The sequence below is a fragment of the Vigna unguiculata genome, chromosome 11 (assembly GCF_037176805.1).
Source record: "Vigna unguiculata cultivar grain cowpea cultivar isolate G323 ecotype 2 chromosome 11, ASM3717680v1, whole genome shotgun sequence".
Classification (NCBI taxonomy): Eukaryota; Viridiplantae; Streptophyta; class Magnoliopsida; order Fabales; family Fabaceae; genus Vigna; species Vigna unguiculata.
The window spans coordinates 3,548,745-3,670,640 of NC_140802.1; the positions used below are offsets into that span (position 1 = coordinate 3,548,745).

The window sequence follows — 121,896 nt, forward strand, 5'->3', positions numbered from 1 at the left end:
GACAGAGGGAAAGGAGAGCTCAAGAGTTGCATGACCGGTGTCGCGGTTACCTGTTGTCAAGAAAGCTAGAATCACTTGCACAACAATTAGTGGCAATGGGGTTCTCTTCCGAAAGAGCAACACTGGCCTTGATGTTAAACGATGGAAAATTAGAGCAATCAGTGTCATGGCTTTTTGAAGCAAATGAAGAACAATCACAAACTAAGGATAGTACAAGCCTTGTGAGTGAGGGTAATTTGAAAATTGACATAACTGATGAACTCGCTCAGATATCTGCCTTGGAGGTCAAGTACAATTGTTCAAAGCAAGAGGTTGAAAGAGCAATTGTTGCTTGTGAAGGTGATCTTCAAAAGGCAGAAAATACCTTAAAAACACAGAAGCAGGAACATCATGGGACCCAATCAAAGTCCGAAGATTCTGGTCAGAACAGTAATAGTCCGATTAGATCACAAGGATTGCCGGCAGAGTCGGTTTCCATGCAGCAGAGAGAGAGTGAAAGTGACTTCAACCATTACAACAAGGATAAGGATGGTGGTTCAGACTCTATATTCCCAGATCTTGAATCTGGGAATGTACAGTCTGTGCAACCGAATCATCCGAATTTCACCACGGAGAGACGATGGAGTGGTGTTCCAGGATCAAGCCCTACTTCTGCCATGTTAGCCATGGCACCATCCATGCAGGCAGTGTCTCCATTGATCAAAATGGAGGCTGGCATGCCTATTGGTGTTGCAAACGAAGGAAGAATGATTCAACAAGGACTAGGAAGGGAACCGGTGATGATGCAGCATCCACAATTCACAAATGCCAAACAAAACTCCATGGTTTCTTTAAATTCCTTTCCTTCAGGAGCTGCAGGGTGGTATGTAAATAGTATTCCAGGTGTTGAAAATGTGAGGTCAAATGGGAAGTTACTACAAACTCAGAGTGTAAGAAGTATCAGTCCAAATCATTTGGAGCAATTTTGCCAAGCTCCTTACAAAGAATATTCTCATTTCTTTGGACCAGTAGATTACTCATCTGCTGGGGTGGGTGGTTTCTGCAAGCCAATGGGTGCATCATCAACACCGCCGCCTTCGATTCCTCCTCCTCGGCACCACGGTTCGTGGAGCATGAATGCGCCGCCGTCGCCTGCACTCGCGGTGCCGACATCCCTCGGACTGTTTTCCGGTCATCATAGTGCAGCCAGAACATTCAGCTCCAATCCACACTTGGATTGGAACACTGGGGGGTTGATGCCAGAGTTTGACTACACCAGCATAGATTGGAGTTTGAATGTGACATCTTCTTCAGGTGGAGCTTGTCTAGGGATCTCTTCATTGTTGAGAAACAGTTATGGAAATAGGAGAAGCAGTCCCTGCATGAGTGGATTGCAAAACGTTGGCATGAATAGGGAAACTTCATCATCTGCTGGATTGAGAGAGTGGACCACTCCTTTTGCTGGGAAGGACTTGTTCAGTGTTCCTAGGCAGTTTGTTACCTCTCCTCCTATGTAGTTTCATGTTATGTCTTGGAAAAAAAATGGCTGTGTTAATGGTTTTTTCTGGTTTTCCAGTGAAATGAATTCATCTTCTTTTTTGTGGTCCATGATTTTTTTTTTCTTTCAACGGGTGCATTTGCATAAAAGGCATAATTTATTTTTGACAATGATACTTTAACCCATTTTTTTGACCCACTTTTAACCTCCTATTTCAATCACCATTAGATCTTCACATCACTAAAAAGAATCAAAATAGATGATTTAATGGTAATTAAAATAATGTTTTAAAAGTGAATAAAAAAAGATGGATTAAAATATCATTATCCTTTATTTATTTCTTAATCGATCAACTTTTCTTATAAGGATTTGTCACAAGTTTGATTTGAAACTTGTTAGAAAACAAAACTTCAGTGGGAAACTTGATTCAATAAATTTAACTAGAATGCTTTGATAGAATAAAAGTTCCATGTCATATGGTTAATAGTTATTAATTTTGATAACTGTAAAGTCATATTTAAATAAAAGATTCTTGCTTTTTTCTTGATAACATTGTTTATGTAATGACAATTGATAAATGTGTTTTAGGATCTGAACGTGGTTGGGATGTCAATATGTCAATGATAATATAACACTTTTTTATAATATTTAATAATAATATATCGCTGTTAGTTAGACTCTACAAAAATGAAATGTACATACCTTCTATTAATTTCACTAGTTCAAATGATCATAATAAGATAAAACATTATTCAGGTCTCTAAAAGTTTAAATTACAGTTATATTAGTCTCTCTTGTTAAGAAAATTAAAAATGAGTTTTTTTAGGGACAAAATTAGTTTTTTAAGATCAGGTATTTGTTGTTATTATTACTGAATATATATTACATTATCACTAAAGTGATATTTTTTTTTTATTTTAAGTAAAGCGATTGCCAAATTATACTTGTATGGATTTGTTTTAGTGACTAACAATTTGACAATATATTTTAAGTTTTTGTTTCCTTCCATTTATGAAAAGCGGTGCGCGAAAGAAAAGAAAAAATATAGTTTATATAACCAATTTGTTCTTTTTTTTAATATATAGATTAATTTTAAAGACATTGATTATACTTTATTATTATTATAATAATAAATAATTATAAAATAAAAATAAAATTATTATAATATCTCAGTTTTATTTATTTATTTTTTCAATCTTTTCGTCTCGTTTTAAATAATCACGAATTTATACTTTTTCTTTTCCCTTTTTGTGCTTTTCATCACTCCATCTGAGGCTAAAGGGTGGAATGAAGTTTGATCGAACAACTTTCGATAAATTCTTCCTGAAAGTGTTTTATACGAAATCATTTTCTAAAACTTACAACTTAAAAACATCTTAAATGAAAGTGATTAAAAAAAATGTAATATAAGTTTAATATTTTTAAAGTTTATAAGTTAAAGATAATTATTTACACGAGTAATTTTTTAATTTATGAACAATTCTAAAGCAAATATTATAAACCACTCTAATCGAAGATATATGAATGGATTAACATTTTTTTTCTTCCTAATTTTGTTTTGCATGCACTTTCGTTTGTACGGTCCATCACTCTTTGTACACACTCCCGTGTCTCTGCCTTCTTCCATCGCAACAGAGCCGTTGGAGATTACACCATTTGTTTTTTAAATATATGTATTTAAAATATATTCAACTTTATAAATATTTTTAAATTTTGATTGAGTAAGTAATGTTTCTGATCAGATAAAATCATTTAACTGATAAGTATTTAGGATTTAAATTATCGATGACATTATAATTTATATGGAATAATTCAAGTCAGAATAGAATTATAATTTCTCAATAACCAACTAATATGAGAAAAAAATAACTCATCAGTGATATCATAGTCTAGGGTTCGGAGTGACTCATAACCACAACAAAAAGGGTCACAACTGATCTTCCAAGATAACTGATAACATAACCATAACAAAACATAGTCACTATATGTTGATGGTTCGGATGACTGACAACATAACTTTAACAAAAAAGATCACCGTACACTTGATGAGAAATATACCATATAAAAAAAAGAATTCACTCTTGAGGAAAGATTATTGAAAATAAGTTAAGTGTGAGTCAAAGTCTCAAAGTCGTCCGACATTGGGTACAAAAGTCAAAATTAAATGTTATATAAGATGAAAAATTCATAATCTCCATTGACTTAATGTTTTGAATTAGAAGTGATGTTAAATATTTTATATTAGTAAGACTAATTAATGTTATATGTATAAAATCACGTCTCTCAAAGTATAAACCATCACAATTCGAATAAGTATCCTAAGATCCAATATTTTATTCACCACTCTAATTAAATCAGGAATATAGTTGCAATTATCAATCTTGATTAAGATACACTTTTATCTAGAAATCATGATTCCTAATATATATCCTAAAAATGGTTACATCAGTTTTTTTAAAAACACAAAAAATAGTATGAGTTTTTTTATTAAAATATTTAATTATCTATCATGTTAAATAACTCAATAAAAGTATCATCATAATTTTATTGTTTTGAAACTTTTTCTTAATTCACTAAAACTTAGATTCTTATTTTCTTTCACAGAAACCAATTTGGTAAAAGACCAGAAACTAAAAACTTCACTTGCAGACCTGTGATTTCAGAATGTGAGCCAAGCCGGCCCGAGCTAAAGATCAAGATGAGTCATTTGGGATTGAGGATCGAAATGAATTGGTTGGGACCGAGGGTTCAGACAAGTTGATCAAGACTGAGGGCCAACTCAACTCGACTCTAGGAAATGGCCAAATCACCTCAACCTTCAGCCACACCGACTAGGCTTGACATTCAGCTTGTGCCAACTCGGTTTGACTTTCGACCTGTGCTGACTCGACTTGACCTTCGGCCCATGTCAGCTTAACTCAACCTTCGACCCTAGCTGACTCAACTCGATTTTCAACCCGAGTTGACTTGGTTCGACTCTAAGCATGAGTCAATTTGTCTCAAATCTGAGCATAGGTCGACTCACCTCAACCTTTGATTGTGCTAACTCGCCTCAAACTTTGGTTGTGCTCAACTTGACATTTGTCCTAGGTTATCTTAGCTCGACCTTCAGCATGGGATGACTCATTTTGACTTTCGATCTGGACCGACTCATCTCGATTTCTAGTACAGGCCAGCTTTGCTTGACCTCCGACTCAAGCCGACTTAGCTCCACCCATCAACTAGGACATACTCTTCTCAATCCTCTAATCCGAATTAACTCGCTTTGACTTTCGACCCGTGCTAACTCGATTCAATTTTCAACGTGAGTCAACTTGGATCAACCTTTAACCTAACTCAAAGGTATTACGTTTAAGAATTAATTAAAGTCTTATAATAATATTAAATCCAATTTGGTCATCATCCTAACCTACTTTGAAAAGGAGCTTTAGTAGCCTAGACTTATTGACAACTCATTCAATAAACCAATAAAATAAGAATTTATTTAAAAGTAAATCGGAACTAACCCGTGAAATTGACACCTTTACACAATATAAATATTCCTATGTCAACATGATTTGTTTTTACACGACTAATTACCATATTTAATATTAAACCACTTAAATAAGTGAGATTGCTATAACTCTTGCCTGTTGGTTAAAAGTTATTTTTTAATTATAAACATGTTAACATTGATGTAGTAATTACATTAGACATAAATTTGGTTAAGAGATACATGAGTTTGGTTAAGAAAGACACATAAATATTACTAAACTCGTTAGAAAAACCATGAAGAAAAAATATTTCGAAATATTAAAAGTAGTTTTATTAAAATGTTTATCCACATGTTACTTATCAACATTATAATTGAAAGCCAGAACTTTGAAGATTATATTTAAAAGAATAAAAAAGAAATTCAAAGATTTAATGTCTGCTATAAATTGTAACACTTTTCTGTTATAATTTTAAATTGTGCAAATAATTCTTTTTATTAAAATTATCGTATTCGTTATTGTAAGGTGTAAAACCAAAACTATATTCAGTTTCTGTTCCTTCTGTTATTTCTGTTATAACAGTTACTCTCTTTGTATAAAAACGCCATCTGTTTTTCATTCAATAATAAGTTCTACGTCTTTCAGCCATACACAGTGGTTACTCTCTTTTCTTTCTTTATGTTAAATCCTTGTTACGTTACGTTGCCAGCTCTGAGTTCAATATGGTATCAGAGCATAGGTTCGCCTGTGTAATTGTTCGATAGTATAAAGAGGAGCATCGTAGAGAAGTGGTGCGCGGCCGGGAAATAGCACAATCTTCAAAAGTGAAAGGTGTCAAGAAGTGTGCAAAAGTCTGAGGAGTTTTTCAGAATCAAGATGGTCGGAAGTGGAAGCATCATACAAGGAGGCTTACCAATCTTTGATGGTAAGATGTTTGATGATTGGAAGATAAAGATGAAGGCTGTGTTTCAGTTCCAAGATGTGGCAGAAATAATTGAAACGGGTCTTGGAGAGCTTAGCAGCAAAGCTACATACGAAGACAAGAAGAATTATAGGCTGCATCAGAAGTTGGACGGCAAAGCAAGGTTCTTGTTGTACCAATGTGTAGATTCACAAATCTTTAACAAGATTTCACAAGCTGAGACAGCAAAAGAGGCTTAGGAAATATTGATTAAGACATATGGTGATGATAAGCACAAGACAGTGAAACTGCAAGCGTTAAAAAGGAAGTTTGAATTTCTGATGATGGAAGACAGCGAGACAGTAGCTCAATACTTGAACAAAATTCAAGAACTGGTGAATGCGATGAAATGCTGTGGTGATAAAGTGTCAGAACAACACGTAATACACAAGGTATTAAGGTCACTTCCTCCTAAATTTGATCACTTAGTGATAACTATAGAAGAAACAAAGAATCTTGCGACACTGGAGATAGAGGAACTCCAACACTCTCTGGAAGCACACAAGTTTAGGATGGATGATCGTAAACACTGCCAAGAACAGGCGTTACAGGTCAGAACAACTTACAACACAAAGGCAAAAAGCTTCAAGAAAGAAGGAAAGCACCGCAAGAAGCAAGAAGAGAAATCTGAAGATGAATCCAAGGCTGGAAAAGATCAGAAGAGACAAGGAAAAGATGACAAGGAGTGGAAGAAAAAATTGAAGTGTTATAACTGCCAGAAGCTTGGGCACTTTGCCCGTGAATGTTGGTATGGTGAAGGTGCCAAGAACAGGCCAAAGAACCAAGCTAATTTGGCCCAAGATGCAGCCTCTTCTGATTCTGATGTGGTGTTACTTATGGCCAAAACCAGTAGCGCAGACTCAGAGGAAATAGCTTCCTGGTATTTAGACTCGGGGTGCTCCACTCATATGACAGGTAGACGTAATTGGTTTATCAAACTTGATGATTCTTCGCAGGGGAAGATTAGGTTTGCTGATGATAGCAGCCTAAATTCAGAAGGTATTGGTCGAGTGGTATTACAGGATTCAGAGGGCAGAGAAGTGATGATTGATGGTGTTCTGTATGTACCAGGTTTAAAGACAAACCTCCTCAGTCTTGGACAATTGTTGCAGAAAGGTTTCATGATGGAAATGAAGGAGAACGGTTTAGATGTTTACGATCAATCGAAGAGACTAGTTGTTCATGCAGATCTCTCAGAGAACAGAACCTTTCGTATTGCAATGAATACTCGAAAACACCAATGTCTAGCTACAACAGTGAACAAGGATGAATGGATATGGCACAACAGGTTTGGGCATCTGAATTTCCAACACTTATCAAATCTAAGTGCGAAAGATATGGTCAATGGGCTTCCACCGATCAAGATTCCAGAAAAGGTGTGTAGAGAATGCATACAATGCAAACAGACTAGGCCAAAGTTCAAAGAATATTCGTCCCTACGAAAGCCACTGAGAAACTAGGAGTTGTTTACTCAGATGTTTGTGGTCCTATGCAAGTAGAAACGCCTAGTGGGAACAGGTATATCCTCACGTTCATAGATGATATTACTAGAAAAATGTGGATCTATCTAATCAAAAGGAAGAGTGAAGTGTTGTCAGTGTTTAAAAGATTCAAAAATATGGTGGAACAAAGTGGGAGTAGCATCAAGGTTCTAAGGTCTGATGGTGGAGGGGAATATACAGCAATAGAATTCAGGGAATTCTGTGAGAAAGAAGGGATTTTTCATGAGTTCACTCCTCCATACACTCCTAACATAATGGAACTGTAGAAAGAAGAAACAAGACCTTGCTTAACAAGGTTAGGTGTATGCTGAAAACCAAGAATATGCCAAGGTTCCTGTGGGGAGAAGCAGCAAGTACAACAACATATATGCTGAATCGGTCACCAACAAGAAGACTGAAGTTGATGACACCTGAGGAAGCCTGGACAGGTGTTAAACCTGACATTTCACACCTCAAGATATTCGGGTCTCTCTGCTACAACACGTCCCTGATGCTTGGAGAAGAAAGCTGGATGATAAAAGCACACCCTAAGTGCTGATTGGCTACCATGAGACAGGTGGCTACAAATTATATGACCCCAAATCAAAGCACGTGTCCACTAGCAGAGATGTGTATGTGGATGAGTCATCTAGTTGGGACTGGACAGTGGCAAGCACGAAAGACACCAACGCTCCAAAAATCGTTTTAGAAGAAGAAGAATCTACAGATAAAAACATCACTGATTTGGCCGTGAGGAAATAAGGACGAAGATCACAGCCACCATCATATCTTCGAGACTATGATATCACCCACGATACTGTTGTAACCTCTGACGGGAATTTAGTGCATTCTGCACTAATTGCTGAATCAGAACAAATCACGTTTGAGGAGGCAGCACGGGATGGTCACTGGTGGCGAGCAATGGAGGAGGAGATTGACTCCATTAAAAGAAACAACACCTGGGAGTTGGTAGAGTTGCCTCTGAACAAAAAGCCCATTGCTCTCAAATGGATTTACAAAGTCAAGGTGAATGCTAGTGGTGAAATCGTGAGGCACAAGGCCAGGCTCGTGGCGAAAGGTTTCTTGCAAAAGGCTGGTATAAACTATGGAGAGGTTTATGCACCAGTAGCGAGAATTGAAACGGTCAGATTAGTAGTGACTTTGGCAACAAACGAGAACCGAAGTCTGCACCAACTAGATGTAAAATCTGCGTTCTTGAATGGTCCCTTAGAGGAAGAAGTATATGTGCAGCAGCCCATTGGCTTTGTGCAGGAGACTGATAAGCACAAAGTATACAAGCTCAACCAGTAGTGGCACTCTCATCATGCGAAGCTGAATACATAGCAGCATCTGAAGCTACTTGCCAAGCAATCTGGTTGTGTTCTCTGTTGAAAGAACTGGGAATAAATTAGAGGTGTAAACTGAGGTTATTGGTTGACAATCAATCAGTCATAAACTTGGCAAAGCACCCTATCTCTCACGAAGGAGCAAACACATCGAAACAAAGTTTCATTTTATCAGAGAGCAAGTTTCAAATGAAAAACTGGTAGTGGAACATTGTAAGTCAGAGGTGCAGTTTGCGGACATTCTGACGAAAGTATTGAAGCATGCAAGGTTCAAGTTTCTAAGAGAGAGTATTGGTGTTGTAGATGTATCTAGTTTGGTTTGAGGGGGAATATTGTAAGGTGTAAAACCAAAACTATATTCAGTTTCTGTTCCTTCTGTTATTTCTGTTATAACAGTTACTCTCTCTGTATAAAAACGCTATCTGTTTTTCATTCAATAATAAGTTCTACGTCTTTCAGCCATACACAGTGGTTACTCTCTTTTCTTTCTTTACGTTAAATCCTTGTTATGTTACGTTGCCAGCTCTGAGTTCAATATTCGTAACATTTTTATCCTTTTGACCATTATCATTTACTTTCCTTTAGATTTCTAATATCCAAATTAGAGTGAAGATTCAATTGCTAAAAAGGAATCAAAGCATCACATATACTTCTCTTCATTACATTCACATAACTAATGCAAGGAAAGTATGACTCATGGAAGAAAAATTGAAATAAAGAATATTCAAAAACATTACTTTCCGTACTTGAACACTCATGTGACTTAATGGATTATAAAGTAATTAAAATTGACTTGCATATACATCACATATGTTTGTATATAACTAATTGATTTCAAAATATCAAGTTCTGGAAAAGTAATTATAAAGTCACCTTTTAAACTTAGAATTATCATTGTATAAACATAACACCTATGTGACTTAACTTTTCTGTATTATATTTTTTTAGACTTAAATATATTTTAGTCTCATTTCAAAATTTTAACCCAATTTAGTTTCTTAATTTTAGAAATGCGTGGATTATTTTAACCAAATTTTGTTAAATTGAACAAAGATACTATAAGGAGATCATCTTATGTGAACTCCATTGCACAAGGACTAACTTAAGATCTTTAGGATTAGAAACTTATAGAAACTTGGAAAAAAATTAGTAAAAAAAGGTGGGTTGGAAAGTGGTTGAATATCCAGTTTGGACAGTTGTTTATAAACGTCAATATCTCGATTTGTATAACTCCAATTGAGGTGATTAAAAAATGATGTGAAAGTTCAAGTTCTGAACTTTAATTTAGACTTAAGAATCATTGATTTTGGGTGAGTAGAACAAAAGTTATGACCATGAGATAAATATGAGCAGAATTGAGGTTTTTATGATATTTGGGTGAAGAAAAAAGAAGAAGAGGTGAATATGAAAGGTGTCAGGAAATAATCACTCTTACCAAATGAGGCAACACACAAAGGATGAAAAAGTCCTCTGGTATAGCTCTTCAGAAATATAAATATCAATCTTGATTAATATATTTTTAATCTGGAAATCACGATTATTAATGATAAATCCTTAAAATGAATGCAATTTGATTTGTTATAAATATTTTTTTTTTAAATTACATAATTTTTTAAAAGCAACAAAATAGTGAGGTTTTTATTAAAACATTTAATTATTTTTCAAGTTAAATAATGAAAGTATCATCATAATATTATTGTATTGAAACTTTTTCTTAATTCACAAAAAGTTAGATTCTTATTTTCTTTCACAGAAACAATTTGGTAAGAAAATCAGCAACTAAATACATCATTAATGTTTAAGATATTAACCAAACATATAATTAACATTCCCACCTTTATATTTCTAACATCAAAATTTTTCTTGTAGCAAATGTGATATCATAACACATCAAAATGAAAAACTGTCTACTTTGCCAGAGCCTCTACAAGACATGATGATATACATGGGATTAACAATATATGTACGTACATATATATATATATATATATATATATATATATATATTATAAAACGAGGTGATACTTTTTGTCTTATTCAAACCAGTATAGGGTCAACATGGTGACCAATGATTTCAGAAAGTTGCCAAGTCTTCATCCGCAAATTATTTGGTCTTCCATTTCTTATTGCTTTTGAAAGCATGAAAGGAAAGAGGTTTTCTGAAAGTTTCCATCACCTTGGAAAAATGTTAGAGACAGTTACATCATTAATGGAAAGATTCTTGGAACTTTTTGAAGTAGATGTGTCATCTAAGGTCATTCTTCCTACTGAAAATGCTGGTTGGTTAGGTTTTGGAAGAGACATCATGTCACTTGCTAACATTACAACCACAGTGGACATTGTTGGTCTATCTGCTGCATCTTCTTGAACACATAACAGACCAATGTGCATGCACTTCGCAACTTCACTCTCCACACAACTTTCCTCCAACACTGGATCCATTAGTTCCAAACACTTTCCTTCACACCAAACTTTCCAAGCCTGCAAGTAATTGCAATTTTTTTAAATCACATAAGCTTAGTTAACATTGCTGAAAAATTAATGTCTTGATTTACATGAGATGAAAGAAAATATAGAATAAGATGTGAGGAAAGATTGAGTTTATATTTATTCTAAAAACTCACATATAATGTAAGACTTTGACCACATTCTGACAGATAGAATCCACTGTTCTTTTTCCCACAAATGATTTCTAGAACAAGAACTCCATAGCTGAAAACATCAGATTTCACCGAAAACAATCCTTCCATAGCGTACTCTGGAGCCATGTATCCACTAAAGGAAATCAATAAAATTTTGTTATATTTGATATTGAAGAATATGTTTAAATTTACAGATTTATGTTTGGTATAAGTAGAACTTACTATGTCCCCATTACTCGTCTGGTATTTGCTTGGTTCTGGCCTTTCTCAAATGATCTTGCCAATCCAAAATCTGATATTTTAGGATTCATTTCATCATCTAATAAAACATTGCTAGCTTTGAGATCTCTGTGAATAACTTTGAGTCTAGAATCCTCGTGAAGGTATAAAAGTCCTTTTGCTATTCCGTGTATAATGCTTAATCTTAGTTGCCAATCCAGCTGTCTTTTCTTTCTCTCATCTGAGAATATACACACATTATGAAAAGCTAAAAGATGTGTAAATTTTGTTGAGTATGAACTATAATAATTGGTGCTACCTACTACTTGTGTACAATAAATGTCCTGTATACGTCCTAACAACTTTTAGTCCCACAGATAGCAGCACCATTTGACTTGTTTCCATAGACAACAAGACTAATTATGACTCATTATTGAAGAAACAATTGAAGCAAGGGATGCCACATAAACACTCTTATCCAATGAAGCTACACAAGAAGCAATTTTTTAACAAATATTTGACCAGTTTTAGTCGTTTTCTTTTTACTGTTTGTAGTTATCTGATAAGTTTGAATCAAACGGGATATGGTTTTCTAAACCAAAGATAATAACATACCAAAGAGGTGAAAATCGAGACTTGAATTTGTCATATACTCATATACAAGTATCTTCTCTTTTTCCTCCAAGCAGCATGCCAAAAGTCTTACAAGGTTGCGGTGTTGCAATTTAGCTATAAACGTTACTTCATTCTTGAACTCTTCTGACCCTTGACCAGAAGTTTCTGAGAGTCTTTTCACTGCAATTTGTCTTCCATCTGGTAGAACTCCCTGATAAAAGATCGGATAAAGATAAGGCTAAAGCACAAAGAAAATGTTAGAAGTAAAAATCTATGCCATAAATTCCTAGTCTATGTACCTTGTAAACGGGGCCGAATCCACCTTCCCCCAGCTTAGATGCTTCTGAAAAGTTATCAGTACTTTCTAGAATTGTGATTAATGGGATTGTAGAGATATCTGGATTCAGTGTTTCCTCAGTTTGAACATTGTGATATGATGATAGACGAATGGTCTCAGGAAGACGCCCACCTACGGTGGAGACAAGTTTTTGAGTATGTGAATTAAGATAACTTCAAACAAATTCTACCATGTTTTGTTAGAGGAAATTACCAGTTTTTCTTCCACTCCTAGTTCTTTTTCTGAACCAGAAGCAATAAACACTGAAACATAGCAAAGCTACTGCGCCCAGCACGCTTAAGCCAATGATCAATAGTTTTGCCTTACCACCACCCCTTTCTTTGGCTGTAACAACAATATAAAACAAGCACACTTGTTTTTAAGACAGATTTTCAAGATTTAACCAGACTCATATATATACAAAATTAGTGTAGAAGTGTTAGAGAAGAAAAAAGCTATTGAATTTAGTGTCACCTATTTGAGTATCAGGCACAGGAACAGGAGATGCTGGATTGTGAAAAAGGTAGAAAATGTAGTCATCATACTTTATGAGACAACTTGCAGTGGAAACTTGCCACCCCAACTTATGCTCACAGCATTTGGGAACTTTTGCTAACATGGTCTCCAAACACTCTCTGCACCCTTCACTTGTGAGATCTCTACTGCATTGAACCAAGCCATACCTTTGCTGAGTGGAACTCAAATTGAAGCCATCCATATAGTACAACTGGTTGGTCTCCACAGTGGCTTTTCTGATCAAACTTCTCATAAAAGCCTCACCCTTTTGAATCTCTTCCGAACTCGACACATTTTTTGTTCCAGTATGATTCCATGACGGGTCAACCGTTACATTCCCAAAGAAGTTCTCATTTGAGTACCTTAAGATGCAGAAATCGTACCATGTAATTGCAGATACCCTGTTGGGGCAGCGCTGAAGAACTTCTCTGGAAGCAGTGGACACACAGAACTGACAAAAGTATCCAGAAACATCACCACGGCAATCATAGAGGCCATACACAGCAGCATCTGCACCAGAGGTGTTGTTGCCAAAGCTGTTGTGGTTATAGCCTTTGCTTGTGGCTGCATCTGAGGATAGCCATGAGAGGACACTGTTAAGGTTGTCTTTGTATTCAGTGCTGAGAGGTTTTGGGGTGGTGGAACTGCAGTCATCTCCCACATAGTTGGGTGATTGGGCCTCTGCAAGAAGTGGTTTGAAACCAAGAAAAAACAGAAAAATACAGGAATATATTGATCTCAAAATCAATTGTTTTCCCTCCATGGAAAGTATGTGGATTTGGTTTAGTGAATATATGATAAATGAAAGATACGTGAAATGAAGTATTTGGATTTACGTATCACAGGAAGTGTGAATTTTGAAAGGTATTTGGTCATACAAACACACACACACACATATATATATATATATATATATATATATATATATATATATATATATATATATATATATATATATATATATATATATATATATTAATTGTGCATGACCTAAGCAGAAAATCTTGTGATGATGAACAAAAAAGTTGTGTTTGGATGTTGAATGTTCCGTGATTGTAGGTAAATGAAAGAGAAAATACACTGTTATAGCAGTACTCTCTGCCACACTTCTATCACCAAGCTAAACCGTAAGTTATGATACCTAACAAAAGAAAAGTCAAAATACTTCTTCTATCTCATAATATTAGTATATTTAAGGTTTTTTCCAAATATGTTAATGACAACAATAACTATATTATTTATCAAAATAGTTTCACTCTTCTAAGAACTCTTATTTCAATATGATTTATTTTTATATAGTGAGGAGGAATTACCCTGATTTGATAAAGCACTTGAATAAGTGAGATTGCTATGATTTTTGTCTATTGATTAAAAATTAATTTTCAACTGTAAATATATTAACATTGTTGTAATAATTACTTTAGAGAGACATATAAATCTTACTAAAATCATGAGAAAAAGCATGAAGAAAAATTATATCGAAATATTTAAACTAGTTTTATTAAAATGTTTATCCACATAGTACTTATCAACATTTTAAGCCAGAACTTGAAAATTATATCTATAAAGCAAAGAAGAAATTCAAAGAGGAAAAAAAAAAGAAGAGGAAAAAGGTTAGAGACTTAGAAGAAAAATTGTAAAGCTTTACTGTCTGCTATAATTTTAAATTGGGAAAATAATTTTTCTATTAAAATTATTTATATTCGTAATATTTTCTATCCTTTTGACCATTATTTTTTATTTTCCTTTAGATATTTATAATACCCAAATTAGAGTGAAGATTCAACAGCTAAAAATAGAATCAAAGTATCTCATATTTTGTGATCTCTGTCCCATCAATTTCATAAGACCTCTATTTATATAAAAGAGTTTTCAGGATTATGCATTTAAGAAGGTTGTCAAAATCTATTGCAGAGAAGAGAATAGATGAAAGAGCTTGGGAGGATCTCAAGTATAGATTTCAAAATCATGTTTTGGAAAAGACAATAAGTCACCTTTTAAACTTAGAAACTTGATATTGTTATTTGAGTAAACATTACATGTATAAACATGACATGCTAACTAACTTAACTAAGATTGAATGTCACAATGTATATTGACCTTCGAGAAAAAAAAAACGTAGATATTAATAAACTTTCCTTTATAGCTAAGTTGAATAAAAAATTGAAATTTTCTGAAGGGAAAATGGTAATGAGAAGAAAAAAGAATCCAACATTAGAAGATAAAAAAAGAAGAATATGAGATGGAGATTTTTCAAGAAATAATGACAAGATAAATAATGAAGAAGCAGCAGTTTGAAAAGAATATATTATAAATCAAAATCTCATTTGTAGATGAGAAACTTTGTTAAATATATATGTCAAAATCTTTTAGAACATTCTAGAAACATGCAGCAAATTTTAGAATGATGAATCAGCTTAACTAACAAGTAGTTAAAGATCTAAGATTTCTTTAAGAAGAAGAGTAACAAAAGGTGGAGGAAGAAAAGGGAGAGGAGGAGAAGACACAGAAAATAACAATATTTATCAACGAAAAAGTCTTTATCAATAATTATCGATAGACAAATAATTACTGACGAAATTTTAACTATCACAAATTATTAAATTTTTTTTGATCTATTAGTAAAATTTTAATTCTAATCCATTAATAAATTTTTTTAAACAAACATATTTACTGATGAACCTTTTGATTGTTAGCAAGCTATTGATAATTTTACTCTACCGACAAATTTTATTTTATTTGCAATATGATTATTTATGTTATAAAGTTTATTCAAGTAACAAATTAATAACATATTAATATGAATAAATTTTGAAGTGAAATATTATGTATTATTTTTGAACAGTTAAAATATAAAAGTATAAAGATGACAAGCCACAAAATATTTGGGTTAAAAAATTGTTTCAATTTTGAAAATGTTATGGGACAGCAACATGCTATTTTATCTAATGTAATTGCAGAAGATAATTTTGACATAATAACAAATATTAATTAACCATTTGTTCCATATGGTAGTTTGCTTTGTCCTCAGGTATCTCTTTGTTCTCAGTTGAGCATTTGATTCAAATCATTTTCAAAATGGATATTCCCTGTGAGTACTAAGTCAAATATCAATTAATAGTTTTCTTCATGAAATTCAATAATCCATAATGGTGGGAAGCAACTACAGTACTATGTCATAAATGCTTGTTGTGTGCTCTATTCTCGTCATTTTCTCCAATCCATTTCTTTTATAAATGAACTCCAACTTCACATTTAATACTTTTAATTAAGAAATTTAAGAAAATAATTATCATCATAAACCACTAATCTATATCTAGAATTATTATTTACCATGAACAAAAATAGGATTATTTATCAATCCAAAAAAAGAATTTTTACTGTTTATAATTAATTTCTGATCCAATAGTACTGTTGTTCTAGTTTTTACTTTTTAATTTTAAATTTAAATATTTTTTTGTCCTTCTTTTTATAGTATTTATTGTAAATAATTCTTATTTTTACTAAATATTTAAAATGATTTTTATTTTTGTAATTCATATTTAATTTAATCTTTTCTGTAATGTACGGAACCTATATAAGAAATACTGTTTATGTTATGTTATATTATATTGTATTATGTGTACAATACACGTGGAAAGATAATATTTAAGCCTTAATTTTATTTCTCCTTCTGTACTCGGAATGAATACTCGGAATGAGTAAGATATTTTGCAGAGGCCGAGCGTGGACCATTTCTCTATTGCATTCATTATAACAGGACTGCAACATTTATGTGAGTAGGTATGTTGATAGGTGTGTAGCTAAAACTCTATGGTTCCTATTATCTATAAGATAATAGATACATTTCATATAATAATAATAATAATAATAATAATAATAATAATAATAATAATAATAATAATAATAATAATAATAATAATAATAATAATAATAATAAGGCTTAATTCATCTTTTGGTCCTCTAATTATGATGTCGGATTTATTTTGATCCCTAATTTTGTTGAGGTTCGATTTAGTCCTTCAATTTTTTTAAGGAGGTTCAATTTTGCCCTCGACATTAACAACGTTAAAAAAGTTAACGGCAGACTGTTTTAATGTGATATTGTGGCATCAGTACATTATGTGACAGTGTATTACGTGGATGTGGATTTGAGTTAAAAAAATTACTTTGTATTGAAAGGGGGTTAGGGTTCGAAGAAGGTAATAGGATTAGGGTTGGAAGGAAATAGGATTAGGGTTGCGAAGGAAATAGCGAACACAAGATCAAATCGGGGAAATTGGTGGAGAAGAATAATCAATCAAAGAAAAATGAAAACAAAGAAGAAGGATTCGAAGGTTTGATGTCGTGTGGGCTGTGGCTTGCCGTCGTCGTTGGCAGTTCGAAGGATAGTTTTTGCAGTATTTGCGTTATGAAGCGAATTGGCTGTGTATTTGTTTCGTTTAAACAGTCACCACCGTGAGAGGAAAAGCCACCACCAAGATTGGATGAGCTTGGATTTTGCGATCCCCGCGAATTACACGACCAAGAACAAGAAGATTGCCCCCTCGACATCATTCACAAACAACATCCACCAAATGAAGAAGAACTCCCAAACAAAGAAGATGAATTGTGAAATTAGGGTTCACCAATTCTCCCTCGATATAATTCATTGCCATCTCATCACAGTACATTCATGCTCAGCTGTTAAAAAATATGTCACGTTTCTGTTCAAAAGTGACATAGGTGCACTATTCTGACACACCAAAGATAACGGAAGGAACCAAATTAAACTGTTTTAAAAAACTGGAGGACTAAATTGAACCTCAACAAAATTAGGGAACCCAACATCATAATTAGAGGACCAAAAGATAAATTAAGCCTAATAATAATAATAGTAATAATAATAATAATAATGGATAAATAACTTGTTTATTATATAATAAATGTTTATATGTTTCATTTTTACTACAATAAAAGAAATTTAAATTTTGATATAAGAAAAATATTTTTCTTATGTTTTGAATTTCATTAATAATTAAAATAATTGAACATGTATTTATTTTTGTGATTAAATAACAATTTTAAAAGTATACAATTTCATATATTAATTATGATTATTGAAGTAAAAGATAATCCATTGTTGTTAAGAGAAGTATCATACTTTGTTAGACCTATAAAATCATTCATTTATGTGTTGCATCCTTTACATGTATCTAGTTTTATAAGCTTTAAATTAAATGTGTATAGCCCATCACTTTAAGGATTGGGATACAAAATCAATGCGAACAAATGATGTACACAATACAATATGACATATTTTTTTATTTAACAAAATAATTTTATAAAATTGAATTTCTTGCATCCCAAATTCTCAAATTAGATTTCTTATTATGATACTATTGTGAAGACACAAGTCATTACAAAATTATTTATAGGTGGAAATCGTTCAATCTTAAGTAGCATATATGTAATTGGATTTTGTGATTACATACAAGAGAAATTATTTATATTTAAACCTATTAGACCTAGAGGTTGTTTTGTTGGAGTGTGCTTGATTGTAATGGTTTGATTTAGAAGCAAAAAAAAAAAAAAAACCAATTCAATATTTCAGTTTTCTAAATTCATTGTAAATTAATTTAATTTAAAATAGAAAACATTTACCTAAAATATCAAATATTTTATGTGTAAATTATTATTATTTAGCTAATAGTGGTGTAACGAGAATATTTTAGTTGTTTTTCCTTTAATAAGACGTTTTGTTTAAAGACTTTTAACTTTTTATCTCTTTCACTTTATCACTTCCAATATTTTTAGTTTTAACTTGAATTTCAATGTTTTGAAAAATTATAAAGAAATTGTATAATCATATAAATTATTTATCATAAAATTAAAACATAATTGACATATTGAAAATATTTATTTATTATAAATTTTAATTTATATATAATTTCTACTTTTAAATTATATAATTTTATAATTTTAGTTGTACATGTACTTTCGTCTTCAATTCATTTTAAGTCAATAAGTTGTGTTGACTAATTCAATTTTTAGTTTTTCTTTTTTCTTTTGGGTATTGAATCGGTCTGCGTCCTAGTTGCTTGCTTGGTTGTCTTAACTACGGGGGAAATGTCAAACTTTGTAATTGGTGATGTGAATTATTTTCAAGAAATTTAATAGGCAATTAATATTAAAGCAATATGGCACCATGCAATATAATTGTGTTGTGTATTCATGAGTTTTATTCACTATTTTTCTCAATCCACTTGTTTGTTTTGTTAGTCTTATATTTTGTAATTAAGGATTTTAATTACGAACTTTAAGAAAATAATTGTTATCCTTAACTACTAATTTATTTATAGCTATGTATTTATCATTACAAGAAAAATTCTTTAAGCTATATAGTATAAAAAAAATCTATGACATATCGTTGGTATCTGTTAATATTTATTATCCGTGTGAATAATAGGTAGGAAGTATTTTAATACTCATCTATAAATGAGTCAGATACGGATATCATATTTTTCGTATCCAAGGATATCCGTAAAAAATGAAAATGAAAATTTGTTTTATGTTTTTTCTGTTAAATTTAAATAAAATTATATTTTATTAGATTCAATTCAATTAAAATTAAAATTTAATTTATATTTAATTTTGTATTTTTTTAATTTTATTTTAAAATAGTCGCAGGTATCCATAAGTATCACAAGTTTTAAAATACTTACGGATATTTTTTAAACGGATACCCAACGATTAAACGGGTGGGTAACAAATGAATTTTTTGTTGTTGTGGGTAACACTATCCGTACCCGACCCGACTTGTTGTCATCCATACTCTGAGCTTATATAAACATATAGTAATTAATTTCTAATCTAACTAGTTTTAAACCCGCCACATGGGTTACTATTTTCTTTTTGTATTTTTTTATGTTAGTAAATATATATTATATTAAGAAGAATTTAATGGTCAAGAAAATAAATAATAATTTATTTATAAATTTATAATTAAGTATTGAATAAAATCATCATAAAAAAATTATTTATGCATTTAGAAAGTCAATATGTATGTAAAAAATGTAATGAATAGACTTTATAAAAATATAAATAACAAAGCATGTGAAAAAATATAGGATAGACTCTCTAAAATTACAGAAATGATATATGCATAAATATGTAAAGTAGACTCACTAAAACTATAATTCGATACATGAAGAGACTGGTCTAATGTGTACTGAACTCATCTTATCTTTGCATCAACAAATTTGTCTAATATGTGTTATTAGAGTTGTCTAATCAGTATATGTGCACATTTACCTAATATGTATTGTTAGACTCATCTAATCAATGTATGAACAAACTCATCTAATGTGTATTGCAAGACTTATATAATTAAAGCATGAATATAATTGTTTAATGTGTATGAATAAAATTGTATAATATATATTGATAGACTTATCTAATCAATTTATGAATAAACTTGTCTAAGTAGTGTATTTGTAATTACTATTTTGTTTAATAAAATTTGTAATATTAAAAATAAGGTTTAATTAATTGGATGGTACCCACTTTCGTTCAGATGTGTCAGTTTGGTACCCACTTTTAAAAAAGATGTCAATGGAGTCCCGACTTTTAAAAAAATGACTCAATTAAGTCCCTTTTAGACAAAAATTATTAATGTCGTTAACTTTATTCATGACTTTCATCGTTAAATTTTTATAAATATCAATACTTAATTTTGTAAGTCATTTTAAATATCAATATTGTTAACGACGTTAATATTTTTGTTATTAACTAAAAATAACGATGAATTTTTGTTATTTTTATCTAAGTGTCCGAATTTGATCGCTCATTTTTACGCACATTTCTAAACATATTTATCATTATTAAGGTTTCAATTAAAGTATTAAATATATTTGACAATGTTTAAGAACTAAAATGAAAAGTTATTTAAAAGAAAAAGTATGAAAAAGTATTGTTTATAATATATTAAATATTAAATAATAGAGTTAAAAAAAATTATTCAAAGAAATAAGAGTAAAAGTAAAATATATTTTTCTAAAAAAAATAAATGGATAAAAGAGTAAATATATTATTTTTTCAAATAATATTATTTAAAAAAATAAAAGTTAAAGTTAACTATATTTTTCTAAAAGAAAGGAATGGGTAAAAAGTAAATATATTATTTTATGAAATAATATTATTTTAAATAATAAAGTTAAAAGTAAAATATTAAAAAAAAACATAAAATAAAAAAAAAAATGGATAAAAGTGTAAATTAACTCTTGAGGGATATTGGTCAATGTGTATTCTTAGGCCATGTAATTAGTGAATTGACAAACTTGTGTAATGTGTATTAATAAACTCGTATAATCTATATATGGACATATTTGCCTAATATATATTGCTAGGCTCATTTATTCAATATATAAACAAACTCCTCTAATATGTATTGATAGCCTTGTATAATAAGTGTATGGACAAAGTTCTCTAATGAACATGTGGAGACTCATCTAATTAATATATGAAATGACTCATTTAATATTTTTTGGTATTATTTATCTAATAAGTGTATGAATAAACTCGTTTGTTATATACTGTAAGACTTGTCGTCTAACCAGTGTATGAATATATTCGTCTAATGAGTGTTGTTAGACTCATCTAATTAGTATATTAATAAAATGGTCTTTTGTGTATTTCTAGACTCATTTAATTAATGTATGAACGAATTTGGATTATCTGCTAGGTTTTTCTATGTTGTTTCTCTGTTGTGTATTCAAAATATACTAATGACCATTGATTTTAAAATTTTAAAACATATTGAAAAGGATTTTAAAGTACCAATACAATGTATAATTTTAACTTAATAGAAGACAATACCAAAAAATTCAGTAGAAAATATGAATTCTGTATGAACAGACTCATTTAATTTTTTATTAAACTAAAATATATATTATAAGGACAAACTTATCTAATATAAATCACAAACTTACTACAAGAAAAAACTGAATTATCCACAAATAATTACTCACTCACAAAATTTAGTCAGTAAACTTTTATAACCTACAAAATTACCCACTGATTTTATTAATATTAATGAAAAAATAAAAAAAATATGTAAAGCTGGACACATAATAAACTTATCTACAAGAGAGAGGTCATGGGAAAAGAAAATCCATAAGTAAAATTAATTAATCCATAAATAAAAAAAATTATATTACAAACAAATATGTTAAACCTTTTCTTAAACCTTTTCTCCAAACCATTTCTCTCCCAAAACCTCGACATCTACAACGACTTGGAGACCTCCCATCTCTGCTACCTCGAACTCCGACACCACGACCAGGATGGCGTTGGAATCATAACTGTTCATAACGACATCCTCCAATCCTTCATCGGTGTGGGCCTTGTCTCCAACGTCTTCAACGAGTCCAAGATGGACCAACTCCCCAGCAGCCTCGCAATGGGCCACGTCCACTACTCCTCCGTCAAGTAGTCCATGATAAAAAATGTCCAGGCCTTCGTCGCTGGTTACAAATTTGGCTCTATTGGTGTCGCACATAACGATAACCTCTTCAACTATGACGCTCTTCGGTCAAACCTTGAAGTCAAAATTTGTTACACAGTGTAAATAACTCAAACATTATCATGAAATGTGTTTGAAACGTTAAATAAATTTAACAAAATTTGGTTAAAAGAAGTAAATTTGTTATATATATTTTAATAGCTGAAATTTGTTAAGAGTTATTGCAAATTTTGATGCGCACTCCTTTTCAATTGTTGCCACAATCTCAGTTTGTAAATATTAGAACTTATTTCAACTTCACATAATATTAAGGGATGTTTAGTTAGGACATTAGTTTTACATACATAAAGCATTTGACACCACTTTAACCTAAAACATTAAGGCAATGAGGTCATGGATCTTTACTCTTATTCCCAACAATTTTTCCTCAAGGGTGAGTCCTTTTATTTTTCTTTTTTTTCATATGGTATATTGATCATTGTGTATGGTGACTCTTTCTTTGTTATGGTTATGTTGTCAATCACTTGAACCATCGACTTTGATATCACTAATGAGTTTATTTATTTTTTTCATATGAGGTGGTTGATTATAGAGAGATTGTGATTATATATATATATATACATATATATATATATATATATATATATATATATATATATATATATATATATATATATATATGACATTGGTCTTACACATATAAGTCATTTGACATCATTTTTAACCAAAAACCTTAAGACAATGAGGTCATAGGTCTTTACTCTTATATAGCGTGATGTGAGACTTTGACTCACACTTGGACTATTCCCAACAAATGATCATATAAGTTCGCAATGTTGTCCCTTTCTTGTTCCAGTTTGTTTTTGTTTTTGAATGTTTTGGTATATTCTTTACGTTTTTTAAGAGTCTATATTTTCAGGTTTTAATCTCCTCATTTGATTGTTGATTTATTTTAAGTTTTTGTACAATGATTTTTTATTTATTTAAAGACATTAGTACATACTTTTGATATCTTTATTATGTTGATATTCAAAATAAATTTATTAAAGAATAAAAGAAAAAAAAAAGCAGCAAAGACCAAACCAAATACATGTCCAAAAATACCAAACCAAATACATGTCCAAAAATACAAAGCAAAATTTCCAAAACGCTATACAGTCTTGAGTATAGGAAGTTGAAATTTGTTATAAAAAAAAAAAACACCAAACTAATAAGAAAAGGTGACACATGATACCCTTCAAAGCCTTCTATATTTTCCTATCTTAAAGAAATCAACTTATCTATACAATGATTTCTTCTCAAAAAATATGATAAACTTTAAATTTCATGTTTTTACAAAATTCCAAACACTTTTTCCTTCTCTCACGAATTACAAAAGGAACAACTGAAAGTGAAGAAAAAACTAAACATAACAAAGAAGAATCACATTCAAATCAAAATCTTCTAAAATTAGCATTCCAAGCATATTGAATAACATGCATCACACACATAAATTACACATAGATAAAATTACAAACGCCCAAAATCTAGAAAAAAAAACTATCACTATATTCTCCTCTTCTACCTCTAAAGATGCCAACACAATAAGAAATATTGAGACATACCCTAGCAAATAACTTGAATAGCATAGGAAACTTTGTCAAACGGACTACGAATAATAAAGAATTTCTACACAACAAAATCAACACTTGTATTATGCATAGATTTACTAGATGTGTTACCTGCTAATCTAACGTAATTTTTAATATGTATGTAACACCCCATTTGCGTGTCATATTTTCTATTAGACATGTAGTTGAATGTCTACTGAACTTTATCTAGCAAATCGTCTAATTAGTAATGATGAAGTTGATGGATTATATTTTTTCATATATAGTTATAGTCATGGTTACTGAGAGATTGTGATTCCATATGGTTATATGACATTAGTCTTACACATATAAGACCTCCGAACCGTCGGTGTCAGTTTTGATTTTCATATATGAGTTATAGTCATGGTTATTGAGAGATTGTGGTTCCATATGGTTATATGACATTAGTCTTACACATATAAGACCTTTGACACCACTTTAACCCAAAAACCTTAAGGCAATGTTGTTATGGGCCTTTATTCTTATATAGTGTTTAACTTTGTCTATTCTATCCAATGTGAGACTTTGACTCACACTTGGACTATTTCCAACAGAAGTGTATTTACATACACAAAGATATTTTTATTCCTCTTTAATAACTAGATTTTTACAAAATACATATATACAAATTTTGCTACAACACTAAAACAACATTAGCATTTGTCTATTGCCATACATCTTCAACTACAACATCGTCGGCTCGTTTGCCATACACACGATAGCATAAAGCATACAAACATAACAACCTAGGTAAGCTAATAGAAAAGGAATAACGTATAATGTCAAAATAAGTAGATAATTCTCCAAACCATTCCATTCTTTACCATTAGGGATGACAAAGATATCTGTGTCTGCGGTTAAAATTCGCGACGGATAGTTAATACTCGCGGGTATTTATTATCCGCAGATAACAGATAGCAGGTATTTTAAGATCCATTTATAAATGGGCCGGATGTGGGTATCATACTATCTGTACCCGTGGGTATTCGTTACAAAAAAGAATTAAAATTAAAATTTAATTTATATTTTATTAAGTTAAATTTAATTAAAATTAAAATTAAATTTTATTAGATTAAATTTAATAAAAATTAAAGTTAAAATTTAATTTATATTAACTTCTATTTCTTTTCATAATCTTATTTAAATTTTGTTTAAAAAAATTATAAAATATATATCTTTTTAAATATTCGCATGTATTTTTTAAACGGGTACATGATGAATAAACTGGTAGGTAGTGGATGGATTTTTTTTTTCGAGTTGAGTTGCAGATAGACACTATTTTGCCCGACCCAACCCTCTTATATGATAGGGTAAATTCTTATCTACGATTAGAAGACATGATCTTTATTTCATATATATACTAGTATGATACCTTTGGCTACGCACGAGTCGTTTTTTTTTATAATTTAGATTAAAAAATTAATATTTTTATTGTTATATTTGAATAAATTATTTATTTATATTATTATATTTTATTATTACAATTACATATGATATTTAAATAATAAAATAAAAATTAAATAATTAATTACTATTTTTTTTATAATTAGTTAATTAAGAGTACATGGAAGCTAATGTAATGCTAAAATTTTAAATAGAAGAACATTTAGTTATAGTGAAATTAAAACAATAATAATATTGGAAGGTTTTGACATATGGAATAAGAAATATGGGTTAGGCGGGCCCAAAGACCTTGATAGAGGACTATCCCAAGATTCCATACAAGAAGAACTTGAAGATGAACTTTTGGGTTTTCTTTTAGAAATTAGTTATGTTTTATGTTTTTGGATTTTGAGCTTTCTTTTATAATTAGTTTATGCTTTTATGTTTTGGGCTTGGGCCTTCTTGTAGGGTTTGCAGGTTTGCTTAAACTTATGTGCCTATAAATAAAGGTACTAAAAACTGATGTAGACACTTTGAGTCATATATTGAATTTGATTTTCATTAAAGAGAGGGTTCTCTTTGTTCTTGGCTTAGGCCGACACTTTGAGTCATATATTGAATTTGATTTTCATTAAAGAGAGGGTTCTCTTTGTTCTTGGCTTAGGCCTCTGGTTCTTATCAAAGATTAACATCTTTGTGGCGAATCTTCACTTGACTTATCAATCTGCTAGATTGTGGCGTCCTCCATCTCTGTCTTATTCCGCGTTCTTCTCTGATTTATTCGTGTCGTGCCTCTTGAGGATTCAAATTCAGAAATGATCATACTACTCTTTCCTGGATAGGATCGTATCATCTGGTATCTAGAGCAAGGTTCTGGTTTGAATTTCCTCTTCTATGTTATTTTTCTGTCATATGAAAAAAAAACTACAATTTGTGAATGTCTGCTTGTTTTGTGTTTTGTTTTAAATTTTGTTTGTTTCGTTTGTAAGGAGTAAAACCCTTAAGGTTGTTTCCAATTTGGTTGAATTTTTTTTTATTTGGCCTTTTTTTTCTATTATTTATTTAAATTGTGTATTTCTACATTTGATTCGTTGAAATTATTTATTTTTGTGTTTGGGATGTGCAAATACACTTGCTTTTGATTTACGTGAGTATGAGGTTTTGAAGGATCAATTGTTTAAGTTTTTTTTTTGTTGTTGAACTGCAAAAAAAAAAAAAAAAACAAAAAAAAATATTGTGGATCAAGTCCAAAGGAAACAAATATATATTAAAAAAAAAAGTAGAAAAAGAAGGATCCATAAAAAAGGGCGAGTTCAACACAACTTTTATTGCAATTAATTTGTGATTTATTAATATCTACTTGCAATCAGTCTTTCTCTTAGAGTCTTCGTGTTGTATCATTTAAATCTCTTTGGTAGTCTTATTATTTTCTAACCTTCTAATTTTAATTTTCTTGTTTTGGTCTTTCTCTTAGAGTCTCCGTGTTGTCTCATTTAAATATCTTTGGTAGTCCTATTATTTTCTAATTTTAATTTTCTTATTTTGTGTCTTTAAAATTCCTTGAAGTTTTGTCTAGAGTTTTGAATTTTCTTTGTCCTCTCAAGTCAAGATTTATATCTCGCAACTTTTTTAACATTGTTTGTTCACTCTTTGCTTAAGTTACTAGAGTTCTTTGTCAATCCCTAAAGGGAATTTGAGTGGTAAAAGGCAAGAGAGTACATTCCAGAAAAGCCTATAAGTGTGATACACAAGTGAAAAATTGAGTGAAACACTTAGCAGAGTGGTGAGGTCCAAAAAAAGAAAATATTGTTGCTAACATTTGCTTATAGGGCATGACTTCTTCCCAGAATAGTGAGCCTCTATCACCTAAGACTGCGACACTTATGGTTGCACTTGATAAGCTCACATTACAAATGAATCAAATGCAACAACACAATCAACAACAGTTCGAAAGGCTCCAAAAGTTTAATGAAGATGTAAGCGTGAGATTAGAGGGAGTGGAGAGAAGAAGAAGGAGACATGATGATTCAGACCATTCTTCTCATAATGATGAAGCGACACATGTATTTAGGCCACGACGAGGCCAAAGACGTGAGGCATTTGGGAACCACATGCTTAGGAGGGATAATGATGAGGAGGAGCATGATTTTAGGCCAAGACAAGGCCAAAGACGAGAGGAGTTCAGGAACCACACACCTCGAAGAGATAAGCTGTGGAAGAAGATTATAATTCCTAAATTTAATAGAGCTAATGACCCGGAAGCTTACCTGGCATGAGAAATGAAGCTTGACCAAATCTTCAACTCTTACGATTATGAGGATGATGATAAGGTGCTTATGGCTTTCTTGGAGTTTGAAGGCTATGCTATGAATTGGTGGAATCAAATCACCGTGGACATAGCTAGAAGAAGGCGATTGCCAATTTCTACATGGGAGCAATTAAAGGTAGCTATGAAGGAAAGAATTGTGCCTCCTTATTATAAAAAAGAGATCTTCAACAAATTACAAAGACTTACACAAAGAATAAGAGTGTTGAAGAGTATGTTCAAGAGATAGAGGTCACCTTGATGAAAGCTGAAGTGGAAGAAACATATATGGCTACAATGGCTAGATTCTTGAATGGATTAAATAGGGAGATTCAAGATGTGGTGGAAATGCACCATTATGAGACCTTGGAGGATCTTATTCACCAAGCCACCAGAGTGGAACAACAGCTCAAGAGACGAAGCGCCTATAGGAAGTCATCCACCTCATGGAGAGATACGGAGAAATATAAGAAGGAGGAAGCTACTTCTACCATTCCTAAATCTAAGGAGAAGGAGTCCTCACATGGTAAAGTAACTTCTCAAGCTAGTAATAATAATTCTTCACGTTCTAGTGCAATAAAATGTTTTAAATGTTTGGGTAAAGGACATATCGCAGCTGAATGTCCCAACAGAAGAACTATGATGTTGTTGGCGAATGATGAGTACATTAGTGAGCATTCCACGGGTGAATCATCTGAATCATCTAGTAGTGATGAGGAGGAAAAGGAGTGTGAAGTCCCCCCTGTGGAGGGAGATCTCTTGATGGTTAGGCGGTTGTTGGGTAGTATGAATAAGGAGGAAGATGAGACCCAAAGAAGAAATATTTTCCATTCTAGATGTATGGTTAAAGGAAAGGTGTGTTCACTCATCATTGATGGAGGAAGTTGTACAAATGTAGCTAGTAAACGGCTAGTGGAAAAGCTTGGTTTGGTGACATCTATGCACCCTAGTCCTTATACTTTGCAATGGTTGAGTGAGGATGGAGAATTGGTGGTAGATAAGCAGGTGAACATTGCTTTCTCTATCGGTAAATATGTCGATGAGGTAGTATGTGATGTGGTACCTATGGAGGCGAGTCACTTGTTGTTGGGGAGGCCTTGGCAATATGATAGAAAGGTAACCCATGATGGTCTAACCAATAAGTATTCTTTCCTGTTTAAGGGGCAAAAGGTGTCCCTAACACCTTTATCTCCTAAAGAAGTTTGTGAGGATCAAATTAAGATGAGAGTGAGAAGAGAGCAAGAGATAAAAGAAGGAAGAGAGAAAATTCCAGAAAAAGGCAAGAAAAAGGAAGGTAAAAAAATAAGGAGTGATAAAAGCCTTTTATTGAGAGAAAAAGAAATAAACAGAGTGTTGATTAAGAAACAACCCTTATATTTGCTTATGCCTAACAATATTTGTCTCTCTTCTGTGCAAGCTTATTTGTCTTTAAGTATGAAGCAACTTCTCAAAAAGTATGATGATGTCTTTCCTAAAGACATCCCTCATGGTTTACCTCCTAAAAGGGGTACGAAGTATAATATGGATCTCATTCAGGGTGCATTCCTTCCTAATAGGCTAACCTATAGGAGTAACACAGAAGAAACTAAAGAGATATAGAAGCATGAGGCACAACTTATGGACAAAGGATCGGTTCAGGAAAGTTTGAGTCCTTGTGTTATTCTAGTCATTTCGGTACCTATGAAAGATAGATTGGGGTCGATGTGCAATACCTGCAGGGCCATCAAATATATCATTATATGTTGCGTATTTGACCCGGAAGGACCTTTCAGAATTCGGGTCGAATTCTCTCCAAACAGGGGAGAATGATAAAGAATCTTCAAGTGAGACGAATTTGAGGACAAATTCTCTTTAAGAAGGAGGGTACGATAGAAGTCTATTTCCTAAACTTCAAGTGGTACGAATTTGAGGACAAATTCTCTTCAAGAAGGAGGGAATGATAGATGACTATCCCAAGATTCCATACAAGAAGAACTTGAAGATGAACTTTTGGGTTTTCTTTTAGAAATTAGTTATGTTTTATGTTTTTTGGGTTTTGAACTTTCTTTTATAATTAGTTTATGCTTTTATGTTTTGGGCTTGGGCCTTCTTGTAGGGTTTGCAGGTTTGCTTAAACTTATGTGCCTATAAATAAAGGTACTAAAAACTGATGTAGACACTTTGAGTCATATATTGAATTTGATTTTCATTAAAGAGAGGGTTCTCTTTGTTCTTGGCTTAGGCATCTGGTTCTTATCAAAGATTAACATCTTTGTGGCGAATCTTCACTTGACTTATCAATCTGCTAGATTGTGGCGTCCTCCATCTCTGTCTTATTCCGCGTTCTTCTCTGATTTATTCGTGTCGTGCCTCTTGAGGATTCAAATTCAGAAACGATCATACTCTTTCCTGGATAGGATCGTATCAGACCTGAACAGGCCAAGCGGGCCCGAAGACTCAGATGAGCTGGGTTGGGTCGGTCCAACGTCTCGGACGGGTCGTGCCCGATGACATGTACGAACTTGGTAGGCTCGACGACCCTGATAGACCGAGCGGGTCCAACGACCCGAACAGGCTGAGTCGACCTGACGACCCGGATAAGCTGAGTCGACCCGACGACCCGGACAGGCTGAGTTGATCCGACCACTCGGACAAATTGTGCTAGATGCTCGTAAGGACTGGGCAGGCCCGATGCCAGAATGGGCCAAGCGAGCCCAAAGACCTGGATGGGCTAGGCAGGACTGACCTGACGATTCAGACGGGTCGTGCCCGACGACCTGTACGACAAGTGGGCCTCGCGAGCTCGACGACCCGGACAGGTTAAGTGGTGTTGGCCTTAAAGATACAAATTTTAGAAAATTTAATTTAAATTTCTTTATAAAAAATAGATTTTGAATTTTGAACTTGATCCAAATATTTGAACTGAATTTAAATCTTGATCCAGACATTTGGATCTGAATTTTAAAAACATCCAAACTTGTTTTACTGAAAAAATGAATTTAGGTCGAAAATCTAATCCAATTAAATCCAATCCATGCCCACCCCTAGCAACAACTAAAATCTGTCAAAGTTGTGGGTTGGGTCCGAATCGCAATTGGATATTAATGAGGCCAAGTCTTTACAATACTAATATTTTGTATTCTTTGTTGAGTTGTCTCGTTTGTTGCTTTGGAGGAGATGTCAGTAAACACGTTGTGATGCATGGATTAAATACATATACATGTGCAATGTTAGATTCCATGCCAATATTTTTACTCATAAATTAACGTCAAACAACTTTGCATGCATATATCTTTTGCCTTATTCTCGTCATTTCATGGTTGTGTCAGTTAGCACGTTAATATTGCTAAAAACAAATGATTTTATTCTCGTCATTTCATAACTTGGTCGTCGAATTTGAGTACACACACCGGTGGGCATGGCTGAAAATTGTGTAATATATGTAATATATAGGACCACTGGGTTTTATTTTAGACGTGCTACAACATTTCTACCTCTACAAAATTTTAATCGTATATTTCACCCTACAGTTTTCTAAAATTAAACAACTACTGTTTTTTGGCCTTTTTGAAGTAAAGCCATCTCAAATAAAATAGTCCCTCATTACCTTTAGCCAGTCCTTCATTCACGAAACTAAGCTGCGCACTTCCAATTTTCACGACCCTTTCTTCTCTTTGATTTGGCCACTTCCTTTCCAACCATGCCTGTCCTTGAAACACTTGGTGGTGCTCTTTTCGGTGCTGTTCTTCAGCTGCTGTTTGACAAGCTGGACTCTCATCAAGTTTTGGGCTACTTCTGCCAGAGAGATCTCGATGAAAAGCTGCTGAAGAAGTTGAAGAGGAAGCTGATGGACATCTATGCTGTGATAGATGATGCAGAACAAAAGCAGTTTACTAATTCATTGGTCAAAGAATGGCTTGATGAGGTTAGAGACATCTTGTATGATGCAGAGGATCTGTTGGAGCAAATAGACTATGAGTACTCCAAGACTAAGTTGGAAGCTGAATTCCAGACCCGTTCAAGCAAGGTACACAGTTTTGAATCTAAGATAATAGCACTCCTAGATGATCTAGAATCTCTTTTGAACCAAAGGATTGTTAGAGATTTCAAAATTTATAGTTGCGATAGATCTGGGTTGGGTAGTAAGGTGTCCGAGAAGAAAGTTGAATCAACTTCATTGGTGGTTGAAGAGGTTATTTATGGCAGAGACGAGGACAAAGAAATGATCTTTAATTGGCTTATATCTGACACTAATGACAATAAGCTGTCAATACTTTCTATTGTGGGTATGGGAGGGATAGGTAAGACCACACTTGCTCAACATGTATATGATGATCCAAAAACGAAGGAAGCTAAATTTGATGAAAAAGCTTGGGTTTGCGTTTCCGATGAATTTGATGTTTTGAAAGTATCAAAAGCAATTATTGGAGCTTTCACTGAATCAAAAGATGATAGTGAAGACCTACAAATGGTTCATGGAAAATTGAAAAAAAAATTGTCGGGAAGGAAGTTTCTCCTCGTCCTGGATGATGTGTGGAACGAAGACCGAGACCAATGGAAATCATTGCAAACTCCTCTTAAATATGGGGCTAAGGGAAGTAAAATTCTTGTCACAACACGCAGTAACAAAGTTGCTTCTGCTGTGGGGTCAAACAATACGCACGAACTAAAGCAGTTACGAGAATATCACAGTTGGCAAGTTTTTGCTAAACATGCATTCCAAGATGAAAATTGTGAGTTGAATTATGAGTTGAAGGAGATTGGCATGGAGATAGTTGAAAAGTGCAAAGGATTGCCTCTAGCCCTTGAAACGCTAGGATGTCTTTTACGCACAAAGTCATCTGTTTCGGACTGGGAAGGTGTATTGAGAAGCAACATATGGGACTTGCCTATAGAAAATAGTAAGGTCATGCCCGCTTTGTTGTTGAGCTATTACCATCTTCCTTCTTATCTCAAGAGATGTTTCGCTTATTGTGCCTTATACCCCAAAGACCATCAGTTTGACAAAGAAAACTTAATTTTCTCATGGATGGCTCAAAATTTTCTACATTGCTCTCAACAAAGTAAGTCTCTAGAAGTGGGTGAACAATACTTCAATGATCTATTATCAAGGTCATTCTTTCAACAAGTAATTACCGACAACAAAACATATTTTGTCATGCACGACCTTCTCAATGATTTAGCAAAATATGTTTCCGGTGAAATCTGCTATAGCTTAGATGACAGAGAAAAAAGAATATCAAGGAAAACCCGTCACTTTTTAATGGCATTCAATGATGTTCAATATCGTGAGAGTTTATATGATGCTAAAGGGCTACGGACATTTATATCCATTTCGCAATACTGTATGTTTTCAATACAAGAGTTGATATCCAACTTTAAGTTCTTACGGGTCTTATCTTTGTCTGAATGTTCTGAGGTGCCTGACACTATAGGCGATCTTATATATCTTCGTTCATTAGACCTTTCAGGTTCCCTCATACGGATACTTCCCGACTCAATATCTTCACTCTCTAACTTGCAAGTTTTGAAGTTGAACCGGTGTTGCTTTTTGAGGGAGTTGCCCTCGACTTTATATGAACTTACCAATTTGCGTCACCTTGAACTTATAGGAACTACTTTAAGAAAGGTTCCACCGCTTTTAGGAAATTTGAAGAATCTTCATGTATGGATGTATATGTTTGAGGTTGGCAAAAGTTGTGAGTTCAGTATTCACCAACTACAAGAAGTTGATCTTCATGGAGAGCTGTCAGTTGGAAATCTTGAGAATATGGTGAACTGTTGTGCATTGGTAGCTGATTTGAAGAATAAAACACATCTTGCGGGGCTAAGATTAGAATGGGATTTGAAGCGGAACATTGAAGATTCAACAAAAGAAAGAGAGGTACTTGAGAATCTGCAACCTTCCAGACATTTGAAGAAGTTGTCTATCAATGGGTATGGTGGCACACAATTTCCACGTTGGTTATCTGATAATTCTCTATTGAATATGGTGTCCCTAACCTTGAAGGACTGTAAACATTGCCTATGGTTGCCTTCCCTTGGACTTTTGACATTTCTGAAGCACTTGACTATTGAGGACCTTGATTGGATAGAGAGCATAGGTGTTGATTTTTACGGGAATAGCTCTTGTGCATTTGCATCCTTGGAAAGGTTGAGCTTTACTAATATGAGGGAATGGAAAGAATGGCAATGTACAAGAGGTGCTTTTCCAAATCTTCAACATCTTTCCCTAAATTATTGTCCCAAGCTGAAAGGGCACTTGCCAAAACAACTTTCTAATTTAAAGCACCCTAATTATTGTGGAGTGTGAACAACTTGTGGCTTCCATTCCAAGGGCTGTAGAAATGGAAGGTGTGAAGATGGAGGCATCTTCATTTGATATGATAGGGCCCCTCGTATCTCATACTCCTTTAGAATGCTTGCATATTGATTCTTGTCCGGGGATGAATATTCCCATAAACCATTGCTACCATGTGCTTCTAGAGTTGCGAATCATTTATGGTTGTGACTCTTTGACGATCTTTCCCCTAGATTTGTTCCCAAAACTACGCGAGCTTAAACTATACAATTGCCGTAACCTACGAACGATATTACAGGGGCACCCTCATAATCATTTGAACAGTCTGAGAATTGAAAAATGCTCTCAATTTGAATCGTTTCCCAATGAGGGTTTATTTGCACCACAACTGTTGAGAATTTTTATTGTGGGATTAGAGAAATTGAAATCAATGCCTAAGCGCATGTGCGCCCACCTTCCATCTCTTGATCATATGATCATAGACGATTGTCCAGGAGTGGAGTTGTCTGAGGGATGTTTTCCATCAAATCTAAGGGAATTGCATATCTTGAATTGCCCCAAACTTGTTGTCTCACTGAAAGAAGCTTTGTCAGGCGATCACTCCCTACAAGTCTTGAGGATTTCAAGTGAAGATATTGAGTCTTTTCCAGACGAAGGTTTGCTCCCGCTCTCTCTTACTACAATACAGATTAATGATTGTCCAATGCTTAAGAAACTGGACTATAGAGGTCTGTGTCACCTCTCCTCTCTTCGGGAACTGTTTATTCAGAGTTGTCCTATACTCCAATCCTTGCCCGAGAAGGGTCTGCCCCAATCCATTTCAGATCTCACAATTTTAGACAGCCCGTTTCTCCAACAACTCTACAAGAAACAAGAAGGTGAAGACTGGGAAAAGATTGCGCACATTGAATACATATGGGTTGAAGGAGGAATACTAAAACTGCTGAAGAACTTCTCCACGATTACTTCCGCCCAAATTCACATTCAAATCATGATTGCGAGCGGCTCTTTTGATAGACAACAACATAACGGTAATATCATGTATAAAGTATAGATTGCGAATCCAGTTTTTGTATTGAATCTCATATGTTTTAGGTACAACGTAAAATTACTTTAAATGTGACATATAAATTATAGAGTGTTCAATATAAACAATTTAAACTAGAAATAAATAAAATAACTTAAGCATGAGTCACACAGAACAATTACTTGTAATCACTACAAAAAAATGCATTGTTCATTAACTGTGTATTTCTAGCAGTTATGTTAAACCGCTGAAAAATAAAAAAACTTTCTGCCAGTTATTTCAACCGCAGATTTTATATTATTAGTTGGGTGTGAATTAGGTTATTCGGCTGGCTTTGAGTTTCAGAGTCTTTTTTTTTTTCAAAAACTTTCAAATTGATTTCGAGAGTTTGGAGAATGGTGGGAGTACGCTATCTGGATGCTCACAGTGACTTTCAAATTTGTTTGTGATTTCAGATAGTCAAACAAATTTCAAATTGGATACATACTCCATGCTGCACAATGTGCAATTTTATGGTATGTGTTTTTTTTTCATGTTTCTCTCTTTTGATATTCTTCTTTCTCCCTTTCTTTCTGATGTTTTTTCTCTCTACTTTTTAAATTTTAGGTTTGTTTTCATTTTCTTCATTCTCCCTTCCTTTGAATTTCAGAACAACTTTCGTTTTTAAATTAAACACAATTATCAATATAATTTTGTACCCTCTTTTGATATCCCAACAACTTGATGCAGTGTGGTTTTTCTACTTGGTAAAACAGAGATAGGAGTGTTTTCCAATAATAGTTTGATTTAAGGTATTTAACTTCTTATTGCATTTTAACCTTTTAATAATTTATTGTTTCAGTGTTCTGTCCGCAAAGTTTCCCTTCACACTGGGAGCTTCTTTGAAATTTCCAAGGTCATGGACTTGACCTTAAAGATCTGGGGGCTCTTTCTGGTGCACACACCATTGGATGCTATACCAAAGACTTGGCCTTTGCAGTTTCTTATGGGAGTCATTATCATCATGGATTATGGTTGGTGAGAAAAACTGATAGCAAAAAGAAGAAATTATGGAATCTCTCTGCATATTTTTGTAATGCTTTATTAGTTTTGTTTTAATCCATTAGATTAACCAATTGTTTGAGGATCTGTGTTTTGTTTATTCCAAAGGGTGCTTTAATTGTATTTTCCGAGTGAAGGTTTGCTCCCACTCTCTCTTCGGAATCTAGAGATTTATAATTTATTTTTTCAATGATTTATTTTGAAAGTCATTTGGATTGGATTTTATGGAGAAAGAGTTCTATGCATTATGAACTTGGTATTTCTCATTGCATGGCTCCCTACAAGGCTTGGATTGGATGTTGATGTTTATGTTTATGTCTTTCTTTTAACAGTTAGCAGAGCAATGATACTTTGACAACCCTTCAAATATTTAACACCACTTCAAAACTGTTTATATCGATTTTTTATTCAGCAACTAATTTAATATCTTACTATTAATCACAGTTGTCAGAGGGATGTATATGTAAAATGGTTTCAAAATATTTTTTTCTTTCTTTTAATGTTACATACATCCTTAAATGTTTCATGAATTCCAAAACAATGACAGAAGTTCTATAAGAAACTGTTATAGACGAATTACTGACAACTTTCTGGTTCCATTCTTCACATTTTATCGACATACATAAATCAAAAACCATGGGATTTTGCTATTGAGAAATTAGTTCTTGGTTTGTAGAAAATATACTTTAAAATTACTTAAAATTACTTAAAATTCCTTGAACTTTTGTTTTTGCAGACACATTCAATTCAACCAATCCAATTGATAGGTGGAGATCTGAAGAGAGTAATAAGCAACTTCTAACTAATGTACTTACGAGTTGTTTGTTTACGCAATCTGTATATTGTTCATAAAATAAATTTATGGTTAAAAAGTAGTACAAGACACGTTCATAGATTAAACAGTAGATGACTCAAATAGTGGTTTGGACTTTGGAGATGACTCAATATCCATCTCTTTGTAGATATATATGTCCACATCTGGTGCAATAGTTTGTTACTCAAATATTATTCTCACAAAAAGTTGCATAATGCTGGCACTTGCTACTTACATGGAATGGAGTGATAATAGGTTCAATGGTTAGATGGAAAGGAATACTACTAAAAAAAATCATATTTTCTGTCAATTTTGTTTTGAATTTTTTTTGTAGGAAATATTTATAAATTTTTTGTGAAAAAAAATTGCAAGAAATTGTTATCAATTTTTTTACAAAATATTTTTGTATAAAATATTTTTTGTAACAAACTTTGTAGGAAATACTTGCAAATTTTACAAGTTTGTAGGAAATAATTACCACAAAGGAATTACCTGCCAATTAAGATTCTTAGAAAAAATAACAAAAAAAAGTCTTTTCTTGCAAAATTTTCACCAAATTTGCAAGAAGAATCCCATATAATATGAGAATTTCTAACCGTGAAAGATTGAAAAAGATCGTGTATTGTGTATTTTGACATGAATAAGAACACATGAAATCATTTATGAATCTTATTGGTTGCATTTCAGGAAATATATTAAAACCATTTTAGAAAAAAATTCACAATATTCTCATAATTTAAAATTTAAAATTTTATAAAACATTTTAAATTCTTTTTAAAGATATTACTTTCTAAAAATTGTCATTGGAACACATTACACTTTATGAATAAATTCAATTATATAAAAAATTTAAAATAAAAAATAGTATTAATTTTTTAAATTTCCTTAAACAAATTCCGTCGTTATTCTAGTGTAACTTTTGTTGGCAAAAGCAGAAGACAAGTTAATGTTGAAGCAAGATTTTGATGATGATAAAGAAATTTAAAAGCTATCTGGAAAACAATCTGAATACAAGTATTTTATGTTTAAAGTTATCTTATAAATTGTTTTAAAGTGCTTAAAATAGCTTAGAATCAACATCCAGATCATAATCTTTCTGATTCTCTTATTTTTGTAAAAACCAATGTCATAATCGATTATCACTTAGGATCATCGTTTTCCTAAACTAAGTTCATTTTTCAGAAACCCATTAGAATAATCGATTATCACCCTAGATAATCAATTATGTACTCAAAATTTTATTTTTAGAAAACGTACTGGAATAATCGGTTATCATAAGTGATGTTCGATTATCCCTAGCAGTTTGAACATGACTGTTCAGTTTTTGACCTATTTTTCGAAACCCCTTTTTAAGGAACTATAGTGATGTGTTTGCAAAAAAGTTCATTGAATGTTCTTAAAAGAGCTTTGAAAAGCCTAGTGTGGGTAGAGCGATAACTTTTTCTAAGAGAGTTTTTAGAAGATTGAGTGTTGTTGCTGTTGCTAGGAAAGCTAGGTCGAGTTCTTTGTGTGATTCAGAGAAAGTTACATTCATCTCTTGTGTCTTCAAGAGAGGTGTTTTATTTTTCCTATTCTTTTGTTATCTGATTGTAATATGATATTTTTAGTGATTGAGCTAATTTCTTTGTTTAAAGAGATTAACAACTAGACGTAGGATCTTTTTGATCTAAACCAATATGCATATTTGTGTTAAATCTTCTTCCCTATCTCTTTATTTTATCTACTATTGCATTTAAAGTAATTAAGATTTTAATTAAATGGTAAAATTTTGGAAAAATTTTAAAGTATTAATTTTAATATTAAAAACCATATCACCCCTGTTAGTTTTTGCCTAAATGTTAATCATTGTGCTGCACGATTTCTAAACTTTATCTATAAAAATAAGGAATTTTGATTTATTAATTTTATAAAACTCAACCTTTCTAAATAAATTTGAGCTAGCTCAAGAAATATAGAAGAGGATAGAATCATGACTGATTCAACTCTGTCACCGTCTAAATAAAAGAATAATTAGAAATTAACACAAGGTAATTAAAAAATTAAAAATACGAAGGTAGAGGAAATTGTACGCTGAGAAAAAACAGAAATGTAAAATAGGGATTGAAAAATGGGAAAGTTTTTTTGGTTTGTTTTTTCAGTAATGTTTGAATTTAGTTTTATGAAATAATGTAAATTAGTTAGTTATGAAATGTCTGTAAATATATCTAAAAGTTAAGATATTAGTTCATTAGACATAATACAACAAAGCTCAGATATTTTCGGAACATTATCTAAACTGAACTGTTTATGCACGTGATAGTATTTGTGTGGTCAAGAAGAATCAATTAAAGCCATTGTGAAGAAAATAGATCACACCTAAACTCTGCTTTCACAATCCTTTCTTCTTTATTCATAAAGCAAGCCACATAACGACACTAATTCACTAAAGTTGGTGGAAATTTGTTTAAAGTAAAAGAAAAAAGCAAGTAAAGCAAAGTTTATATGCTCCACATGTTATCAAACCCACGTTGTTCTGTCGGAAATAATCAACAGCTAATACTTCCAATTTTCACTATACTCACTCATTATCTTTTCTCAGTCTTCATTAATGTAACGTAGCTATACTTCAAATTTTTACAATCCTTTCTTCTCCTCAATTTGGCCACTTCCTTTCCAACCATGCCTGTCCTTGAAACACTTGGTGGTGCTCTTTTCGGTGCTGTTCTTCAGGTGCTGTTTGACAAGCTGGATTCTCATCAAGTTCTGCACTACTTTCGTGGGAGAAATCTGGACGAGAAGCTGCTGAAAAAGTTGAAGAGAAAGCTGATGGACATCAATGCTGTGATAGATGATGCAGAACTAAAGCAGTTCGGTAATTCATTGGTCAAAGAATGGCTTGATGAAGTCAGAGACGCCTTGTATGATGCAGAGGATCTGTTGGAGCAAATAGACTATGAGTACTTCAAGACTAAGTTGGAAGCTGAATTTCAAACCAGTTCTAGCAAGGTACACAGTTTTGAATCCAAGATCATAGCACTCCTAGATGATCTAGAATCTCTTTTGAACCAAAGGATTGTTAGAAATTTCAAAATTTATAGTGGCGATAGATCTGGGTCGGGTAATAAGGTGTCCGGGAAAAAAGTTGAATCAACGTCATTGGTGGTTGAAGAGGTTATTTATGGCAGAGACGAGGACAAAGAAATGATCTTTAATTGGCTTATATCTGACACTAAGGATAATAAGCTGTCAATACTCTCTATTGTGGGTATGGGTGGGATGGGTAAGACTAGACTTGCTCAACATGTATACGATGATCCAAAGACGAAGGAAGCTAAATTTGATGAAAAAGCTTGGGTTTGCGTTTCTGATGCATTTGATGCTTTGAGAGTATCCAAAGCAATCGTTGGGGCTTTCACTGAATCAAAAGATGATAGTGAAGACCTAGAAATGGTTCATGGAAAATTGAAAAAAAGGTTGTCGGGAAGGAAGTTTCTTCTGGTTCTGGATGATGTTTGGAACGAAGACCGAAACCAATGGAAAGCATTACAAACTCCTCTTACGTGTGGAGCTAAAGGAAGTAAAATTCTAGTCACGACACGCAGTCACAAAGTTGCTTCTGTCATGCAGTCAACCTACATACACCAACTAAAGCAATTAGATGAAGATCACAGCTGGCAAACTTTTGCTAAACATGCTTTCCAAGATGAAAACTCTAAGTTGAATTCTGAGTTAAAGGAGATTGGCATGAAGATAGTGAAAAAGTGCCAAGGATTTCCTCTGGCCCTTGAAACAATAGGATGTCTTTTACAGTCAAAGTCATCTGTTTCAGAGTGGGAAAGTGTATTGACAAGTGAGATATGGGACTTACCAATAGAAGATAGTAAAATCGTCCCTACTTTGTTGTTGAGCTATTACCATCTTCCTTCTCATCTCAAGAGATGTTTCGCTTATTGTGCATTATTCCCCAAAGACGATAGGTTGGACAAGGAGAGCTTAATTCTCTTATGGATAGTTCAAAATTTTGTACGTTGCTCTCAACAAAGCAAGTCTCCAGAAGAAGTAGGTGAACAATACTTCAATGATCTAGTATCAAGGTCATTCTTTAAACAAATAACTTGGTACAACAAAACATATTTTGTCATGCACGACCTTCTCAATGATTTAGCAAAATATGTTTCAGGTGAAATATGCTGCAGGATAGGTGTTGATGGTGCAAAAAGAGTATCAAGGAAAACCCGTCACTTATCATATATAAGCGGTCCTATTCAATATTATACGAGTTTAGGTGATGCTAAAGGGTTACGAACATTTATAACCTTTCGGAGGCATTGTGAGATGTCAATGGAAGAGTTAATCTCCAACTTTAAGTTCTTACGGGTCTTATCATGGCGTTGGTGTTTTGAGGTGCCTGACACTATAGGTGATCTTATACATCTCCGTTCATTAGACCTTTCAGCCACCTACATCGAGAGACTTCCTGACTCAACATGTTCACTCTATAACTTGCAAGAGTTGAAGCTAAACGATTGTGCCTATTTGAAGGAGCTGCCCGTCACTTTGCATGAGCTAAGCAATTTGCGCCGCCTTGAACTTATGGGAACTACTTTAACAAAGGCTCCTCTGTGTTTAGAAAAGTTGAAGAATCTTCACGTGTGGATGGACAAGTTTGAGGTTGGCAAAAGTAGTGAGTCCAGTATTCAACAAATAGGAGAACTTGATCTTCATGGAGAGCTGTCAATTACAAATCTTGAAAATATCACAAATCCCTATGAGGCTAATTTGAAGAAAACACATATAGAGGGGCTAAGTTTACAATGGAATTTGGAACGGAACAATGACGATTCAATAAAAGAAAGAGAAGTATTTGAGAACCTGCAACCTTCCAGACATTTGAAGCACTTGTCAATCAATGGCTATGGTGGCACACAATTTCCCCATTGGTTATCCCATAATTCTCTATCAAATGTGGTATCCGTGACCTTGAAGAACTGTAAACATTGCCTATGGTTGCCTTCCCTTGGACTTTTGACATTTCTGAAGCACTTGACAATTGATGGCCTTGATTGGATAGGAAGGATAGATGGTGATTTCTATGCAAATAGCTCTTCTGCATTTGCATCCTTGGAAACGTTGAGCTTTACTGATATGAAGGAATGGGAAGAATGGCAGTGCATGACCGGTGCTTTTCCGAGTCTTCAAAGTCTTTCTTTGACAAATTGTCCCAAGCTGAAAGGGCAATTACCAGACAAACTTTGTCATTTAAAGAAACTAACTGTTAACGACTGCGGCCAACTTGAGGCTTCGATTCCCAGGGCCATAGAGATTCAATGTGTGAATATGAAGCCATCTTCATTCGATATGACTGGGCCGCACCACATATCTGATACTCTTGAATACTTGGTTATTTATTCTTGTCCAGGCATGAATATTCCCATTAACCATTGCTATCATTCCCTTGTAGAATTGGATATTGGACATGGTTGTGACTCTCTCACTACCTTTCCTCTAGATTTGTTCCCAAAACTTGGCAAATTTCGTTTACTTGAGTGTCCTAACCTACAGATGATATCACAGGGGCACCCTCACAATCATTTGAAGAGTTTGAGCATTGTACAATGCTCTGAGTTTGAATCATTTCCCAAAGAAGGATTATTTGCACCTCAGCTAAAGACATTTTCTATTGCAGGATTGGAGAAATTGAAGTCAATGCCTAAATGCATGTCTACCCTTCTTCCATCTCTTAATTATCTATACATAGACGATAGTCCAGTGGTGGAGTTGTCCGAGGGATGTTTACCATCAAATCTAAAAGAAATGCGTCTCTTGAATTGCTCCAAACTTGTGGCCTCCCTAAAGGGCGCTTGGGGAACCAACCCTTGCCTAAAAGACTTGCATATTGAGAATTTGGATGTGGAGTTTTTTCCGGGTGAAGGTTTGCTCCCACTTTCTCTTGGTAATCTCGAGATATATGATTGTCCAAATCTTAAGAAACTGGACTACAAGGGTCTCTGTCACCTATCCTCTCTTCAAACATTGCGTCTTTGTAACTCTCCTCTCCTCGAATGCTTGCCAGAGGAGGGTATGCCCGAATCCATTTCACAACTCACAATTATACGTTGTCCGTTGCTCAAACAACGATGCAAGAAAGAAGAAGGTGAAGATTGGGAAAAGATTGCTCACATTAAAAACATACAGGTTGATTACAAAGAAGTAAACATATAAGTGTAACACAAGTATGCTAATGCACCAATTCTCATATGCCTACATTTGTCGTCTGCTTGGTCAGGTTCTCCTCACTTATCTTTGAAGCATTTCAAATACAGTCTTATTTAGTGTTGTTGGAATTGTGAGTCAAAAGTCTCACATCGGATATAATAGACAAAGTTATATAAAAATAAAGATCCATAATACAATGGCCTTAAAGTTTTGGAGTAAAAATGGTGTCAAATGACTTATATGTGTATATATGTGAGACTAATGTCATATTAGAATTATCATAGAGATTTTTAAAATATTTTTAATGCTATTAACTTTTTATTTATAACAAAGAACTCGTGAAATCATGTCGATTGTCCTTTAAGGAAAATATTAAGAGCATTTTAATAAAATTGTTACAATGTTACATATCATTATTTTACTTGAGTTGGAAATATGACAAGGAGATTGAATTTCAAAATGAATATAAAGATGTAAATGTTCAACCCATCATATGATTAGATCTTTTTCTAACATATTTCTCGGGTATAGTGTTCGTATTGGATACGAGAAGTTGTCATTGATAAAAAAAATATTAATGGAAATAAACAAAATCATTACGTAAAATATTTTACAAGTTTGTGCTATTTTGTTTGAGGTTTCCTCTCCATCAAACACTATAACTCAACTGTGTTCATTGACCAAAATATTTTACAGGTATGGGATGTGAAGTAACAAAAAGTTTTGGTGTATCTATTGACAATTAGGGAAAGAGTTCAGGGACGAGAAAAATGAGAAGCGTCAATGTAAGATATGAGTAAAATTGGAACTCAATGTTGGTGATACATGTTAACCATCATGTCACTCCAAGTGATAGAAAAATCAAGATATGCATAAGTGTACACATTGTTAAAACGAAAATTATACTTCAAAAGTTCATCAATATATACATATCCATTTGTATTAGTCATTATTCTCTTCTTTTATATATTTTAGTTATAAAATATTTACTTTTCGGTGTATTATGAATATTATTGTATTTTGTTGAGACAGATACCTATTAAATTTTTTATTCTTTTTTAGTTTCAGTAAATTATTATCTTCTGCCACGCCATTTCTTCATTAGTTGAAAGCCAGAAGCATGAGGTCTCACCTAATCATTTTTATAGGTCATTTATGTCTTTTCATCGTTAAATTTAAATCGGTGAGGACTCAGGAGTCTTCAAGAAATCAATGTGATAAAACAGAGTGGTTTGCTTTGATGTGAAAGAACGGTTAGAAAGCAACATTTGTTGGAATTATTATGAAATTTGAGTGGCACTGTCCCCATTGAATGATGCTACCGTCGAGTAATTGAGTGTGTAAGTATCAGAGTCAAGGGCGTTTAATTAAGGATATAAATCGAGTTTAGTAATAGGTACAAAAAAACTGTTTTTTTTTGTGTGTTTTTTCATTTGTTCATTCTTTGTTTATGAAATAATAGTAGAGTCTTCTTTGTTGTTCTCCGTAACACGATTTTTATTGGTTTATTATTTTTATGATATGCTTAATTGATGAGTTTATATATATATATATATATATATATATATATATATATATATATATATATGGGTTGTTGTTATAGTCACTGAGAGATTGTGGTTCCCTATGTTTATATGACATTAGTCTTAAATGTATAAGATCTTAGATACTACTTTTACACCAAAACCATGAGACAATGTTGTTATGGGTCTTTATTCTTATATAGTATTTAACTTTGTCTATTTTATCCAATGTGGGACTTTTTGACTCACACTTGAACTATTCCCAACAATCTCCCCTTAAGGGTGAGTTCCTTGTTTTTTTTTTCATATGGTATATTTCTCTTCAGGTATATGAGTGACCCCTTTGGTTGTGGTTATGCGATCAGTCCCTTCGGTGACCCCTTTTTTTGTTATGATTATGATTATGCGATTAGTCACTCCGAACCATCGACTCTGATACCACTGGTGGGTTTATATCTCATATTTCTCATCACATATATCTCTCATATATCTCATATTTTTAAAAGCCCTAAAAATCCCAACAACTGGTATCAAGAGCCATTGTTCTTACTATCAATAGAATGGAAGGAAATATGTCACACGTTGCTATTCCACTATTTGATGGTGAAAGCTATGATCTATGGGCAGTAAGGATGCAAACATATCTAGAGGGGCTAGATCTGGGAAGTTGTGGAGGAAGATGATGTTCCCTTGTCTGAAAATCTCACTGTGGCTCAAATGAAAACGCATAAAGAAAAGAAAACGAGAAAGGCAAAGGCAAAATCATGCTTTTTCGGAGGTGTTTCACAAATGATTATGACCAGCATTATGACTCTAAAGTCTCCCAAAGAAATTTGGGAATACTTGAAAGTAGAATATGAAGGGAACGAGAAGATTCGAGGTATGAAAGTTTTGAATTTGATAAGGGAGTTCGAGATGCAAAGAATGAAAGAGTCAGAAACGATTAAAGAATACTCAAACAAATTGTTGGGTATTGCCAACAAGATAAAATCGTTGGGAAAGGAGTTTTCAGATTCCAGACTCGTTGAGAAAATTCTGGTGACGGTGCCAAAAAGATATGAGGCATCTATTGCTTCCTTAGAAAACACAAAAGATTTGTCTACAATTACCTTTACAGAGATGATACATGCCTTGCAAGCATAAGAACAACAAAGATTGATGAGAGAAGATCATGAAGCGATTGAAGATGATTTAAATTACATTTGAAGAGAATGCTCTCATAGTCAAGAAAAATAGAAGGAGCAAATACAACAACAAACAGGTTTTTCCATGTTGTCCCCATTGCAAGAGGAAAGGTCACAAACCCAACTGGTGCTAGTGGAGGCCCGATGTCAAATGTCACAAATGGGGTCAATTGAGACATATGGAAAAGGTATGCAAATCTAAAGATTCTCAAGAAGATGTTCAGATTGTGGAGAATAAATCAGATGAGGATAAATCAGAAGAGGATCTACTTCTTACAACATCATGTGTCACAACCAACGAATCTACAAAAGATTGGATTATAGATAGTGGTTGCACAAACCACATGACTTATGATAGAGAAATTTTCAAGGAGTTGAATAAATCAAATATTTCCAAGGTAAGAATTGGGAATGGATAACAACTTGTTATTAAAGGTACATGAACAATTTCAATTAAAACTCATTCAGGTATCAAATTAATTTTTGATGTCTTATATGTTCCTGAGATTACCCAGAATTTGTTAAGTGTTGCTCAATTGTTAGAGAAAGGTTATAAGGTTTTCTTTGAAAATAAAGTATGTGTGATAAAAAATGCTAACAACATAGAGGTATTCAAAGTCCACATGAAAGACAAAAGATTTGCACTGAATTTTATGAAGGAGGAATTTGCTACAAAGAAAGTGAGTATGAAACAATGATCAAAATCAGAAGATAAATATATCTAGAAGAAAGTAGATGTCCAAGTGAAGAAAGTAGATGGAGGTTCACGTTCTAATATTCATAAAAGGTCCAATGCCAGTGCAATGAAATACACACCGGACAAAGAAAAAGAAGATGTTGCTGATATAAGAAGAAATATGAAGGATGATGCAAAATTGAAGAAAGATGTGATGCCATGAAAGAAAGAAAAAAATAAATATTACAAGCACAAAAAGAGGAGCAAGCATCAAAAATGAAGAATCAAATATGAAGATATAAAATTTAAATAAACAGATATTAAGCAAGGAGGAATGTTGAGAATATTATTTAATATCTTTTTTATTTAAATTAGTTTTTAGAAAATATTTCAGTTTTAGAGATATGTTTTAGTTTTAGAAATTTGTTATTATTTTAAATTAAGAGTGAAATATTCTAAATATTTTATACTTGATATTTGTTATATTTTGCTCTATATACATGGTATATCAATAAAATACAAAAATATGTTCCTTTGTATAACATATCACATATATCTCTCATATATCTCATATCTCTCATATTTTCAAAAGCCCTAAAAATCCCAACATTAATCTTTGTTGAGTTGTCTCGTTTGTTGCTTTGGAAGATATGTCAGTAAACACGTTGGATGCATGGATTAAATACATATACATGTGCAATGTTAGATTCCATGCAATTATTTTTACTCATAAATTAACGTCGAACAACTTTGAATGCATATATCTTTTGCCTTATTCTCGTCATTTCATGGTTGTGTTAGCGCGTTAATATTACTAAAAACAAATGATTTTATTCTCGTCATTTCATAAGTTGGTCGTCGAATTTGAGTACCCACTAGAGATGGCAAATAAACTCGTCTCCGTAGGTATTGTCTGAACCCGTCTCCGTTTTGACGGGGAATCCCCGCATTGACTGGGTATGGGTACGGGTATGGAGAATTCCCGACTTCTTCAATTGGGTATGGGGATGGTTATGGGGATGTACATATCTCCACCATAATACCCGTCTCCGCCATATCTCCGTCATCATTTAAATTATTAAAATATTCACAATTAATTAAGTAACCATATATATATATATATATATATATATATATATTCAATTTTTTATTTATTCTAGTTATTTGGTTTGTCATGAAACTCATTCCCATCTCCAATATATTTTTCATCTCATCATAACATTTATGTAATTATGTTAAAATGATGTATGTCAATTAAAAAAAATTTATGTCTCATATTTGAATATTTCTATTATTTTTTAATATTTTTATTTATTGTATATTTTCCTTTCACATGAGTATGTTTAATACTTTCAATTTAAATGTTTAATAGCATAAACCTTTCATTTACTAGGTAATATGAAAAACAAAATATACTTATTTTTATTAATTGTTGTTTCATTTGAAGAACTCTTTTGCTTCGCTAAAACAATTATTTCTCAACCATTGAGTATATATATGTTGATATTTGAAAAGTGTTCGTAGATGTCTAAGGTATTTTTCATCTTATCATACCTTTAATTATACACTCATTTTTCTTTGTGCGATTTTTTTCAATAGTTTCTCAAATTATTTCTAAGACATACATTTGTTAATTTTTTAATATTTTTATTTGTTGTTTATTTTCATCATGTAGAATACTATTTCAATATTTTATCTAATTATTTTTTGTTTTCTAACTCATTATATCAATCATACTGTAATTTTTCACTATAATTGTATAAATAACTTTTATTTACTACAATATCAAAATTTAACGTAATTGTCATGAATATTTTTTTATCACCATCCAACATATATTGGAGTTCAAAAGATACAATATCCATGTTAATTTTTTTATTATGTTTATTATTTGTTATTTGTGTCATTTTGATTAAATGATGTATTATCATTTTTATTAGTGTATAAAAAAAGAGATTAACTAGAATTTAAAAAATTGAAGTAAACAAACATTTAAAATATATTTTAATTGAATATTTGTTTTCCTTTAAATTTTAAAAAAAATATTTTTAAATGTTATCAACTAGGTTTCATTAATGTTTGCAGTTTGAAAATTTAATAAATGTTTTAGTTGTCATCAAATTTTATTTGGTATTCCAATATAAAATGTAAACATTTCAAAGTATTTGATATTGAAGAAAGAATCATCCTCCTAATATTAAATAGTTGATAATATTATGTTTCCTTTATCGTAATTTTTTATTATTTTATAAAAATTAATTAAAATTTATATTGAAGTAGTAAGGAGATGGGTACGGGTATGGGTACAAGATTATACCCGTTACCCAGTGGGGATGGGAATGAGATAAAACTTTGATACCCGTTGGGTTTGGGTACGGGAATAGGGATGAATTTTTTTTACGGGGATGGGTATGAGATAGTGAAACCCGTCTCCGTCCCGCCCCGCCGCGTTGCCATCCTTAGTACCCACACTCAAGTTGCTTAATATTTTTGATGATTAGGTGGGCATGGCTGAAAATTGTGTAAGATGTAGACTAACAGTGCTAGCCACCCATATTGACTAACTGCCTTAAAGGTAGGGATGGCAACGGGGCGGGGCGGGTACGGGTATCATGATCCCATCCCCATCCCCATAATAAAAATTCATCCCCATCCCCAAACCCAACGGGTATACAACTTTTGACCCATCCCCATCCCCACCGGGTAACGGGTATTTTCTTATACTCATACCCATACCCATTTTTTTATTGTTTCATATATCAATTAAATATTTTTTATAAAAAAAATTTAAAAATCACACCAACGGAATCATGATACTATCAAAATATTCAATATTAAAATAACATACTCTTTTTGATTTTCATGATGTCAAATATTAAGAAAAATATTATAATAGTATAAATCTCAAATTAAAGTATCAAATAACAACTAAATAAAATTCAAATAATTATATAAAAGCTAAAAAATTACACATTACTAAAATTTTATAATAACCAAAATATTTATTAATTTTACAAATGATCAGTGGTTTCATTTGCATTCGATCCACCTACACATAGAAAAAAAATGAAAAATTAGATATGATATAATAATTGAAATTGAAAATTTTAATTACTAGAATATAATGTACCTTCTTCATCAGATTCATTTTCACTCATGAGAACATCTTTTCCTTTTAATTTTTTAACACCTACAAACACCAAATGTAGAATATTAGATGAGAATTCACAAAAAATACTAACAAAAAATATTAATAAATTTGAGTAACTTACCTAGATGGTTTGAGTTCCATATCCAACTTCTTGTACACATCAAAGCCTCTATAGTAATATGATGAAGTCGACTACGGTGAGAAGTTAATATCTGACCACCAGTACTAAAAGCAGATTCAGAAGCTACAGTTGTTATTGGAATAGCTAAAACATCCCTTGCAATTGCTTGAAGGGTTGGAAACTTTAACCCATTTGTTTTCCACCATGATAGGATATCAAATTCTTGTGTAACCGGCAAATTATCTTCTTCCAAGTAATAATCCAACTCTGTTTTCATAACTGTAGTTCTAGATTTTTTCTTTTTTGCCATAAACTCTAAAAATTCATTCGCATCATTATCAACATCCTTTCCCAACTCCAATGATGTAGCTCTATAAGAAGAAGTTTCATTCTTTTTTGATTGATATTCCAAAACCAAATCATAGCACATTTGACGAATCCTACTAAGTTTCAGATCAAAATCATTACCATACAATTTATAAAAATAATATTCTAACATGTCCATCTTGTACCTTGGATCTAAAACTGAAGCAATTGCCAATATATCATGAATAACACTCCAGTAACTTTCAAATTTCTTTAACATTTGTATTGCCATATTTTGAATGGTTATCTCAGGAGATTTAACCCAATCATTTATTGCAATCTTGATCTCACAAATCTTTGGGAAAAAGATGTTGGCAGTTGGGTATTTGGAGCCAGAAATGATTTCTGTGATGTCATTAAATAATTTTAGTCTTCGACAAACATCCTTTGCAAATTCCCACTGCATATCAGTTGGCAAAGAAGTGTATTGAGTTTCACGTTGTTGTGAACACTGTGGTGGACTTGGTACCTGCAAATCTTGATCTCCTGTGCTCATTTTCTCTAGAAACTAACATACGTAACAAAAAAAAATCAAACAAAGTAAAAAGGTTAATTTCTTTTTTAACAAAATATAAAAGGAAAACCAATAATCAAGTTTAAAAATATTTCAAATATTTTTTATACTATTAAAAATTTATATTATACCACTTAAACGAAATAGCACAAATAACAAAATTAAATTAATAATAATTCAAATTTAAACATAGATTCTTCATCTTTTGATCTTGAATTAAATTAAGGATTTATGCAATTGAGCACTTAAAATTGAGAATTAAACATTATCATGAAACAAAAAATAAATAATAAATAAAATTATCATAAAGGAGTAAAGATAATTAAATGTGTGACCCAAATTTGAGAATATCCATTTGAACATAACATAACGGAAAAAAAATGTATAATTAAGATTATGATAAAAGGAAAAGTACCTTGAAGATCTGCTTAAACCTTAAAGAACAAGCCAAACAATGAAAAGAGAGTAAAAAAGTGTATAACCAAAGTAACAAAAAGAAGAGCTACAAAATAAGAGTCAAACATTTTCATGAAAATAAATAAATAAATAAAGATAATCAAATGTGTAACCTAAAAATTATTTCATAGAATGAAATTGAGGAACACCTATTTGAACATAACCATGTACAGAGAGTAAAAATTATGTAATAAGAAGAAGAAAAATTACCTTCAAAATTAAATCTTGAAAAACAAACCAGACAATTGAGAGAGTAAACAAAGTGTATAACAAAAAACAAAGAGAATGAGAAATATGTTATATATATATATATATATATATATATATATATATATATATATATTATATTATATTATATTATATTATATTATATTATATTATATTATATATTACTATGTATATATATATTATATGTGTGGATATCTTATGTTTATATATATATATAATTATTTATATATATTATATTATATTATATATTATATTATTAATACTATGTATATATATTATATGTGTGGATATCTTATGTTTATATATATATATATATATATATATATATATTTTATAGATATATATTTATTTTAAGTATATATTATATTATATTATATAATAATATAAATATAATAATATATATTATATTATTATGTATATATATTTAGATATTTTATGCTTTTATATATATATATATATATATATATATATATATATATATATATATTTCTTTTAAATTTTTATAAATTTGTAATGTTATAAATTTGTTTATAAAAGATCTCACTAGTTAAATGATTAATTTGTTTTATACGTATATATTATATATATTATATTATATTATTATGTATATATATTATATGTATATTATATTATATTATATTATATTATATTATATTATATTATATTTTATGTGTAAATATATTATTTATTTATATATATTTTTTAGATTATTTAATAAATTATAAATAGTTTAGTAATTTAAGCGGGGACGGGTATTTGGGCGGGTATATATATATCCCCATCCCCATCCCCATCCCCAGTTGAAAATTTCGGGTATTACCCATACCCATACCCAGTCAAAGCGGGGATTCCCCGTCAAAACGGGGACGGGTTCGGGTGATACCCACGGGCACGGATTTATTTGCCATCTCTACTTAAAGGTTGCCAGATATTACATTTCATAGTTTTGCAAATATATAATTTCTACCTCGACAAAATTTTAATCGTATATTGCACCCTACAGTTTTCTAAAATTAAACAGCTAATGTTTCTTGGCCCTCAAACACTTTTCGAGGTAAAGCCATCTCAAATAAAATAGTTCCTCATTATCTTTAGCCAGTCCTTCATTCACGTACCTAAGCTGCGCACTTCGAATTTTCACGACCTTTTTTTCTCTTTGATTTGGCCACTTCCTTTCCAACCATGCCTGTCCTTGAAACACTTGGTGGTGCTCTTTTTGGTGCTCTTCTTCAAGTGCTGTTTGACAAGCTAGATTCTCGTCGAATTCTTGACTACTTTCGCCAGAGAGATCTCGATGAAAAGCTGCTGAAGAGGTTGAAGAGGAAGCTGATGGACATCAATGCTGTGATTGATGATGCAGAACAAAAGCAGTTCACTAATTCGTTGGTCAAAGAATGGCTTGATGAAGTTAGAGATGCGTTGTACGATGCAGAGGATCTGTTGGAGCAAATAGATTATGAATTCTCCAAAAGTAAGTTGAAAGTTGACTTCCATACCAATGCCAACAATGTACGTAGTTTTGAATCTAAGATGAAAGAAGTTCTAGATGATCTAGAATCTATTCTGAATCAAAAGATTGTTGAAGATTTCAAAATTTCTAGTACTTTTAGATCTGAATTGGGTAATAAAGTGTCGGAGAAAAAAGTTGAATCAACATCGTTGGTGGCTGAAGATGATGTTATTTATGGTAGAGATGAGGACAAAGAAATGATCATTAGTTGGCTGACATCAGACAGTGACAATCATAACTGCCCGTCAGTACTTTCTATTGTCGGCATGGGTGGGATGGGTAAGACCACACTTGCTCAACATGTATTCAATGACCCAAAGATCAAGGAAGCTCCATTTGATGAAAAGGCTTGGGTTTGTGTTTCTGATGAATTTCATGTTTTCAAGTTAACTAGAGCAATTCTTGAGGCCATCAGTCGCTCAACTGATGATAGCAGAAACCTAGATAGGGTTCAGGGAAGATTGAAAGAAAAGTTGACAGGAAGGAAGTTTCTCCTTATCATGGATGATGTTTGGAACGAAGACCGAGACCAATGGAAATCATTACAAACTCCTCTTAAGTATGGGGCTAAGGGAAGTAAAATTCTTGTCACAACACGCAGTAATAAAGTTGCTTCTACTATGGATTCAAACAATATACACCAAATAAAGCAATTAAAGGAGGATCACAGCTGGCAAGTTTTTGCTAAACATGCAATGCAAAATGATAGCTCTACATTGAATTCCGAGTTGAAGGAGATTGGCGTGAGAATAGTTGAAAAGTGCAAAGGATTTCCTCTAGCCCTCGAAACGGTAGGATCTCTTTTACACTCAAAGTCATCTGTTTCAGATTGGGAATGTGTATTGAGAAGCGAGATATGGGACTTATCGATAGAAGATAGTAAAATTATCCCCGCTTTGTTGTTGAACTATTTCCATCTCCCTTCTCATCTCAAAAGATGTTTCTCTTATTGTGCATTATTCCCCAAAGACTATGGGTTTTGCAAGAAGAGCTTAATTCTCTTATGGATGGCTCAAAATTTTCTACATTGCTCTCAACAATGTAAGTCTCCAGAAGAAGTAGGTGAACAATACTTCAATGATCTGTTATCCAGGTCATTCTTTCAACAAATAACTAGGTACAAAAAGACATGTTTTATCATGCATGACCTTCTCAATGATTTGGCCAAATATGTTTCTGGTGAATTATGCTTCAGGTTGGGAGTTGATAGTGCAGAAAGAGTACCAAAAACAATTCGTCACTTTTCAATTGGGAAGGATCCTGTTGAATATCATGAATGTAGGAGTTTATGTGATGCTAAAAGGCTACGGACATTTATTTCCTTGTCTGGGAACTGTGTTATGCCAATACAAGAGTTGATCTCAAACTTTAAGTTCTTACGAGTCTTATCATTATGTTGGTGTTATAACATAAAAGAGGTGCCTGACACCATAGGAGATCTTATACATCTTCGTTCATTAGACCTTTCACGTACCTGCATAAAGAGACTTCCCGACTCAACCTGTTCTCTCTGTAACTTGCATATGTTGAAACTGAACAAGTGTTTTGATTTGAAGGAGTTGCCCTCGACATTGAACGAGCTCATTGATTTGCGTCGCCTTGAACTTATTGGAACTACTTTAACAAAGGCTCCACTACTTTTAGGAAAAATGAAGAATCTTCGAGTATGGATTTGAGTTCAGTATTCAAGATCTAGGAGATCTCGATCTTCATGGAGAGCTTTGAGTTAAAAATCTTGAAAATATTGTGAATCCCTGCGATGCACTGGTAGCGGATGTGAAGAATAAAACACATCTTTCAACACTACGTTTCGAATGGAATTTGAAGCGGAGCAAAGACGATTCAATAAAAGAAAGAGAAGTGCTTGAGAATCTGCAACATTCCAAACATTTGAAGAACTTGTCAATCAGTGGCTATAGTGGAACGCAATTTCCTCGTTGGTTATCTGATGATTCTCTACCCAATGTGACATCTTTAGACTTGAAAGACTTTAAGTATTCCCTATGGTTGCCTTCACTTGGACTTTCAAGATTTCCGAAGCACTTGACAATCTATGGCCTTGATCAAATAGTGACGATTAATGCTGATTTTTACGAGAATAACTCTTGTGCATTTCCATCCTTGAAAAGTTTGATCTTTAGTGATATGAAGGAATGGGAAGAATGGCAATGCATGAGTGGAGCTTTTCAAAGTCTTGAATGTCTTTGTGTGATGAATTGTCCCAAATTGAAAGGACACTTGCCAGAGCAACTTTCTTATTTAAAAGAATTAATTATTAAGGATTGTGAACAACTTGTGGCTTCAATTCCCAGGGCGGTAGAAATTGGAGGTGTGAAGATGGAGGAGGCATCTTCATTTGATATGATAGGGCCCCTCGTATCTCATACTCCTTTAAAATGCTTGCGTATTGATTCTTGTCCGGGGATGAATATTCCCATAAACCATTGGTATTCTTTGCTTGAAGAATTGGATATTAGTAAAGGTTGTGATTCTCTCACGAGCTTCCCTCTAGACTTGTTCCCTAAACTCTGCAGCCTTGGTTTAGACGAGTGTCATAACCTACATATGATATCGCAGGAGCACCTTCATACTGATTTGGTGAGTCTGAAAATTAACAATTGCTCTGAATTTGAATCATTTCCCAATGATGGATTATTTGCACCTCAGCTAGAGACATTTTATATTGAAGGGTTGGAGAAATTGAAAACAATGCCTAAACGCATGTCTTCCCTCCTTCCATCTCTTGGTGAGCTCACGATATGCAACTGTCCAAGAGTTGATTTGTCTGAGGGATGTTTGCCATCAAATCTGGAAGACATGCATCTCTCCAATTGCTCCAAACTTGTTGTCTCACTAAAAGGGGCTTGGGAAAGTACTTGTTTATGACCCAGGTGGATGTAGATTGTTTCCCAGGTGAAAGTTTTCTCCCATTCTCTCTTAGTGAATTATAGATAAATGATTGTCCAAATCTTAAGAAACTGGACTACAAGGGTCTCTATTACCTCTCTTCTCTCCAAAAATTGAATCTTTTTAAGTGTCCCATACTCCAATGTTTGCCAGAGGAGGGTCTGCCTGAATCCATTTCAGAACTCAAAATTTATGATTGCCCCTTACTCAAACAGCGCTGCAAAAAACAAGGTGAAGACTGGAACAAGATTTCTCGCATTAAAACCATATGGGTTGATTATGAACAAGTAAACAGAAAAGACTAAGCACAAGTTGAAAATTACTAAGGCGCCGGGTGCCAATTCTCCACATTGTCTTTGAAGCATTTCAAATACGATTATGTTTGTATGAATATTTTAGTCTCGAGTTCACCGCTTTCTTCATGCATCAAATTTTCGTCTCTTTAATGTCTTATTACCGATATTTTCTTTTGAAGTTGGAAGACAATGCTTATGTTTAGTAGATTCTTAAAGTCTTACAATGCGCATTGTTGTCATATAATTATTGAAAGAAAAAAAAAATCCAGTTATTGAACAACGCTTTTGTGGAATTAGATTGAAAGAGTTGCAAATAAGGAGTAGTGGTTATTCAAGATTTTAAAATTGGTTTGGACATAGATGATTCAATATCCATGTTTGTCTTCTTTCTTCTCCTGATTTAACTACATGTTATTCTGTGAAGACTGCCTTCTTAGAATTTAATTGTTTTGATTTATATTGCTTGACCTTAATATAGTTAAAACTGATTCTAAACCTTAATTCTTTCTCCTAACTAAAGAGTTTATACATATTGACTTTATATGAAATTCTTAAACTTAAATACATTTTGCTTGTAAAAGTTAATCTAAATTTGATAGTTAAATACACAACCAATAATTTGTTAGTTAATTTAATTTAAATGATGAAATTTGCTAAATGTTAATCTATTTGTTTTATATTTTCCTGGATTTAGTGTAAGCTAGATGTTTTGAAAATTGGTTTCTTCAGATTAAAGGATTCTGAAGACTCGAGCATTAGAACCAGTGTATGCTGGCAAGGATGCTCTGTTTTAGTAAAAGAAATCAAATTTTGGGTTCTATTTACAATCTAAGGAAACCCATCTCATGTCGGGAATAGTTTAAGTATGAGTCAAAAGTCTCACATTAGATAGAATAGACAAAGTTAAACACTATATAAGAATAAAAACTCATAATCACATTGTCTTAAGGTTGTTGGGTTAAAAGTGATGGATATAAATCATGAATCCAAGCTATTATTTGAATGGTGAATCATAATTTTGTATTTGAATGGTGAATAGTGTTCAATGTAAAAAATTTAAACCAGAAATAGGTAAAATAACTTAAGCATGAGTCATACAAAGCAAAACTATTACTTATGACTAAGTTTTCGAAATTTTATTTTAGAAGAAAGAAGAATGGAAACAAAATCATTAAATAGCTAGATATAATACATTGTTTAGTTCGGGTTGTTCAAAACTACTGTTAATTATTTACCTTCCCTAGTTCCGACTGTTATTTTCGTTCCCTGGTTGCTTTTGGTTTTATTACTTCTTTTAATTCTTTTTTTTTCGTTCAGTAAACTATTTGAAAAGCTAGCTTTACATTAGCTTTTTCTTGCCTTTATGCTCCATATTTATTCATGTACAATGAGTGTTTAGTATAAATGACGATTGATGCATGGAATTTTTTTTGTGTTTTTCAACTTACATATAATTGTTATTATTATTAAGTGCTATAATTTTTCTTTTCGAATTTCTGGTTGTGACAATAAGAAAGGAGAAAACAAGAAAGGGGGAATGAATAAAAAGAGGACAGTAAGGGAGAGTGCAGGGTCTGTGAATATATTGTGTTCTATTTTTGTTTATTATCTTCATTTAAGGGAGATTCAGAGAAAATATTATCTTCTGCCACGCCATTTCTTCATTAGTAATGAAAGCCAGAATCATGAGGTCTCACCTAATCATTTTTATAAGTCATTTATGTCTTTTCATCGTTAAATTTAAATCGGTGAGGACTCAGAGTCTTCAAGAAGTCAATGTGATAAAGCAGAGTGGTTTGCTTTGATGTGAAAGAAAGGTTAGAAAGTCAAACTTTGTTGGAATTATTATGAAATTTGAGTGGCACTGTCCCCATTGAATGTTGCTACCGTCTGGTAATTGAGTGTGTAAGTATCAGAGCTTATGTCAAGGGACCTTTAATTAAGGATATAAACAGACTTTAGTAATAGGCACAACACACTTTTTTTGTGTTTTTTCATTTATTCATTCTTTGTTTATGGAATAATAGTAGAGTCTTCTTTGTTGTTCTCCGTAACACGATTTTTATTGGTTTATTATTGTTATAATATGCTTAACCTTTCTAAATAAATTTGGACGACCTAGAAGAATACAGAAGACGATAGAACATGGACTCATTCAACACTGTCACTGTCTAAACAAAAGAAAAATTAGAAATTAGAACACTGTATAAACTGAACTCAATTATGCAAGTAATCTTATTTGTGTGCTCAAAAAGTGTTAACAATAGCTACAGAAGTGAAGCCATTGTGAAGAAAACAGATCTCACCATAAATCGGCTATACTTTCACTCCAATTTTCACAATCTTTCTTTTCTTTGGTTTGGTCACTTCCTTTCCAACCATGCCAGTCCTAGAAACACTTGGTGGTGCTCTTTTTGGTGCTGTACTTCAGCTGCTATTTCACAAGCTGGATTCTCATCAAGTTCTGGACTACTTTCGTGGGAGAAAGCTGAATGAGAAGCTGCTGAAAAATTTGAGGAGGAAGTTGGTGTCCATCAATGCTGTGGTTGATCATGCAGAACAAAAGCAGTTCAGAAATGCATATGTTAAAACGTGGCTTGATGACGTCAGAGACGTGTTGCTTGACACAGAGGATCTGCTTGATGAAATACACTATGAATTCTCGAAAAGTGAGTCAGAACTTGAATACCAGAGCAGTGCTAGCAAGGTACGCAGTTTTGAATGCAAGATGAAAGAAGTCCTTGATGACCTTGAATTTCTTTTAAACCAAAAGGATGATCTAGGTCTGAAAAATGTTTGTGGTGTCGTATCCGAATTGGGTAATAAAGTGTTAGAGGGAAAAAATGAATCCTCATCGTTAGTGGTTGAAGATATTATTTATGGAAGAGATGAGGACAGAGAAATTATCCTTAATTGGCTGACTTCAGACAATGGCAATCGTAACCATTTGTCAATACTTGCTATTGTGGGTATGGGTGGGATGGGTAAGACCACACTTGCCCAACATGTATACAATGACCCAAAGATGAAGGAAGTTGGATTTGATGAAAAAGCTTGGGTTTGTGTTTCTGATGAATTTGATGTTTTGAAAGTATCAAAAGCCATTATTGGGGCTTTCACAAAATCAAAAGATGACAGTGAAGACACAGAAATGGTTCATGGAAAATTGAAAGAAAAATTGACAGGAAGGAAGTTTCTTTTGGTTCTGGATGATGTTTGGAACGAAGACAGAAACCAATGGAAAACATTGCAAACTCCTCTTCGATATGGAGCTAAAGGAAGTAAAATTCTTGTCACAACACGCAGTAACAAAGTGGCTTCTATCATGCAGTCAAGCTCCGTACACCAACTAAAGCAATTACAAAAATATTACAGTTGGCAAGTCTTTGCTAAACATGCATTGCAAGATGATAACTCTAGGTTGAGTTGTGAGTTGGAAGAGATTGGTATGAAGATAGTTGAAAAATGCAAAGGAATGCCTCTAGCCCTTGAAACACTCGGATGTCTTTTACGCACAAAGTCATCCGTTTCAGAGTGGAAAGGTGTATTAACAAGCGAGATATGGGACTTATCCATAGAAGATAGTAAAATCATCCCTGCTTTGTTGTTGAGTTATTACCATCTTCCTTCTCATCTCAAGAGATGTTTCGCTTACTGTGCATTATTTCCCAAAGACCATAAGTTTGACAGGGAGACCTTAATTCAATTATGGATGGCCGAGAGTTTTCTACAATGCTCTCGGCAAAGCAAGTGTGCAGAAGAAGTAGGTGAACAGTACTTCAATGATTTGTTATCAAGGTCATTCTTTCAACAATCAATTAATGACAATGAAACATGTTTTGTCATGCACGACCTTCATAATGATTTGGCAAAATATGTTTGTGGTGAAATCTGCTTCAGGTTGGGAGTTGATAGAGCAGAAAGAGTGCCAAAGACAACCCGTCACTTTTCAACTGTAATCGATCCTGTTCAAGATCGTAAGAGTTTATGTGATGCTAAAGGGCTACGAACTTTTATATCCTTTTCAGCTGATTGTGAGATATCAATACAAGAGTTGGTCTCAAACTTTAAGTTCTTACGGGTCTTGTCTTTACCTTGCTATAAAATAAAAGAGGTGAATGACATTATAGGCAATCTTATACATCTCCGTTCATTAGACCTTTCAAACACAGGCATAAAGAAACTTCCTGACTCAACCTCTGCACTCTGTAACTTGCAAGTATTGAAGCTGAACAATTGTTTCAATTTGCAGGAGTTGCCCTCGAGTTTGCATAAACTCACCAATTTGCGCCGCTTTGAACTTGTGGGAACTACTTTAAGAAAGGCTCCAATTCTTTTAGGACAATTGAAGAATCTTCAAGTCTGGATGGGTAGGTTTGATGTTGGCAAAAACAGTCAATTTGGTATTCAATTAGGAGAACTTGATCTTTATGGACAGTTGTCTATTAGAAATCTTGAAAATATTATGAATCCCTATGATGCATTGGCAGCAGATTTGAAGAATAAAACACATCTTGTGGCGCTATATTTAGAATGGAGTTTGAGGCGGAATAATGAGGATTCAATAAAAGAAAGAGAAGTACTTGAGAATCTGCAACCTTCGAGACATTTGAAGCATTTGTTAATCGATGGCTATGGTGGCACACATCTTCCACGTTGGTTATCTGATAATTCTGTATCAAATGTGGAGTCCTTAACCTTGAATAACTGCAGATACTGTCAACGGTTGCCTTCCCTTGGACTGTTAAAATTTCTCAAGCACTTGACAATCCGTGGCCTTGATTGGTTAGTGAGGATAGATGCTGATTTCTACGGAAATAGTTGTTCTGCATTTGCATCCTTGGAAACGTTGAGCTTTATTGATATGAAGGAATGGGAAGAATGGCAATGCATGACGGGTGCTTTTCTAAGTCTTCAACGTCTTTCTCTCACGAACTGTCCCAAATTGAAAGGGCACTTGCCAGAACAACTTTCTCATTTAAAAATACTAACTATTGATCAATGCGAACAAATTGAGGCTACGATTCTCAAGGGTGTAGAAATTGAAGATGTGAAGATGGAGGCTTCTTCATTTGATATGATAGGGACCCTGGTATTTGATACTCCTCTTGAATCCTTAAGTATTTATTCTTGTCCGGGCATAAACATGCCCTTAAACCATTGGTACTCTTTGCTTGTAGAATTGGATATCAGTGAAAGCTGTGACTCTCTCACGAACTTCCCTCTAGACATTTTTCCAAAACTTTGCGACCTTTGTTTAAACGAGTGTCATAACCTACAGATGATATCGCAGGGGCACCCTCATACTCATCTGAAGAGTCTGACAATTCAAAACTGCTATAAATTTGAATCATTTCCTTGTGAAGGATTATTTGCAACGCAGCTAGAGAGCTTTTGCATTGAAGAATTAGAGAGATTGAAATCAATGCCTAGATTCATGTCTGTGCTGCTTCCATCTCTTAATTATTTGTCCATACGTGATTGTCCAGGAGTGGAGTTCTCTGACGGATGTTTGCCATCAAATCTAAAAGAAATGCGTCTCTTCAACTGCTCCAAACTTGTTGCCTCACTAAAGGGTGTTTGGGGAACCAACCCTTCTCTAAAATCCTTGTATATTCGTAAAGTGGATGTGGAGTTTTTTCAGAGTGAAGGTTTTCTCCCACTTTCTCTTACTAATTTGGAGATATATGATTGCCCAAATCTTAAGAAACTCGACTACGAGGCTCTCTCTTCCCTCTCTTCTCTTGAGAAATTGGATATTGTGAATTGCCCCAGCCTCCATTGCTTGCCAGAGGAAGGTCTGCCCAAATCCATTTTAGAACTCGGAATCAAAAGTTGTCCGTTGCTCAAACAGCGCTGCAAGAAAGAAGAAGGTGAAGACTGGGCAAAGATTGCTCATATTAAAACCATATGGTTTGATTTCGAACAAGTAAACATAGAAGACGAAGCACGAGTTGGAAATTACTAAGGCACCAATTTTCATATGCCTACATTTTCAACAGGTGCTAATTCTCCACAACATCTTTGAGGCATTTCAAATACAATCTTATTCGCTGCAAATATTTTAATCTCTAGTTCACCACTTTCTTCACGCATCACCTTTTGTTCTCTTAAATGTTCTGTTTTACGTTCAAGAATTTCGTTATTGATTTTCACTTTTGAAATTGAATAAGAATAAGAATGGTTGTATTTAGGGAACATAGAAAATGAAGGGGGAAAGTCTGAAAGTTTTGCCATTCACTTGTTGGTTGGGTAAACTTGTTTCCTATTCCACTATGTTTCTTTGTTTTTCTTAGTTCGTACGTACATTATATTATTTATTTGTTTTCGCAATACGATTTATTTTGGAGTCAATTGGATTCAATCTTCTCGATAAGATAATTCTAAACATTATGAATGAACATAGTATTTCCCATACCGCAGCTTCCTATGACGTGGGTTGGTTTTCTTCTCAACTAATCATGTTTAATGTTCTTTTGATAGCATTCCACGCATCTGTTTACATACAACAATTTCATTCTACTATCATTATGCTTCATCTTGTAGTTTAATTCTGTCTAAATACGTTACCTTATTTGTTTTTCATGTTTGTGATGACCAGGACACAACAAAAATGTTTGAGACTCATCAAACTCAAATGTTCTTTCCGCAGGACAAATTCAACCCCGAAAATCCTTGAAAATAAGTGTTTTTCTAGTTTGTTTTAGACAACCAATAATTTTCTAATTAATTTAATTGATGGAATTTTCTAAATGTTAATGTATTTTGTTTTTAGTTTTTCTTGATTGAGTGTAGGTTAGATATTTTCAAAATTGGTTTCTTCACCTCAAAGGATTCTGAAGACTGAAGCATCAGAACCAATGTATGGTGGCAAGGATGCTCTGTTTTATTAATCCCATTAAATGTTGCTACCATGGAGTAATCGAGTGTGTATATATAAGAGTTTATTTCGAGGGAAGTGTAATTAAGGTTATAAATAGGGTTTAATAAAGGTACAAAACATTTTTTTATTGTTCTTTATTCGTTGGAAAAATAGTAGACTGTTTTTTGTTGTTCTCTTTTACATGCTTCTATGTAATGTTTATAGATTCCCACTGTTTTTTCTTTCTTGTTTCATTTTGTTTTGTTTTTTAATGTTTTAGTATATTCTTCATGATTGTTTAGAGTCAATGTCATCAAGTTTTAACCTTTCCCAACTGACTGTTGATTCATTTTATGTTTGTTTGGTTTTTCACAGAAATAATGAAGTAATTTATAGTGGCACTTTAATATGTTGTTGTAAAATGGGGAACATAGTAATAAGAGGAAATTCTAGGTAACAGAGTCAGATTATTCAAACAATCCGGGTGATTTTGTCTTCTAGTCTTGTTGCTTTTGAAAGCATCAAAGGGAAGAGGTTTGTATGAAAGTTTCCATTACCTTAGAAAAATGTTAGAGACAGTAACATCATTTAACGCAAAGATTCTTGGAACTTTTTGAAGTAGAAGCATCCTCTAAGGTCATTCTTTCTACTGAAAATGCTGGTTCATGTCACTTGCTAGCATTACAACCACAGTGGATTTGTTGGTCTATCTGTAGCATCTTCTTGAACACACAACAGACCAATGTGCATGCACTTCATAACTTCACGCTCTACACAACTTTCCTCCAACACTGGATCCCTTAGTTCCAAACATTTTCCTGCCCACCACACTTTCCAAGCCTGCAAGTAATTGCAATTCTTTAATTCTCATAAGCTTCCGTATGACATATCTTTTAACATTGTTAATATACAAACAAAAAGGACATAATTATATTAATTTTATAAAAAAAAAACTTAATTTTGAAGTATTTCAACCAAAATTAAGAACAACCGACCAATTTAACCTAATTTTTATAAAAACATTATTTCTGAACACTTGACTATAGAGTAAGTTTTATTGAAAATTAGAGAGACATGAAATATAAAAGATAGATTTGAATAAAAGATTGCACAAAAATGAATTATAATGATTTGAATATGTCGGTTCTACATCCAAGTACTTAAATATATGACTCTTTTTATTATTTAAAAATGTTCATAATACAATCACAACACAATTGTGAATTACGCAATCACAATTTCAATAATGCACCCATCATCAATCTCTGTAACAATTCTCAAGAAAACTCACAAACCTTTTGTCCAATAATATTGCAAACTCACCCAAACAAGGTGAAATACAAATCAACAAAAGAAACTTGTAAGATATCATCTTCATTTGATGGATACTAATGTTGAATTAACCAAGACTAAGCAAAACATGAAGTAACCTTTTAAGTGCTTTTGAATGGATTATTAGAAAATGATGTTTTTTTGAACTTTTCTTGACAATGTTTATGATGATATCTCAAAGTGTACAAGTGTTGAAGGCATCAAGAAGTGAACTTAATTGTAAGGATAGAGGAGGGGATCAACACAAGGAGATTATAGGGAGTGTGATGATGCAAGTCAAAGAGAAATGTATTCTGACACAAAGGATCGAGAAGGGAGGTCGAAAGAAAAAGTTATAGAGATCAAGCACACACACATTCATTTACATGAGGAAGTCTACATGGTTCCATAACCAAGTGTCTCTCACAAATATGGTGAAGTTTGCAAACTTTAAAAATCCCTATGGTCTTAAACAAGCATCTCGTGCTTTGTTTGAAAAAAAATTTCAGTAATTGTCTCTCTTAGTTTTGTTGCTAGTAATCATGATTCTGCATTATTTGTTAAGAAAACCAATACAGGACATATTTTTCTATCCTTATATGTTAATGACATAATTATTACTGGTGATGATTTTGATGGAATTACATATTTAAAAATTGCATTATCCCATCATTTTGCTATGAAAGATTTCAATGTACTGCATTACTTTTTGGATATTAAGGTTGCTTTTTCTTTTGAAGGTTATCTTCTGTCTCAGTCCAAGTGTATTGCTGACATATTTGAGAATGCTCGACTTATTAACAACATGATTGTTGATATTCTTCTTGAGACAAGTACATGGATATGAAGGAGTTGTCATTGATAAAAAACAATTACTGGAATTATTCATAAGTTATCTAGGGTATAATGTTCTTGTGCATGGTGTCCCCATTGGATATTTAACAATACTAATATTTTGTATTACCCAAACAACCATTCTTTTGTCTTTACCATTCTTGTTGAGTCATCTGGTTTGTTGCTTTCATGGATTACTTATATATAAATGTGCAATTTTAGATTACATGCCATTATTTACTCATAACTTGCCTACCAAAGTTGACTAACGCCACTGAATTCGCATAAATATATAATGAAGCGAGCAAAGCGACGAGGCTAAATATCAAACATCTTTGAATGCATATATATATATATATATATATATATATATATATATATATATATATATATATATATATATATATTACATTTGATTATACAAGTTTGTTAAATTGTTCTTTTCATGATTAGGTGGGCACGTTGTCGTGTCATTACTGAAATTATGTGAGAAGAATTATTCATCAGTAATCAGTCCAAATTGACTAAATGCATTAAGAACAACCGACCAATTTAACCTAATTTTTATAAAAACATTATCTCTGAACACTTGACTATAGTGTAAGTTTTTTATTGAAAATTAGAGAGACATTAAATATAAAAGATAGGAATAGAGAAATTGAATTGAATATGTCGATTCTACATCCAAGTACTTTAATTTAATATGACTCTTTCTATTATTTAAAAATGTTCATAATGCAATTGTAACACAATTGTGAATTAAGCAATCACAATTTCAATAATGCACCCATCAATCTCTGTAACAATTCTCAAGAAAACTCACAGACCTTTTGCTCAATAATATTGCAAACTCATCCAAACAAAGTGAAATACAAATCACAGAAGAAACTTGCAAGATATCATCTTCATTTGATGGATACTAATGTTGAATTAACCAAGACCAAGCAAAACATGAAGTGCTTTTGAATGGATTGTTAGGAAATGATGTTTTTTTGAACTTTTCTTGATAATATTTATGATGATATTTCAAAGTGTACAAGTGTTGAGGGCATCAAGAAGTGAACTTAATCAAAAGATAGAAAGGGGATCAACACAAGGAGATTATAGGGAGTGTGATGATGCAAGTCATAGAGAAATGTATTGTGACGCAAAGGATCAAGAAGGGAGATCGAAAGAAAAAGTTAGAGATCAAGCCCTATCGGGTTATATATTTTTCACATATGGATTATGATTATAGTCATTGAGAGATTATGGTTCTAGATATATATGTTGAACTGATGAAAATAATATGTTTTGAAAAGCTTTTTTTTTTTTTTAGTCTTACACATATAAAGCATTTAACACCACTTTTACCCCAAAAATCTTAAGGCAATGGTGTTATGGGCCTATTTCCAACAATCTCCCCTTAAGGGTGAGTATTTTTTTTTTCTCATATGGTATATTTCCTCTCATCTGAACCATCGATTTTGATACCATTGATATATATATATATATATATATATATATATATATATATATATATATATATATATATATATATATATATATATATATATATATATATATATATATATATATATATATATATATATATATATGACCTTAGTCTTACACATATAAGGCATTTGACACCACTTTTACCCCAAAAACTTAAGGCAATGATGTTATCGGTCTTTATTCTTATATAATGCTTAACTTTGTCTATTTTATCCATTGTGGAACTTTTGACTTACACTTGGACTATTCCCAACAAGCACACACACATCCATTTACATGAGGAAGTCTACATGATTCCACAACCATGTGTCTTTCACAAATATGGTGAAGTTTGCAAACTTCAAAAAGCCCTATATATATATATATGGTCTTAAACAACACCTCATGCTTTGTTTTAAATTTTTTTTTCAATTGTCTCTCTTGGTTTTGTTGCTAGTAATCATGATTCTGCATTATTTGTCAAGAAAACCAATGCAAGACATATTTTTCTATCCTTATATACTAATGACATGATTATTTATGGTGATGATTTTGATGGAATTGCATTTTTAAAAATTACATTATCCCATCGTTTTGCTATGAAAGATTTGGTACTGCTTTACCTTTTAGGTGTTGAGGTTGCTTCTTCTTCCAAACGTTATCTTCTGTCTCAGTCCAAATATATTGCTGACATATTTGAGTGTGCTCAACTTATTGACAACAAGATTGTTGATATTCCTCTTGAGACAAGTGTACCTTATTCTCCATCGGATGATATTCCTTTCATTGGTTATACTTTATATCGAACTATTGTTGGGAGTCTGGTTTATCTTTCTGTGACTATAACGTCTTGGTAGATTATTACTAATTTTAAATAAAACCAATAATATAGAAAATAAAAATTACATTTATTATAATGTCTTTCCCAAAACATAGGAAAGTTCAAACTTTATTATAAGCGCTAAAATCCAAACTTCAAAATCAACTCAAAGTTTACATATTCGAAATTGATAATAAAATTTGTTTACAAAAAAGGTAGCTACAAAATATAATAATCAAACTCCTATGCTGCCCCGCTTCGACGTTATGCTTCACCAATATTACTTGCAACATCATCTGCTTCTGTGTAACAAATTACACGATCATCGTCAATAACAAACAAATAGAGTGAGCTAACAGTATAAGAATGTTATAACCAAGATAAAATGATGCACACACGTACTTGTCGGAGAACCACAATTCTCCAATCCAGAAAACATAGCCACCATCATGCTCATCCACGTTCTACATCCTTAGTTGATAACCCTAAGATGTCATTTACTACCACAAGCCACAACTCGTGGTTCCACCATCTACAAGACACAACTCGTAGATACTTGTGCGTGTCTATCATGTTACGAACCACCATCCACAACGCCAGGTGGAGTTCCCTATACGAACCATAATTCGTACTCTTGACACAAGATTAGCAACATCAATGGCTACAACCCGTGATTGCCCAATCAAGTGGAGACCATCCATACGAGTCATAACTCGCACACTCACACCGGTACCAATTCACCAGGCCACAACCTAAGATCGCCACATGTTCACCCTCCATTCCGAGCCACAACTCAAGGAATGTCATTACGAGCCACAACTCAAGGAATGCTGCAACAAAGTTCATACTTATAGTGTCATCAAAAAGCGTGTAGACCACGCACCATCCAAAGAAAAGAAACCTCTGTCCCCGTGTTATCGCTTGGCGCTACCTAAGCATTGTAAGGCGAAAATGAGTTCAATACCGCCTGGCGGAAGCCTCTTGCCATCAGACGCAACGCACCTCAGAAGTTCATGTTTCTATAGATATCGCCTAGTGGGACGAACCTCACCACCAGGCACTACGCGTTCCCAGTGCTACAACCCACTCAACTGTCGCCTGACATACATGCAATATACAAAAATAGAAATACGAAATTAAATTCACATAGTCCATCTCCCCTAACCTGAATTCCTTACTCAACTTGAAGAATTCTAGAGTTCTTTGTCCCAAATTAGCCCTAGTCCTTGCTTTTCACTCCAAAATTCTGCCTAGCTCTCAACTTACTCTTTTCTAGTGCACTCAAACCTTTTTCTCAAACCTTAGTTGTATTTCTTCTGTTTGCCCACTCAACACTATTACCCACATAGTCCCAAATTAAGTGAATTAATTTAGAAAACGAAAATTAATTAATATTAAGTTTAATTGTCATTCAAGGGTAATTATTAAGTGGTTTTCCAACCCTTACATATGCTTTTAAGATGGCTAGGATTTTCTGATTCCTCTGGTCTATGCCAAAAAGAAATTTGACAAAAAGATCCTATTTAGGGTCAAAAAGAAATATAGGAAAATTAAAAAAAAAAAATTAAAAATTGACAAAAATATAGAAGTCAAGTTTTTCGATTATTCAGTTTCAAAATTGAAATAATCGTGGGCATGTTACACTTATCTATACAATTCCATGTTTGGAGATATAAAGATTAAGAATTTGAGGCCGGCGTCTTCCTGTCATGGCAATTGAAGCAGTAATAGAGTATTTAACAATATCGCTGTTGTTGAACTTCAGATTATTCCTAATAAGCAAACCACTTATTCTAAAAGAAAAAAAAAGGGAATTGGGCCGATTTAATAATCATGTAAGATGTAAGTGCGTTGGATGTCTTTTGTTCATAAAGCAAGCCAAGCCACCGAAATAAACAAATCCACTAAAGTTGGTGGAAATTTCGTTGATGTAAAAGAAAGCAAGTAAAGCAAAGTTGATATATGCTACAAAGTTTATCAAACCCACCTTGTGCTGTCGGAAATAATCAACAGCTACGGCTTCTTGTCCATCTTCTTCGTTGAAGTAAAGTCTTCTCGAACAACATACTCACTCATTATATTTTGTTAATCCTTTATTTGGGTAACTAAGCTTCACTTTCAATTCTCACAATCCTATCTTTGTTGCAGGTGGTATGTATCAATTGTCTTGTGATGGAGGTTAAGTGGGTCGGTCCATAATTGAATCGTAGTGTTTGAACTGTTACGCTCTTAAGTAAAAAGAGTTGTGTCCCGACTAATGGCTAGAGCTTTTGGCTTATTGGTAAGCGTTTGATCCTAACAATCTTCTCCTCGATCTGTTTACTTCCTTTCTGACCATGCCAATCCTAGAAACACTTGGTGGTGCTCTTTTGGTTTTTTAGAGGAAGTTGATGATATGTTTGAACTTATGTGTGACAACATTATTTGTGAATGTTTGATAATTAAGGAAATTGAAGGGTGTTGTGAGACACGAGCTATGAAAGATTTGGGTGATTTGTTATATTATTATTGATGGCTAGAGCTATTGAATCATAGCGTTTGGACTGTTACACTCTTAAGTGAAAAGAGTTATGTCCCGACTAATGGTTAGAACTTTTGGTCTGGTGGTAAGCGCTCCATCCTAACAATCTTCTCCTCAATCTATTTACTTCCTTTCCAACCATGACAATCCTAGAAACACTTGGTGATGCTATTTTTGGTTTTTCAGAGGAAGTTGATGATATGTTTGAACTATTGTGTGACAACATGATTTGTGAATGTTTGATCATTAAGGAAATTGAAGGATGTTGTGAGATACAAGCTATGAAAGATTTGGATGATTTGTTATATAATTATTGATGAATATTATTGATTATATATGATGCTTAACATTCATGTTAGTTTATCCTTATTTGTGTATTTTTTATTGCGATGATCATACATGTATGACGATAATTAGGAACAAATGTTATTGCAGATGTGGATTTGGATTGATAATAGTGAAGAACTTTAGGTTTGCTCGAGGGAAATAACTTGTTTCCTAAATTACTTGTTTTTGTCAAAAGTTATTAATAAATAATGTACACTTTAATTTAATTATGAATATTTGAATCTTATTTTTGAGTTATTTGAATAAATAAAAGATTTTGAAATTTACAAATATTTTACAAAGTATGTTAGTATCATCCGGTGTTACAATACAATTCTTGTATGCTTTTATTTATATTCCTCTTCTTGTGCGTTGTTATTTATATTTATTGTTCTTGTTCATGCAATAAATTTCTCGTTCTTTAGGAGTTGAGAGATCAAGTGCAACTTAAATATTTTTTACTTCCTTCGTTTGCTGAGGTGTCTTTTAAGGACAAAATAAAGTTGATTTTTTTTTTTCGTATGTTTGGTTTCTCATAGAAAACTCATAGAAATAATGAAGTAATGTCTTGTACAATGGAAAATCATAGCAAGAAGGAAGCTCTCAATAAACGGAACAGCTTATTGTGAGAAAATTGCATTTAATCTTAACTTACATTACCTACAAAATATAATCAATCAACTACCGTCTAAAGGTTTAAATTTCACTTTCATGATTAGAGAAAACAACGCCAAAACGATACATTATAAAAATTTTAAAGTTCTTACGTTTTATATAAAATTTGTGATAGGTTATATTTTTTCATATAGGTTATGGTTATAGACATGGGCATGGTTATGGCATGGGCATTGGGAGATTGTGATTCCATATGGTTATATAACATTAGTCTTACACATATAAGACCTTAGACACCACTTTTACACCAAAACCTTAAGGCAATGTTGTTATGGGTCTTTATTCTTATATGGTGTTTAACTTTGTCTTTTCTATCCAATGTGGGACTTTTTGACTCACACTTGGACTATTCCCAACATCTCCCCTCAAGGGTGAGTCCCTTGTTGTTTTTTTTTCCTTTTTCATATGGTATATTTTCCCTTCAGGTGTATGAGTGACCCCTTTGGTTATGGTTATGCGGTCAGTCACATCGGTGACCCCTTTTGTTTATGGTGGTGGTTATGCGGTCAGTCACTCCGAACCATCGGCTCTGATACCACTGATAGGTTATATTTTTTCATATAGGTTATGGTTATAGACATGGGCATGGTTATGGCATGGGCATTGGGAGATTGTGATTCCATATGGTTATATAACATTAGTCTTACACATATAAGACCTTAGACACCACTTTTACACCAAAACCTTAAGGCAATGTTGTTATGGGTCTTTATTCTTATATGGTGTTTAACTTTGTCTTTTCTATCCAATGTGGGACTTTTTGACTCACACTTGGACTATTCCCAACAATTTGAAATTCTATCATTGATTTATTATTTTTATAATATGCTTAAGCTTTCTAAAAAAAATTAGTTATGTTTGGGTTGTTTAATTAATTTGGTCTGAGTTTAGTTTTTTTTAGTTCTCTAATTTAATAGAAAAAAAAAACTTTTATATGTTCTCAAATAACTCGTACTTAACACTTACTTTTTTTAATAAATTATAATATTATAATAAAATATTATTTTATGCACGTTACCTGTGTGGTCAAGACGGGTCAACAACAACTATTGAAGTAAAGTCGTTGCGAAGAAAATAGATATCAGCTTAACTCTCTCTACCTTCACTCAAATTTTCAGTCTTTTCTTCTCTTTGATTCGGCCAATTCCCTCCCAATCATGTCAGGGCAATTGGTTAATCTTGCTTTTGTTAATGTTCAGAGGCTATTTGAGAAGCTGAATTCTGGTCAAATTCTGGGCTACTTTCGTGGGAGAGATTTCCATGAGAAGCTACTGAAGAAATTAAAGAGGAAGCTGATGAACATCAATGCTGTGATAGATGATGCAGAACAAAAACAGTTAAGTAATTCATTGGTTAAAAAATGGCTTGATGAGGCTAGAGGGGTGTTGTATGATGCAGAGGATCTGTTGGAGAAAATAGATTACGAACTCTCCAAAAGTGAGTTGAAATCTGGCTTCCAGACTAGTGAAAGCAAGGAACGCAGTTTTGAATCCAAGATGAGAGAAGTCCTAGATGATCTAGATTCTCTCTCAAACCAACAGATTGTTAAAGATTTCAAAATTTCTAGTGGTGATATATCTGGCTTGGGTAATGAAGTGTTGGAGAAAAAAGTTGAATCCTCATCCTTGGTGGCTGAAGATCATGTTATTTATGGCAGAGATGAGGACAAAGAAGTGATCTTTAGTTGGCTGACATCTGACACTAATGGTAATAAACTGTCAATACTTTCTATTGTGGGTATGGGCGGGGTGGGTAAGACCACACTTGCTCAACATGTATACAATGACCCAAAGATCAAGGAAGCTAAATTTGACGAAAAAGCTTGGGTTTGCGTTTCGGATGAATTTGATGTTTTTACAATATCCAAAGCAATTATCGAGGCTTTGTCTAAATCAAAATATGATACAGGAGACTTAGAAATGGTTCATGGAAAATTGAAAGAAAAGTTGTCAGGAAGAAAGTTTCTTCTAGTTCTGGATGATGTTTGGATCGTAGACCCAAACCAGTGGAAAGCATTGCAAACTCCTCTTACGTGTGGAGCTATGGGAAGTAAAATTCTTGTCACAACACGCGGTAACGTAGTTGCTTCTATCATGCAGTCAGATTACATACACCAACTAAAGCAATTAAATGAAGATCACAGTTGGCAAGCTTTTGGTAAACATGCATTCCAAGATGGAAACTCTAAGTTGAATTCTGAGTTGAAGGAGATTGGCAAGAAGATAGTTGGAAAGTGCGCAGGATTGCCTCTAGCCCTTCAAATGGTTGGATGTCTTTTACAGTCAAAGTCATCTGTTTCAGAGTGGGAAGCTGTATTGAGAAGCAACATATGGGACTTAACGATAGAAGAAGATAGTACAATCTTTCCCGTTTTGTTGCTGAGCTATTACCATCTTCCTTCCCATCTCAAGAGATGTTTTGTTTATTGTGCATTGTTCCCCAAAAACTATGAGTTTGATAAGGAGAGCTTAATTCTCTTGTGGATGGCTCAAAATTTTCTACAGTACTCTCAACAAAGTCAGTCTCCAGAAGAAGTAGGTGAACAGTACTTCAATGATCTGTTATCAAGGTCATTCTTTCAACAAATAATTAGGTACAACAAAACATATTTTGTCATGCACGACCTTCTCAATGATTTAGCAATATATATGTCTGGTGAAATGTGCTACAGATTAGGTGTTGATAGAGTAGAAACACTATCAAAGAAAACCCGTCACTTTTTAATTGTAAGAGGTTCTAAATATTCTACGAATTTACATGATGCTAAAGGGTTACGGACATTTATATCTTGTCGGTGGCACCGTTATATGTCAATACAAGAGGTTATCTCTAACTTTAAGTCATTACGAGTCTTATCATTGCATCTGTGTTTTGAGGTGCCTGACACTATTGGCGATCTTATACATCTCCGTATATTAGACCTTTCACATACGTACATAGAGAGACTTCCCGACTCAATATGTTCACTCCGTAACTTGCAAGTGTTGAAGCTGAACGATTGTACCTGTTTGAAGGAGTTGCCCTCGACTTTGCATGAGCTCACCGATTTGTGCCGCCTTGAACTTATGGAAACTACTTTAACAAAGGCTCCACTGCTTTTAGGAAAGTTGAACAATATTCAAATATGGATGAATAGTTTTGATTTCAGTATTCAAGAACTAGGAGAACTTGATCTTCATGGAGAGCTGTCAATTAAAAATCTTGAAAATATCCTAAATCCCGGTGATGCATTGGCAGTGGATTTCAAGAATAAAACACATCTCGTGAGGCTACATTTAGAATGGAATTTAATGCGAAACAATGAGGATTTAACGAAAGAAAGAGAAGTACTTGAAAATCTGCAACCTTCTTGCCATTTGAAGGAGTTGTCAATGGATGGCTATAGTGGCACACAATTTCCCCATTGGTTATCTGATAATTCTCTATCGAATGTGGTGTCCTTAACCTTGAAGCGCTGTAAACAGTGTCTGTGGTTGCCTTCCCTTGGACTTTTGACGTTTCTAAAGCACTTGACAATTGACGGCCTTGATTTGATAGGAAGGATAGATGCTGATTTCTATGCAAATAGCTCTTCTGCATTTGCATCCTTGGAAACATTGAGCTTTACTGATATGAAGGAATGGGAAGAATGGCAATGCATGACGGGTGCTTTTCCGAATCTTCAACGTCTTACGGTGAAGAATTGTCCCAAGCTGAGAGGGAACTTGCCAGAGCAAATTTCTCATCTAAAGGAGCTAACTATTGAGCAATGCGAACAACTTGTGGCTTCAATTCAAGATGTGAAGATGGAGCAATCTTCAGTTGATGTGATTAGGTCAGTGGTATCTGATACACCTTTTAAATTCTTGAGTATTACTTTTTGTCCTGGGATGACTATTCCCATAAACCAAACCTACCATTTCCTTCTAGAATTGCGTATCATTCATGGTTGTGACTCTCTCACAACCTTCCCTCTAGATTTGTTCCCGAAACTGTGCAAGCTCGAGTTGGGCGAGTGTCGTAACCTACAAATGATATCGCAGGAGCACCCTCATAGTCATTTGAAGTTTCTGAAAATTGAAAAATGCTATGAATTTGAATCATTTCCCAATGAAGGATTATTTACACCTGAGCTAAAGAGATTTCAGATTTTGGGATTGGAGAAATTGAAATCAATGCCCAAACGAATGTCTGCCTTACTTCCGTCTCTTAATGACATGATGATATCTAGCTGTCCAGAAATAGAGTTGTCTGACAGAAGTTTGCCATCAAATCTAAAATGCATGAGTCTCTTGAGTTGCTCCAAACTTGTTGCATCACTAAAGGGAGCATGGGGAACTGAACCTTCCCTAGGATCCTTGTATATTCGTGAAGTGGATGCGGAGTGTTTTCCAGGAGAAGGTTTGCTCCCACACTCTCTTACTCAGCTACTCATATATGATTGTCCAAATCTTAAGAAACTAGACCACAAGGGTCTCTGTCATCTTTCCTCTCTTGAGAAATTGGAACTTAGTAATTGTCCTATACTCCTATCCTTGCCAGAGGAGGGTCTGCCCAAATCCATTTCACAACTCAAAATTGAAGACTGTCCATTGCTCAGACAGCGCTGCAAGAAAGAAGGTGAAGACTGGGAAAAGATTGCTCACATTAAATCTATATGGGTTGACGGAGAACAAGTAAACATAAAAAGACGAAGCAAAAGTTGAAAATTACTAAAGCACCAATTCCCATATGCCTACATTGTCATCAGGTGCCCATTCTCCACATTGTCTTTGAAGCATTTCAAATACGATCTTGTTTAGTGCAATCATTTTAGTCTCGAGTTCATCACTTTCTTCATGCATCAACTTCTTGTCTTTTTAATGTCTTGTTATCGATATTCTCTTTTGAATTTGGATGACAATGCTTTTGTTTAGTAGATTCTTAAAGTCTTACGATGTGCATTGTTATCAACTAATTATTGAACAGTGTTTGTATGGAATTAGATTGAAAAAGTAGCAATCAGAGCAGTGGTGGTGACTCAAGATTTTAATATTGGCTGCGACGTAGGAGATGATTCAATATCCATCTCTTTGTTGGTATGTAAGTTGGTTGACTCTAGTAATTGTATTTTTGAACCTTGTTTGAATTCTTTTATATTCAAACTCTCATCCTCTAGCAAAGTGTTGATTCTTTTCTCTAAGCATAACGAGAAATTTCCTTTCAAACCTTTTGTTTACATCTTCGGTTATTGAATTTCAATGGTGGAGCAGACCCATCCAAGAAGAGCATGAGTTTTAAGCCACGAACCGTTGCTAAAACATATTGTTTGCAAATTAGGTAATTATCATCATAAAGTTTCAGACTTATAGATGTGTTGAAAGTATGAGGAAGATAAGAAGAATGAGTAAAAAGGGATTCTTGATGTAAAGCAGCGGAAGAAGAAGAAGACATGAAAAAGAGAAAAAAGAAGAGAACATTTTTATATAACACAAGAAGAAACTCTATACTGAAAGAAAAATAAGAGATAAAACCACCGTTTGGACAGAACAATAGCATGAGTATGCAGAAACAGAGTATGCAGTTACACTAATCATGTAAGGAACACAGGCCCAATTCCCCTCACTCTTGTTGCTAGCACTGAGAGCACAGAAAGGTTGGTTCCTAACACACACAATGACCCATAGGAGAGCCCAAATCTTCCCAACAGTGCACTTGAGGAAAGACCTAGAAGGGAGACACGTCAACCCCAACGTCTGAATGATTACAAGTTGATCTGTTTATGCCATTTGTATCTTGATCATGAAATACAGTTATAATTGAACCTAAGAGAGAATTTTTGACAAATTTCGATAAACATGACAAAATTTCCATTAATAAAATTTCCATTATTAAAGTGTTAAGATGTCCAATTCTTTGATGATGATCTTATTAAAGTGTTAAGATATCCAATTCTTTGATGATAATCGTGCAAAAGACTACTCTACCAATCTCAAGCATTCATAACATGCAAATGGTTAAATACAAGGAGGGTACTTTAACAATCTCAAGTACTCATCTCATGTAAAGAGGGTACACTATAAATCTCAGACACATTCAAGGTTTCCCCAATTCAAGTTCAGAAAACAACCAAACAATCAAACATTCAAGGTCTTACATTCAAATACACATAAAAAAACCAAAACTATCTTAAAACTAGAATCAAAACAATCAAAATAAAACAACAAATTAAATCATATATCAATATCAAGCAAATTTTCATCATAGAGCATGAGCACAACAACAAAACTGAAAAATGATAGGTTATATTTTTTTGTCATATAGGTTATAGTTATAGTTATTGAAAAATTGTGGTTCCATATGGTTATATGACATTAGTTTTACACACATAAGGCATTTGATATCACTTTTACCCCCAAAACCTTAAAGCAATAGTGTTATGAGTTTTTATTCCAATATAGTGTTGAACTTTGTCTATTCTATCCAATATGAAACTTTTTTACTCATACTTTGACTATTCCAAACAAAAAAATTCACCCATATAACACCAAAACTAAAAAATCAAATAAACACCAAAACCGAAAGGCTTTGTGACGAATCTGGATTCCTACGTAGCGTGTGAGAAATGTTTATAAGGAAGAAGGACAAATTTTTCCATTTTCACCGTGAACTACAACCATATATCATCAATGAATCCATCTAATGAATAAAACAAAAGGGAATGAAGAAAACCTTATTTCCACAAGCGATGAAGACAGACAAATAGTGTTGCCACCAAAATCCAAATACGAACCTCGTTTTCAAATCAAGTTTTTGAAGGCACATAGGTTTCAGGAAATAGAGTTTCGGGAAATAAAAATATGGGAACATGATTTTTTGGACGAGAATCGAGGTCAAAAATGGTTAATTTGAAGAATTCCTAATTCTTGGAATGGGGAGAGAGAAACACTAAACAAGATTGGAATGGAGAAAGAAGACCCATCATAAAATTTCATTTCAATTTTGTCACTAAATTATCCACGACACCGATCTGTCAACAATAATTGGTTGATAAACAGCAATTACAACCTAATCTTACCAACCACAAATTCAACAATTCGTTGCTAATTTTCCTTGATAATTGACTGCCGAATTTTAATCCCTCGGTATTTGCTGATAAATTCAGTTTTCTAGAGAGAAACGGGTCTCTTTCTAACATTTATCTAGGGTACAATGTTCTTGTTGAATATGAAGAAGTTGTCATTGATAAAAAAAGATACTTAGACTTATTAAAACATTATCCAACTTTGGTTGTTAATGTGCTTTAAGCCTAATGCCTAATTCATGTATATCACAAAATTACGTATAAAGTGAACAACGATAATGGAACTGCATTAATTAGGAGTATTGATTTGTACAGTAATTATTCTTTGTTTTTAAAATTGATTGATGTTTAAAAAAAAAATGAAAAAATAATATTATTCTAAATTCACGAAGTGGCAACAACTAAAATCTGTCAAAGTTGTGCGTTGGGTCCGAATCGCAATTGGATATTAATGAGGCCAAGTCTTTAGAATACTAATATTTTGTATTCTTTGTTGAGTGGTCTGGTTTGTTGCTTTGGAGGATATGTCGGTAAACACGTTGTGATGCATTGATTAAATACATATACATGTGCAATGTTAGATTCCATGCCATTATTTTTACTCATAAATTAACGTCAAACAACTTTGCATGCATATATCTTTTGCCTTATTCTCGTCATTTCATGGTTGTGTCAGTTACCACGTTAATATTGCTGAAAACAAACGATTTTATTCTCGTCATTTCATAACTTGGTCGTCCAATTTGAGTACACACACTCAAGTTGCTTAATATTTTTTATGATTAGGTGGGCATGGCTGAAAATTGTGTAAGATGTAGGACCACTGGGTTTTATTTTATTTATACGTGCTACAAAATTTCTACCTCTACAAAATTTTAATCGTAAATTTCACCCTACAGTTTTCTAAAATTAAACAACTACTGTTTCTTGGCCCTCAAACCCTTTTTGAAGTAAAGCCATTTCAAATAAAATAGTCCCTCGTTACCTTTAGCCAGTCCTTCATTCACATAACTAAGCTGCGCACTTCCTTTCCAACCATGCCTGTCCTTGAAACACTTGGTGGTGCTCTTTTCGGTGCTGTTCTTCAGCTGCTGTTTGACAAGCTGGATTCTCATCAAGTTCTGGGCTACTTCCGCCGGAGAGATCTCGATGAAAAGCTGCTGAAGAAGTTGAAGAGGAAGCTGATGGACATCAATGCTGTGATAGATGATGCAGAACAAAAGCAGTTCACTAATTCATTGGTCAAAGAATGGCTTGATGAGGTTAGAGACGCCTTGTATGATGCAGAGGATCTGTTGGAGCAAATAGATTATGAATTCTCCAAAACTGAGTTGAATGCTGACTTCCAGACCAGTGCTAGCAAGGTAAGCAGTTTTGAATCCAAGATCATAGCACTCCTAGATGATCTAGAATCTCTTCTGAACCAAAGGATTTTTAGAGATTTCAAAATTTATAGTGGCGATAGATCTGGGTTGGGTAATAAGGTGTCCGGGAAAAAAGTTGAATCAACGTCATTGGTGGTTGAAGAGGTTATTTATGGCAGAGATGAGGACAAAGAAATGATCTTTAATTGGCTTATATCTGACACTAATGACAATAAGCTGTCAATACTTTCTATTGTGGGTATGGGAGGGATAGGTAAGACCACACTTGCTCAACATGTATATGATGATCCAAAGACGAAGGAAGCTAAATTTGATGAAAAAGCTTGGGTTTGCGTTTCTGATGAATTTGATGTTTTCAAGTTAACCAGAGCAATTTTCGAGGCAATCCATAAGTCAACTGATGATAGTAGAAAGCTAGATACGGTTCAGGGACGATTGAAAGAAAAGTTGATAAGAAGGAAGTTTCTCCTAGTTCTGGATGATGTCTGGAACGAAGACCGGGACCAATGGAAGTCATTGCAAACTCCTCTTAAATATGGGGCTAAGGGAAGTAAAATTCTTATCACAACACGTAGTAACAAAGTTGCCTCCGCTGTGGGGTCAAACAATACGCACGAACTAAAGCAACTACGAGAAGATCACAGTTGGTAAGTTTTTGCTAAACATGCATTCCAAGATGAAAATTGTGAGTTGAATTCTGAGTTAAAGAAGATTGGCATGGAAATAGCTGAAAAGTGCAAAGGATTGCCTCTAGCCCTTGAAACGCTAGGATGTCTTCTACGTACAAAGTCATCTGTTTCGGATTGGGAAGGTGTATTGAGAAGCAACATATGGGACTTGCCGATAGAAAATAGTAAAATCATGCCCGCTTTGTTGTTGAGTTACTACCATCTCCCTTCTCATCTCAAGAGATGTTTCGCTTATTGTGCCTTATACCCCAAAGACCATCAGTTTGACAAGGAGAGCTTAATTCTGTTATGGATGGCTCAAAATTTTCTACATTGCTCTCAACAAAGTAAGTCTCTAGAAGAAGTGGGTGAACAGTACTTCGATGATCTATTATCAAGGTCATTCTTTCAACAAATAATTGGGTACGACGACAAAACATATTTTGTCATGCACGACCTTCTCAATGATTTAGCAAAATATGTTTCTGGTGAAATCTGCTATAGCTTAGTTGACAGAGAAAAAAGGATATCAAGGAAAACCCGTCACTTTTTAATCGAATTCACTCATGTTCAATATCATGAGAGTTTACATGATGCTAAAGGGCTACGGACACTAATATCCACTTCGGGCTACTATATGATTTCAATACAAGAGTTGATCTCCAACTTTAAGTTCTTACGTGTCTTATCTTTGTCTGAATGTTCTGAGGTGCCTGACACTATAGGCGATCTTATACATCTTCGTTCGTTAGACCTTTCAGGTTCCCTCATAGGGATACTTCCGGACTCAATAACTTTACTCTCGAACTTGCAAGTTTTGAAGCTGAACCACTGTTCCCATTTGACGGAGTTGCCCTCGACTTTGTGTCAACTTGCCAATTTGCGTCGCCTTGAACTTATAGGAACTACTTTAAGAAAGGTTCCACCGCTTTTAGGAAATATGAAGAATCTTCAGGTATGGATGGATATCTTTGAGGTTGGCAAAAGTTGTGAGTTCAGTATTCACCAACTACAAGAAGTTGATCTTCATGGAGAGCTGTCCGTTAGAAATCTTGAGAATATGGTGAATTGTTGTGCATTGGGAGCTGATTTTAAGAATAAAACACATCTTGCGGGGCTAAGATTACAATGGAATTTGGAGCGGAACATTGAAGATTCAACAAAAGAAAGAGAAGTACTTGAGAATCTGCAACCTTCCAAGCATTTGGAGGAGTTTTCTATAGATGGCTATGGTGGCACACAATTTCCACCTTGGTTATCTGATAATTCTCTATTGAATATGGTGTCTCTAACCTTGAACCACTGTAAACATTGTCTATGGTTGCCTTCCCTTGGACTTTTGACATTTCTGAAGCACTTGACTATTGGGGACCTTGATTGGATAGAGAGCATAGATGTTGATTTTTATGGGAATAGCTCTTGTGCATTTGCATCCTTGGAAATGTTGAGCTTTTCTAATATGAAGGAATGGAAAGAATGGCAATGCATGACGGGTGCTTTTCCAAATCTTCAACATCTTTCCCTAAAGCGTTGTCCCAAGCTGAAAGGGCACTTGCCAGAACAACTTTCTAATTTAAAGCACCTAATTATTGTGGAGTGTAAACAACTTGTGGCTTCCATTCCAAGGGCTGTAGAAATCGAAGGTGTGAAGATGGAGGCATCTTCATTTGATATGATAGGGCCCCTCGTATCTCATACTCCTTTAGAATGCTTGCGTATTTATTATTGTCCGGGCATGAACATTCCCATAAACCATTACTACCATTTGCTTATAGAGTTGCGAATCATTCATGGTTGTGACTCTTTCACGATCTTTCCCCTAGATTTGTTCCCAAAACTACGCGAGCTTCGACTACACAATTGTCGTAACCTACGAACGATATTACAGGGGAACTCTCATAATCATTTGAACAGTCTGATAATTGAAAATTGCTCTCAATTTGAATCGTTTCCCAATGAAGGCTTATTTGCACCTCAACTATTGAGCATTTGGATTATGAGATCAGAGAAATTAAAATCAATGCCTAAGCGCATGTGCGCCCACCTTCCATCTCTTGATCGTATGATCATAGACGATTGTCCAGGAGTGGAGTTGTCTGAGGGATTTTTGCCATCAAATCTAAAGGAATTGAATATCTCCAATTGCTCCAAACATGTTGCCTCACTGAAAGAAGCTTTGTCAGTCAATCCCTCTCTACAAGTCTTGAGGATTTCAAGTAAAGATATTGAGTCTTTTCCAGACGAAGGTTTGCTTCCGCTCTCTCTTACTATAATAGAGATTCATGATTGTCCATTGCTTAAGAAACTGGACTATAGAGGTCTGTGTCACCTCTCCTCTCTTCGGAAATTGTTTCTTCTGAGGTGTCCTATACTCCAATCCTTGCCAGAGGAGGGTTTGCCCAAATCCATTTCAAATCTCACAATCTTAGGCAGCCCGTTGCTCAAACATCTCTACGACAAACAAGAAGGTGAAGACTGGGAAAAGATTGCGCACATTGAATACATACTGATTCGAGGAAGAATACAGATATTCCCTGCAAACACAAGTACAACAATTTAGCCCGTGGAACTGCTGAAGAACTTTTCGACGATTACTTCCGCTCAAATTCACATTCAAATCATGATTGCGAGTTACTCTTTTGATAGACAACAACATAACGGTAATATCATGTATAAAGTATAGATTTCGAATCCAGATTTTGTATTGAATCTCATGTTTTTAGGTACAACGTAAAATTACTTTAAATGTGACATTTAAATCATAGAGTGTTCAATATAAACAATTTAAACTAGAAATAAATAAAATAACTTAAGCATGAGTCACACAGAACAAAACTATTACTTGTAATCACTACAAAAAATCCATTGTTTATTAACTGTGTATTTCTAGCAGTTACGTTAAACCGCTGAAAAATAAAAAAAAACTTTCTGCCAGTTATTTCAACCGCAGATTATTTATTAACAATGACTTTCAAATTTGTTTGTGATTTCAAATAGTCAAAAAAATTTCAAATTGGCTACATACTCCATGCTGCACAATGTGCAATTTTGTGGTATGTGTTTTTTTTCATTTTTCTCTCTTTTGATATTCTTCTTTCTCCCTTTCTTCTGGTGTTTTTTCTCTCTACTTTTTAAATTTTAGGTTTGTTTTCATTTTCTTCATTCTCCCTTCTTCAACTTTTAGGAACAACTTTTGTTTTTAAATCTAATACTATATACAATTGTGAACTAACAAAAAGTAAGTTTTTCAATTAAATAATATATCTGATCTACTTCTCATTTCAAATTTTTATCTACATAGGACAAAAACGCTGATGTGTCAAGCTCTCAGCATTTTGAAGGTAGAAAAAAAATTGCAAAGCAAAGTGAAAAGCGAAAGTTTTAATTGAAACTTCTTTCTCTCTCTTTCTCAATCTTCTCACCTTCCGCCTTCTCAATTCTTTCTCTCTCTTTCTCAGTCTCTCACCTTCCGCCTTCTCACTTCTTTCTCTCTCTTTCTGTGTCTCTGTTGCTCCGCCTTCATCATGGTTTCTTTGTCTTTCTTAGCTTCTTCTCTAACATCTTCTTCTTTTCATCTTCTTCTTTTGATCGAGCTGTTTTTAAATCGCAAAAAACCAACTATGGAGATGCTTTATATTTTTTTCTGAGCTTTCTTCTGTTCATCTTTTTCTGTTCATCGTGTTTCTTTTGTTTACAGGCTTCAACTGAAGATTACAAACACATGCATGTGAGATTTGCCGTTCATCTTATGTTTCTCTGTCTAAACCGAGTCTGGAGATGCTTTATATTTTTTTCTGAGCTTTCTTCTGTTCATCTTCTTCTGTTCATCATGTTTCTTTTGTTTACAGGCTTGAACTGAAGAGTACAAACACATGCATCTAAGATTTTCCTTTCGTCTTATGTTTCTTTTGTGGAGATCTTTTTTTTTGCTTTCTCAAGCGAACAGGTATGGTTCTTTATGTTTTTTACTGAGATCTAAGTGATTCTTGGCTTGATCTTATGTTTCAGGTGTTTAAATGCTTCAAATGAAGAGTACAACCACATCCATCTGTTTTAAACCGCAAAAACCGAGTCTGGAGTTGCTTTATATTTTTTTTTAGCTTTCTTCTGTTCATCTTCTTTTGTTCATCATGTTTCTTTTGTTTACAGGCTTGAACTGAAGAGTACCAACACATGCATCTCAGCTTTGTTCATGTCGTTATTTGTTTTTATTTTTAATGTTTTTCGATTCTTTCTTTAACATTTTCACAACTCTTTGTATTCTCTTCTCATGGCCACTTTCCGTTTTTTACGACTTTTGAAATATTTTAAGATATTTGATTTCATGTAAAAAAATCAGTTCACAAATCTGAAATTATTTATTTTAATTATTTATTTATTTTATTATTTCAACCATATTATTTTAATTCGTACTTTTTATTCACTTTTATATTCACAATTAATTGCAAAAATTATGATGCACGCTTCACCAGTAAGTACGGACTCTACCAAAAGGAATGACTTATCCTTTTCTCTTTCTATATATTGGCAACAGTAATGACTTCTCGTTTTCTCTTTCTATATATTTGCGACTAGAAACTGACAAATCTTATTTCTCTTATGTGACCCATTATCTTCTCTTAAAATTATTCTTCATCCCCACTCTGTTCTCAAACAATGGAATCTGTGCGCACACCACAAGCCATACTTTCTGGCAAAATGCTTGGTGGATTCGTGACTATGTTTTTGAAAGACCAGGTATTGTTTTTATTCCTTCACATTCCTTTGTATTCTTTGCTTGTATTTCTTTATTCTAAACTTCCTTATCTTTGAAGGATTTTGGACACGTCGACCGACTCTTTGTAATACGTAATTTGAAGGACCTTGGTTCACGATGGACCATTGCTGATTACGATAGGAATGTTCATAATGTTACGTACAACATGAATATTCACACTCCAATAATCACCCAAGGCTGGAATGATTTAATATCTTTTTATGCAGATCAGTCTGACAAATTGGTTGTCTTCAAATATTTCAGAAATTCGTCTTTCCAACTACACGTCTCCAAACGTGCTTGCGACTCAACATTGAAAGCCAACTTCTTCAACCATCTTTCTATCCGTCGTCCTCTACAAATGTCAAACTTAAAGCATTTTGAAGTTCAACTATCCACATAGTACTGTCAAGCCAGCCACTTGGTTAGTTTTATTTATTTATTTATTATTTATTTACATGGCTTCTTAATAAGTAAGATCTTTTATCCTTTTTGTTGCAGTATTTGAAAAAAGAATTTGCCACTTATTTTAAAAACAGTGGACTTAGATCTATTGTTCTACACGGACCAAAGGGAGAAGTCGAATGTAAATTGATCATAAGACATAATTCTGTTAAGATTGGAACTGGCTGGAAAATTTTTTGTAATCTTCATCAACTTTCTGCAGATGATCATCGTGAGCTATTTTTTGAAGTTGAAGGTGATAGAACAAGCATCCATATCAAAGTTTTTTATCCATTAAGTTGGTTTTAAATTATAACATTTTGTATTTTATTTTTGTTAATCTTTATATATATATATATATATATATATATATATATATATATATATATATATATATATATATATATATATATATATGAATATATAAGAAGATTTGAAGTGGACTTATATTTTGTATGCACTTATTATATATATTACTCTCTGTGTTTGCTTTTAAAGATTTACTGTGTATGAAGTTAATTGTTTTCTTCGTTTTATGTTGACGAGTTTTTTAAACGTAATTATTTTAATTTTTAAGTTTTTTATCAAATTGATTAAACACTGTTATATTTTTATCAAATAAATCTAATACATTTAAATCTGTACTTTAAACAAAATATCAATTATTGTTAATTAGATAAATAAATTCATTCAAATTAATTGTCATTAGATATAAAATTTAAATGTTACACGTCATTAGAAGACATTAAATATTACTCATTCATTTCTTTGCAGAGAACCATTTAACGTAAATATTAATTATAAAGTATTAAAACATTCGCTTTCCAACATCATTGTATAAAAATCTTTAAATCTTTAATTTTTAATATTCAATTAATATTACAGAAGTATGAAACATTGTAACACATTGGAAATCACAATAAATAATGCTTTTAATTAATTTAAAATCAACTTGTCTATCAATATTTTCCGCATTAATTTTTGCACTGCTCGAGATAATGATGATTGAACTCCTCGATCATCTCCCACACTTATTCATTATTTGAACTGATTCAGCCGATTAAATTAATTACGATTTCGGGTTCCAAGAGACGTTTAAGTTTTTAAAACATTTTTCTCATTATGTTTTTCACTTCTCACGAGAATGATGATTGCACTATCTGTTACACCGTCATACCTCTCTCATTGTGCAGACTCTTTGACTGCTATACTTAATATTTTTTTTCAGGATTACGCCAATTCACATTTCAGAGCTCATTTACGTCTCCAAATTTCCACTTATCTTCTCTGCTTCACCTTAACACCATTACACTGCGATTACCAGCCATCCACTGCCATTTGAAGAAGTTCTTATCTATTACAGAAAGGTATGACTGTTAAACTCTTCAATTTGTATGAAGAACACCCTTTTATGAACTATACTTCTCTTCATCTCCTATATCTTCTCGCCATCTTTCTTTCTCGCCATCTGCTATGCATGTTTTTATAAGCAGACTTTTTTATAATCGGTTTTGATCATCATCTTTGTTTCATTTTTCTAACCAGACGTTTTTATAATCGGTTCTGATCATCATCTTTCTTTCATTTTTCTAACTAGTCGTTTTTATAACCGTTTCTGTTCATCATCTTTCTTTCATTTTTGTAACCAGTCGTTTTTATAATCTGTTCTGTTCATCATCTTTCTTTCATTTTTTTAACCAGACGTTCTTATAATCTGTTTTGTTCATCATCTTCAACAATTTCTTCTACATTTTTAGAGTGCGTTTAGTTTTTTTTGCCAATAAAAAAACCTATCTTACCAATTTAACAGATGACCACTAAGCAATGCATCCTTGGTGAACAATCCATACTTGCCTCAAAGTGGAAGGGTGGATTCTTTACTATTTTCATGGAAGACCGGGTTTTTCTGAACTTGCTTTTTATACATTATTTACCATTATTGTTCTCTGATTTTCGTTAACTAATATTTTTTTTATATTGCTTTTATTTACAAGGATTTTGTGTTCGTCAAACGATTGTTTGTCATTCAATTAGGCCATGAACTGGGGCCACGTTGGACTATTTCCGATAAAAAAGGACATGTTCACCATGTTACCTTCAACATGAATACTTATGGTCCGCGAATTACTGATGGCTGGGTTGATATAAGAAAGTTTTATCAAGTCAAACCACCCAAACTATGTTATTTAAGGCATACTAGAAATTCTGCTTTTGAAATACACTTTTACGATCACTGTTTAGAATCAAGTGTCCATAAATTCCTAAGTCATGTTCGAACAAATGCTCCTCTGATAAGGTCTAAGTTAATTCATTTTGAGTTCCGGCTTTCTAAGTACAACTGCAAAGCAAGCTTTCTGGTGATTTTTTTTTCTTTTTTTTGTTCATTTCTTAGAATCTGTACACAAAACTTCATGTATTCTTTTTAACCTTGAGACATCAAAAATCATTTCTTTTTGATATTATTTCTTCTATTTTTTATTTGCAGGATTTAAATTTAGACTTACGTAAATATTTTGCCAACAGTCAGCTCTCAGACATTGTGCTTTACGGTCCAAAGGCATGAGTTGAATGCAAGTTGTTGATTAGAGCTAGATCAATGAAGATAGGAAGTGAATGGAAACATTTTCGTGAAGTTCATGGACTGGAGGCAAAAGATTTAATTCTTTTTGAGGTTGACGGTGAACAAGCAAGCAAGGATGTCAATGTTCTTCTCAATATAAATGATTATTATCATGGCCTATGAAGAATCGATAAACAATATTACTTAACAGATTCATAATCTGTAATTTTTGTATTAATTTTTTTGGTTTATTATTATATTATATATATGTATATGTTTAACTATTTGTATTTTCAACTTCTGCAAAGTTATTTACTCTTAACTGCTCCATATCTTCTTCCATATACGAAAATCTTTGGCATTTAATTATTGTCAGACACAAATTATATCATCTCTCTGCGTTTTTAAAATTTATTATATTAATTTAAATATAACACTTTCCAGAAGATTTTTCATACACATCCCTTATAATACTTATTTTAATTTCTAAATATTTCAAAAACTTTTGAAATATGGTTTTTCAATGTCGATTGATATGACATTTTCCACTGCTTCATTATGTTTCGGTATCTTCCACCTTCCACGAGATTTTCTTCTGTTGTAACCATCCGTCATTTCATTACATATTTAATTGTACTATTTATATTTTTTTATTATAATTTTTAACGTTATTAACTTAAATAATCCAACACAGTTGCTTCTCCTTGAAGTTTCTAACACAGTTGCTTCTCCTCGAAGATTCTAGGGCTTTTGTACACCACACTTTTATTTGACTTTTTGTAGAAATCCAACACAATTGCTTCATCTAGACCACGTTTCACAGCCATTAACGGATTCTTACAAGCCATTGACGTTTCTAGTCATCAAAGGTATGTACTTCATTTGTTTCTATATACAAATATAGTAGTTTTGTTGTACATAAGAAATGAAATGAGATTTGCAGTTCTGAGTTTTCGTCTAAGTAATTAGGGTTTGCTATAACTTTTTTCTACATTTCTTCTTTCGTGAATGCTTTATTCACCAGTATGTATTTGGAGTTTTTCATTCTTTCCACATTACTGATTCAATTAATGGTTCACTGCTCAATCCATCACGCCAACAATTTATGTAGTCACTTTAAAGTAATCTGCTTCATGCTTTATCTTCATCAGAATGCTTCTCTATTAATTTTCCTTTTCTATGAAACTTGTGAATAAATCAATATGAATATTTAATTTCTTCTAACATCAATAGCTGTTTTTTTACAGTTTTCACCAATATATATTGGCATGACTTCTGTGAAAAGGTTAGTACTCCATGTTTGAAGAGTCCTTATTTGAATATATTCTACTTTTTGCTTTCTTCTACCATTTCAAATTTTATCAGCGACTAACATCCGAACCTTTATTTTTTCAAAAATTGTCATATCCATGTTTTGATTAATCTTTACACTTCTTTTACTCTTCTTTGACCAATCAAAAATAGATTCTAATATAGGTGCTTTGAACCTTTTATTTGGTTCTATTTTTTTTAGTTGTATGAATTACAATTTTGTCTTATTAGTTCCTATTTTCTCTATGTAAGTATAAATATGTCACGAATTTAATACTGACTTTTTTACTTCTCATTTTTCAATATTGTTGTGAGTTCAACATGTCTCTCTGTGAAGTTCCAAACCAAAGCCAGAACGTAAGCGAAGTAACTCCCCAGAAGGAAAATTGGAATATCATCGTTAGGGTCATTCGTTCATGGTTTGTTCCTGATTTCAGTAAACAGAGGTGTCCTTTTTCCATGGAGTTCGTTATTCAAGACAAAGAGGTTATTATTCATGTTATTCTTTACATGCTTCCATTACACGTACTTTAGTTTAGAAATTCGAATGAATAAAATATGTGTATGTTAAACATATTTATAGTTATATTTATATATGTTCTATTGATGTGTTTCAGGGTTCTAAAATACATGCTTCAATTAGATGTACTCTAATTTACAAATTTCAGAATGAGATTTCTGAAGGCCATGTTTATGCCATACAAAATTTTAGTGTGGCTCCGAATTCTGGAATATACAGAACTACACACCACCCTTATAAGATAAATATCCAGTTTGGTACAAAAGTTTCTTTGCTTAATGTTAACTTGGTTCCTGATATGAAACCACAATACACACCTTTGTCCTTATTGACAACCACTGCATTTGATACTGATTATTTAATTGGTAAGTTAATATTTTTAGTTCCAATACTATTCATATTTTTTTTATAAACATTTATTGTTAAAGTATATGATATAACATTTATGAATGACATTTTAGATATCTTGGGATTACTGGTCGGAGTGGGGACTGAAAGAGAATTGCAAGTTGATGGAAAGACAACAAAATTAAATGTCATAGCAATAGAAGCTGATGGGTATTCATATCTATACTATACTACATTCCTTTTATATTTCTGTTCAAATAATGATTTCACATAACATTTTTTTAATCTTTAGGTTTCAAATAGAATGTACTTTGTTTGGTATTTATGTGGATGAACTGAATGTATTTCTTTCAAGTGGAGAAGTACAAAATGCTGCTGTAAGTATAGAATTTGCGAAAGTCAAAACTTTTCAAGGTAAAATTTTCTTATTACTTTTACAAAGTAGTTAGTACTACTTATTCCATGTTACTCTCACATACACTATATTTTTAAATATAGATAAGGTTCAAGTTCAAAATTGTAAGTTCTGCACCCGTATTAAGTACAATGTTAACTTCAAGGAAGCATCTGAACTGAAATCAAGGTAATATTCAAATTGTTCTTCAGTTTATTCAAACTTTATAATCCATTTTGGTAACTATATTTTGGTTACTTTATAATGCAAATTATCCTTCATTTCCTCAACTTGATCTTTCAGATCTACATACATTCAATAATAGATTTATTGTTTATGAGAACAACTATATTTTGTATTCCACAGAATGTTTGAGAACAATGAATCTCCCTCTCAAGGATTAACGCAACTTTCTCAGAGTTCCAAAAATACTGTGGAAGAGGACTTTTTAACACTTACACCTAGGACCACCATTCAAGGTCTAAAAGATTGTAAAGAGGTTAGAATAATTTTTTTTTATTTTTTATCAAATTTCGTTGTTCACAATAATCTCTTCATTAATCTTTTTTTATATTTAAAGGTCACCACTTACATATTGTTTGGAACAATTAAGCATATTTTGGGTGACGATGACTGGTGGTATACTGCTTGTGTGTGCAACAAAGCTGTTTATCCAGATTCCAAGATGTTCTTTTGTGAGAAGTGTAACAAGCATGTTATAAAAGTATTTCCAAGGTTAACTTATTGTTTATTAATATTAATGTGGATTTAAAACAACATTGTAATTACAACTTTTGTTCATTAATTTTTTTATTCAATTTTCAGATATAGGATTAAGATCCGAGTTATTGACTCTTCCGATTCAACCACATTTGTCCTCTTTGATAGGGATGCAACCACCCTTTTCAAAAAAACTTGTGCTGATATGTTAGACACTCATGATAAGGTATACTCTTCAATATATCCACTTATATATGTAATTACACAATCTTTAATTATTTTGTTTTTGTAGATGAATGCTTCTAGAAATTTGCCTAAGGAGTTTGATGAGTTAGTTGATAAAAGTCTGCTTTTTAAAGTCGAAAGTAGGAACGATCAGAATTTCAAACTTGAGCAGTCTTTCAGAGTGAAGAAAATATGTGTTGATGATGATATAATTCAAAAGTTCAATGATTCTTCCATGAAATCTGTGGTAAGATATAATTTCCGATGTAATTTGGTAGATTATAAATTTCAGTTATCTTTGTCTTTTTTATAATCTCATTATTTATACCTATTTGAAGGATGTTTATGCTGGGAATGGTGAGTTTAGCAGGGAAAAAATGCGTGTAGTCAATGAGTCCACCGTTGATATTGCAGAGGTATACAAATGATATAAATTTTATTTTTAATGATGTCTTTTTTATTAATTTTATTAATGTTATCAATTTTGAACATGTACTGTAGGATTTATTAGTCTGGTTTACCAAAGAAACAATTGAGTCTGGATCCCAATCACCTGAACTAATCAAAGATAATCCAACCAATGATGATGCTAATAGTTCACATAAGAGAGAATCTGGAAAGAAGACTGCATCACTTGAATCCATCGAAGAAGACAATGTTCCATTGAAGCTTTTAAAAAGAAATATTAAGAAGGAAAAAGCAGTGAATTGAGATATGATTTTAGTTATTCTATTTCAAGACAATTTTTTTTATGCATTTCATTTTGGGACTCTAATATGTCTATGCATCGTTTTGTCTTTAATTTCATCTGAACTACAACTTATATGTTCAATTTGATGATAACTATATTATGCGCTTGTGGGTTACATTATTTTGAATTATATTTTTTTCATACGCTGGTCCATAAGATATTTTTGACATTTTTCAATTTTTGTCAACAAATATGACTGCCAGCTACATCAAAACTTATCAAAATTGATGTTATTTTGTAGCATGATGTAATTAAAGTCATAAATAAAATATATTTTGTGAAAACTTTTGTGACTCATAAATAAGATATATCTATTTTTTCTGAAAACAGAATTTATAAATGTCGATTTTTTACAAAAATTCCTTTTCATAAATAAGATAAATATGGCAAAGCAATTATCTGTTGACAGATTTTAAGTTGTCACAACATAATTGGATGCCATATACAATTTTGAGTCACTTATCTTCTGTTAATTACTAACTTAGTATCAACTTAGAAGATTATTTGTTACTTTGTTGTCGATGAATACAATTTCTAAACCAGATATAGTTTGGAATTCTACTTGGAGTATCTTATGTGATGGAATTTTGTACCAAAAAAGAAAGGAGATGAACTTACCAGGTATTTTATATTGTTTTTTATTTAATTTGCTATAGATATATATATATATATATATATATATATATATATATATATATATATATTTTAATTGTATTATTTACTTCCTGCAGGTCTTCAAATTCAGACTGCTGAATTACAAAAAATATGTCTGCTGGAAATATAGGAAATGCTAATGTCAAATGGTAGAAGTTTCAAAGATTATCCTTCATTACCTCAACTTGATCTTTCAGATGTACATACATTCAATAATAGATTTATTGTTGATGAGCTGCAATATAATAAACAAGACATGGCGAAAGAACATGACAGTTTGTTTAAAGCACTGAATGATGAACAAATTCATGTATATCAGGATATCATGACAGCAGTTCTTTCAAAGAAGGGAGGATTCTTTTTCTTATATGGCTATGGTGGTACAGGTAAGACTTTTATGTGGAAGACATTGTCAGCTGCTCTAAGAAGCCAAGGCATGATTGTTTTGAACGTAGCATCAAGTGGAATTGCTTCTTTATTACTTCCTGGTGGAAAAACAGCACACTCTACCTTTTGCATCCCACTGTTAATTAATGATGAATCAACTTGCAACATAGCACAAGGTAGTCTCAGAGCAAAACTTCTTATGGCAACCAGTTTGATTATCTGGGATGAAGCACCAATGATGAATAGAATGTGCTTTGAGGCATTTGATAGAACACTAAGAGATATTATGCGAAATGTTGATGATGCCAATAAAGACAAACCATTTGGTGGCAAAGTAGTTGTGTTGGGAGGTGACTTTAGACAAATTCTACCAGTTATCAAAAAAGGATCTAGGTTTGATATCATAAAATCAACAATCAACTATTCAGAGTTATGGAATTATTGTAAAGTGCTAAAGTTATCCAAGAACATGAGATTAAGTACTACATCAAATACTCAAACATCCAATGAGATTCAAGAATTTACTGATTGGATATTGAAGATTGGAGACGGAAAAATGGATCTAAATGAGAATGGTGAGTGCATGGTTGAAATTCCAGAACAACTCCTGATTACAAACACAGATTTACCTTTATTGGCATTGGTTGAATTTGTTTATCCTCAATTTGTGGTTAACATGTTGAAGCCTAATTATTTTGATGATGGAGCAATTTTGTGCCCAACAAATGATTCTATAGAGCAAGTAAATGATTTCATGTTGTCTTTAATCTGTGGTGAAGAGGTGACTTATTTAAGTTCAGATACACCTTGCCAATCTGATGAACAAGATGAAGTCCAATCTGAATGGTTTACATCTGAATTTTTAAATGATATCAAATGTTCAGGGATACCAAATCATAAACTGAAGTTGAAAACAGGTGTTCCAATTATGCTCTTGAGAAACATTGATCAAGCGAAAGGTCTATGCAATGGCACAAGATTGCAAGTGAACCATTTAGGCAAGAATGTAATCTCTACAACTGTAATTACTGGAAAAAACATTGGTGACAAGATTTTTATACCAAGAATGGATTTAGTGCCATCTGATTCAGGGTTACCTTTCAAATTTCAAAGAAGACAGTTTCCGATATCGTTATGCTTTGCAATGACGATTAACAAAAGTCAAGGACAAACACTTTCTAGAGTCGGCCTTTATCTTCCACAACCTGTATTCACACATGGCCAACTATATGTTGCTATTTCTAGAGTCAAAACCAAAAGAGGATTGAAAATACTTATATTGGATGAAGATGGAAAGGTAACAAACACAACTAAAAACGTTGTGTACAAAGAAATTTTTGAAATTCTTTGAAAAAGAATAAATTATAGGTATGTCATTTGTAATTTTTTTTTTTTCATTTCAAAGCTATTATAAATATATATCAACTTATTTATGTTATGCTCTGCCATGCAGGAAAATCATGGTACAGAAAAGGTTGAACAAAGAAATCGTTGTGTACAAAAGGAATTTATGAACTTGATTACCAAACGAGACATTCTAGGTATGTAATTTATTCTTATTTTAACAAAGTAGTGTATTAGTCATATTTTTGTTGTTGGTGGTTGAAGATAATATTCAATGAAATCAAATATTAACTTGACATACCACTTTAATTACATTCTAAATTGATTTATTCTATTGATACACTTCAACATCTTTTAAAAACATTAGATTCTCATCATATAAATTATTAAATATCCAAAAACCCATTGCTATTACCCCAAATATTACATGTAAAAAAACCCCGTGCATTGCACGGGTAGAAGGAATAGTATGCCTACATTTGTCGTCTGGTTCATCAGGTTCTCATCACTTATCTTTGAAGCATTTCAAATACACTCTTATTTAGTGCAAATATTTTAATCTTGAATTCACCACTTTCTTCATGCATCAACTTTTTGTATTTTGAAGGTCTTATTATCATTATTCTCTTTTGAAGTTGGTTAGAAATGTTTATATTTATGAAACAGAGTTCATAACTCAAACAGTATTGACTGAAGATCATAGTAAAAATTTCCCGACACTTAATGCATCCATATGTAATACAGACCTAACCACTCATCTTATCCTGCAATCTTGTTTATTGGAAATGCTTAACTCTTTATTATTCGCAAACATTAGTAGCACAAGGGACAAGAATAATACTTACACGCGACAGTTACTGAATTAACTTACACCGACAAAGAATAACAAATTAACAAAATAATATTTACATGCAACAGTTTCTACTGTCGTTATGCTTTATCTTGTCGCTGAATTCTGTCTAAATACGTTATCTCATGTTTTTACTGATGACCAGGACAACAAAAATGATGAGCCACGAAACTCAAATGTTCTTTCCACATAAGAGATATAGCTCTCAAAATCCTTCGATGTTAGTTTGTGAAAAAACATATGAATGAATATTTGTCATTCGATGTATTGTTAAAAATGTACAACTCATTTTCTAACAAGATTATGGACATCGATTTATATTCAATTCACTAAAGAATTGCATATTGAGCAAGTTACAATTTAATTTGTTGCATTGTGATGTCTAAAATTTAAAACTCCAAAAGAAATGGATTATATTTACCCAAAAGCACCACTATAACTATTTTGTGATGGTAGCAGTTCTAAATCCTCCTTATCTTTTAGATTAAATCCTATACAGATATAATATATCAATCGAAATCTTTGTACTTTCTTTTAATTATTTTCATTCTCAAATTTTCACATGATTAACAATATCGCCATCCTCAGATTTGTGGCACTATACTAGTTTTTACGGCCTTTAAGGTTAATTTGTTAAGAAATAAACAAATAGATATAACATACAGTGGATACAAAATATGCCTTAAAACAATCAACATAAATAGAATAAAAATAAAACAAAACAAGAGATATTAACAAATAAAAAAGACATAGTAAAAGAAGAAATAAAAAATATAAATATTTTTAGAATCCATATTTCAGTTTATAATCGATTTAAAAAAAATTAATCAATTCGGTAGAATAAAAGCAATCTAATAATTGGTTTCAGAAACAGTTCTTAAACTTAAATACATTTTCCGTGCTGAAAACCTGATAACCAATCATTCCCTGTTAAGTTTTTTATATACTACTTAGCAATAAAATGGAATGAGCTTACACGAACAGTTAGTGTTGAAATTCGAAAAATAGGTTTCTCTAAATCATACAATTCTTTTTCTTTCGACCCTATATTAAATGAACTTTCTGCTCTTAAAACTCGCATGTTTTCAATTTAAAACATTTCTAAAAGTTTATAATCTTGACCCATGTTGTTGGGCCTTTTAAAACCGTAATTTATAAAAATTAAACTTGGATAATGTCCAAAACATCATCATGGTTTTGCCTAAGACACGTTAAAGTGTAAAATACTTGACGGTTAAACAATCCGGGACTATAGTATAGGGGTGGCAAAACGGGTTAGCTCGACCCCGTCAAAAACAGTTCGGGCCGGGTTGACCCGTCAAACAAAAACAGGTCAATAATCACAACTCATCCTGTATAGGACGGACTAATGTGTCGGGTTGGGTTGGCCCATCCAGTTTTTTTTTTTCCTTTTTTTTAATTTTTTGAAAGCTTTTTAATTTGTTTTCAAATTTTTTTATTTTTTTAAATTTGTTTATATATACATATAAATTATTATTATAGTCATATTTAATAAGATAAAATATTTTTTAAACTTTTAATTGATTAGTTAATGTTTTTAATTAGATAAGTTAAAATAATTATTGAATTTACATATTAAATTATTCAATTATAACTAATAATTCAAATTTAATTTGTAGGTGTTAATGATTTAAATTACAATACTATTATATATTTATACATTTAAAATATATAATATAAAAAATTAATCTTTTTAATTACTTTTATTTTATTTTATTTTTTTAAAACGGTCCAACGGATTAAGACGGGTTGGCCCGTACTTTGGTCCATCAAGTTGATGGGTTGGACGAGATTGATTAGAACGGGCTGAAATCTTCAACCCAATCCATTACTTTTAACATGGGTTGACGGGCTGGCCCGTTGGACCCAACCCATTTTGTCACCCCTACTATTGTTCGCGGTAAAAATAATAGCATATTTATGATTAAGTTATGAACAATTCCCATTGCCTCTTAAACATCTCTTCTCTGAAATCATGTCTTATCAATTTACACTGTTTTGAGTATTTTCATTACTCCATATTTCTTCTATACATATTTTTTTCTCACAAGAACATAAATCCTTCATAGGATAAGCAGATATCAACAAACATTATTAAAGCAATGCATTTAAAGCAAAGCACAACATCATAGAATGAAGTTCCGATGTAAGACATAAGCATATCAGAACATCCTACAAAAGTGTCTAGAAGAACAAGCACTAGCAACATAGAACATATCTAGAACAACATAGATATTGTCCTAATGGAAGATCCCTAATAGAACATTTAGGTACATAAAACCTTTTCTCTTTATCGATGAAAACTTTGATCTCCATTTTATTGACGAGTCCATTACTGAGAGAAATGTCCATATAAATTTTACCGACAATAAAAATTATAAAATTATAAAATTCATCAATAAAATCCATTTTATCGATGCTTTTCTTATCAGTAAATTTTCAGCAATAATGATGAAATTTTTATTAGTGATGGGACTCCCATTATCATAAACTATGCTACCACCTTGAACTATGTAAAAAATAAAAAGTTATTTTATATTAATCAAAAATAGAGAAATAACATTGCATTGTAATAATGAATAAGAATATTCTTAAAATATTTTTTTAGAATTATCATAGAAATTTTTAAAATATTTAAGAGCATTTTAATAAAATTGTTACAATGTTACATATCATTATTTTACTTGAGTTGGAAATATGACAAGGAGATTGAATTTCAAAATGAATATTAAGATGTAAATGTTCAACCCATCATATGATTAGATCTCTTTCTAACATATTTCTAGGGTATAATGTTCTTATTGGATACGAAGAAGTTGTCATTGATAAAAAAAGATTAATGGAAATAAACAAAATCATTACGTAAAATATTTTAAAATTAATTTTTTAATTCTTATTTAGTTTCAGTAATTATTATCTTCTGCCACGCCATTTCTTCATTAGTTGAAAGCCAGAAGCATGAGGTCTCACCTAATTATTTTTATACGTAATTTATGTCTTTTCATCGTTAAATTTAAATCGGTGAGGACTCAGGAGTCTTCAAGAAGTCAATGTGATAAAGCAGAGTGGTTTCGTTGATGCGAAAGAAAGGTTAGAAAGTCAAAATTTGTTGGAATTATTATGAAATTTGAGTGGCACTGTCCCCATTGAATGTTGCTACGGTCGAGTAATTGAGTGTGTAAGTATCAGAGCTTATGTCAAGGGACGTTTAATTAAGGATATAAACAGAGTTTAGTAATAGGCACAAAAACACTTTTTTTTGTGTTTTTTCATTTCTTCATTTCTTTGTTTATGGAATAATAGTAGAGTCTTCTTTGTTGTTCTCCGTAACACGATTTTTATAATATGCTTAACATTTCTAAATAAATTTGAACGAGCTAGAAGAATATAGAAGACGATAGAACATGGACTCATTCAACACTGTCACTGCCTAAACAAAAGAAAAATTAGAAATTAGAACACTGTATAAACTGAACTCAATTATGCAAGTAATCTTATTTGTGTGCTCAAAAAGTGTCAACAATAGCTAGCCATTGTGAAGAAAACAGATCACACCATAACTCGGCTATACTTTCACTCCAATTTTCACAATCTTTCTTTTCTTTGATTTGGTCACTTCCTTTCCAACCATGCCAGTCCTAGAAACACTTGGTGGTGCTCTTTTTGGTGCTGTTCTTCAGGTGCTATTTCACAAGCTGGATTCTCATCAAGTTCTGGACTACTTTGGTGGGAGAAAGCTGAATGAGAAGCCGCTGAAAAATTTGAGGAGGAAGTTGGTGTCCATCAATGCGGTGGTTGATCATGCAGAACAAAAGCAGTTCAGAAATGCATATGTTAAAACATGGCTTGATGACGTCAGAGACGTGTTGCTTGACACAGAGGATCTGTTGGATGAAATACACTATGAATTCTCGAAAAGTGAGTCAGAACTTGAATACCAGAGCAGTGCTAGCAAGGTACGCAGTTTTGAATGCAAGATGAAAGAAGTCCTTGATGACCTTGAATTTCTTTTAAACCAAAAGGATGATCTAGGTCTGAAAAATGTATGTGGTGTCGTATCCGATTTGGGTAATAAAGTGTTAGAGGGAAAAAATGAATCCTCATCGTTAGTGGTTGAAGATATTATTTATGGAAGAGATGAGGACAAAGAAATTATCCTTAATTGGCTGACTTCAGATAATGGCAATCGTAACCATCTGTCAATACTTGCTATTGTGGGTATGGGTGGGATGGGTAAGACCACACTTGCCCAACATGTATACAATGACCCAAAGATGAAGGAAGTTGGATTTGATGAAAAAGCTTGGGTTTGTGTTTCTGATGAATTTGATGTTTTGAAAGTATCAAAAGCCATTATCAGGGCTTTCACAAAATCAAAAGATGATAGTGAAGACACAGAAATGGTGCATGGAAAATTGAAAGAAAAATTGACAGGAAGGAAGTTTCTTTTGGTTCTGGATGATGTTTGGAACGAAGACAGAAACCAATGGAAAACATTGCAAACTCCTCTACGATATGGAGCTAAAGGAAGTAAAATTCTTGTCACAACACGCAGTAACAAAGTGGCTTCTATCATGCAGTCAAGCTCCGTACACCAACTAAAGCAATTACAAAAACATTACAGTTGGCAAGTATTTGCTAAACATGCATTGCAAGATGATAACTCTAGGTTGAGTTGTGAGTTGGAAGAGATTGGTATGAAGATAGTTGAAAAATGCAAAGGAATGCCTCTAGCCCTTGAAACACTGGGATGTCTTTTACGCACAAAGTCATCTGTTTCAGAGTGGAAAGGTGTATTAACAAGCGAGATATGGGACTTATCCATAGAAGATAGTAAAATCATCCCTGCTTTGTTGTTGAGTTATTACCATCTTCCTTCTCATCTCAAGAGATGTTTCGCTTATTGTGCGTTATTTCCCAAAGACCATAAGTTTGACAAGGAGACCTTAATTCAATTGTGGATGGCCGAAAGTTTTCTACAAGGCTCTCAGCAAAGCAAGTGTGCAGAAGAAGTAGGTGAACAGTACTTCAATGATTTGTTATCAAGGTCATTCTTTCAACAATCAACTAAAGACGATGAAACATGTTTTGTCATGCACGACCTTCATAATGATTTGGCAAAATATGTTTGTGGTGAAATCTGCTTCAGGTTGGGAGTTGATAGAGCAGAAAGAGTACCAAAGACAACCCGTCACTTTTCAACTGTAATCGATCCTGTTCAAGATCGTAAGAGTTTATGTGATGCTAAAGGGCTACGAACTTTTATATCCTTTTCTGCGGATTGTGAGATATCAATACAAGAGTTGGTCTCAAACTTTAAGTTCTTACGGGTCTTGTCTTTACCTTGCTATAAAGTAAAAGAGGTGTCAGACATTATAGGCAATCTTATACATCTCCATTAGACCTTTCAAACACAGGCATAAAGAAACTTCCTGACTCAACCTGTTCACTCTGTAACTTGCAAGTATTGAAGCTGAACAATTGTTTCAATTTGCAGGAGTTGCCCTCGAGTTTGCATAAACTCACCAATTTGCGCCGCTTTGAACTTGTGGGAACTACTTTAAGAAAGGCTCCGATTCTTTTAGGAAAATTGAAGAATCTTCAAGTATGGATGGGTAGGTTTGATGTTGGCAAAAGCAGTCAATATAGTATTCAATTAGGAGAACTTGATCTTTGTGGACAGTTGTCTATTAGAAATCTTGAAAATATTGTGAATCCCTATGATGCATTGGCAGCAGATTTGACGAATAAAACACATCTTGTGGGGCTATATTTAGAATGGAGTTTGAGGCGGAACAATGAGGATTCAATAAAAGAAAGAGAAGCACTTGAGAATCTGCAACCTTCGAGACATTTGAAGCATTTGTTAATCGATGGCTATGGTGGCACACATTTTCCACGTTGGTTATCTGATAATTCTCTATCAAATGTGGAGTCCTTAACCTTGAATAACTGCAGATACTGTCAACGGTTGCCTTCCCTTGGACTGTTTGCCATCAAATCTAATAGAAATGCGTCTCTTCAACTGCTCCAAACTTGTTGCCTCACTAAAGGGTGTTTGGGGAACCAACCCTTCTCTAAAATCCTTGTATATTCGTAAAGTGGATGTGGAGTTTTTTCAGAGTGAAGGTTTTCTCCCACTCTCTCTTACTAATCTGGAGATATATGATTGCCCAAATCTTAAGAAACTCGACTTCGAGGCTCTCTCTCCGCTCTCTTCTCTTGAGAAATTGGATATTGTGAATTGCCCCAGCCTCCATTGCTTGCCAGAGGAGGGTTTGCCCAAATCCATTTTAGAACTCGGAATTAAAAGTTGTCCGTTGCTCAAACAGCGGTGCAAGAAAGAAGAAGGTGAAGACTGGGCAAAGATTGCTCATATTAAAACCATATGGGTTGATTTCGAGCAAGTAAACTTAGAAGACGAAGCACGAGTTGGAAAATACTAAGGCACCAATTCTCATATGCCTACATTTTCAACAGGTGCATGCTAATTCTCCACAACATCTTTGAGGCATTTCAAATACAATCTTATTCACTGCAAATATTTTAATCTCTAGTTCACCACTTTCTTAACGCATCGCCTTTTGTTGTCTTAAATGTTCTGTTTTACGTGCAAGAATTTCGTTATTGATTTTCACTCTTGAAATTGAATAACAATGCATGTATTTAGGGAACATAGAAAATGAAGGGGGAAAGTCTGAAAGTTCTGCCATTCACTTGTGTGTTGGGTAAACTTGTTTCCTCATCCACTATGTTTCTTCCTTTTTCTTAGTTCATACGATTTATTTTGGAGTCAATTGGATTCAATCTTCTCGATAAGATAATTCTAAACATTATGAATGAACATAGTATTTCTCATACCGCAGCTTCCTATGACGTGGGTTGGTTTTCTTCTCAACTAATCATGTTTAATGTTCTTATGATAGCATTCCACGCATCTGTTTACATACAACAATTTCATTCTACTATCATTATGCTTCATCTTGTAGTTGAATTCTGTCTAGATACGTTATCGTATTTGTTTTTCATGTTTGCTGATGACCAGGACACAACAAAAATATTGAGAGTCATCAAACTCAAATGCTCTTTCCGCAGAAAAGATTCAACCCTGAAAATCCTTGAAAGAAGGTGTTTTTCTAGTTTGTTTTAGACATTAGTTTGTGTGCGATAATTAGTTTGTTTTAGACAACCAATAATTTTCTAATTAATTTAAATGATGACATTTGCTAAATGTTAATGCATCTGTTTTATGTTTTTCAGGATTGAGTGTAAGTTAAATGTTTTAAAAATTGGTTTCTTCACCTTGAAGGATTCTGAAGACTGAAGCATAAATGTCTGAACATCTGTTTTAGTAATCATACCATATAATATAAAAGGAAAAAAGAAATCAGATTTTGGGGTCACTTCTGCTTCATTATTCTTCTTCTGTTTTTCTGTGAGTTGGCTCTCACCAAAATGAGTAGCTAACCTTCTCTCTTTTTTGGATTGGATGTAGCTCATTATACTTTTTGTGACTCTTGATAATTATTTATATATATATTTATATTATTCCGTGCTCCAAGCATCTACTTGTTGATTATATGTTGATAGGATCTTTTATTTTAAACTCAAATTGGAAATGTTTTCTACGTCACGATTTGAAATGAATTGTCTAATGATCCAATTTGCTAAGAATTCAACTAAGATCGTTAGCTTTAGCCTTAATTGTGTTTTTGATCCCTTCAGTATTGCAATTATGCAATTTTAGTCTAATAGTCGAAATTTATTTAGAATTATTACAAAGTTTGAGCGGCACTATCCCATTGTTGCTACCATGGAGTAATCGAGTGTGTAAATATCAGAGCTTATTTCAAGGGACAGGGTCGAGTGTAACTACACCTAGGGCTGGGCAAAAATAACTTAATTGTACTGTACTTAAGTTAATTGTACTATTTTAAACTAAAAATAACTGAACTATTATTAGTAAAATTAAACTATACTACTTTTAAGATAAAGTTTAAAATACTGTACTGGAAACAGTTAACTGTTTATACCAATACAGTTAACTGTAGGTTTCATTTCTCTTGGAATCTCATTCAATTCGTTGCCTTGAATCACATTGGGTCCACAAGCAGAGTGACACACATCGATTCGATCACCACCGAGACTCAACCACCACCACCGAGACAGATCTTGCCTCGCCGCTGTCGAAGGTCGCCGTTGAAGGTTGTGCTGCCGCCGTCGAAGGTTGTGTCGTCCTTCCTGAGGTATCTCTTGTTGCTGTTCATCTCTTTCTGGCTTTAGGTTTTCATTTCACTTCTCTTTTTACTCCAATTCGATTTTTCCCTTCAACCATTCTGTATAATTTTGACCCATCAATAAACAAATTCGATTTTTGTGTGTACACACAGAATTGTGAAGCATCAAAAGTTGTGAAAAATTGAGCTTGATTTGAAAGTTTAATGTTAGGGTGATGGTGATTAAAGGGATTGATTACAAGCAATTCCACTTTATGTATACGTGAATGGAAAAGGGATAAGAATGTCTTTTTGTTGTCTTATACACCTACCCAGAGACAAGAATGTTTGATTGCTAGTATGATGATGTTTAATGATGCAGGGATTTGAGTGGGACTTTGGTGTGTTTTCTGGTCTTGAAGGCGTTGAGAAACCAAACCCAAAAATTTATGAGATTGCACTTGAGAGGTCTGGAAACATTGCACCTGAACAAACTTTGCATATTTTACTATAATAGGTGAGGTAAGATAAAGTAGGGTAGGTGAGATATTTTATCCTGTTTTGTCACTGCAATTATAGGCTTGTTATTTATTTGGTGTTGTTGGTTTAGTTCCTTAATCATGGTTTTGCTTTTGTTCAAGTTTTGGTGTGATTCTTTGTGTCTGTTCTGCAGATGTTTTGTTCAGTTATGATTTGGTTGATTGTGCACGGTGTACTTTGTTTTGTTCAGTTATGAAAATCACAATACACTACACTACACTACTCTGTTGTTCTACCGCTAGCCTTGTGGGGTTGGGGTATGGGCCCTCTATTTTGTATTCATGTGCTGTTATAATTTCTGATTACTATTTAGTGATTGGATTTCATGTTTTAGGGAAATAATGATTGTTTTTTCTATTTATAGATTACTTTGAAGAAAACCTTGGGTTGTTGGTTAAGGGCTTGCATTCATAATGATAGTTTTCTGCTAATTGGACTATGAGAGCGGCCACAACCTTCCATTGTCTGGCCATCCATAAATTACAGGACAAATGCTCTTTGGCAGTAAAGTGACATGTCAAAAGAAATAACAGTTAAAATCAGAGGAACATGATCATAAGGGTCATCACATTTTTAAGTTTTGAAGAAGGGCAAACAGCAAGAATGATTTTGCCTGAAAAAAATAAATGAAGTGCAGAAATGGAAGAAAAAAACAAGAAACCTGGTTCAATGTGGTTTATCAGTATCCAAAGGGTTCGCTAGTTTGTTTTGGTATGATTAGGAGTTTATAGCCATTTTCCATTGGGTAGGACCATTTTTAGAGTACTATAGTTACCACTCTAGCTATGTATGTCCAAGTAAAAGGTAAAACCCTCTGATAAATAATCTGTTAAAGGATGAATTTGTGTTGAATTTTTCAGAAGATTATACGTTGAAATTTGTGTTTCTGGTTTTATTCATAGAAATAAATAGATGAGTCCATGTTAAAATCTGTGTACATTTTAGGAGAAATTGACACATTTTGGTATGACATGATCATGTGCAAATTATCCATTCCCAGTTCTGTGCTAGCTTTTTCTTCTTTTCACTTAAGTGCTGTTAAAGTAAGGTATGCATTATTTAATCAGAAGAGTTCCACTATTGGTTTCAAACACCACATATATAGATACTTGCCTTTTTAAGGCACATAAAAATGCACCAAAGACCATTCAGTTTTCATTTCACACGAGTTTGGCACCAAACACTTAAACAAGAACACCCCAAACTTCTGCCACTCCAACTGAATTTCCCAGAAAACAGCTTTTAAACTTTGTTTTAACAAATAATCAACCATGGCCAAAGAGCATTTGTCCTTTCCTATGTCTGACTTTGAGTGTAGTATGTTATCGGTGATGAATGTGTCTCTGAGTCAATTGCATATTATAGTGCATTGCCAGGCCTATGCATGCAGTGTGCCTCAATCTAATATGTTTTCAAGTTACTAATTGGAATTATAAGGAAGCTATGATACAACACTTTTGCAACATTAAGAATTTCACTATGGATTTGTTTGCTTGCTTCTTTTGTATATTCTTAGCTTCAAATGTGGTGAAGTCACTGTTTGCTTTGTTCATTATACCTTAAATTTTGATCTGCAGGTCTGTAGTCTTTTACATTTCATTCTTCCCTCATCATACCTCAATCTAATATTTTTTTTACTGATATAAATATGTAATCAGGTTGGAGAACAAAACAGTCAAGTTTATAAGCTGCAATCTTGGATCAGATGGATTTTACATTGCCAGAAACCGTCGAAACTCTCACACCAGCTACTTCTGGGATTGATCCTTTACCTCCTTGTATGGCTACATCATCAACTGAGCATAGTAAAGGTCGGTCAGATGTGTGGGGGCATTTTACCAAACAAGATCCTTATTCTGAGAAGAAGGCTAAGTGCAATTATTGTGGTGATTTGATTAAATATTTGGCTGGAACAAGTGGGATGAGGAATCATCTGATAAGATGCAAGGAAAATCCTAATAGAGAAGCATTCAAAAGGAAAAAATTGTCATCATCAACTACAGAAGGGGCTAGTGTTGGCCCTTCACCAACTATTCCTAAGTTTGACCAAAATGCATCTCGAATGAAGTTGGTGAAGATGTTTGTGAAGTCTGAGCTTCCTTTTCGATTTGTGGAAGATGAAGACTTCCGTGACTTTGTACGATCCTTGCAGCCACGGTTTGAGGTCCTATCCCGCACTACATTGAGGCATGAAATGTGGGAACTCTATGAAGAGGAAAAAGCAAAGTTAAAAATTTTTCTATCAAAGCAGTGTGGGAGGGTTTGCTTAACTACAGACACATGGACTTCAATCCAAAACCTAAACTACATGAGTTTAACAGCTCACTTTATTGATGAAGATTGGAAGCTTCATAAGAAAATTTTGAATTTTTCTCAAACAACAGGTCATTCAGGAGAGCTCATTACTAAACATGTTGAGGCTTGTTTGAATAACTGGGAGTTTAAGCGAGTCCTTAGTGTCACTGTGGATAATGCTACAGCAAATGATGTTGGGGTCCAATACCTCAAAAGAAGGATGTTATCATGGAATTGTCTTGTCTTAAAGGGAGAATATGTTCATATGCGTTGTTGCGCACATATATTAAGTTTGATTGTGAAGGACGGGTTAAAAGAGATAAAAGATTCAATTTCAAAAATTTGGAGTGCAGTTAAATATGTGAAATCTTCTCCAGCTCGATTTGCTAGATTCAAGGCATGTGTTGAACAAGAGGGAATTTCTTATAAAGGTCTTATTTGCCTTGATGTTGAAACTAGATGGAATTCAACTTATCTAATGTTAGAGGCAAGCTTGAAGTACAAAGATGCCTTCGTCTTGCTAGATATGCAAGATAAGAAATTTGGTGCTGAAATGGCCAAAAGTAGTGGTGTGCCACTAGAAGAGGATTGGGAATATGCGAGGTCTGTTCTACCATTCTTAAAGATGTTTTATGACTCTACCATGCGTATTTCTGGTTCTTCTTACGTCACTAGTCATATGTATATAAAGGAAGTGTTTGGAATTGGTAAAAAGATTCGACAATATTCTGAGAGTACTGATGTGAGCATAAGATTGATGGCAATGAGGATGAAGGGTAAGTATGACAAATATTGGGGAAATCCCAATGGAATTAATATCTTATTATTGATTGTTGTTGTGCTTGACCCTAGGAGTAAGTTGGATTTTGTTAATTACTTCATTGACTATATATTTGAATCTAGCATGGCCAGTGGATTGAAATCAAAATTATTGTCATCTTTGGAAACACTTTATGATCAATATCAAGGGGTTGAGGAGGGTTCTCAAAGTAGCCAACAAGAATCTCAACTAGATGATGAAGATGATGATCCTCATGGCATGAGCTTCTACCTAAGAGCTACAGGACGTAGATTTGATTATATATCAGAGCTTGATAAATATTTGAGAGAGGATCCTGAACCTTATACAAAGTCAGTTGAGCTTGATGTTTTACATTGGTGGAAGGTCAACTCAACTAGATTTCCTATCCTTGGAAACATGGCTCGAGAGGTGTTAGCCATTCCCATCTCTACCGTAGCATCAGAGTGTGCATTCAGTATAGGAGGAAGGGTGGTTAATCCTTATCGTAGTTGCCTAACGCCTAAAATAGTGGAAGTACTTGTTTGCACACAAGATTGGTTAAGAGGAACACCTTTCTCTATACTTTTTAACGAGGATCCTAAATAGCTTGATGAATTTGAGCAAGGTGAGTTTATATGAAAACTTTATATACTTTTTAGTTGATATTTTTAAATTTATTTTAAGTTTTCAAAAATGATGAAATATTTTTCTTTTGTAGATATAACTTCTCAAGACGAAGTGGGACCTTCAAGTGCAATTAATTTAGATGATTGAAGATGCATTAAGATGTATTAACATTTTGATGTTGTTTATCGGAGAACTTACTGGAAAACCTATGTCCTATGTATTAAGATGTATAAATATTTTGATTTTGGTGTATTGAAGTATGATGCATATTTCAAGTATTATTTCCTAAGAACTTTCAAATTATAATTCAATTCAATTTAATTCGGTTCAAAAATAGTGAAGTTTATTCAAAATCAGTGCAATTCGGTTCAAAAACAGTTCAAAAATAGTACAATTCAGTTCAAAAATAGTGAAGTTTATTCAAAATCAGTGCAATTCGGTTCAGAAACGGTTCAAAAATAGTACAATTCGGTTCAAAAATAGTGAAGTTTATTCAAAATCAGTGCAATTCGGTTCAAAAACGATTCAAAAATAGTACAATTCAGTTCAAAATTTCAGCAATTCGGTTCAGAAATTTGTTCAAAATCAATTCAATTCGGTTCAAAAATAGTGAAGTTTATTCAAAATCAGTGCAATTCGGTTCAAAAACGATTCAAAAATAGTACAATTCAGTTCAAAAATAGTGAAGTTTATTCAAAATCAGTGCAATTCGGTTCAGAAGCGGTTCAAAAATAGTACAATTCGGTTCAAAAATAGTGAAGTTTATTCAAAATCAGTGCAATTCGGTTCAAAAACGGTTCAAAAATAGTGTAGTTCAGTTAAAAAATAGTGCAATTCAGTTAAAAAATAGTGCAGTTCAGTTCTGACGTAGTGCAGTTCATAAAACAGTTCAGTTTATAACAGTTCAGTTCATATTATAGTGCAGTGCAGTTCAGTGCAGTTCAGTGCAGTTTATTTTTAAGAAAAACAGTTCAGTTCAGTTCGTCCGAACTGTTTTTCAGTTCAGTGCAGTTCATGCGAACTATTTTTTAGTTCAGTGCAGTTTTTGGCAGTTCAGTGCAGTTTGGTTTATTTTGCCCAACCCTAACTACACCACAAGGCGAGTGGTGAAACTTGATCATTCTTATGGGAGTCATTATGATCATGGATTGTGAATTCTCAATTACTCCCATTTTCTTGTGTTTGAAGACATCAAGAATCTCAATAGTTACAAAAATCTGTGATTCCAATGCCCTCTTCTGATGACAAGCCTGATGAGTCCAAGACTCTCTTGTCTTGGTTGAGAGTGAGATTTTCTTATGTTGATTCTTCTCATGTTGTCCTGTCTTGGTTTGGTTGAGACTAAGATAGTGTTAAATTTGATTCTTGTTATGTTCTCATGTTCTGGAAGTTGGGGTTAGTTGTATTTGGTTGGTGAGACAAACTGATAGCAAAATAAAGAAATTATGGAATCTCTCTGCATATTTTTGTTATGCTTTATTAGTTTTGTTTTAATCCATTAGATTAACCTATTCTTTGAGGATCTGTGTTTTGTTTATTCAAAAGGGTTCTTTAATTGTATTAATTTGAGAGAAAAAAATGATTGTTTTTTGTAATTGCTTGAGGAAAAAAGTGTTTTTTTCTTTCAATGTTTCTTCTTCTGCTTCTTCTGAATATATTTTCAAGTTACATGGTTGTTCACTGCGTTTTGACTTGTTTTTTCTGAAAATTTAGTGTCATATTTCCTACTCTAGTGTCTAAAGGTGATATGCTTTTGGTAATAATATAAATGTTTTTGTTATTATTCACTTAAAATAGTTATAAACAATAAGTGAGAAAAAGGGTTCTCATATTTGAGTTATGCTTTTATATTAATATTCCTAACCCCTTTTTGGAGAAAAAAAGGTTGAATGGTTTGGTCTCGTTTGTTCTCAGGGTTTTAGTTGATGTGTTCAGCAGGCATGATAAACTCAAAATATATGTGCATGTGAGGATTCTTTGTTTGTGCATGGTTAGTTGTTTCCAAATGTTTTTTAGAGTTAATATATTATCAAGTTTAATCCTCACTTTTGACTGTTGATTCATTTTAAGTTTGTTTGATTTATATAAAAATAATCAAGTAATATCTTATACAGACACCTATAGTCGAGGGTAATAAAAAGAAAACTCTGAAAAACAGAGCAGATTACTTTGAGAAAAATTGCATTTAATCTTAACATACATTAACTAAAAAATATAATTAATCAACTACCATCTAAAAGAAGATTTAACTTTCATGATTAGAACAAAACAATGTCAAAATGATAAATTATGAAAAAATATTAAATTCTTATTTTTTATATAAAAACTTAAATTCTATCATTTTGAATAATCGATTTATTCTTATAAATTTAAATTTAAATTGTTGTAAAACATTTTAAATTCTTTAAATCGTTTCTAAAAGTTTCTCATTCAAACACCATCTTACACTTTATGAATAAATTCAATTGTATAAATATATCAAAATTAAAAAATCGTATTACTGTTTTAAATTTATCCTCCTCAAACAAATTCTGTCCTTATTTTAATATAACTTTATCTATAACAATAAGTAATTTTGATTTTAGTATATATAAGATATTATTCGATTTATTATGTTTAAAACATGCTTAATCTTTCAAAATAATTTTGAGGTAGCTAGAGAAATATAGAAGACGATAAAGTCATGGAGGGATTCAACACTGTGACTGTCTAAATAAAAGCATAATTAGAAGTTAGCAGGCAGGTAAATAAAAATTTAGAAAAATGAAGGAAGAAAAAATTGTAAGCTGAGAAAAATAAAAATGTAAAATAAGGATTGAAATTTCGGAAACGAAGGAAAGAAAACAATCTGGCTTGGATTGTTTCTATAGTATTGTTTGAGTTGTTTAAGTAGTTTGAGAAGAGTTTTGTGTGTTTTCGTTGAGTTCTCTGATTTAGTTTTATTGTATGTAAGTGAGTTATGATATGTATTCAAATATATGTAAGAGTTAAGATATTACGTTCTTGGATTTAATATAACAAGTTCAGATATTTTGAGAACATTATCTAAACTGAACTCTTTTATGCACGTGACGTATTTTTGTGGTTAAGAAGAGTCAACGACAGCTACCGAAGTAAAGTCACTGTAAAGCGAAAACAGATTTCACGACCCTTTCTTCTCTTTGATTTGGCAACTTCCTTTCCAACCATGCCTGTCCTTGAAACACTTGGTGGTGCTCTTTTCGGTGCTGTTCTTCAGGTGCTGTTTGACAAGCTGGACTCTCATCAAGTTCTGGGCTTCTTTCGTGGGAGAGATCTTGACGAGAGGTTGCTGAAAAAGTTGAAGAGGAAGCTGATGGACATCGATGCTGTGATTGATGATGCAGAACTAAAGCAATTCAGTAATTCATTGGTCAAAGAATGGCTTGATGAGGTTAGAGACACGTTGTATGATGCAGAGGATCTGTTGGAGCAAATAGATTATGAATTCTCCAAAACTGAGTTGAATGCTGACTTCCAGACCAGTGCTAGCAAGGTAAGCAGTTTTGAATCTAAGATAAAAGAAGTCCTAGATGATCTGGAATCTCTTTTGAGCCAAAGGATTGCTAAAGATTTCAAAATTTGTAGTGGCGATAGATCTGGGTTGGGTAATAAGGTGTTTGAGAAAAAGGTTGAATCAACGGCATTGGTGGTTGAAGAGGTTATTTATGGCAGAGACGAGGACAAAGAAATGATCTTTAATTGGCTTATATCTGACACTAATGACAATAAGCTGTCAATACTTTCTATTGTGGGTATGGGAGGGATAGGTAAGACCACACTTGCTCAACATGTATATGATGATCCAAAGACGAAGGAAGCTAAATTTGATGAAAAAGCTTGGGTTTGTGTTTCCGATGAATTTGATGTTTTGAAAGTATCAAAAGCTATTATTGGAGCTTTCACTGAATCAAAAGATGATAGTGAAAACCTACAAATGGTTCATGGAAAATTGAAAAACAAATTGTCGGGAAGGAAGTTTCTCCTCGTCCTGGATGATGTGTGGAACGAAGACCGAGATCAATGGAAATCATTGCAAACTCCTCTTAAATATGGGGCTAAGGGAAGTAAAATTCTTGTCACAACACGCAGTAACAAAGTTGCTTCTGCTCTGGGGTCAAACAATACGCACGAACTAAAGCAATTACGAGAAGATCACAGTTGGCAAGTTTTTGCTAAACATGCATTCCAAGATGAAAATTGTGAGTTGAATTCTGAGTTGAAGGAGATTGGCATGCAGATAGTTAAAAAGTGCAAAGGATTGCCTCTAGCCCTTGAAACGCTAGGATGTCTATTACGCACAAAGTCATCTGTTTCGGATTGGGAAGGTGTATTGAGAAGCAACATATGGGACTTGCCGATAGAAAATAGTAAAATCATGCCCGCTTTGTTGTTGAGTTACTACCATCTCCCTTCTCATCTCAAGAGATGTTTCGCTTATTGTGCCTTATACCCCCAAGACCATCAGTTTGACAAGGAGAGCTTAATTTTCTCATGGATGGCTCAAAATTTTCTACATTGCTCTCAACAAAGTAAGTCTCTAGAAGAAGTGGGTGAACACTACTTCAATGATCTATTATCAAGGTCATTCTTTCAACAAATAATTGGGTACGACGACAAGACATATTTTATCATGCATGACCTTCTCAATGATTTGGCCAAATATGTTTCTGGTGAAGTGTGTTTCAGGTTAGGAGTTGATAAAGCAAAACAAATACCAAAGACAACCCATCACTTTTCAACTATGGGGGATCCAAATGAATATCAAGAATTTAGGAGTTTATGCGATGCTAAAGGGCTACGGACATTTATGTTCATATATGGGCATTGGGACATGTCAATACAACATTTGATCTCCAACTTTAAGTTCTTGCGAGTCTTATCTTTGACTTACTGTGATGACATAAAAGAGGTGCCTGAGAGTGTAGGCAATCTTATACATCTCCGTTCATTAGACCTTTCAGGTACCTTCATAGAGAGACTTCCCGACTCAACGTGTTCACTCTATAACTTGCAAGTGTTGAAGCTGAACGAGTGTTTCAATTTGAAGGAGCTGCCCTCGTCTTTGCATGAACTCACCAATTTGCGCTACCTTGGACTTATGAAAATTGATTTAGGAAAGGTTCCGGAGAATGTAGGGAAGTTGAAGAATCTTCAAATATGGATGGGTGGGTTTGAGATTGGCAAAAGTAGTGAGTCCAGTATTCAACAACTAGGAGAACTTCGTCTTCATGGAGAGCTGTCAATTAAAAATCTTGAAGATATCGTGAATCCCAGTGAAGCATTGGCAGCGGATTTAAGGAATAAAACGCATATTGTGGAGCTATGTTTAGAATGGGATTTGATGCGGAACATTGAGGATTCAATGAAAGAAAGAGAAGTACTTGAGAATCTGCAACCTTCCAGACATCTGGAGGTGTTAACAATCGATGGCTATGGTGGTACAGAGTTTCCCCGTTGGTTATCTGATAACTCTCTATCGAATATTCTGTCCTTAACCTTAGAGAACTGTGAACATTGCATATTGTTGCCTCCCCTTGGACTTTTGACATTTCTAAAGGACTTGACAATTGACGGCCTTGATTTGATAGGGATGATAGATGCTCATTTTTACGGGAATAGTGGTTCTGCATTTGCATGCTTGGAAATGTTGAGCTTTACTAATATGAAGGAATGGGAAGAATGGGAATGCATGAATGGTGCTTTTCCGAGTCTTCAATATCTTTCTGTGAAGAATTGTCCCAAACTGAAAGGACACTTGCCAGAAAACCTTTCTCATCTAAGGAAACTAACTATTGAGCACTGCGACCAACTTGTGGATTGGATTCCCAGGGCCGTAGAAATCGAAGATGTGAAGATGGAACCATCATCAGTTGATATGATTGGGTCAGGCTTATCTGATACACCTCTTGAATACTTGAGTATTACTTCTTGTCCGAGCATGAATATTCCCATAAACCATTGCTACCATTCCCTTGTAGTATTATATATCAGTAATGGTTGTGACTCTCTCACGACCTTCCCTCTAGATTTGTTCCCAAAACTCCACAAACTGGAATTATATAAGTGCCGTAACCTACAGACGATATCACAGGGGCACCCTCATCGTCATTTGGAGAGTCTAAGAATTCAAAACTGCTCTGAATTTGAATCATTTACCAATGAAGGATTATTTGCACCACAACTAGAGATAATTTGGATTGGGGGATCGGAGAAATTGAAATCAATGCCTAAACACATGCCTGACCGTCTTCCATTACTTAAAACACTGCACATATTCAACTGTCGAGAAGTGGAATTGTCTGAGGGATGTTTGCCATCCAAGGTAGAGGTAATGTATCTAGTGAATTGCTTCAAAGTTGTTGCCTCACTAAAGGGGGCTTGGGGAAACAACCCTTCCCTAAAATACTTGTATATTGGCCAAATGGACATGGAGTGTTTTCCCAGTGAAGGTTTGCTCCCACTCTCTCTTCAGAATCTGGAGATTAATGGTTGTCCAAATCTTAAGAAACTGGACTACAGGGGTCTCTGTCACCTCTCTTCTCTTAAGAAGTTGGCTCTTCATAAATGTCCTATATTCCAATGCTTCCCAGAGAAGGGACTTCCCAAATCCATTTTAGAACTCAAAATTGAAGACTGCCCATTGCTCAATCAGCGCTGCAAGAAAGAAGGTGAAGACTGGGAAAAGATTGCTCACATTAAATACATACTAGTTGATATTGAGACCAATAAATATAAAAACATCCTTCATGATATTGATAGTGCACTGAGATATTACAAAGAACACATTGGAAATTACCAAGTCACCAATTCTCGTATGTCTACATTTTCCTCAGGTGCCAACTCTCCATAGTATCTTTGATGCATTTCAAACACAATCTTATTTAGTGCAAATATTTTAGTATCGAGTTGACCACTTTCTTCACGCCTCAACTTTTGGTCTTTCTATGCTTATTATGGATATTCTCTTTTGAAGTGGGTGAAGGGGGAAGAGTATGAAATTTCTGACGCCAAGTGGCCATTGTTTCATCCATTCAGTTGTTGGGCTAAACCTGTTTACTCACCTGCTCTCTTTCCTCCTTCATTGTTCATACTTGTATATTTTTTTTTTAGTGATTTATTTTCAAACTCATTTGGATTGGATTTTCTCGAGAAAGAATTCTATGCATTATGAACTTGGTATTTCTCATTGCATGGCTCCCTATAAGGGTTGTGTCTATTCTCAACTTTTCATGTTTATGTTCTTTTGATTCCATTCCACCTATCTGTCTTTCTTTTAACATAGCAATGATACTTTGACAGCCCTTCAAATATTTAACAACTGTTTATATCAATTTTTTTATTTAGCAACTTAATTTAGATCTTAATTTAATATCTTACTATTAATCACAGTTGTCAGACGGATGTATATGTAAAATGGTTTCAAAACATTTTTTTTTTCCTTCTTTTAATGTTACATGCATGATGCATCCTTAAATGTTTCATGAATTCCAAAACAATGACAGAAGTGCTATAAGAAACTGTTATAATCGAATTATTGACAAGTTTGTGGCTTGCATTCTTCACATTTTATCGACATACATAATGCAAAACCATCGGATTTTGCTATTGAGAAATTACTTCTTGGTTTGTAGAAAATAATATTTTAAAATTACTTAAAATTCCTTGAACTTTGTTTTTGCATATACATCTAATTCTCACAAAAAGTTGCATAATGTTGGCCCCTTCTACTTACATGGATTATAGTCATTGTCATAGTCATTGAGAGACTGTGGTTTTATATGGTTATATGACATTAGTCTTACACATATAAGACCTTAGACACCACTTTTACACCAAAACTTTAAGGTAATGTTGTTATGGGCCTTTATTCTTATATAGTGTTTAACTTTGTCTATCCTATCCAATGTGGGACTTTTTGACTCACACTTGGACTATTCCCAACATTTCTCATCGGCATAGTGCAAATGTATGGCTTACTCGACACAGCCTATTGTGTATTTTGACATGAAAATAAGAACACATGAAATCATTTATAAATCTTATTGGTTGCATTTCAGGAAAAATATTAAGACCATTTCGGAAAAAAATTCACAACATTCTCGTAATTTTAAATTTAAATTGTTATAAAACATTTTAAATTCTTTTAAAAAAGATTACTTTCTAAAAAATTGTCATTGGAACACATTACACTTTATGAATAAATTCAATTATATAAATATTTTAAAATAAAAAAATAGTATTAATTTTTTAAATTTCCTCAAACAAATTCCGACGTTATTTTAGTATAACTCTATCTATAAAAATAAGGAATTTTGATTTATTATTTTTATAAAACTCAACCTTTCTAGATAAATTTGAGCTAGCTCAAGAAATATAAAAGAGGATAGAATCATGACTGATTCAACTCTGTCACTGGCTAAATAAAAGAATAATTATAAATTAACATAAGGTAATGAAAAAAATTAAAAATACGAAGGTAGAAGAAATTGTAAGCTGAGAAAAACAGAAATGTAAGATTGAAACATCGGAAAGTTTTGGGTTGTTTTTTCAGTAATGTTTGAAATGTTTAATTATTTTCGGTTGTCTAAATTTAGTTTTATGAAATAATGTAAGTTAGTTAGTTATGAAATAATGTAAGTTTTGGGTTGTTTTTATTTAGAAATCAAATTGCAATTATGCAATTTTAGTCTAATAGTTAAAATTTTTTGCTCTTTATGACAATTTTTTGGTATAAAAATAACATGATACATGTCAAGTGATTGGTGAAGGACACAAATCTATATGTATATGTTTTAGACATTGGTATATGCGTGCAAAGATGTGAATGAATATGTCATTTAATTGATATATGACAACTTCTAGGATTAAATTTCGCAGCAAGACTTTTTATTAATTTAATCTCTTATCCTATTATTTTGATTATCCTTAAAGTAAGGTAATAAAGTTCTGAGCAACTAAGAAAGCATATAATGTATATTTCAAATAAATATATAGTCTGAAGAAATTAGTTGGCCATTAAATCTTGAAGTAAAGCCATCTGTTGGTTCGTCTTTACCTCATCTACGATATAAATAAGAAATTAAATAAAGCTCTGGAATTAATTAATTAATTAATTAATTAAATAGAATATAAGATTAACTTCCATGATATACAATATAGAAGAGAAAAATACTAGCACTTTAAATTATATCCTATTTAAATATTAATGTAACTTTAACTCTAATAACAGCATATAATTAGGAACGTTAATTTTTTTATAGCTAAGCACTTTATTTATTTGATACATTTATTATCATTAACATAATTTTCTAAACAAAGTTGACATAGAAATATAAAAGTAGACAGAGTAATGAACTGATTTAACCCGCTCTACATAGAAAAATATTAGGAATGGTCAGACCAAGTAAATAAATAAAAACAGAAATTTAAAATTGATAAAATTATAAAATGTCGTGGTTTTCTACTATACAGATTCAAAATTGAAAGGGGAAGTGGACCTATTTAATAATCATGATGTAACAGGTAACTACCGAAATAGACTACTTAGAAATTTCGTTGCAGTAAAAAAAAAAAACTAAGTAAAGCAAAGTTGATATGCTCCAACAAAATATTCACTCATTGTCTTTTGTTAGTCCCTCATTCGCTGCACTTACGATTTTCACAATCCTTTCATCACTTTGATTTGGCCACTTCCTTTCCAACCATGCCAGTCCTAGAAACACTTGGTGGTGCTCTTTTTGGTGTTGTTCTTCAGCTGCTATTTGACAAGCTGGATTCACATCAAGTTCTGGGCTACTTCCGCCAGAGGGATCTCGATGAAAAGTCGCTGAAGAAGTTGAAGAGGAAGTTGATGGACGTTAATGCTGTGATTGATGATGCAGAACAAAAGCAATTCAGTAATTCATTGGTCAAAGAATGGCTTGATGAGGTTAGAGATGCCTTGTATGATGCAGAGGATCTTATGGAGCAAATAGATTATGAATTCTCCAAAACTGAGGTGAAGGTTGACTCCCAGACCACTCCTAGCAAGGTACGCAGTTTTGAATCCAAGATGAAAGACGTCCTAGACGATCTAGAATCTATTTTGAACCAAAAGATTCTTCAAGATTTTAAAATTTCTAGTGGTGTTAGATCTGGGTTGGGTAATGAAGTGTCGGAGAAAAAAGTTGAATCAACATCGCTGGTGGCTGAAGAGGTTATTATTGGTAGAGACGAGGACAAAGAAATGATCTTTAGTTGGATGATGACATCTGAGAGCAATGATAATAAGCTGTCAATATGTTCTATTGTGGGTATGGGTGGGATGGGTAAAACCACACTTGCACAACATGTATTCAATGACCCAAAGATTGAGGAAGTTGGATTTAATGAAAAGGCTTGGGTTTGCGTTTCTGATGAATTTGATGTTTTGAAAATATCAAAAGCAATTTTTGAGGCTTTCACTAAATTAAAAGATGATAGTGAAAACTTAGAAACGGTTCATGGAAAACTGAAAGAAAAGTTAACAGGAAGGAAGTTTTTCCTCGTTCTGGATGATGTCTGGAACGAAGACCAACACCTGTGGAAATCATTACAAACTCCTCTTAAATATGGGGCTATGGGAAGTAAAATTCTTGTCACGACTCGCAATAGCAATGTTGCTTCTATCATGGAGTCAAGCAAAATACACCAACTAGAGCAATTACGAGAAGATCACAGCTGGCAAGTTTTTGCTAAACATTCAGTGAAAGATAATACTTCTACGTTGAATTCTGAGTTGAAGGAGATTGGCATGAAGATTGTTGAAAAGTGCAAAGGATTGCCTCTAGCCCTTCAAACGGTTGGATTTCTTTTACACTCAAAGTCATCTGTTTCAGATTGGAAGGTGTATTGAGAAGCAACATATGGGACTTACCCATAAAAGATAGTAAAATCATCCCTGCTTTGCTGTTGAGCTATTTTCATCTCCCTTCTCATCTCAAGAGATGTTTCGCTTATTGTGCGTTATTCCCCAAAGGCCATGAATTTGACAAGGAGAGCTTAATTTTGTTATGGATGGCTCAAAATTTTCTACATTGCTCTCAGCAAAGTAAGTCTCAAGAAGAAGTATGTGAACAGTACTTCAACGATCTGTTATCAAGGTCGTTCTTTCAAAAGTCAATTATTTTCAACGAAAGATATTTTATCATGCACGACCTTCTCAATGATTTGGCCAAATATGTTTCTGGTGAAGTATGTTTCAGGTTGGGAGTTGATAAAGAAGAACGAATACCAAAGACAACCCGTCACTTTTCAACTAAGGAGAATCCTGTTATATATCATGAGTTTAAGAGTTTATGCGAGGCTAAAGGACTACGAACATTTCTGTCCATAAACGGGGGTATTGGGATGTCAATGCAAGAGTTAATCTCCAACTTTAAGTTCTGAAGAAACTTATCTGTGTCTTACACAAATGATACAGAAGAGGTGCATGATAGTATAGAGGTGCCTGAGAGTATAGGAAATCTTATACATCTTCATTTATTAGACCTTTCGAATTCAAACATAGAAGAGATGCCTGACACTATAGGCGATCTGATACATCTCTGTTTATTAAATCTTTCTGCTACAAAATTAAAAGAGATGCCAGACACTATAAGCAATCTGATACATCTTCGTTCATTAGACCTTTCTGGTACTTACATAGACATACTTCCCGTCTCAACGTGTTTACTTTGTAACTTGCAAGTGTTGAAGCTGAATCATTGTTACCTTTTGGAGGAGTTGCCCTCGAATTTGCATGAGCTCACCGATTTGCGCCGCCTTGAACTTATGGGAACTTATTTAAGAAAGGTTCCACCACTTCTAGGAAAGTTGAAGAATCTTCAAGTATGGATGAATAGTTTTGAGTTTGGTATTCAACAACTGAGAGAACTTGATCTTCATGGAGAGCTGTCAATCACAAATCTTGAAAATATCGTGAATCCCTGTGATGCATTGGCAGCGAATTTCAAGAATAAAACACATCTTCATAGGCTACATTTAGAATGGAGAAGGAACAATGACGATTCAATAAAAGAAAGAGAAGTACTTGAGAATTTGCAACCTTCCATACATTTGAAGGACTTGTCAATCCAAGGCTACAATGGCACACAATTCCCACGTTGGTTATCTGATAATTGTCTCTTGAATATGGTGTCCCTAACCTTGAAGCGTTGCAAATATTGTCTATGCTTGCCTTCCCTTGGACTTTTGAAATTTCTGAAGCACTTGACAATCGAAGGCCTTAATTGGATGAGGAGTATAGATGCTGATTTTTACGGGAAGAGCCATCATGCTTTTGCATCCTTGGAAACATTGAGTTTTACTGATATGAAGGAATGGGAAGAATGGCAATGCATGACGGGTGCTTTTCCAAGTCTTCAACGTCTTTCTGTGGAACATTGTCCCAAACTAAAAGGGCACTTGCCAGAGCAACTTTCTCATTTAAAGGAACTAACTATTAAGTGTTGCAAACAACTTGTGGCTTCGATTCCCAGGGCGGTAGAAATTGAAGATGTGAAGATGGAGCCATCTTCAGTTGATATGATTGAGTCCCTCGTATCTGATACACCTCTTGAGAACTTGATCATTGCTTTTTGTCCTGGCATGACTATTCCCATAAACCATTGGTACCATTCCCTTGCACAATTGGTGATCACACATGGTTGTGACTCTCTCACGACCTTGCCTCCAGATTTGTTCCCAAAACTCCGCATGCTTACATTACACGAGTGTCGTAACCTACAAATGATATCACAGGGGCACCTGCATCGTCATTTGGAGAGTCTGACCATTCAGAACTGCTCTGAATTTGAATCATTTCCCACAGAAGGACTATTAGCACCTCAGCTACAGAGATTTTGGATTGAAGGATCGGAGAAACTGAAATCAATGCCTAAACACATGAATTCCCTCCTTCCATCTCTTAATAATCTGTCGATATTCAACTGTCCAGAAGTTGAGTTTCCTGAGGGATGTTTGCCATCAAATCTAATGGAAATGCGTCTTCAGAATTGCTCCAAACTTGTTGCTGCACTAAAGGGGGTTTGGGGAACCAATCCTTCCCTAGAAATCCTTTCTATTGGAAAAGTTGATGTGGAGTTTTTTCCGGGTGAAGGTTTGCTCCCACTCTCTCTTACTCACCTAATCATAGACAATTGTCAAAATCTTGAAAAACTACACTACAAGGGTCTCTGTCACCTCTCTTCTCTTGAAAAATTGGATCTTTTTGATTGTCCTTTACTCCAATGCTTGCCAGAGAAGGGTTTGCCCAAATCTATTTCAGATCTCGAAATTAGAAATTGTCCTGTGCTCAAACAGCGCTGCAAGAAACTAGAAGGTGAAGACTGGGAAAAAATTGCTCACATTAAAACCATATGGGTTGATCACGAAGATGTAAACATCAATGACGAAGCTATGATGTATATAGAATAGTAGTAATTTCTGAAAGAAAGATACGCGCAACTTTCTTCACACATCAACTTTTCGTGTCTTAAATGTTATGTTGTACGTGCAAATATTTCTATTATTGATTGATACTTACTTTTGAAAGTGAATGGCAATGCTTGTATTTGGGGAAACCTAGAAAATGGTGAAGGGGGAAAAGTCTGAAAGTTTTGCTAAATTCAAAAATTTCTTCATGCTTTTAGATGTCTATGTCCTTTCCAATTTTAACTACATGTATTTTGTGATAACTGGAGTTTTATTTTAACAGTATGAGAAATTTTCCCTTAAAAGATAATTGTTGTTTGATTCATATTGCATGGCCTTAATACAGTAAAAATTGATTTGATTACTCGAAAACAAATGCATTTCATTAATTTGCATGATTCCATCGACCCAAAAGCACCATATTTCTTCCATACACCATTTTTTAAGCAAATGTCCGCGCATACATTGTTAATGCAAAGCACAACATAATTAAAATTAACTTCCAATATTATAGATAGGCATATCAGAACATCTTACAAAAGTGTCTTGTACAAGCCTTGCAAAAGTTATTTTATAGGATCTAAGACAAATTTTAGAACTTT

At 33.2% G+C, this 121,896-nt stretch overlaps 7 protein-coding genes and 6 pseudogenes across 11 annotated transcripts in view; 12 read left to right on the forward strand and 1 right to left on the reverse strand.

The window, feature by feature from the left end:
* LOC114170561 (uncharacterized) overlaps positions 1-1,585 on the forward strand; it is a 3,448-nt gene extending 1,863 nt beyond the window's left edge. The window contains exon 2 of the mRNA XM_028056065.2: positions 1-1,585. This exon is cut by the window's left edge and continues 457 nt beyond it. Within this exon, the coding sequence (XP_027911866.2) occupies positions 1-1,496 (1,496 nt within the window). The 3' untranslated portion in view covers positions 1,497-1,585.
* An 8,972-nt stretch (positions 1,586-10,557) lies between these two features.
* On the reverse strand, positions 10,558-13,942 carry LOC114169137 (cysteine-rich receptor-like protein kinase 10). Its single transcript, XM_028054176.2, has 7 exons — positions 13,026-13,942; positions 12,765-12,896; positions 12,514-12,683; positions 12,215-12,425; positions 11,603-11,840; positions 11,363-11,513; positions 10,558-11,219 (listed from the first exon to the last, which is right to left on the reverse strand). Exons 1-7 carry the CDS (start codon positions 13,828-13,830, stop codon positions 10,911-10,913), a joined length of 2,016 nt encoding a protein of 671 aa, XP_027909977.2. The 5' UTR covers positions 13,831-13,942; the 3' UTR covers positions 10,558-10,910.
* Positions 13,943-28,185: 14,243 nt separating this feature from the next.
* LOC146880854 (uncharacterized) lies at positions 28,186-29,487 on the forward strand. Its single transcript, XM_085668901.1, has one exon. The coding sequence runs from the start codon at positions 28,186-28,188 to the stop codon at positions 29,485-29,487; it is 1,302 nt and encodes a 433-aa protein (XP_085525027.1).
* Positions 29,488-31,474: 1,987 nt separating this feature from the next.
* LOC146880855 (putative disease resistance RPP13-like protein 1) lies at positions 31,475-36,469 on the forward strand (annotated as a pseudogene). Its single transcript, XR_014986537.1, has 3 exons — positions 31,475-35,199; positions 35,651-35,710; positions 36,037-36,469. The product of XR_014986537.1 is annotated as a putative disease resistance RPP13-like protein 1 (transcript).
* Positions 36,470-39,568: 3,099 nt separating this feature from the next.
* Positions 39,569-44,328, forward strand: LOC114168281 (putative disease resistance RPP13-like protein 1). Of its 2 annotated transcripts, none has more exons than XM_085669043.1 (2): positions 39,569-43,310; positions 43,942-44,328. In XM_085669043.1, exon 1 carries the CDS (start codon positions 39,709-39,711, stop codon positions 43,249-43,251), a length of 3,543 nt encoding a protein of 1,180 aa, XP_085525169.1. In that variant the 5' UTR covers positions 39,569-39,708; the 3' UTR covers positions 43,252-43,310; positions 43,942-44,328. The 2 variants fall into 2 exon arrangements, with proteins under 2 accessions (XP_085525169.1, XP_085525168.1); XM_085669042.1 differs by having other exon boundaries at positions 39,570-43,315; positions 43,942-44,326.
* Positions 44,329-52,617: 8,289 nt separating this feature from the next.
* On the forward strand, positions 52,618-56,449 carry LOC146880856 (putative disease resistance RPP13-like protein 1; annotated as a pseudogene).
* A 1,983-nt stretch (positions 56,450-58,432) lies between these two features.
* LOC114168654 (putative disease resistance RPP13-like protein 1) lies at positions 58,433-63,197 on the forward strand. Its single transcript, XM_085668462.1, has 2 exons — positions 58,433-62,179; positions 62,779-63,197. The coding sequence occupies exon 1, from the start codon at positions 58,558-58,560 to the stop codon at positions 62,143-62,145; it is 3,588 nt and encodes a 1,195-aa protein (XP_085524588.1). The 5' UTR covers positions 58,433-58,557; the 3' UTR covers positions 62,146-62,179; positions 62,779-63,197.
* Positions 63,198-69,101: 5,904 nt separating this feature from the next.
* Positions 69,102-76,222, forward strand: LOC114169580 (putative disease resistance RPP13-like protein 1). Of its 3 annotated transcripts, XM_085669167.1 has the most exons (4): positions 69,102-69,524; positions 69,629-69,761; positions 72,203-74,817; positions 74,961-75,279. In XM_085669167.1, the coding sequence occupies exons 2-4, from the start codon at positions 69,738-69,740 to the stop codon at positions 75,004-75,006; spliced, it is 2,685 nt and encodes an 894-aa protein (XP_085525293.1). In that variant the 5' UTR covers positions 69,102-69,524; positions 69,629-69,737; the 3' UTR covers positions 75,007-75,279. The 3 variants fall into 3 exon arrangements, with proteins under 3 accessions (XP_085525293.1, XP_085525292.1, XP_085525291.1); XM_085669166.1 differs by having other exon boundaries at positions 69,104-69,524; positions 72,168-76,222; XM_085669165.1 differs by having other exon boundaries at positions 69,104-69,524; positions 72,203-76,222.
* Positions 76,223-79,072: 2,850 nt separating this feature from the next.
* LOC146880857 (putative disease resistance RPP13-like protein 1) lies at positions 79,073-82,935 on the forward strand (annotated as a pseudogene).
* Positions 82,936-89,490: 6,555 nt separating this feature from the next.
* On the forward strand, positions 89,491-92,087 carry LOC146880858 (replication protein A 70 kDa DNA-binding subunit B-like). The gene is made up of 11 exons (XM_085668902.1): positions 89,491-89,694; positions 89,787-90,054; positions 90,151-90,247; positions 90,330-90,451; positions 90,536-90,620; positions 90,798-90,930; positions 91,012-91,166; positions 91,257-91,377; positions 91,444-91,623; positions 91,715-91,792; positions 91,878-92,087. Exons 1-11 carry the CDS (start codon positions 89,491-89,493, stop codon positions 92,085-92,087), a joined length of 1,653 nt encoding a protein of 550 aa, XP_085525028.1.
* A 6,856-nt stretch (positions 92,088-98,943) lies between these two features.
* LOC146880859 (putative disease resistance RPP13-like protein 1 pseudogene) lies at positions 98,944-101,316 on the forward strand (annotated as a pseudogene).
* A 9,646-nt stretch (positions 101,317-110,962) lies between these two features.
* On the forward strand, positions 110,963-114,637 carry LOC114169415 (putative disease resistance RPP13-like protein 1; annotated as a pseudogene).
* Positions 114,638-117,452: 2,815 nt separating this feature from the next.
* LOC114168783 (putative disease resistance RPP13-like protein 1) lies at positions 117,453-121,161 on the forward strand (annotated as a pseudogene).
* The last annotated feature ends 735 nt before the right edge of the window (positions 121,162-121,896 follow it).

Bases quoted from the DNA above. Each gene is read 5' to 3' on its own strand.
- LOC114169137 (XM_028054176.2), bottom strand. From the start codon at position 13,830: ATGGAGGGAAAACAATTGATTTTGAGATCAATATATTCCTGTATTTTT. The intron at 11,514-11,602 runs GTAAGTTCTACT...GATTTCCTTTAG, and splicing joins AGACGAGTAATGGGGACATA to TGGATACATGGCTCCAGAGT. The intron at 11,220-11,362 runs GTGAGTTTTTAG...AATTACTTGCAG, and splicing joins GTCAAAGTCTTACATTATAT to GCTTGGAAAGTTTGGTGTGA.
- LOC114168281 (XM_085669043.1), top strand. From the start codon at position 39,709: ATGCCTGTCCTTGAAACACTTGGTGGTGCTCTTTTCGGTGCTGTTCTT.
- LOC114168654 (XM_085668462.1), top strand. From the start codon at position 58,558: ATGCCAGTCCTAGAAACACTTGGTGGTGCTCTTTTTGGTGCTGTACTT.
- LOC114169580 (XM_085669165.1), top strand. From the start codon at position 69,738: ATGGCTAGAGCTTTTGGCTTATTG. The intron at 69,762-72,202 runs GTAAGCGTTTGA...GTTAATGTTCAG, and splicing joins CTAGAGCTTTTGGCTTATTG to AGGCTATTTGAGAAGCTGAA.
- LOC146880858 (XM_085668902.1), top strand. From the start codon at position 89,491: ATGTCTCTCTGTGAAGTTCCAAACCAAAGCCAGAACGTAAGCGAAGTA. The intron at 90,055-90,150 runs GTAAGTTAATAT...ATGACATTTTAG, and splicing joins TGATACTGATTATTTAATTG to ATATCTTGGGATTACTGGTC. The intron at 91,793-91,877 runs GTATACAAATGA...CATGTACTGTAG, and splicing joins CCACCGTTGATATTGCAGAG to GATTTATTAGTCTGGTTTAC.
- LOC146880854 (XM_085668901.1), top strand. From the start codon at position 28,186: ATGGCTAGATTCTTGAATGGATTAAATAGGGAGATTCAAGATGTGGTG.